The sequence below is a fragment of the Rhea pennata genome, chromosome 4 (assembly GCF_028389875.1).
Source record: "Rhea pennata isolate bPtePen1 chromosome 4, bPtePen1.pri, whole genome shotgun sequence".
Classification (NCBI taxonomy): domain Eukaryota; kingdom Metazoa; phylum Chordata; class Aves; order Rheiformes; family Rheidae; genus Rhea; species Rhea pennata.
Genome location: NC_084666.1, coordinates 55936757 through 56080935, shown reverse-complemented (window position 1 = coordinate 56080935; position 144179 = coordinate 55936757). Strand labels below are relative to the sequence as shown.

At 39.0% G+C, this 144179-nt stretch overlaps 3 protein-coding genes across 11 annotated transcripts; 2 read left to right on the top strand and 1 right to left on the bottom strand.

Annotated features, from left to right (window-relative positions):
- The first annotated feature begins 35030 nt into the window (after window positions 1-35030).
- On the top strand, window positions 35031-83823 carry JADE1 (jade family PHD finger 1). 7 transcript variants are annotated; one of them, XM_062573971.1, is made up of 11 exons: window positions 35031-35101; window positions 45961-46038; window positions 57305-57387; window positions 60918-61075; window positions 64826-65013; window positions 69079-69290; window positions 71103-71270; window positions 71910-72026; window positions 76048-76578; window positions 78983-79100; window positions 80000-83823. In XM_062573971.1, exons 2-11 carry the CDS (start codon window positions 45987-45989, stop codon window positions 80902-80904), a joined length of 2532 nt encoding a protein of 843 aa, XP_062429955.1. In that variant the 5' UTR covers window positions 35031-35101; window positions 45961-45986; the 3' UTR covers window positions 80905-83823. The 7 variants fall into 7 exon arrangements, with proteins under 7 accessions (XP_062429955.1, XP_062429956.1, XP_062429958.1 ...); XM_062573972.1 differs by lacking the exon at window positions 35031-35101 and adding an exon at window positions 35191-35236; XM_062573974.1 differs by lacking the exon at window positions 35031-35101 and adding an exon at window positions 35842-35926.
- Window positions 83824-86111: 2288 nt separating this feature from the next.
- Window positions 86112-130301, bottom strand: SCLT1 (sodium channel and clathrin linker 1). 3 transcript variants are annotated; one of them, XM_062573968.1, is made up of 22 exons: window positions 130262-130301; window positions 129831-129916; window positions 127274-127341; window positions 126534-126586; window positions 125504-125573; window positions 124558-124613; window positions 124071-124200; window positions 123141-123263; window positions 122214-122279; window positions 119937-120007; window positions 114535-114625; window positions 114254-114345; window positions 111609-111786; window positions 108045-108143; window positions 107350-107421; window positions 105667-105741; window positions 105035-105192; window positions 103281-103473; window positions 101618-101814; window positions 92421-92499; window positions 91216-91311; window positions 86112-86769 (listed from the first exon to the last, which is right to left on the bottom strand). In XM_062573968.1, the coding sequence occupies exons 2-22, from the start codon at window positions 129862-129864 to the stop codon at window positions 86707-86709; spliced, it is 2064 nt and encodes a 687-aa protein (XP_062429952.1). In that variant the 5' UTR covers window positions 129865-129916; window positions 130262-130301; the 3' UTR covers window positions 86112-86706. The 3 variants fall into 3 exon arrangements, with proteins under 3 accessions (XP_062429952.1, XP_062429951.1, XP_062429953.1); XM_062573967.1 differs by having other exon boundaries at window positions 129831-129924; window positions 130262-130290; XM_062573969.1 differs by lacking the exon at window positions 130262-130301 and having other exon boundaries at window positions 105035-105180; window positions 129831-130103.
- Window positions 130302-134074: 3773 nt separating this feature from the next.
- On the top strand, window positions 134075-140829 carry C4H4orf33 (chromosome 4 C4orf33 homolog). The gene is made up of 5 exons (XM_062574791.1): window positions 134075-134264; window positions 136159-136219; window positions 136440-136491; window positions 136593-136792; window positions 138408-140829. The coding sequence occupies exons 1-5, from the start codon at window positions 134084-134086 to the stop codon at window positions 138505-138507; spliced, it is 594 nt and encodes a 197-aa protein (XP_062430775.1). The 5' UTR covers window positions 134075-134083; the 3' UTR covers window positions 138508-140829.
- The last annotated feature ends 3350 nt before the right edge of the window (window positions 140830-144179 follow it).

Genomic DNA, 144179 nt, shown 5'->3' with positions numbered 1-144179 from the left:
ACTGCCAATGGCCGATTTGTTCAGAAACCTTGAGCAAGAGCTTTAAATGAATTGCAAAAAGAAAGAATCCTTTTGATGCTGAAAGAAGTTTGTCAACATATTGTCAGTGTGTCAGGATGTGTGCCTCTTCCCCTCACCCTTCCTTTTGTTGAATCTCCTGGATTTTGTTGCAAATAAAACTGGTTGGTGCCTAGGATTTGGAAGAAGTTTGTTCTTTTCTCAATCCTTTCCTTTTACATCTTGGGAAAATAAGTTTATATTAGAAAAAATGTATTGTCATCGAAAAGTAAACAAAGAATAAAACCTATCATTCTCCCCAAATCTTTAGCAGTAAATGTCAAACTTTGGATGACATTTTTCTGAAAGAAAAGTGGTTATAGAGCCAGTCAAGAATAAACCTTTTTTCACTGCACATGGCAATACTAGTCAAGAGGAAGCTGGAATGAAAGAGGTTTGAGGTTGAATATGTGATGGGAGGTATGTATATGAAGCTTATTTTTGTTGTTTGATATTTCTGCCAAGTGAATAAACTTTTGACACTGAATGCAACTAGTGAATTTAAATGTTAAAATGGGTCAAACTTTAAACAGCAAAGCAACATCAGGAAAAAAAGAAAAAAAAAGAGTGTACAAAATGACCTTTGCAAGCACAGCCACTTATGCTTTTGTGTATGCAGATATCCAAGTGGGTCAGTACTTTGTGTTCATGAGCAGAAAGTCCCTTTTTATTCCTTTTTTACCTATCCTGCTGCTAGTACCCCTGCTAAGGCATATAGTCTTGTGGAGTGATCTCTTCTTCTGACAGGTTTTGCCCACAGCACAGTGCCAAAGCTTATTTTAAAATGGGCCAAACCTCTGATCTCACAGACTGGAACCATGTGCCACTTTTGGTGAAGTCCATCCCTAATCACATTAGTCCTCGGACTTCTGTAAACTGTAGCGTCTGGATTTGTTACCCTTCCTAGTGTTTCCTTGCTAGTCCTTGTTTTTCCCTGTCAAACTGCAGGTTACTTTGTGGTGCAGGAGACCGAATAGGCACAGGCATATGTTTTCTGTTTTGTGTATAAGGACTATTTTTTTTGCTCATTCCCTGCCATTTCTCAAAACGGCTACAAGACACACATTTAGGGATGCTACAGATTGAAAAACTATTGTTACCAGAAGATGAAAATCTGTTTATAAAGGAACTGAAGAGAGTTGGTTGTCCAAAACATTTGAATTTCAATTGGAAATACCCAGGCTTGTTAACTGAGTGTGTATTTTGCCAGCTTTCTTTTAAATGACATCATGATAAAAGACCTCAACCTGTTTTCAAATGGCTGCATGTTAATAGCTTCTAGCAGGTGCACCAGAAATCAAGGGAGTCTATGAAGTGTTCAGTGTCCCCTCCCCCTCAAGAAAGCACATTTCTATAAAACGCTTATGTTTTTAGTCTGGCTTGCAAATGTGTGAGACTAGGATCTGCTTATACTTCTGCTGTTTTGAGACTGCTTTTAGGCCTGCTTTTAGGCTGGCATTTTTGTAAGGATTCAAAGTGAAACTGTTTTAAGTGGAAATTCCACATGAGCTTAGCTATGTTGATGTCAAGGCATTTCTGAAGCATATTATCTGAGGGTTTTGCACAACAGTGCAAAAACAATTGGCATAAAGCTTTGAGGGGAAAAAAACCCCAAATTCCCTGAAATACCTCTGTCACCTAAATTCCAGTTGCTCCAGTAAGCAAGGTGCAAAATGCTATAAAGCTATCTTTTCCCTGAAGTTACAGACATAGATATTCCTTGTAGCTGACAGTAGGCAGTTCCTTTTGCTCCTTTGCTTGTTTAGCACAGTAAGTAAATTTAGGTCAAACTCTCAATCATTTGATCACATGCTTGGAGATGTAATACACTTTGCCTAACAGCCAGGGGAAACAGTCGTTTAACCAAGTAACTATTTCATTTCTTTAAGTGACTAACTTGACTGATAAGGCACAGTTTATAGGAAAACGGGGATGTTCTCAACCTAACCTTGTGCCCAGCAGGATAAGCTGTCAGACCTGTTAACATCAAGATATTTGCCATACTGAGATGAGTAACAATATTGTGTATATAATACACTTTAAGTTATATAATTTGCATTGCATCACATATCCACTAGAAGTAATTTCCCTCTCTTTGTTCCTGTCCCAAGATTTCAGAAATAGGATATGAAGTTAGAACATCACTCATCTTTATCCTGTAGACCCAGTGTAGTACTTTTGTTGCACTTCAGCTATCAATAGTAGAAGCAACTACAACAGCAGGTGGATTTAAAATGAAAGGACAGCTGTACGGATGAGCTGCTGTATAAGCAGATTATAAAATATGCAGTTTAGGGGGGTGGAACTTATCTACTAAAAGTGTAAGGAACACTTTTCTGGTGGTTACTTGATAAGATCAGCCATCATCTCCTGAAGATATATTTTTATGTTGTCATTAAATCTCTGACTATTTCCACATCTGCCTCCTGAGGGTGTTATCCTCATGCTATCTTATTTTGACTTTGGAATGATCTATTTTTACAATGCATATATATTTTGCTCATCTATTTTAGTAATTAAAAAGTTTTACTTGCAGTTTAGGACTGTCAACTGAGCATTTGTAATTATTCGGTATATGATATTCCTCCCCAATGATATAGTTGCTTTCCGTTTGATAATGACCCAGGAGAGAAGCTACATTCATATCTAAACAGCAAACCACTAGAGGATCAGTATTGTTAAATGAGATATTTTTGTATTCAGATTCAACTGAAAATTACCTTTCTACTACAAATTTTAATTTAGATGTGCAAAATAAAGCAGTTTAACTAGCTTTGCAAATTGTTCTAGCCATTTTCTCAGGCAGAACAAGTGTCCATCTTTGATATCTTACTACCACACCTTTTATCCCAGGCTGTCATCTATGTGCCTCTTTGAGGGAAGGTCTTTGTTGTACCTTCATCCGTGGTGAAAGTTTGCAGCAATTACCTCTCATTCTGTTCTTTCTCTGCAGCATAATATATACATGTTTTTCAACTATATACCAGATAATAAACGTATTTAAAATAATGAGTTGCAAGGACTATAAAAAACACAAGTAATGTATACAGCTAAGTTTCTGAAAACATTTGTTTTCAAAAACAAAATTTATTTTACTGTTGATCATCTTCCTTTCTTTTATTGCATTTCATTTCCCTCAGATTCTCTCTTCAATTTTGTTGCTTTTTAAATCTAATTCTATGCTTTTTTAATTCGTGAAGATGTAGTGATCTTTTCTGTTAATTTGTCTGTGATTCCAAGTTGTGGGATAGATTACCTACCATGATGCCTCTGTTAGCACTCCATGTTCTCTCCCAGTGTTAACTGCTGATGTCACTGTACTCTGTTTATCCCGTACCTATTTTTTCTCTACCCCTTCAGTAATGGTATGGTTACTAATTCTTTCCTTTCCATTTTTGTTTCCCACCAACATTATTAGGATTCTGCCCATTTATGGCTATAACATTAGCTAGAGTTTTCACTGATTGGATCTATCATTTAGTTTCTCATGTTTCAGATGGTCATACTGAGAAATGCTTTCAAGTAGGATGTCTTGCTTCGTGTTCCTTCCTCCCCCTCTTACAGTCAATTTCATCCATGTTCAGGTCCTATTGGATGAAAGATCTCTGGTTTGACTGAAATATTGAAACTAAGTCTTGCTGCTGCATTTAAAAACCTGATGTTGCTGAAAGAGTGTTAAAAAAGGTTTGTCCCATTTGTGAGGAAGGATGGAGCACTAGGGAGCTTCATGTACGCAAATGCTGACCTGTGATACTCTTACATTGAGCATACGTACTTATCTTAGTTTATTGGCTGGTATTGTTTTATTTTCCTGCCTCATATGTATGACAAAGCTGAGTATATGTACATGTTCTACACAAATGACCTACGGGCCAATGTGATCTCTATGTGCCAAGCACTCCTAAAAGTCAGATAACATTAATTTAGACACCAAAGTGGATTTCTTCCTTGCTTCTTTCCTTTGTCTAGCTTTGTTTCTGACACACTTGGAAATAGTTTTACAGGCAGACTTCTCTGGAGACTCCTCTCCCTCGGTTTTGCTATTATTAACATACAAATCACCAGTATTGTAACTGCGAATGGAGTCAATTTTATGATCTCTCACCAGGGTCCTCCCAGTCTTCTCACAGCTAGAGAAAACAAATGGGCCTTTTAGTTTGCCTTGAAGGTCAGTAAACTAGAACTAGTTTGTAATGGGAGACGGAGTAAGTTCCCAAACTGGGGAGCTGCAGGAAAGAGTGCACATCTGCCTCCTCTTACTGTCACTCCAGCTCCAGTGCTCAGCTGCCGGCAGTATGATACAAGGAAGGAGTTGTTTGTTGGTCTAATTTTTATAGATACACAATTTTCCCAAATACCTTAAGGCTTAATTGGCAGAAACAAGCTCCTTAAATGTCACAGCCAAGAAAGGTCAAAAATATGCTCAGAGATGTAGTTGATAAGAAATGGGATGCTGCTGTCTTGTGTTCTAGATGGCTTTTGAATTTGTAATTCATCTGGAGGGGAGAAGATGTAAGTTGTAACCTCTGATAATCTAGTGACAGAGCAAAAGCTAATCTGCATGTAATTGTTAACCTCTTTCTAGTTTGGGAAAGAATCCATTGGACTGCTGCTCTTGTATGCCACAGATGCAAGGCAAATTTCCTTTATTCCCAGGGAGTGCAAATACCTCTGTTATTTCTTTTGTGCAGCACTATCTCAGTCTTTTTGGACTTCATCTAAGAAAGCTGGCTCCGCTCAATGCCCTTGTTAACTATTTAAATCTTTAGGTTTCCAATTTGACCTCTATTTTTATGAAAAGTAGATGCGTGCCGAAAATAACATGGTTGTTTTTGTTTATATTCATCGCATACAGAGCAGATGCAGGAAAAACTAAAATTAATTTCTTATGGGCTAACATTAGAAAAAGGAGGCTCATATAGAACAAGAAGTTTTGCTCTTTCTTACAAAAGTTTAAAAGTCAATAGAACAGCACAGTTCTTTAGATCTAGATATTCAGAAAATTTCTTCATACAAAGTTGTGAGGATTTAAAAAAATCAGTTAAACTTACTGTGAATTATATGTCTGTTACTAGATTGGAGTAGAGGAGAAGGGAAAAAGGAGTTGTTCAGTTTTTTGTCTTTGTTTAGTCCCTTTCCTCCGACCTTTTCTAGCAGAAGCTAGCCCACATTGTGACAATAATGCAAAAGCAGTGTGTTCTTATATTCTCAGAAAAGAAGACGGGGAGATAAAAGGGTGCTGAAGTAGTTTGACAGTAAAGACCATGTCTAAAGCAAAAGTAGTTACTCTTAGCAGCTGAGATAGACTTGGAAAGAGCAAGTTATTTTATTGCTTTATAAGCAAACAATGATAAGAACATACATCTGCTTTAAAATGGCATGATTTCTTTACTAGTGCTGAGACAGATTTGCTCTGGGCCCAGGCAGTTATCAGATCTGGCCTTGAGGATGCTGATAGCTGCAGTTTAGATTCTGAGCATGAGGACTGCATTGGGTCAGGACAGGCTTGTCTCAGTCCAACACTTATCAATTCACTTTGTAAAACAGAGCAGCCCCTTTTTGCATCTGGCTAAGGGTACCAAACAAGTTGTATCTCAATTATGATTTTTGTTTCTTTGATGAATAGCTCTTTTTTCCTTTTTAGAGAGACTTTTCTTCTATGTTGACTTTCTAATAATAAAAGCAGTAATAAAAGTGCAATGGATAGAGCGTTCTTAGTTTACGAGCTGTGGGGTTTCTAGGGTTTTTTCTTTGCTTTTTAATTTGAGTAGCAAAGACACTGCACCCACACCATGTACACAAAGATATTTTCATTATGTAATATATTAGCATATAATTTTCTATGCCTACTTCTTGAGAGCTAGGTCAAGAACCCTTGTTTGCATCATATATTTTTCTGCTGAAGTATATGTGCATTTAAGATACCGATTTATTTCTATATAGAATCTATATTTTCTCCAGAAAAATAATGAGAAATGCGAAGTTCTCTAAAATTTGCCTTAGCAGAAAAATAATGGAAAGAAAAAAACAATTGCAACACCAGGAATAATATGATTTCAGACTATGTCTTTACCTAGGGTAGATGAACTATTATGCTGTGAAATCCCAAGGGAAGCAGGGCTGTTGGTATGGAGTATTTAAGGACAGGGGGCATTGTACTCATCTACTCATGGCTGACTTTATCTGGTTTGTTTTATGATAAGACTACAGACTCTCTGTAGACTAAAAACTGTCTCTAGTAGTGAATAAACAAAAGAAAACCCATTTCTGGCAGTCAAGACAGAGCATAATGTTCCAGAGGGCTCAAGGTATTTGAAGTAACTCTAATATTAGATACAGTGTTTCAAAAGCCAGAAGTGCTGTATAGCTTTTTTTTTTTTTTTTTTAATTTCAAATTAATCAATAAAGCTTATTGTTAAAGAAAAAAGAAGCAAGAATGACTAAAAGATACAGCATTCACACTGAAAGTTTAGGAGGCTGCAAAATAAGCCAGGCCTTATCTCTGAGTAGACCTCTTTTAGCAAACATGTCATAGGAAGAAAACACCCACTACTGATGCTTGTAAATGATGTAGGCTTGACTTAGTGTGTGTGTGTGTATGCAATATATCTTACAGCACCATATCTTTTCTTATGTGGTAACCTAAACATTTTTACAGATGGAGTTTAATAAAAGGGGAATACCGTAAGATATAAATTACATTCTGCCAGATAGAGTCTTCATATGGATTAACTGCAAGGCAAAACTTTCCCTTTAAAGGAGTTATTCAGCAAGACAAACAGCTTAGAAACATGATCCAGATGAGTAGTCAACTACAGTAGAAATAATAAAGTCATAAACAGTGCTGGAAGCAATGTATGTGCATGGATATGTGGAGCTATTAGTCAGAAGCAGGAATAGATAAGCACATGCAGAGTCCAGGAGGGACAAGAGGTTAATTTCATTAGTATTTTAATCTTCCTTCAAGATTCCTGGGACTCAGATCAATAGAAAAGATGCTAAAGTAGACAGAAATAGATAGAAATAGAATAGATAAAATAGATAGAAAAGATACTAAAAGTATGGCAAGTCTCTCCATGGCTTTCAACAAATGTTTGAATGCTATAGTAGATTCTAACAAAAATGAACTTAATAGATTTGAGTGCTGAAGAACTATGCTTATGTTGTAGACAGAATATTTAGAGAAGACTCACTTAGCATGTTTTGGCCTATTCTGTGTTGGTTATCTAAATTATATTAGATCCCAATGTGATACTGAAACAGTGGGTACCAGACTATTGCTACTGTTGGCTGACTGCATGAATACAATGATTTCTGGAGATAAAAAAATACAAGTGACCACACCCTAATGAAGAGTAATTAAAGAAATTTCCTGTAAGACCACATCAGTTGAAAATGACCTTGGGTGCAGTTATAGTATCTCAAGGACACTGAAATTTAAATGAACTTTTCAGTTCTGTTCAGAGAAACAATTTTTTGGTGTATTCTCATTAGTTGCTGAATTGCAGTTTAGTGTTTTAGTTTTCCAAAGTGTCCTAAATCTGTGAGTAGATCACTAGTATTTTGCAAATAAAGGCTTTCACAACTGAGCTATACACAAGAGCTATGGCAAATAGTGTGGTTTTGGAAAGATTTGTACTTGGCAGGGAAATTCCTTGGGGATGTCCTCTCTTTTTTATAGAACCCTGAGCCCTTTGAAAGCTTTGATAGACTTATGTAAATACGTATGTTGTGTGATTATGTAAGTTAGACATGACCCTTCTTAGTTTAACACCACAGAATTGATGATGTGGATTAGACTTCATAGTCTTCAGGGTGTATAGTGATTGTTTTTTATTTTTTGTAATAAAACTAATACATATTATTTTCAAAAAGTAGCAAATTGATAGCTCTCAGTTTGTGTCCAAAATATGTGTAGCGTAAGCAATTAGTTTACAAGTTTACTCATGCTGCCTCATACGTAACGTTTAACCCTGACTCCTAAGAGGGAGAAGGTAACAAACCTACTCTCTCCCCTTCTTGGCCCAAAAGAGTCAATTGTGATCCAAAAGCCTACGATTTTTGATGTGGCTTTTATTCTGAGAGCACTGCAACTTGGGGAACTTGATGGGGTGAAAATCATATTTACCCAGTGCCCAGTACCAAGGGAATATAATCCCTATTTGTAATCATTCAATGCTTTCCCAACTGAATAATATTTAGGCATCAGATTTTGTACATATTTAGTCCTTAGACCGGGAGATTAAATTGATACTTGGAGACCCATTGGGATGAGAGGTTGTTAGCTCGGCAATGGATGCAGCTCATTTAGAATGATGGACTAGCATGTTTGTGAATGTTGAATACTAGGTTTCCCAGATGAAATACAAGAAAATAATTAACCATTTTTAAATTAAAAAGAGAAGAAAAGAAAATACAAAACAGTTCCCAGATAGTGTTAACTTTGAGATTCATTTTGTCTAGTTTAGGGTTAGAGCAGTGATGGAAAGACTATGGCTATGTCTACATTAGCAGTGTGATTTTTAAATAAGAGTATAATTTTGAAGTGAATCCCTTGATTATCTTAATTTACTGCATATTTGTTCAGTTCCTGAAGTGGTCTTGGTACATCAGATAGAGCCATCAAACAAAACTGAAGGTCCAGCTCCAAATGTGCTGCAGTGCTTGATGGAGCTCGCTAGCCTCTGAGCCTCAGTTTGGGCTGTGCCACCACGAGGGCATATGGAAAGACCTAACTCAAGGAAAGGATCTCAAATGCTGACAGCTTTCACAACATGCTGAATTAGTTTTGATGCTCTGTAAAGGGCCAAATGCCAAGCACACTACCCAATTTGCTGCTGCCTGCCAGCCCTCTGCTCTTTCTTGCATTTCTGGTGCTCCTTCCTTATCCATCCTCATGTATTCTGGTCTGAAGTCTTTTCCCTCCTGTAACTGTCTGTCTTTCTGTTGCCATCCTCTGCAGAAATGCTGTGCGGCACGGAGTCATCGCCCTCACTTTAGAGGGCTGGGAGCTGTGGGTACAAAACAATGCTGGTTCCTGTTTTCAGCAAACAGCCTGGAGATAGGATCGCTTGTAAACCTCTTGAGGAGGAAAATAGAGAAAGGGGTTGCTATTGATTGCTAACATGCCATTACTCTGAACAGGATATTGAGTTCATGGAGTACCATATTATTATCAGCGTGGGATGGAGATGTAGGCAGACTTCTACATCAGCAGGAACACCCAGAGGGCATCCTGTAGTGTTCTTCACAGCCACCAAATGCGTGAGCTTGGACAGGCAGCAGCAGGCATCAAGCAGATTACCAGCAATGCTGGTAAGATGCCCTTGCTGTGCTCCGCTACTGTGTGTATCCACTATTCTTGGGCAACAAGAGATTTTTTTTACCTCCTCCCTGTGTGATGGAGGCTACAAAAACAGAGTAAGAAATCAACATTATCATGAGGAGCCTCTTTTTGCTTTCTCAGTTGAGCAGAAATCTCTCTCTCTGTTTTCCTGAGTTCCTCCTTTCTGCCTCTGCCTTTCCTTGCTAGTCTGTGCCATGATGCCTGTCACAGCATAGAGATAATTTACTAATATCTGCTGAGGCATCCTATTCAGAACACGCTCATTTTCTGTGAAGAAAGGCTGAGGGGGGACCTGTGATGAGTAGTGTCCAGGTCCAGTCCTCAGAACAGCTCTCTGAACGTACGATAAAAGCTGCTATGCATGGCAGCAGGTGCCAACAGCGTAGTGACTAGCAGGCCGTCTCAATTGCCTTACACCTCCAGTTATTCTGCTCCTCCTATTAAGCCTACTGGATGGTTCTGTTAAATTTAGTTACTGTTGAGCTATTTTTCTTCATACTGTTGGCTGTGTTACCCTTCTATGCCTTTCATCTTTTTTTTTTTTTTTTTTTTTTTTTTTTTGTCTGTAAGTTTAGGCCACATTGCTCCCCTCCCACTCAATCCCTTCTGTTTGTCTCCTTGTTAGATGAGAGCCATGTTGGCCTCCCAGGAGCCAAAGTTTTGTTGTTTGAATGTTTTTGCTGTGTTTCCTGTTTAGCTCTGCTGTTTTTCTTCCCATTCAGATTCTTGGCCTTTGTTTAAGGCTATGTACCCATCACTGGGGAAGGGGAAAATAGGATGGTGATGGCCCATCATCAGGTGAGAAGGACACTTTTATTCTGTGAATACAGAATTTCATCCGGAAAGACTAGTTAAAGGACAGATGAGTGATTTTCTTTTTTTCCCTGGAATTTGAAAAGGGGAAGGACAGAAATTCTTGTCTCCATAAAAGGGGGAAAGAGAAGGTTTTGTTGCTGAAAAGGTGTGGCACCTTCCTCCCCCCTTCCCCCCCCCCCCCCCAGTGGGCTCTGCCCTCTGATTCTCTAACTGTCACTAATTTTCCCTCTGCTGTGCTGAGGCTATTACCAAGCTTTCCTTCACCTGACCTTTCTCTCGGTAGATTCTAGCAGAGCTGCTAGCCAGCAGACCCCATCAGACCCCCATAGAGTTCAGTTCCTCTTGAGCTCTGTGTGGCAATTAGGGGCTCTCAAGCAAAATATCACAGCAAAGATGAGTCAGGTGCCACTGGAGAGCAAGTGAAGCGGGAGTCTGAGAAAAAGCAAAAGGGCATGAAGACACTTATCACCCACACTCCTGGAGTAAAAAGTGGGCAAAACAAATGATTTGGAGCAATTTAGGAAAATTATTCCCTTTCAATCTTTGCACTACAGTTAGTACACTGGAAAAGACTAAGCACTTTCCATCCACTCAGTCCACTCCTGTATGTACAGCATGTTTGTCGCACTCATCAGTCATGAAACTGGATGTGAGTGCCAATGTAAATGCCATAATCTTAGAGCTTATGCAGGAACTAGCTCTTGCTATTCAAGTCCAGATGGAAAGACTCTCCTGTGTTCTTCCAAAGGCTGTGCAGGGCACAGCAGGAACATGTTATTTGGATGGTATCTAGTCTGTTGTGTGGAGTCTATTCTCTTGTAATGAGACAACCAAATGTATGTTTCTCCTGAGATGTTCATGCAGAAGGGACATGACTAAATCAGGCAGAGCACCTTGGTCATCAGGGTGTGGCTTCACAGCCCAGTGACACCAAGGGTCTGTGTAATGGTGTAAATGGGCACCAGCCTGTACTAGTACATGGGGCTTTTCCTCCCTAGGTGCAGGACTCTGCACTTGCCTTGCCTTCACGAGGTTCCCCTCTGCCCATAACTCCAGGCTGTCCAGGTCCCTCTGAATGGCAGCACAGCCCTTTGGTGTATCAGTCACTCCTCCTAGTTTTGTACTATCAGCAAACTTGCTGAGAGTGCACTTTATTCCTTCATCCAGATAATTGATACATAAGTTGAACAGAATTGGCTCCATAATTGACTCCTGGGGGACATCGCTAGCTACAGGCCTCCAACAGGATTTTGTGCCACTGATCACAACCCTCTGAGCTCTGCCATTCAGTTCTCAGTCCGACTCACTGTCCACTCATCTGGCCCATGCTTTCTTTTATGTGAATTCCTGAAATTTTGTGCCAGGATGAAGGCAATATGGGATTAACTCACAGCAAAAGGCCTTGGCTGCATCACTCACATCAAAAAATCTTGTTGCTGGTTGTTCAATGTCTGAAGGACAGTGATCTCAACCAGCCTTATCTTATCTCACAGGCTCAGCACCTCTGACTGATGAAGGAGAAAGCAGTTGCAACAGTGAGGATTCCCCAAAAGGCATTCTGCATCTCTCTTTTCTTTGAGAAAAGAAAGCATTGTTTCTTTTACAGTATCCTTACAGCATTCCCCTGGAGTAAAATTATTGAGAAAAAGTATATTACTAAATAACACATTTTACTAGTATTTTGCATTCATGATCATCTGCAAAAAACTGCACTGGCAGGGTCAATAAGCAGGTGCAAAATCACAGCCTAGATGCAGGAGTAATTTCTTAAGAACTAGTCCTTGATATTTAGATAGAGATCAAAAATGTAAAGGCCTTGTTCTTTCTTTATTTCCAGGAATTCTGAGTACTTACATATTCCTCACATTCATTTGATTTTCTTGGAAATCAATTCCCTTTATAACAAGCAGGTTTCCCTTAAGCATCTCTCCAGATAGCTCAGGTTTAGCCTCTAGAGATGTACTTCCTTCTTTCAGGTTTTGCAGAGTCATTAGTTCTATTTAGATTTCACTCTACTGTATTTAGTCCTCAGACATGCCCACAGTTTTTATTCCTGAAGGCTGACAACACAGACACCCATATCAGCTTTTTCTCTCCCAGCTGCAAACATCATTTCTCAGTCTCGTGCAGATACCTCCAAAACCAGCACAGTGGAACAGACACATTCCCACAGTGCTGCCTAAGAAGCTACAGTGCCTCATGGAAAGAAATTTGCATTTACTGGCATTGTTTTTCATTTTAAATATTTTGTCAACTATAAATTTTGTTTTGAAATCCGCTTATATGACTGAAGGAAAACTGATAACTACAGAATATATTGCTTGCTCATGTTATCATAACATGAATCTGTCTTGCAACCAGAGTATCAGCATACTACAACCAGCAGTATCAGCAGACCATGTGGTCTTGCTGGCACCTCCTGAGGAGGGAAGTTTTCAAAGTTCACCTCTTGCCTGCTGGAGAAGGCTAGAATCCCAAGACTAATGCTTCTTGCTGCTTGTAAATGTCACCATGGTATCTCATTACCACAACTACTTTAAAAAAGACTGACATTTAAAAGATACTAAGTTAGAAACCACCTCCCAACTACACCACCGATTAAGTACTGACTTGTAAGAAGAAAACACTATCTAGCAATTCAGACAGCCTTCCTTCAGCACTTTAGTTTTTCCAAGGGCATTCCCATGCAAATAGTGACTCTCTCTAATTCCAATTACCTTACAAACATTAACAAGATCACAGCCTCAAGGGGTACAGCTGTTGGCAACACTGAATCAGGTAAGTAATTGGATGTAACATGCTGTAGCAATACCTGCCAACACTAAACCTGGGAATGAGAAGTAAGACTCATCTCCACCCTTAACTCTGAAGTTAAATATACCCCGTGAATATCAGTAATATCCCAACATTTCAATCAACAATCAAAGAAGACTACAAGGCCTTGGACATGGTGGTCAAGGATCTGGGAGCCCAGGTGGTCTTCTCATCGGTCCTGTCAATTAGGGGGATGCATGGGAGGAGGAGTAGGAATATTTTCCAAATCAACAACTGGCTATGTCGCTGATGTTGGCAACAGGGCTTTGGATTCTATGACCATGGGATGTGGTTTGAAGATCAACAACTGTTGAGGAGAGATGGGATTCACCTCACCAAGCGCAGCACATTTGCCTTTGCAAACAGGTTGGCCAGCCTAGTAAAGAGGGATTTAAACTGGGTAAGAAGGGGAAGGGCGGTGTCACAGAGACAGGGTAGACAACAAAACACAAGTTGGATTTGGGGGCCTCCAACAGGTGCATGCAGCTGGGGATGTGCGTTTGGGACATGGCTATGGGGGACCCCCATACACCCTTCCTGGGAAATCTGCAGACATGACCACCTCTTTGAAATGCATATGCACCAATGCACGCAGCATGGGGAACTAACAGGATGAGCTGGAGGTCTGTGTGCGGTCACAGGGCCATGATTTCATTGCAGTCACGGAGACATGGTGGGATAGCTCACATGACTGAAATGCTGCCATGGATGGATATGTGCTTTTTAGGAAAGACAGGCCAGGAAGGTGAGGTGGTGGAGTTGCTCTTTATGTGAGAGAGTAACTGGAATGCATCAAGCTCTGCCTAGGGGTGGAGGAGGAGGAGGCAGTCGAGAGCTTATGGGTAAAGATCAAAGGGCAGGCTAACATGGGGGAACATTGCTGTGGGTGTCTACTACAGGCCACCTGACCAGGAAGAGAAAGTTGATGAGGCCTTCTATAGACAACTAGAAGTAGCCTCATGATCACAGGCCCTGGTTCTCACGGGGGACTTCAACCACCCTGACATCTGCTGGAGGAACTACACAGCAAGGCACAAACAGTCCAGGAGGCTCCTTCAATGCATTGATGATAACTTCTTGTCACAAATGGTGGAGGAGCCTATGAGGAAGGGTGTCCTGCTGGATCTTGTTCTTACCAACAGAGAGGGACTAGTTAGAGATGTGAAGGTTGGGGGCAGCCTTGGCTGCAGTGACCATGAGATGGTGGAGTTCAGGATCCTGCAGGAAAGAAGTAAGGCAACAAGCAGGATTACAACATTGGACTTCAGGAGAGCGGACTTTGGGCTCTTCAGAGACCTAATTGGTGGAATCTCATGAGTTAAGGCCCTAGAAGGAAGGGGGCTCCAGGAGAGCTGGCTACTATTCAAACATCACTTCCTCCAAGCTCAAGACCGGTGCATCCCTATGAGTAAGAAGTGCAGCAAAAGGAGTAGGAGACCTGCATGGGTGAGCGAGGAGTACTTGGCCAAATTCAGAGAGAAGAAGAAAATACACAGAACATGGAAGAGGGGACAGGTTACTTGGGAGAATTACAGGAATGCAGTCAGAGTATGTAGAGATGCTGCGAGGAAGGCTAAGGCCCAGCTGGAATTGAGTCTGGCAAGGGATGTCAAGGACAACAGGAAGGGCTTCTTCAAACACATCAGCAGCAAGAGGAGGACTAGGGAAAATGTGGGCCTGCTACTGAATGGGGCAGGGGCCCTGATGACAAGGGATACAGAGAAGGCAGAGTTACTGAATGCCTTCTTTGCTTCAGTCTTCACTGCTAAGGGCAGCCCTCAAGAATCCTGTAGCCTGGACATGAGGGAGAAGGTCTGGAGAAGGGAAGACTTTCCTTTGGTTGAGGAGGATAGGATTAGAGACCTTCTGGGCAGGAGAGACATTCAATAATCCATGGGCCCAGATGGGATGCACCCACAGGTACTGAGGGAGCTGGCAGATGTTGTTGCCAGGCCGCTCTCCATCTATGAAAAGTCATGGAGAACTGGAGAGGTGCGTGAGGACTGGAAGAAAGCAAATGTCACTCCAGTCTTCAAAAAGGGCAAGAAGCAGGACCCCAGCAACTATAGGCCAGTCAGCCTCACCTCCATCCCTGGTGAGGTGATGGAACAGCTCACTCTGGATGTATTCTCCAGACATATGGAGGAGAAGGAGGTGATCAGGAGTAGCCAGGACGGATTCACCAAGGGGAAATCCTGCTTAACCAATCTGATAGCCTTCTCTGATGGAATGAGTGGCTGGGTAGATGAGGGCAGAGCAGTGGACATTGTGTACCTTGACTTCAGCAAGGCTTTTGACACTGTCTCCCAGAACATCCTCCTAGAGAAGCTCAGGAAGTGTGAGTTAGACGAGTGGACAGTGAAGTGGATTGAGAACTGGCTGAAAGGCAGAGCTCAGAGGGTCGTCATCGGTGGCGTGGAGTCTAGTTGGAGGCCTGTGGCTAGTGGCATCCCCCAGGGCTCAGTGCTGGGTCCCATCCTGTTCAACTTCTTCATCAACGACCTGGATGAGGGGACAGAGTGCCTCCTCAGCAAGTTTGCTGATGATACTAAGCTGGGAGGAGTGGCTGATCCCCCTGAGGGCTGTGCTGCCATACAGAGAGACCTGGACAGGCTGGAGAGCTGGGTGGAGAGGAACCTCCTGAGGTTCAACAAGAGCAAGGACCCTTTTTCCCTAGGGTCCTGCACCTAGGGAAAAATATCTCTAGGCACCAGTACAAGCTGGGGGCTGACCTTCTGGCGAGCAGCTCTGCAGAGAAGGACCTGGAAGTGCTGGTGGATGACAAGTTGACCATGAGCCAGCAATGTGCCCTTGTGGCCAAGAAGGCCAATGGTCTCCTGGGGGTGCACTAGGAAGACTGTTGCCAGCAGGTCAAGGGAGGTGATCCTGCCCCTCTACTCAGACCTGGGGAGGCCTCGAGTACTGCATCCAGTTCTGGGCTCCCCAGTACAAGAGAGACACAGAGCTACTGGAGAGAGTCCAGCGTAGGGCTACGAAGATGATCAGAGGGCTGGAGCATCTGCCCTCTGAGGAACGGCTGCGAGAGCTGGGCCTCTTCAGCCTGGGGAAGAGAAGACTGAGGGGGAATCTTATCAATGTCTACAAGTACCTGAAGAGAGGGTGTCAAAAGGACAGGGCAAACTCTTTTCAGTTGCCCTGTGTGACAGGACAAGAGGCAGAAATTGAAGCACAGGAAGTTCTGCCTGACTGTGAGGGGGAATTTCTTCCCTGTGAGAGTGACGGAGCACTGGAGCAGGTTGCCCAGAGAGGTTGTGGAGTCTCTTTCTCTGGAGATCTTCAAGGCCTGCCTGGATGCAACCCTGTCTAACATGCTCTAGGTGACCGTGCTTGAGCAGGGAGGTTGGACTAGATGATCTCCAGAGGTCCTTTCTAACCTTACTGATTCTATGATTCTGTGATCTGAATAGGCAGCAATAACTCTCAGTATCAGTATCTTTTGATAGGTGTTAGTATTGGGAGATATCAGTGCCTACTGATATTGAAAGGTACTGATATCAATAGGTATTGAAAGATACTGAATTTTATAGGTATGAATGCCTTTTGATATCTAAAGGTATTGAAATGAATAGGTGTAGATGCCTGTTAGTATCAAAAGGTATTGAAGCCTACTGATAGATATCAGATTCGATAGATATCAATGCCTATAGACAGGTATTGATATCAGTAGGTATCAATATCAATAATTATGAGTAGGTATTGATACTCATCAATATCTATCAATTAGGTATCAGAATTGATAGGTATCAGTGCCTATCAATAAGTATCAATCAGTATCAATACTTATTGGTAAGTGTCGATATCCAAAGGTATTGATATAATTTGGTATCAGTTCCTGTCAATATCAAAATCAGTACTGATACCCATAGGTATAAATGCCTATTGGTATTGAAAGGTACTGCTGCCTATAGGTTTTGATATTAATATGCATCAATAAGTCATTATACCTATTGAATACCTATGGTATTGAATTCCATAGGTATCAATGCCTATCTATATCAAAAGGTATTGATATGATATGGATCCATAGGTATCAATAGGCACTGGTATTGATAATAATCAATATAAGTAGTAGGTATTGATAATAACACCTATTGACTGTTATCCAAACCAGTAAGTATCAATGCCTATTGGATATTATCAATATTGCCAGGTATCGATGCTTATCAATACCAATGTATGTGTTTACATCAATACCTATCAATAGGTATCAATACAGACAGGCATCAATGTCTATAGATAAGTATCATTTGATATCCATACCAATACTGATATCAATAGATATTGATATCAAAAGGCATCACTAGATTTCAATGCCTATAGATGCATATTGATAGCTATTGATATGTATCAATGTTTATCAATAATGATAGACTTTAATATATATCAATATCAGTAGGCATCAATATCTATCAATATCTATACCTCTCAAATTCAATACCAATCAGCACCAAAATTCATATCAAAATTAATATGTACTGATGCTTTTTGATATTAATATAGGTATTGATGCCTACTAATATTGAAATCTGTAGTGATATCAACAGGCATTGATTCGTATCAACATCTGTACTATGCATAGAGATCTGCAAGTGGGAGTACCCAGCAGTTACTTACTGGTTAATCCCTTTTGGGTAGGAATAACCCTGTATTAGGCCAAGCAGTAATGTGTGCACCACTCTTACTGCAGATACCTAACGACTCTCTGCTGGCCAGTCAGCTGGAAAAGCATTGCCCTGCGTTGCTTCTTGTAACAGGCTTTTCCTTGATCTTGCTGACTTGCTGACTTTTGACTGCTTTTTTTCTTTGGTGTTTTATACTTTTTCATGGCAATATTTTTCTCTTTTGTCCTTGAGTTACTGCTACCCACTCAAAAATTTCATGTTAGTCTTCGTTTTTACTTATCTTTCATGATTTTAGCTTACACATTCTCTCACAGCTCAACAATAATTTTTCAGAAAAGCTGAGCCAAGGTCATACCTCCATGCTTTGCAGAACTCAGCCTTAGACCACAGAAATATGAACTCCTTGGCCATGGGTTCCAGCTGGAGAGTTCTGAGTTTAGTTTACAGACAAGAGATGGTAATGGCTCAGTATGTCAGAGCTCCAGTTTAGACTGACTTGTGACATCCTTGAGTTAGTGAGGAGGAAAGCTGAATGGACAGGCTCATCAGGATACGTCCCACTCTTAGACATAGCAGTGAATGAATTTACAACACAGAGAACCCCTTGGTGCTTTAGTGATGATGTACACATGAAATTAAGAACAGAATCTAGTTCTCATTCTTCTTGAGACAATCTAGACACATTTAGTGATATGAAGTTCACTTAGTCTTACCCATCTGTATTTTATTTCTGTTTCTGAAAAACATCTGTGTCCATATTGCTAGGGACAAATACTTTTCTTTCAAAAAAAAAAAAAAAAAAAAAAAAAAAAGGGAAAGAAAAGAAAAGAAAAGAAAAAAAAAGCTGTGTCTTCTAATCTTTCCTTTCTGACCACAGTCTTGTTTAAGACTTAATGCGCTTTAACACTAAACAGATATCTTGGCTGTTACCTTTTTCCCTTCTTAAATGATTACTCCAAAGGTAGTGGGCTTCTTTGTAATATGCCTGAAAATATATTAGATTACTAGATCAGGGAAAACATTTAAGAACAGAGCCCTCATGGAAAACATGCTGCATCTGTATCCTTCCTTTTATATAAAACAGTTTCTGCCTTCAGTATTTCTGCTGATTATCACCGGGTGCATAGATTAATGTATTAGTTCAGAGAAGGAATACCTTTGTGACATTTCTGATCATCCTCCCTTGCCTGGTTTTGGTTTGTGTTGTTGAGTTATTGTGGGGAACACTGAGTTCCTTTTAGATTGAACTAAATCAAAAGGCATACTGCAGGAGCATATTTAAAGTGTTTTAACTGCTAATGGTTATTCAGTCCAGGAGACCTCTTTCCCTGCAGAAGTACCTATAGCATGGGTTTTTGGCTCCCAGCAACATCTCTTTTGCTCTTCAGGCCTGCCATTTACTGCGCTGTGCAACTTGTAAATGAAAGCATAGCCGCAGTTCTCCAATGAATGGGTAACTATCTATGCACTATTTTTACTAATATATTCCTAATCTACGTGACTAAAGTAAATAGCACCTTTCAAGGTATCTTTGCACCAGATATCATATGTTAAGTTTGGCTGCCAAAATATTTATAATCTATTCCCTCAAAAGTTACTCTACTTCCATCAATATAAAGTTCTCTCATTAAAATTCTCTTCCGTTAATTGAGGAGAATGCATCTTGTGTAGATTAATTTCCCTCCCTTTGCATTCCAAGTCCATGTTCTTTCATTTTAATGCATATTTCTTCTTATTTCCTCTTCTCCTATTCCTCATGGATGTTCCTTTATGTTGTTTCTATTCCTGGCAGCTGTTCCTCCCAGCAGCTGCAACAGCAAGTGACAGGAATCACTTGGACTCCACTGCCGATGCAAAAGCATCGCACTTGTGGTCCTCTGGTTGCTAAATGCGGCATGGTTAGCTGAGCAAGAGCAGCCTCTTTCTGACGCAATTTTTGTGCTGGCAAGCCTTGCTGGTTCTCACAGTGCGTGAGTGTCCGGTGACTGAATGAGACTTGGTCGTCTCCAGTCAGCTCTGTGTTAAAAACACATCACAGCCTGAACAGCTGTCTAGACATTCATCAAACTGTTGGGTTTCAGTCCTCCATATTTGGTCTTCATGCTTCTAGGCTTTGCTTGGTTTGAACAGGCTTAAATATTTTTTCTTTCTTTAGCTTCTTTGGTACATTTCCAGAGCACTAGCTGTCTATCAGTCACTCTTTTATGGGACTTGTTTTAGTTTGTTAGACTTTGTTAGTCCAACTGCTGTTCTGAATCAACTAATATATTCTTCCTTAAAAGATGCCCTTTTCTACATCTCTGCCAAGGGACAGTCTGATCTATAGCTCATTTCTTCAGGGGTGCACAGCTACTGAGGCAAACTGACCCTTAGCTTGGTGTGCAACTTCAGCACCTGTAAATCTTCATTTTAGGAAGCCCAAACATTCATAGATTATTCGCAGATAATTAAAAAAAAAGACATATATGCTAAGTATACCCATGTACATCCTCACCTGATTCTCCTAAGTCTAAAAAAGTGCCCAAGAATAAGATTGAAGTCCTCTAAGAAGTCTACAGTCTGCCATCTTCTACTCAGAACCCCTCTGAAACAGGAAGCCCACCAAACATTTGGTGCATTTTCCTCACTTCTCAGTCAATTTGTTTTCTGTATTCCAAGTTTCTCCTAATGTGGCTATGTAGAAGGCCTGTGAGCCCAGATTTCTTTCTGAGATATTTCACAGATAATCCCCAGAGTTCCTTCTTCTGCCAAATGAGCCATTATTTGCTTACCTTCTAGAACGGATTTTCTTTCCTGGCCACCACTTCTTGTGGTGTATTTGTTAAACAGTATACTTGTTCTAATGTCATTGAGTTATAACAGTCCAGGCACCTAACACATAACAGTAAATGCAGAGATGGTGGCATCTTTTTTCCTCCAATCATTTCTGTAAGGAAGGCCATACACTGATTTCAATGAACAAAGCTAGACAACAAAAACTGTCAAATGAGACTTATGGAACACTTCATACCAATAAGGCAGAATCAGCCTCATTCTTATGGCATCATCAAACTGAAGTTTCTCTGAATGCATTTCCTAAATTATTATACCTTTTGCAATAATTAAAGTTAATGGAGTTAAAAGAATAAATGAAGTTTACTAATTTGTCAGCAACTAAACATTTGCAAATCTTAAACCTCCATAAATACCCAAGAGTTTTATACTTCAGGGTACCTCCATAGGACAGGGAATCTGCAAATTAGTGAGAAAGCAGTAAGAATAATTTTTGTTTAATTTGACTGGCATTAGTAACCAACATTCAGAGAAGAATTATGAGGACAATTTTTTTAAAAGCATCTGTACCATGATTTGAGCTATTTCAGAAATTATGCTATCTGTACTCCTGCAGTTTAGAAGAAAAGCCATCATAAAAACAATCAGCCCAAGATTTTAAACAGGAAAGCTTTTTACTGGAGTTCTGTGATGCCGATGGGTGAAATTCAGGTCTGCAAGTACAGCCTGTTTTGAAAGTCACCATTATAAAGAAATAGCACTGCTATACTTCAGAAACCTGCTCCCTGAATGCAGATAGAGTCCTGTCCATTTATTTTAGTGATGTAAATAATATCTATTACTCCTTTAACTCAACAGAGTCAGAATAGCTGTGAAAGGGAACGAACTTCTTTTTCACTCTGGTCATCATCAATAGACTTCCTTATTAAACTTCTGTCACATATATCTGATAGCATCAGGATTGAACAGGTAATATTAAGTATCTGCTTTAAAGATTCTGACACCAAACCATTATGCCATTTTCCAGTAGGCTTTGTTAATGATGCTAAGGTCTAAACTGAGTTTGTAAATCTGCTATTTATTAAAATATTCTGTTGAAAACAGCACTAAAATACCAATACTTAAGCTTATCTTTAGGATTGAAAACTCACTTTAAACAGTCTTTGTGGAAGTTGATGGGAATACAGCAAGAGAAGATACTACTTCTGATTTTGTTTTCTAGCTAGTGCGGTTTCCTGGAAATTTTGTACTAATGCTCATACTTAGGAGTAAGAATCCAAATCACAGCTTCTTGATTTTATTTTTTTTGAATAGTTACAACTTGGCCTAGCCAAATGTGATAGCTAAATCACTAAAGAGCAATTTTCTCCTGAAAATATTATTACTATAGTCTCTATCAATTAGATTATTTAGTACAGCTAATGTTTTTGATGTTTATCAGAGTACATTTTATTCATTCCAAAATTGCCTGTTTAATGTAATCACGGCATAGACTTAGACATCAAAGTAGAAACACTACAAGGGTTTTGAGGGCCTGTAATGAAGGAGTTTAAATATTTTGCAATTCTGGTCATTATTTTCTGTTCTATTTTTCTTTTATTGCATAGTATGTAACTTACTTAATTCGCTTGACCTTTAGTTCAAACTCTGAAGGCTGGCATCAGCAAGTATGGAAGAAGTGCTTTTACCTTCCATCGGAGACAAATTTAGCATGTCATGGAGTATTCCAAGAGGATTCTAATAATTTTGTGGCAAAATTGGGGTAAAAATGATGTGAACAGGTATTAATCACTATCTTCTATATTTTTTATCTATTTTTTTTCTTTTTGAGAACTTCTATTGTAATACTAGGACAGAATAATTAGTTTTTTCCTAAACCTGGCAGCTGAAACACTGAAGAATACGGTTGCTTCGCCCTGTGAAATGTAGTAGTCAGCAGTTCTTATATAGACGATGAAAGGAAAAAGTGTCAGGGAATGAGGACATGCCAAACCTTAGATCATACATTCTGCACACCCACTAAGGGACACTTTGCAATTTATCATTTACCACAAAATAGCTGTGGAATTGTCCTTTATGTATGTTCTTTCCCCTATTCTTTGTATGAGAGAGGAGGAAGATGTGATGCTCAAAGGTCCTGTACTTTTACAATACAGAAAAATTAATGCCAGTAACTTTTTTCAGAATCCAAGTAGAGTTCCACAAATATCAGAAATTATCACTATAAAATGATTTTGCATTATCAGGAAATATCTGTATTTTTTAATTAACAAAATGGGTATATATTTTATATATAGTGACTGTGGTGATATTTCATGCATGTATTCTATGTGATTTCCATGTGATTAAAGATATACATATACACACACAATAAAGATGACATGGTACAGAGACTGAACATATATAAGAAAATGACAACACAGGGAGAACTGACATCCTGCAGTAGCAAATTCTTTATCACTAATTCACAGAGAAATGTAGAACTGGTTTTGTCTATAAATATTTGGGTATGCACATTTCTGTGTAACGTCACTGGAAAGCATAATGCTATTCGTATGAGAACCAGAGACTTTAGGGATAAATAAGTATCTTCAAAAAAGGAGGTGAATGGTCTCCTAAAGAGTGGAAGCCATTTAAAATGCTTGGGTTGAATAGCTAGAACTTGTATAGAGACAGAAGCCCAAAGTTTATACCCATGCATTGTACTGTGTGAAGTTTGAATGTGCAGCAACGAATGCAGCTCTTGAGTCTGCATGCACAAATGATAGATTTTTACATATGAAAACCTGTAAAATTAAAATTCAAAGGCTGAGCTGAAGGAATTCTAAAAATTCAAGATTTAAGAGCATTCAAGGTTCAAGAGCAAGCCTTCATAGTTTCCTGGGCAGCATCCTCACTGTTTTTCTTCCCTCAAACTGTTTCAAGGGAACTGATAGTTTAGCTGAAGTCCAAGCAGCATGGTTATTAGTGTCATCTGTACTCAAGAGATAACAGTGACGTAACCTCAGAGCAAAGAAAAAAAAATGAAACTTTACTTGTTTCTTGCAAAAATTTTTTCCTGAGGAAATTCTTGTGGTTTACTGTCATTGTAAGGCAGTGTAATGCACCTATGAACTTCAGCTCCTTAAAAATGCATCATTCATTTGCTTTTGCAAACAAGTAATTTGTTGAGGCCTACAAAACCCAGGACTTTTCTGTATGTGGAGCAAAAGGATTTCTCAATAGCTAAGTATAAGCTGAACACATTGATATGATTAATAGAGGTTAAAAATATGGAAAATTTAAGATACTTTAGTTACTGTCCTATGTGCATAGTGCATCTAGTCAAAGTACTATGCAAGTCTCAGCCTTAAAATACTAATGTTGTTTTAGAAAAGGAGATAGCCATTAAGAATTTTTCCTGCAGTTTTTAAGGGTGATATAGTAAAATTAGTAAGTATAAAGATATGATATGGAATGATTCAGCCCAAAATGTAAACACAAATGAACTTAATCTTTCAGTAATAGCCTAACCTAAACGTATTTGCAAAATGTGAACAGATTTTTCAACCTTCGTACAGGGCTGGGTCATTCATTGAAATAAATGACCTATTTTTTTCAATGCAAACACATATGTTGCTTAGATTTTCTCATCTACAGAAACAAATTTAAATTTTGAACTTTTTGATATAAAGGATGGGTGGCTTTTTGTTCATTTAGCTCAGGAAACATCTTTGCAATTTTTTTTCTTTATGTTTGAAGAGGTATATTGACAACTTATGCATTTGGAATAAATGTGTGTACAAATCTGTACATTATTTTTAGGAAAAAAGAAACTGAAAAAAGGCAACAGTAAGCTAGTTCTACAAAGGCATCCAGAATACATGTGTCATGTTTTTACTGAATTACTACCCCAGGGCTAGCATTCCTTTTGTATTCATATTTTTAATAATAATTACAAACATACAGATGCAGAAGCTTTTATATTAGAACAGTATTTCTATTCAGGCTTGTTAGGACAGATTGACAGATTTGAGCCATCAGTCTCTGAAACAATATACTTTGTTGATAAAAATGAATTGCTTTGCAGGAGTCTCTTCTTTGGTTTATCCCTCTTCTGTAGCAGTGTGTGATGCAATTTCAGTTGCTGATGCTCAGGTGTTGAATACAACAGGTACAGATTTTGTTTGTTTCTTTTTAAATTAAAAACAAAGTATATTTTTTCATGAAATATTATAAAACTGATGTTTCTATTAGCTTACTTATCCAAAAGGCTTGTATGGAAACTACATTCTGAATGACTAAGGAGAATAAGGTGTGGTTACCTCCAAGTGTAGAATCTCTTCATCATCTAGAGTATTTAAAATATCCTGTCATTAGTGAAGTTCCCAGCTAGTTTTTAAATAAATTTTTTATCATTATTCAGATATTTTTCAAAAAAAAAAAAAAGAAAAAAAAGAAGCTTTGCTTGATGAGGTTTCGTATAGTTTTCTGATTTCAGTGGAGTTCAGGAAAAAGACTCAAAAGAGTAAGAGGCCAAGACTTATACAAAAAAGGGCATTTATGCTGTGAAGTTAGATACCAGAATGTGTATAGTAGAATGTAGGACAGAGAATTAATTATCTAGGCTCCCTAAATAGTGAATGGGAAGAACTAATAGGGAAGATTTAGGGAAAAAAAGAAAAAAAAAGGAAAGAAAAAGGAAGGGGCAATGAGCCTTCTAGAGCTGGCCAAGAAAATATTAAGTACAGTGTTACATCTGACTCTTGATACTCTCTTGAAAATAGGTACCTGAATCAGAGTTTGAGGGAAGTATCTCAATCTATTTGGGGTTTGGAGGTAAAAAAAAAACCCTCTTTTTTTAGTAAGTGCTTAGAAGTTCTATTTAAAAGAACTTGTTTTACTTGAGCTATTGGTTAGAAAGTTTTGCTCAAACTTTAGCTTTGTTCAGACTTAGGTCTCTTACCATTTGCAAACCAAGAGAGTTAAAGTCACTTCTCACCCATCTATCATGATAGACTGAGTTATTCATTCCCCATCCTTTTTATTAAAGTTAAGACACCATGAAGGAAAGAATATGGGAGTCATGAAGCTGGGTGAGAGCAAGCAGGCCATTTGCCTTTGTAGCACACCGTTGGGAAATTCAGCTTGGAGTACATGGGAGCATCTAACCAACAGGTAGCCCTAGATGGCCACATCTGACTGCAGCGGGCTGAGACCAGAACCATGACCTAGCTATGCAGACTGAAGCTGTTCAGATCATGTCAAAAAAATAAAGAGTTGTAGGTCTTCAGGGAATGTTAAAATCATGCATGGATGTACTAAGAAAGCTTAGGGTATTCCAATGCCAGACAGATGAGCAGCAATTTTCTGAACTGCCTTGGGCATCGAAGTCCTTTGAACCTAGTCCAGTCACCTAGCACATTTTTGGCTAGCTTTACTTGTATTTAATGTTCTTCACCATGGCCTAAATTTTCACAGGGTTAAATGCGTCTATTTTTGTTCTGTAAAGTGTAACTGGGGTAGTGCAGTAAACACCTTGTTAAGTATCATTTAATTTGATGCATATGCTGAAGATGACATGCAGCTTTTAAGCTCTCTGTCAGCTAATTCCTTATTTGATCTTCAGGCTGAGATAGTGATATTCAAAGTGAGTACAGTATGTTGTGTTTGATACAGCAGTTAAGAATAAAAAAAAAAAACATACTGTTTGAGTAGCAATAGCTGTATAGAATTCTCTTTAATTATGAAATGTAGGCCTAGGGAGAAAACCTCATTCCACAGAAGTCAGTGGCACAACACACATTTGCTGTGATGGGAGAATTTCAATTCATGCTTTTGCTTTCAATGGTTGTTTACAAAGCGTAGGTACATGGATGAACTTTAAAATTAAGACAAAGATCAGTCTTTTCCCCTTAGCTAGGCATGTAGATTTCCTTACTTCAGAGTGTTTTCATAAACAAAGCATATGTGTCTATGTGTAAGGGTGTAGTATAGAATGATTTTGTGTGTATGTTGTAGTCTGATTTCCTGGACTGCTAATTTTTCATGGAAAAATATAGGATTCTGGCTATTGGTTTATCTTGGGCAACTTTAAAAGAATTAAAAACATCTGACCAGCTCACGTTGATGGCACTCTGAAGGGGACTTGCTTTGTTATTGGGACTCCCTCTCTGGGGACACTACGTGGAGGATGTATACATTTTGCATACTTACTTATTCTGTTCATGTAAAATGACAGGATGCAATTGGTCTCTAATTGCATTGTCCAAAGCTTGGGACCTTACTGATTTCCTTGGCCAAAATCAAGTTCTTGCAGACAGTTAACTATGATGTCTGAGGCATGTGTCAGGCATTACTGAGTGCACAATACTCGTAGGATTTTTTAAATGACAGTCATGGAAGATACTGAATTTCCTTAAAAAGGAGGGAAACCCAAAGAACCCACAACAGTAAATCTTTGAAAAGTATGGAAATAAAGATAAACATAGAAAAGTAGAGCCAAAAGTAGAGCTCAAGGCTCCAGCTTTGGTGTTTGTGGGGGAAGGAAAATCCCTTCACTTCCCTCTGTGCCTCTGTCCAGCCTATCAGTCAATATCGGCTTTATTACAGATGTTATTGATCCAAAGCGCCAGCAAGAATGCCAGTACAAGATGTACTTGTATGCGTGAGTGTCTTCTGTGAGGCTGGAGTTCTGCCAGGCCCTCCTGAACTTATCTTCTGCAAACTTTTCCCCTTTGTGGACTGTTGCTGACAGCTCTGCCCAGCTCTCTTAAGCAATTGGATCGTTTTCCAGAAGAGATCTGACACACTGTGGACTCACCTTGAGCTTTGGCTGAGGGCAGAGATGCTCCTATAGGTGGCTGAATATTTGAGAAGCCAAGCGGGCTGGAACTGCTGTTTTGGTACTTAGGTAAGGATACACATGCTCAGAGTGTGTCTGTTCCTCCCTTACAGAGGCCAGATTACAAGCAGCTGATACATTTACTTTGCCCTAATACTTGTATTTCCAAACAAAGTAACCTGTCTCAGATCCCCAAATAAACATAAATGCCCATGGCTTAAATGCCTGTACTGGATAAAAGAAAGATTCTTTTGTGGCTTGTGTAATTTGAGGAGCAAACATAGATGTTTACTGTGTGCCAAAATCTGCCCACATAAGCAGATCAGACTTTTTGTTTAAATGTTATTCTGAGAGGTCAGAGCCTATTTTGTTTGCTGCATTTTTTTGCTTAGTGAAGCAAAGTTCACAGGAGCCAGAGTAATGATTTGATTTCCAAGTTTTTCTTCATTTCCCACTATGTGCATAGTTAAACATAACTGTGGGAGTCTTGACTTTGATCAGTAGCAAAGAAGCAGTAACTTCTAAATAAGCAATAAACTCCATTGTCCATTTTTTTTTAAGTCACTTCAGAATTACTGTTAAGAATAGTATGAAATGACTCAAGGGCTGTGTACATCCTGAATGCTTGCATTACATGCACTAAAAATTTACTGTGCAGTTCTTTGAGGTTCTTCCTGTGAACATACCTTCATGCGCAAAGATTCTGCCACCTCTTACAACTCTCATTGCTCTCTTAGAATCTGAAGCAGAAATTCAGTTTTAGACACATCCAGCTTGCGAATGCACTGTTAATGACGGTAGACCTTTTATTGTTGTATGTATTTTAACAGCACTGAAGTTGCAACGCATGTTACACTGTTGTAACATGTTAGGGCTGAATCATAGCATTGATTCTCTTTGCTTTGCCAGTGACCATTTTCATGTGTATCTCTTTATCATTATGTCTCAATGTCTCTATTTGCAAAATAGATAAAGTAATAATCTCCTACCTGATAAGGTACTGTGTTTTTTCTTATGTTTGTGAACTACTGAGTGTGTATTTCTGATAAGCTCTTAGCAAAGCAGGAGAGCTGTGTTGTTTTGGGTATGTACTAGTGCAGGTCAGATAGAGAGACAGTCAGCTATGGCCATATGTTGCATGACTGTGGGACCCAGAGAGATAGGGAATAAACTGTTTTCCCAATCACCCCTCCATCTCCACTTTTTTTTTTTTTTTTTTTTTTTTTTTGGTCAGAGGAGAGCCAGAGAGGTAGCTTAGAGCACTCAGTTTTCCTACTGCATATAGGTTCTTCTGTTCTGGCTATCAGACCGGAGACAAGTCCTGTCTGGTGCTGTTGAACCTCTGAATGTCTCAATAGAGAGATGGAAATATATGAGGCAGTTTTTACTACAGTTCTGCTGATTAAAACTTAGTGAACAGCTTATTATACTTACTTATGCAGTGAAACCTGTGGAAAATCTCAGCATTCAATATGGCCACAAGAAAATATATCTACATTAGTTTTCTCAATGATTTTTCCTATGCATTAAACACCGAGTAGCTTAATTTCTAAAACATCTAATTGGTAAAATCTAAAGTAACCAGCAGTGGCCTGTTTGTTTGACTAGTATTTTCTTTATTCAGGGGTAATAGCTTCTTTAGACCCTTTTTGCCTCAGCTGTGTAATGCTGAGCTATAAGTTATTAATGTGTGAAATAGATTTCAGAATAACTGCAACTGAAATCACTGAGCTTCTAACTATTTAGGCAGAAAATTTGCCCTTTGTCATCCCCTAAGGGGGATTTCAAACATGGAAGCTGATAAACTGGTAAGCTGAGAAGAGAGAGATGTATCTACCGAGGATAAACAGAATATCTCCCCTGCTTTGTAATTTCTTTCTAATTGTCATCGTCCAGTTTGCTGCCATGGCTAGGGCCAGCCAAGGAAGTGTTGTGCAGAGCCCCACCTGGATCCTCTGTATTCTGGGAGACTGTATATAGTCATAAACTCTCAGAGCACCTTGTGTTATTTTTTTTCTCTTGAGCAGTTTGAAAACTCAGCTGTTTCCTAGCACAAACTGCAGGTTGTGTGATCTCCCAGACCTTGTGGCAGACCTCAGTTCTCAGGGTCTGGAATCGGCTTTGAATGCAGTGGTGAGTGAGTCACAGCATTTGGAAGAGGCTGTCTGAGGAGAAACCACAAATAGAAGCAACTCTAGGGCAATTCCATAAAGTATTGAGTGGAAGCAAAAAAAGGCCATATAGGAAGCTCCTTCCAAGCTTTCTGCTCTTTCCAGAAATGTTACCACAAGCTTCTTGGAGCCATCTCAACAGCTGGTCTTAATTTTTTAGTTTAATTCTTTTTTTTTTTTTTTTTTTTTTTTTTTTTTTGACTCTCAGGGATTCAGAGTTGAAATTGTTACTTTTTAAAAGTCATTTTGGTGATAGGTTCTTACAGAAAAAAATTGATTTTCTAGTACTTCCCTAATAAATGGGTACCACTACTTCTCTTTCAGCAACTGGTTATCAGGACACATTCTGCAATCAGAAAATCTGTAATCAGATTCTTTTGAACTCTCCTTCGAGTCTTGTCACAGCACCTTTCTTTCACTACATGATTTCTGTCTGCACAAACACAATTTAATTCCGAAGCTGAAGTTCATTTAGATTAGACAGTGTAATGTTGCTTGATGAGCTGCCAGATAGGCACGTGCATACACTTCAACTGAGATTAGATCTGTAGCTCCTGAACTCTCATTTGCCTGAGGTTTTCACAATTCATTCTTCCTGTACTTAGGGCATTGCCTTGGTTGCTAATTACTACTCTCATCATGTACAAAATTGTGTTGTTTACCTTAAAGGTGATGCATCAACTTCATCCTGCTTAACTCACAGACCTACAAGTTAACTGCCTGCTTATAGTTGTTCCCTTGAGGTTCCTGTTCTGCTAGTTTCTTGTCAGCTTCCACTTTTCAATTAGAATAATTTGGAAACACTCGCTTTCAGGAGCTGTGCATTTAGATTGTGGAATTAATAAATTTTACCTATTGGGCATGCCAGTTCCTGCCTTACTTTAAGATAAATGTGTAAGGTGAACACTTGCATTTCTGTGTAATTACTGTGTTTGACTTGCAAAAGCGTTTCAAGCTATCTATGTGAAAAATATCATGGAGGTATACTTTGTACTATGTTATGCACTATATACCAGGCCAAAGGAGAGAGTACAGTTTAATCATTAGAAACTTAGGACTGAGAGGCGTGACTTTTGGTTTCTATTCTTGGTTTTAATGCTGACTTAACATGTGACTTGTGCAAGTGATTTAACCTTTGTATGCCCATGCTTACCAACACATAAAATGAGTATTAGAATCTCTACTCCTCAAGTTTTGTTGTTAAACAGACTACAAAAACCTGTTGCAAGTACTCTGCTTGATAACATTTTAAAAACAAAGTTCAGTTTTTTGAAGATTCATTTTTATCTCTCCACATCCTCATCCCTTATGGCACTGCTTCTGCTTCCTGGGGCACTCGCTCATACACCCTTGACAACTGCATTTCAATAGAACAAAGGAACTGTAAACCACAAGAATAAGGCTTGTGAGCACAGGAGAAAGCACATTTTTTGAGCATGGCCTCTTGATCTCCAAATTGCTCCTGCAAGAAATCATGGTGGCCATAAACCTCAGCTTCAGAGTAAAAGCAAATATCATACAACTTGAGTCTAGTCTGCTTGACTTTCCTCATACAGACACACCAAAATTCAGAACTTGCAGATAAGGAAAAGGGAGAAAACGAGAGAGGGGGATTCCTAATTTATGCAGCATTCTGTGAGATGGTCAGATACTGTGTCGCCATGAATGATGTGTTTCAATTAGACAAAACTGTCACAACTGCGTTTCTCTATAGTCCATACCTAAGCTGTGTGAGAAAGATTTGTCTTTATGGTAGCTAAAAATATTGCACTTACATAATTTGTAGGTGTAATAGATCTGAAGTAGTCTTACACGAGTCAAAATCTTGTTTCCCTTGCTCATGTGAGTAGTCCAAAGACAAAAGGACTTGAGGAGCATTTGGCCCAACTGTGCATCTGTCTTATGTCTCCACAATATATGCATCTCTCATAGGTGATGCAAAAGCTATTGAAGTTACTTCTCCTGAAGTTTGGATGCAACTGAAATATTGACACTGCTGGTTTGGGTCAGTGTTTTGTCTTTCCCTTCAGGTTTCTAATCTAGAAAGAAAAAAAGGGGAAAATGGAGGTAAAAGTTCTTAAAAATTGGGGTAAAAGAGCAAAAGGAAGGATGGAGTTGTAAATGATACTAGTGCTAAGTTTAATAGTGGGGAGAAACTCAAGTTTATTAGCTCCGCCTTCATGTGGGATGAGAGTATACAAGAATTAATGTGAAAGATTTCAGGCATAAAAAGAGTATCTGGTATTATCAAATAGAGAATGAAATACAGTAAAATAAAAATGTGAGTGAATTTTAGCAGATACTGCTGCAGCATTTCCCACTAAAGCCTGCAGCAAATATGCTGAAAAGCCACATATTCCTTCCTTCCTTGGCTTTGTGCATCTGGCCAGAAGTAAGTCAAGAGGAAGAAATTAAGCGACTATATGAACAATCAGAGGTTCAGATGAAATTTAATATGGACTGAATATACTTAATGAAACAACTTGGAGAAGGGACCAGAAGTTTTGCATGTTAGTACAAAGCCTAACTTCAGAATAGATACATACTGAGTGCTCCTGGAATAAGTAACAATTCTTATAGGAAGATGACTGAGCAAGGCACAGAACCTTATTAATATGAGATTTTATTATAACAGAATGCTTACTTTGCAGAGTGGTTAAATATCCATTTGGGTTGCAGGCTGAAATTCTGGTCCCACTGATGTTAGTGGAAAATCTACTGACTCTTGTTCTGGAAGATTCTACCCATAATCTTGAGATTTAGCCAGTAGAGGGGTTAAATGGCAGCAGAAAACTATTACGAAGTTAGTCTTTCCCTTTGTTGGTTCTTCACTTTTAGAGTCAGGCCTTGGTCATTTTTTTAACATAGAAATAAGATTTCTTTTTTTTTTTTCCTGAGTTGCTTGCTTTTACAGTCCTCCCGTTTCATTGCAGGCAGGCTGCATGGTCTGGCAGGTTGAGCTAAACACTGATTTTGTAGAGAAGCAAGTGAGGAACACTCATACAGTCCATTCTGGTGGCTTGACTAGTGGTATCCTCAGGCAGGAATAATAACAGTGTCTTAAGCCACTAAAGCCATTTCTGCAGTGAACATCTCAGCACAGCCTATGTAGATCCCCTTTTAAGCACTGTTTTGTATTAATGATGCAAGTGGCTTATCCTGTATGCTTTATTTTATACTTTACTGTCTGACTGTAGCTATATTAATATAAAACTTTATACTTGTAATGTTAAGGAAGTACAGGATGTACTTCTTTTCTTTGTAATGTGTTTTCCAGGATACGTGTTATTCTTATTGCTACTACCCCTACAATTTTTCAATGTTCTTGTTAAAAATATTAGCACATTATTCCAGATTAATGTGCAGAGACAAAAAAGCATCTTCTATTCAGCATTACCTTGTTCATAAAGACTGGACTAGTGGCTTTTACAAGGCAGAGGGCTTGTGTTTGGACTCCTTTTTAGAGGAATTTAAAAAGCATTTTTAGTCATTACTTTCTAAAATACAGCCCACTATTTTGCAGACATTCATGTTTTGTTCTTACATGTATGGCCTTGCATAACTTCCAGGAGAAATGTTTTCCTCAAATATGATACATAAGTTAAACTTGGCTGCATAGACAATGGAAAACCAATTAAAGAAAAACAAAAACAAAAAGTCTCAAATCCAGGGAGTTTGACACAGGAAAGTTTTTAGCCTTTCTTCAAAGAAATTAGTGCACCTTCGCATTTAAGCTTTTCCTAGAAGCCAGTTCTGAACTTTCTTTGAAAGCATTCAGAAAGATGGGACCAATGGCACTTGCAGTGATTCTTTACTCTTTTACAATTACTGAACCTCTTAAAAACAAAAAGAAAAAATACATATATATTAGTATTATAGAGGTGCATACATCTCTATATCAAATAGCCTACTGACAATAGCTTTTCTATTCTTGGTTAGTTTTTATGGACTCAGAAGCAGTCCATGAGCTCCTAAGAGGCATGTAGAACACTGAGTAAAAACTACTAATCTATACTTTTTTATACTACAGCACAGCAGTGGGCATACACTGTTTAGATAATACAGATCAACCGATTCTCCAGTCTGTGACTCTTTCTTTCGGGAGTATTGAAACTTAAGGTTTCTGGAATTTTAGGGGAAGGACAATAGGCAATATGAATGTCGTTCTGGCAGTAAGTGGACTACTTATCAAATAAGAAGATCTGACATTTCCCAGAGATGATCATGCTTGCCTGGAGGGTGTACCATGAATGGAAAAATTTAAGGCCCTGAGCCAGCAAATGCAAATGGTATCAGTAGAACTCCTTCAAATTAAACTGCTGACATGTGTGAAGCTACTCTTTCAGGTATCCTTACATGTCTGGACCCCAAGTTAAATGCAGGAGAAAGTAAAGTATGTGAGGTTTTAAAATTTATTTTCATGTAGATGAAAACAAGAGCAACACTTATGCTCTAAAATCTGAAGATGCTTCAGGCTAAAAACATGATTGTCCTATTTTCACAGTAATTTTTTTTGGGGGGGGAGGTATTTTTGTAGTAAACTGCAAATTTTGGGGATGTGTATCAGTGTAAGTACTGTTTCATTATTAGGTGGGTAGGTGGGGGAAGATGGCAGGACGAATGACTGGGTTTGTGTGGATGAATAACAGCTAAATTCCCCTGTTGAACTTGATTCTTTGGCAGAAAAATATTGCTGTGGGGGCTGCATTAATTTGTATTTGCATCGTATGGAGATTAGTTTCCACAGATAGCCTTAATTTTGTGTCTGTGACTATGTCAACTCTTCTCTGTGGTGTTCATTACCTCGTACTGCATTTGCCCAGGAATTCTGCTCAAAAGGGAGACCTCTGCCACCTACAGAGCCTAAGTTCACCATCTGAGGTATTTTATCTGAGAAAGAAAAAAAAACCCTGCATTCTAACACACTTTTTTTGATAACGCAAAGCTTAGTATGTAATTTGGTGGCAATTTAAGGTAATTTCGTTTGCTGCTATAAAGATGTGAACTGAACCACAGTAGCTCTTTGTATTCTTTAAAAGCGTGAAAGTTAAGGGAGCAACGCGGGTAGGCAGCACTGGGGGCCGGGAATAGGGAGCCTGCAGTTTTGTTCTTGCCCCTGGCAAGACCGTGCCCAGCGTCATGCAGCTCTCGCGTGCCTCAGTTTCTCCGCCCGAGGAGGAGCGGCGCGTTCGGCGCGGGGAGGCTGCGGGCCGGCCGCGTGCCCGCGCGGAGCGCAGCCGTGCGGGGGCCCTGCCGCCAGCGCGGCCCCTCCGCGCCCGCTCCTCCGCCTTGGGCTCGCTCCGGGCCGAGGCCGCCGGGAGCTGCCCGGCGCCGCGCTGGGATTGCCGTTGTTGTCCCCCCGCTCCGCTCTCCTGCCAGTTTTGGCAGGGGATTAAAGTAGCTCCCCCCTGTGGCAGCAGTGACCCAGAAACGAGTTTGATTCACGGAGTCCTTCCTCCATAACAAGTACAAACGTCAGTCAGAGGGAGTCTGTGTGTGAGTGTGCGTGTGTGAGTGTGTGTGTGGCGCCGGAGCCGCTCTCCGCGCCCGCTCCCGGCGCCGCGCCGAACTCATGAGGCGGCCCCGAGCCCTCCGCGCAGGGGGAGCCCGGCCGCGCCGCCCGCCCTCGCCGCCGCCGCCGCTCCGCCGCCGCCAGCAGGTAACCGTGCCCGCCGCCGCCGCGCCAGCCGGGGGAGCCGCCAGCACAGCCATATTTGATGGGTTTTTTTGTCGCTCCGGAGGCGGCGAGAGAGCAGTTTCGTGCCGAAGGTCGCTGCCTAGTGGAAATAAGATAGTACGTCATTAACATGGCGCCAAAAGCCGCGCGGCTCGGCGCGGCGCGGTGCGGGCGAGGGGAGGGAGGGGAGGTGGCGGCCGAGTTGCGGCTTCGCTATCCCACAAGCAACTTGTGCCGGGCTGGGGCGGGCGCCCCGACGCGCGGTGGGAGGAGGGAGGGGAGGCTGTTGTGCCGCTCGGAGCGGCGGGCTGCTGCCGGCACCGCCGGGTGCCTTTTTGTTCCGCCGCGGGCTCCGGCGCGGCACATGAGCGCCGCGCCGCTCCCGAGGCGCAGCGGCGGCCGGGCTGGGCCGAGCCGAGCCGAGCCGGGCGCTCCGCTGCGCTCCTTGCTCCGCGCCGCTGCGGGCGGGCGGCAGCGCGCATCACCCTCCCCGGGAAGTAGCGTCTGGAGCAACTTGGCAGTGGCAGAGCGCAGGTCCTTTCAGAGAGGGATGTATATAGGAAGAGGGAGCCATGGCCAATGTCTGTCACGGTATCACCCAGACGTCCAAAATACCCATCGCCTCTATCCGAGGGCGGGGAGTGCCCGAGTGGGGGAGGTGTTTATGTGCAGAAGCAGCTTGGTAGTTGCACTCCCCCCAATCACGCTTGGCTTTTGCTTGTAGTAAAAAATGCTTGGAAAGCATAAAAACTGCTCATCGATGAAATTAAGCAGAAGTTGCCTTTTCGAGTGGGAGAGCCGCAGCCGGTTAGTCGTGAGCTTGGTGCCCGCGGGAGGTTGTGCTCCGGGCACCGGTGGGCGTTTCGGAGAAGGTGGAGATCGGCATGTTGTCATCGGTGGTTTGCCCCCCCCCCCCCAAGCGAGCGCACGCTATCTGCTCCTGGAGAGCAAGTTACAAGAGCCCTGAAGTGCACGTGTTTCAGAGTGTGCGAGTGCGTGTGTGAGTGTGCGAGCGGGGGAGGGAGGGCATGGGGGGGCTGCCCGGCTGCCGCCGCCGCCGCGGGGGGGGGGGGGCGGCTCCGCCCGCAGCCCGCCGCCGAGGCCGCCGCGCCGGGCAGCGGCGAGCAGGTGCACGGCGGCCCCGCAGCGGCCGGGAGGGCGGCCGGGCCCTGCCCCCGCCCCGCCCGCCCGCCTTGGGCTGCGGCGTTGAAACGCGAGCAAACACGTGCGGGTGCGCGGTGTAAAGTTTTGGGAGCCGCGGCCGTTGGGCGGGTGAGCCGCCCCCGCAGCGCCGCTCGGGCGGGATCCCCTGCCGGGGGCGGTGGCGGCTGCGCAGCTCGGCGCGGCGGGGCGCGCACTTGCCGGGTGAATTCGGGTAGGACGTTTCCCTGCTCTAGTCCCTACGGCGCTGGGTGCAGTTGTTGTGGCGCTCGGTAGTTGGTACAATAATAAATCGATCTGGCCGTACTAGAATTCATTGACGAGGTGATTGACTGTCACCAACGTTGTTAAAACGCGTATGCAACGTACGCTAATATAACAGCCAGTGGGAGGGAATAGTGGCAAATGTGTGAAGTTGCTTAGGCGTAAGTCAGGGCATCCCTGAGATTTTTCTCTCCCTCGGTCTCCCCAAGGACTTGACGAGCGAAATGGGTGTGGGTTGTGCTGTTTCCAGATAACCGCATTATTCCTGTGTAACGGTCCCTCCTTGGCCTCCCCGGAGGAGGCGGGGAGGAGAGTGCGGCTCCAGCAATTATTCCACTTGCTGAAATTAGACAAAGCCGCCCGGATGCTGCTGCCGCTGCCACTCTCCGTGTCCCCGGGCTCCGCGGCTCGCGTGCTCAGAGCATACCTCCCCCCTTCCCCTTCGCGCCCGCCGCCCCGATAACGATACGTGGAGGGGTTTTCATTATTTTGGGGAGGGTGGTGGCAAAGGGTGTTTGTTTGTTTGCACCGCCTGCTGGTTGGCTTCCTGTGACAAGAGGTGATACACAGTTTCCAGAACTGTCTGGGAGTGGGAGGAGAGACAGACACAGAAAACGAGCTCAAGTCTCCGTGCTCCTGCTGCTGCTCAATCCGCGAAACCGCCGTCCCGCTTTTCCCTCCCCTTCTCCCCCCCCCCCCCCCGCCATCGCAGCATGGAGATGGGGTGGGGAGGGTGGTTCGGCAGTGTTGGGCAGTGACAGGGATTTGGGCGAGAGGGAGCGGAGCCGGGGGCACCAAGTTTGATTCGCAGCCGGGGCCGAGCGGATTGGTGCGGCCGGCGGCGGGGAGGAGCGGGGGAGGGAGCCGGGAGAAGCAGTAGCAGCAGCAGGAGGAGGAGGAGGAGGGGGCGAGCCGGACTGTTTCAAATGGAGACCGGCGGCGGTGCCGCTGCCCGGGAAGGTGCCACCCCCGCGGGGGAGGTGTAGCTCGGTGACACCGGGGCAGGGAGGCGGCTCCGTCTGCTCTCCCTGCCGCTGGCCGTGTCTCGGCGCCTTCGGAGCCGGCGGCGGCGCGAGGAGCCCTGGGCGCGGGCGCTAACGGCCGGCGCTAACGGCCGCCGCGGGTTCGCGCCGTGGGCGCGGGGGGAGGGGCGCGCGCGAGGTCGCCCCGGCTCCGCCGCCTTCGCGGGCCGCGAGCGGAGCGGGCGCGGCGTGAGCTGGGCCGGGCGGCACCGGCTGGCGGCCGAGCGGGGCTTTTGAGACCTCGCCGCCAGCGAGGGAGCCGGCCCGCCCGAAAGGCAGCCCGGGGCTGGCAGCCGTTGACAGGGTGGCGGTCACTGGGGGTAGGCGCTGCGCACCTGTGAGGTGACTCCAGGCAGGAGTGCACGCCTCTGGCCTGCTTCTCCTCCCTAATTCTTTTTCTTTTCCTCCAGATGATAATTTTATTCTAATAAAGTTTATCTGGTCGCCCATAGGTGAAGTCTGTGGGGTCTTGAGACCTGCCAGTCGTCCAGTAAGAACTTGTCATGTTTGATAGGCGAGCATTTGCGTCGCTGCACACAAGTGGTAAAAAATAGATCTCTTCCCTTTGGATAGCTGTTAGACAGTATTAGAAATTATGATACCATTTAACAACACATTTTAGTTGACATTTTAATTTTAGTGCAGGAGGATGCTTTTATGCCAGTCCCATTTGTGTGTTTTTCTTTTTTCTCTCTCTTTTTTTTCCCCAGAGAAAGGTTTAACTGTGATTTGGAATAATTTCCTTTTTAAGCAGACGCTGTCTTTTAAATAAGTCAGTAGCTACCCACACTTGCAAAAAACCTTCATAAAAGTTATGCCAAAATATGCTTGTTATGATCCTATTTCTAGAGGTTTCTCACACTCAGTGGGATATTGTTGAAACAGCAAGGGTTGTACGTTTTAGTGGCAGGCTTTTCCCTCTGGCTGCAGATACCGCTCACTCCCTGCTTTTGAGCTATATTTAATACATATGTTTAAAATAAAATAATAATAATAAAAAAAGCCTTTCTCTTCACAGCTGCAGGTTTCCCTTCCAGCTTCTCTGGTTTTATTCCCAGTTTACAAAACATAATAAAAAACTTTGAGCATTTGCTCAAATGTTTTCTCCATGTGGTTAGTGCTGCTTCTTCGTGCTCCTGTTTTCTGCTGGAGTTGACCACGCTGACAGCTTTCTGTAGACATCAACTCTAACGGGAGCAGGGGTGGTTAAATTATTTTGCAGAGCACAGTTTATCATTGCTCAGCGCTTTGGGTAGTCGCACGAGCATAGCTTGGAGATCAGCTGTTGTCACTGCCTTGGTTGTAAGGCCGTGCTGTGAGCTTGTCTTGCGCAGGTGTGTAAAGGGGCGGGTGGGAAGCGAGCCTCCCTGACAAGTGTCGGTGGATACACTCAACTTGTGCTCTTGCTTCGCCTTGGGAAATTGGGAATAGGTGTGCTGAAGGCAATGGAAGTACTCTGTGCGTGCGGAGACTCATGCCCTTAGGGGCAGAAACGGTTTTTTTTTCATTTGTTTCAGGAGACTCCGAGGACTTTTTCTCCACGTTTAAAGTCTGTGGCTTTTTGTGCTGTGGCCTGTGCATGGTGTTGTATTTCATTTAAGATTAAAATACAAACTCTTCTATTTTGATGACTGGCAGTCAAAACTTTAATAGGTGATAAAGAGGAAAGCAGAAGCTTCTAGGTGAGTGTTAACAGTATAACTTATTTTTGAGGTAATTCTGTTTTTTCCCTCTGGACACCAAAGAAAAAATCACAGTGTTTTCTTGCCATCTCAGGTGTCAGTTGGTGAAGAGTAAAGTGGGGTCATAAACAAGCTAGCAAGAGTGTAGTAGTAGAAGCCAAGTGTCTTCCATCTACTATCCATTTGGTTAGGATTATGTTATACTTCCATTTGTGCAGAGAGTGTTTTGAAGTGATCTCTTGTGTACTGGAGATAATTAGATCTCAGTTTCATTGCAGTTAGTGAGTTACTTTCAGGAAAAGCCAGTTTTTCAGTTTGTCTTCAGGGGGTACATCTGTCATAATTCTGCTTTCTTCTCATTCTGTCTCTGCAGCTGTTCAGTGCAGTTTGTTACAGTGACACCCATTAACACTGTTACAGTTAATTGTCTGTCAGAATTTGAATTATAAACCCTTTTTACCCAGTCCTTTTACACAGTCCTTACAAATATGCTAGTATATAAAATCTTAGACCTGAGGATGTACATTTTTCTAATACAAGACTTTTTTTTTTAAAAAAAAAAATCTGATCCTGTTTAGCTATTACCATAACAAAGACTTTGACACACTTTGCATCTTTCTTTTCAACCATCTATCTGCTTGAGGTCAAATTCAGTGGAAAGAAGTATACCATGTTCTTCACTGTGTAGTGGTAGCATAAAAATGTTTTATAATGTGCTTTATATTGCACATGAGTATATATGTGTGCACAGGCCCATGCCATTTTTTTATGGGGTAATGGCTAGAGTTCTGCTCTGAGGAAGCTAGGAAAAAGGGTTCAGATTTTATTCGTTCATAATCTGGGCAACTCCTAGGACTTCAGTGCGTGAGGAAGAAGAAAAGTAAGAAGAAAGATTTTGACATTGATGGCTGATGTAATTTTTTTTACTTGTTGGTTCTTTGATTTTTTTCTCTTGCAGAGCTTGAAAATGAGAAGCTTGATAATACATATTGGTAAGCGGCTTTGCCGTAGACTTTAAACGTGGAGAAAAAGTCCTCGGAGTCTCCTGAAACAAATGAAAAAAAAACCGTTTCTGCCCCTAAGGGCATGAGTCTCCGCACGCACGGAGTACTTCCATTGCCTTCAGCACACCTATTCCCAATTTCCCAAGGCGAAGCAAGAGCACAAGTTGAGTGTATCCACCGACACTTGTCAGGGAGGCTCGCTTCCCACCCGCCCCTTTACACACCTGCGCAAGACAAGCTCACAGCACGGCCTTACAACCAAGGCAGTGACAACAGCTGATCTCCAAGCTATGCACGTGTGACTACCCAAAACGGATTTGCTGTGCTCTGTCACATTGCTGATTCTAACTTGTTGTAATGCGCCTACCAGCAATACTGGAGAGTAGGCAGAAACATCCATATTGCTAACTGTATCTAGTTTTTTATGTAGAGTTAGATATTTGTTGCTGACTTCTGTAAGGATATGATAGGAAAATCTAGATATTATTTTGGAATCTGACAGTGATTCTGGTAAACTAGTTATTTGCACAGCATTTTACAAATGCATCTTTAAAAGGGCTTATTGCTCTCTCCAAACTACAGGAGGCAGAAGAAACATTTTGGGCATTGTAATTTTTTTTTAAATGATCTGAATAATATTTAGCAGTTGTAAAATACAAGTCCATAGTTACGTTCATTCAAAGTGTGTAGTTAACCAGTGAATAAAGACCAGAGCTTAACTTCTGGAGCTAATGTGGCAACAAAGAAGACAGAAAAGCCACTGGTGACATGCTGCGTCTGTAAAGCGTAATGCCTTCAGCTGCTGGGGCAGCGCAGCAGAGCAGCAGCACTCGGTGCGCCCTTTACAGTCTCTGCCAGCCTTGCCAGCACGGCTCTGATGTAGCTAGCTGATTTGCTGTACTTGATGGCTAAAAAGTCATGGTCTCTGTCACATCTACATGATTTATTGCTGTGATTTGACTGTGTGGAGTACTCCTAGGTGCTTTGTTCATTCTTGAAAATGAGTTGGTGCCACGAGCAGAGTCATGGCTGTTTCTATAAAACTGTGTTTGATTAAAGGTTGGCATTTGCCTGAGTCCACTTTCCCACTTTCCCCCAATAAGTGTTGCAGTCCTCACTAGAGACAACTAGTTATCAGCATGCTGTGTGTTGGTTGGTCTGCCTGATTTTCTAACAAATGCTTTTGACATGGAAAAAAAAATCAAATCACCTTTCCAGAAAACAGAGCTGAAGCTTGGTGCAAAAGTTAGGAAGATTCTCACGGGGTCGAACCTGGGCTCTCGGGCAGAGCCAAGCTTTGCCCCGCGGCCTGGGTGTGTGCCGCTGCACGTGATGCCAGAATGCTCCCAGGTTGTGTCACAGTGGGAGGCGGAAGTGGAAGGGGAGCGGAAGTTCTCACCCGAGGTTTCTTCTCAGGTATTCTGTGCTGCTTTGAACAGTAGCAGCTGCCTGAGTGTTGATACTAACCAACTTTTTGTGAGGTACCGTTGCTTATACCACTGCAACTGCTGGTTATTAGGAATTCATATGTGTAACTGAAACCTGATGGCACATTTGGCATGGCTGGCCAGCAGTCTTTGTTGGCCAGCATTTCAAATGTTGGGCTTACTTTGCGGTTGAACGGTATGTGGGCAAATGCTCATTTGGAGCTGGCATAACAGTTTGGGGAGAAACAGTAGTAGATGCTGTTTGTGATAGAAAATGTTAGGGGACGCTGGCTGGTTGCCTCAGAGAAATTGTCAATTTGTAAAGAGGGTTGGGAAGCATGGCATGTGTGGGTGCAGGGAATGTTTTGTGGACCCTTGTGGACTAAACAGCAGTTACAGGGTTGCATGTGGTTGTGGGGAGTTGGTCTCAGTGACCAGGGTCTCTTCCTGCCCTGTAAATGTTGCAGGCTGAGTTGCATAGCTCTTACCTTTTCTTGGAATGAATGTTAAAAGTTAGCTTTAACGTTTCACCCTTTTTATATAACTGTGCTTACATGTAAGTTCACTTTGCTTACATGCATAATGATCTTAGCCAATTTGTACTGTTAAACTGATTGTAGTGTAGTCAGTCTTGATGATAACTGCCTTTGCCTCTGAGCTAGGAAAGTTGACAGACTTTGTTCTGTTTCAGAATACATTTAATGAGATCTGAGGTGAATCAGATGTAGCATGTTGGCAACTGAGTATATTAAGTGTATGTCAAAATACAGGCAAGGGAAAAATAACAAAACTCTGAACATTCAGATGGAGAATTTTAAAGAAATTAAATATTGCAGGCACTTGAACCCCAGATTAGGAAAGAGAATGAGATAAGCAACTGTATTGAGAAGAAAAGTTTGATAGCTTTCTCATTCTGCCTTTTTTCAGTAGAGATACATCCTTATTTTTAGTTAAGGATGTCACAAGCAGGAATGAGTTATTATAGTTTGTTCTCTCTTGAAGATGAAAAAGCCGCTTGAATTAACAGGCAGAATGTGTAAGTACATGGTTGAACAGGGAAAGAGAAAAAAAAGTCTGCACCTTTTAAGCTGCACCTAATCATCACTATCAGTACCTTACATTTATTTTTAATACAGTTCTGTGTGACTTAAGGTAGTTAACAGAAACTGATAGTCTTTGACAGCATACTACAAAAATCAGAGGCACTGATGCCCTTAAGAGCAGCTGCATTTCAGTCACTGTGGTTATAATTGTCACTAGCTGTTCTAGTGTTATCTGTAATATGTGTTTAAAACTACGGACATGAACATCTGGTGGGAACATTTTAAAATCATTTTAGAAGTTGAAACATGCTGTTTTATCACTCCTAATGATAAAACTTTTAGGGGGCTAATTGTACAAGGTTCGGGACTTGGTCTGAGCAGCCAAATGCTGCTTTTCCATCTGTGGTTTAGCTCTCTGTAAACTCAGATTTGGTTCAGAGATGGGAAAATGAGATCTCTGGACTTCAGCTGTTCTTTCACATGCATCTGCAGAAGAATTTCACATAAGCATCAAATCGGGTATTTCTTTAACATTACTCTTGAGGGCACAGGCTTTTTAGTGTGGCCAACTTCAGAAACCTGACTAGGGTGAAAAAGTGTATTAACTACCTTACCTGTTCTGTACTCCAGGGAACTGGTTTCCATTTTGGTTTCTCTTATTTCCTAGAGAACTGGTGGAGGCTAGCTAACTAAATTTGAGTGCTTGAATTGGCAGATGTGAATACCATCTTCTCCTTTTAACAACAACAAACGAGAAGTTTATTTTGTTTTTTTTTTTTTAAGGTACGGTAGGAAAGAAGCTTCTGGGCTTTCCTTGTTTCATGAATTTACAGAAGTATGTCTAGGAGAAGATGAATTCAAAATACACTCTTCGGAAAGACGTGGAGGGGCAGAGTTTTGAATCAGTTTGCTTGTTCATCTTGAGCTTGTGGAGTGTAGTGGATCACAGTGTATGTATGTTGTCTTACTTTGCTTCTGCGTGCATTATGCTTTTCAGACCGTGTGGGAATGAATCAAGAAGTGAGGAGTATGACCAGGAGTGTGCAAGTTGTGTTTCTGAGATAACTTTGTTTTTCTTTATTTTCCTCCATATCCCCTTTACTTTGTTGATGAGAGATATTTCCATTTAAGTAAGTATGCTCTTTTATGTCTATATTGTTAATATTTCCTTCAGTTACAGGAACAGTTAGTGAACAGCTAGAAAAGATACCTTCAGGAATAGGTGTTTCTCCCCTTGGTTTAGGCCTTGTAGGAACTGGTCTGGTTTCCAGTTCTGTCATAACCCTGTTTTGAATCCGAGTGTTGTGTTTCTGTCTTTATAGGTGACTGTCAAAACTTGGCTCTGAAATGACTACATTTATACCAAATCTGAATTCAGATAAGAGTTGAGCTTGGTGTATATATTCATTTATTGGTGGTGTTTCTGTTTATCATACCCACAGAATTCTGGCTTACCTCAAAGCTGTTCCTTTGGAAACAACTTTCTTAGCTCTCTAAGGAGATTGTTGTTGATGATTCTTTATTCTCTGGTATCAGAAATTGTATTTGAGCTTTTGCTTTATGAAAGGTCGTGGTGAAGTAAACCATTCAGTTTCTTTCACCTTTAGTGAGCAAACATTTGCAGCTAAAAACTCTTAGATGTTTCAAAAGCAGCTATAGTCAATCCTACTCTGGAAAGTCAGTCTTTGTGAGAGCCCCCCCCCCCCCAGTTTGCATATAAAGATTAAAAAGGATGAAATCTTCAAATGCAGAGGTTCTTATGACTATATGGAGTTCACTGGAAGCATGAAAGGAGTATTAGTTTCAGTTGCTTGTGATCTGCTAGTGATGATAAAATGTAATCCTTCAAACAAAAACATGCTTATTCCTTTTCATATGAATCACTTAAGAGCAGATATTGTTGTTTTTTTTTTATAGGGAATTGTGGCAGTCTTTGGTTGGGTTTTTCTTTTCCTCTTTGCCTTGGAAATTAGTCTTCTAAGGGCTGAAAATACTAGCATCAGGTTTACTACAGCTGAGTCATGTTCTCATGAGCAAAATTGAAGTGGTTAACCATGAACTGAACAGGTCAATGAAAAGAGTTTGCTGAAAGGTTTCTAGGAAATCCCAATTCACATGAAAATGAGGAGGTTAGATTTTCTGCACTAGCCCAGAAGCAAAAGTAATTTGGCATCTGATTTTTCAAATCTGCAGCCCACAGGCGTATAAGAGGGTTTTGTTGCTAACAGAACACCCAGCCTGTGTTGTCATCACGGTTGATAACATGGCAAGCAAAGATTCAGGGGATTTGATGTGTGATCTGGAGTCCTTGTCAGTTTAACTTACGGTGGACATGCCTTTCTGCTCTTGTCTTGTCATGTTCTTTCTGCTCTTTAACTTCTGCTTTTTAATGGCTTTTTACATGTAGATGCGCACTAGCGTCTTACAACTTCCTTAAACTTTCTGAATTTGGTTTCATTCCACAAAGACTTCATGTGAGTATACCAACACCCTGTGAATAGCTGATGAAAAGATACGGAACTTTTCACCTTTACATCACTGGTTCTTGCCCAGTTGAACTCAACTTTGTTAGAAGTCATCAACTTTGGCAGCTTGGAGGAGCTTCAGTGTAGTCAATTGTTGGTCTGATTCCTTCAGAACAGCTTGTTTTAGGCAGGGCAGCAGCAATGTGCATGTAGGAAGAAATGACTCTTGCTTCAGAGGTGGTGCCATCCAGAGCATGGATGCTGCATGTTTAGTTAATTTGGGAAAGCTTGCTTCACTTCTACTGTTCTCCCCCACCCTTAGTAAGTGGAAGACTTCTATCTTTGATTTCATAATCTGGCACTTCGCACAGGAGTAAAATTGTTCCAAGAACGTATTAGCGAAAGTAAATATTTACAGAGGCACTAAAAATGTTTTTTTATTCTAAATCTTGTGTCAAAGTGGGCAGGGGAAGTTAAGCGCATTTGCAGTAGTTACTTAGTCATTTTCAAGACCTTGGAGAGCACAACGTGCCATTGTTTTGGGGTGAGGGTGGTGGTGGTGTTGTCATGATACCCACCGATATTGTTTACACCTGCTTATATGATGACTGCCTAATTAAGCATCGTTGAGATATTTACTGTTCATATTTCAAATGCTATTTAAAGTTGTTTGTTTTCCTTTGTGTGCTGTAAATCCTTGAATGCCATCAGAAGCATGACTTGATGACTGTGTATTATTATCTTGGGTTAAGTGCTGTCTCATTGCTTTGCAGGCCGCCTGCTGTTTCCCGTGGAGATCATGAAACGGCGTCGGCTTGCTAGCAGCAGTGAGGATTCTGACGACAATGGCAGTAAGTGCTCCTTTGTTGCAGAGTGCACTAGGTTATGAGTTTGAAACACCTTTTAATGCAGCGTTTTACATGACAGGCGTTTTGCACAGTGGTTGGACTGGTGGAAATTGGTGTCCTAAGGAGCCAGTTTTGAACTCACTTGCTCTGAATGCAGGTGAATGGTAGATTCAGGCTCCTCCAAGGCTTACTGTTGACTGAACAGTGATAGTTAATATGATAAAACAAGAAAAATGTCTCTTTTTCCTTTTTTTGTTGTAAAGAGTATCATTTATCATTACAAGGACTGAGTCCATGTGCAGAATATGCTAATGTTGTCCACAGCTCAGTATTTAATGGAAGTTGTGTTAGGATTTTAAATTTCCTTCAGTGTTTTCGTACTTATACAATGGAAAGGTATATTGTTTTAAACTTCATAAGAAAAGATTGACAGTGCTTAAAAGTTGTTCTTTTGTTTGACAACTATCTTAGTTGAGGAGTAACATTCAACAATTTACAGTGATTAAGGAATTTGAATAGAAATTTAATTTCTCTTTGAACTGTCTCATTCTGTTCTGACATAACACTGAGCTATATAAAATGTACCTCTTGTGTTTGGATTACAGGGAATTGATAGTCTGTCATGTGAAAAGTAATAATAATAAAAAATGGCAGCATGGGAGATGTGCCAGGGTGTTTTATTTGCTCAAACAAGCAAGTTGATTGTACATGACAACAGTACAACTTGGCCAGTTGTCAGAGACATTTTTTTGTTTCTAATCTGATCTATATGCATGCACCTCTCCTGGGATAAAAGTTGTTACATCAATTTAAAATGATACTGGGCCAAATCTGTAAAAATTATGTTTGTTTGTTTTTTCTTTTCTTATTTTTTGCTACTTCAGTCTAGAATGTAATAGAAAATGATTGGGGACGTTTTCCAGGTGCTTTTGAAGTCTTTACTCTGAGTATGTAGCTCCTGTGCTGTGTTGTGGCGCTTTGAAGGGCTTCACCTGTGACTCTAAAGTGCATCTGTGTTGCTCAAGTAGCTTGTACAGCTGAATCTTTGCCTCAAACCTTCCTTAGGAAACTGTTGGTGAAATACCAAGTGTGGTGAAAGGACTGGAGGAGGTGAGAACTAGCAAGTTGATTAGTTCTTCCAAGTAAGGGTTGAGTAGAAGCCATTCAAGATGTGCAAGATTTTGCCTGTGATTGAAGGGGAGTACCTGCAGTTGCGAGGCTTTGAAAGAAAAAACACAAACATAACCTGTCTTTCTGGGTTAGAATATTTATGTGGGGTTATAAAATTTGAAATTGGTGCATTTCCCCAAAGGTAAGTGTACTATACTTTACTTCTTCCCCAGAAGAAGTAAAGGTGTGTTTCTACTTGTAAAATATGCAAGTAGCAGCAAATGCAATGTCTTTCATTTGAATTTTACTTTACCATTTTCTCACTCCCTCTTCCATAGCTTTATATAATAGTGTTTCATTTTGATAATGGTCCTTCACTTTCATATCTTTTTTTTTTTTTTTTTTTTTTTTTTTTTTTTACTGTTTGGTCCCTTCATATGCCTTGTGTTAGAGACTTCACCAAATAAAGTATGAAGCAGATAATTTTAGAATTAAACTTTCAAAATATATATAGTTGACTGATCTGTTGCTAGTTATAATATTTGTTTGTAATATAATTTGATATATAACTGTCTGGAGAAGAGGTGTTGATTTTCTCAACTACTTCTTTCTGAAACTGTGTTTTTATCTGTTCTTACATCAAGATCTAAGGAAATGAACTAGAAAAAAAAATCTTTTTTTTTTTTTTGATTTCTGTAATTGAAAGCAAGGGAATAATTATTTATTTATTAGTAACCATGAAGTTTATAACAATTTGATTAACAAATCCAAATAACTATTTGTTGAATAAATTAAATAGCAAAACTCCAGTGAAATTCTAAGAGTGTTATTTGTAATATACATTACTTTCCTTTCACTACATTTTTTTTCCCCTTTGGCTTAACTCCCCTTTTCCCCTTTTATTGTGAAATTATTGTACAAACTCAGATACAGGTCCCTGCATATTCATTATATGCAGAATGTTCAAAAAAATCAAGGGTTAATAATCAGAAGGTGTCAGCATCTCCAAGGCTTTTTGTCACTCATTCTTCCATGAGAACAGTGTCTGACAGTCAGGCCCTTTCCCTCCACTCCTCTCATGTTATATTCCCCCCCCCCCCCAGCCCCCCAATATACCAGTAGCTCTTTACAACTGTGTTTGAACTTCAAGGCTCTCCCCTCATAAAGATTTCATCTTCATTTAATCTTGTCTTTGGTGAAATTACTGGTTACTCTCATGCTGTTAATTTCTGTATAGAGATCTGTAATTGTTCTGTCAATAATGTCTCTGATTCACTGCGCTGATACTAGTGTTACACAGGGTAACCAAATTCTGTTGCCAAAAATTACCAAAGGTGAAGATCTCAGTGAATTTCTGGCCTCCTTATTGAAGCTTTTAAGTTTTTTCTAGTTATTTTTCCCTCTCAGAGATTCCCAGAGGCAGAAGACAATTAAATAGACTATTTTGAGCACTGCAGACAGCTGCCTTCTAATTGAAAAGTTGAAATTTTAATCAACACTTAGTTGAAATCCTCTTGCCAAACATCTGCTTCCCTTCAGTCAGTCCTACCTCCTGACCCTCCAGTCTGCTGCTTGCATTCCTGTCATGCTGAAGTCTGTAGTCCTTCAGCTGAGAGCGCGCTGCCGCTCTCCCTCATCTCGAAGGTGAGCATTGGGCTTGGCAACTGCTGGGTTCCTTCAGTTCTGAAGTTGAGGTTTTCCTACTACGTCTTGATATGTCTGTGTGATCAGGCATCTTAGGTTTATCATGAGTGTCACTGGATATAGTGTTGAAGTGAGCTGAACCATGATGGATTTTTGGGATGGACTCTACTATGTGCATTAGTGCTGCCTGGAAAATACTTTGACATGAAGAAAAAGGCTTTTTTATTTTACTGAGCTTAAACCTGAACGTTTATCAGGTAATAATAATGATGTTACTAATACTGAAATAGATCTACAAAAATATATTTACATATGAAATTGTTTATTCTTAGGTGACTTACTAAATTAGTTTCCTTGTTAGTCACAAGGTGATACAAAGACAAACCCCAAACACTGAAACTGAAGACATCAGCTTATCCATAGTCCCTAAGAGGAAGAAGAAGGTACTCTCCTTTGCGAGATAAAAGCAGGGAGAATTGTTTCGATTTGGGGGTGAAATACATCAAATATAAGGAGGCTTGAGACGGCTGCAGCCCTACAGGACATAATTGTATTGACCTGTATAAGATACTTTATTGAGGGTGGATATATGTTGTTGAAAGTAAGTTAAAGTTTTGCCGCTTGAAGTGAGAACTCTCATTTTTCTGATCCATCAGAGGACGAAGTCCTCTGACTTGATTCTTACCGAAAGCTAATTGCAAACTTCTTGCCCCCCAAAACGTTATCTTCTCTCCTGCAGCCTAACTGCTGCAGATTGTTCGGCTCTATCTCTGTAAAATCAGACTTATAAATCTGAGTCAGATCTCTAAATCATCAGTCATGATGCCAAAATAGCTTATTTGAAGCAGTGAGTGAGAAGTGCCAGTAGAGTTGTGCACAGCAGTACTGCAGCCAGTCCCTAGATATCTGAGTATTTTCTCAGATGTTTCAGTTTCTGAAATTATAGATCACTTTAGAACATTTTATCCATAAAATATTATTGAATGAAAAATGGCTACAGGCATAGTTCTGAATTTTGAACTTCAGTCTAAATACAGAGAGTACTGGGAGAGGCTTGGGTGCCAATAATCCTGGCACCTCGAAGTAATCATTTTTTTTGTCATCTGGCATCTGGTTAGTTTCCAGGTTGTGTATTAGAGCAACTATAATAGACATTAATATTAGCCAGGGCCTTTATAAAAAGCCTTATAATGTATGTGACATCTTGAAAATCTGTATTAAGTAAATTAGTAATGTTTACCTCAAACTCAATTATGTCCTTGTTATCTGCATGGCTGGCCAGGTCTTTGATACTTTTGGAGCCATTTTTGTTACTTCCTATTTCAACTTGCTTCTCCATTGCAAAACTCCTCCTCTTCGTGGTTCCAGGTCTTATTCCAATTAAGTATTAGATCTGAAGCCTTTTTTTCTGTTTCACCTGACTTTGTAGCTTCATTGGTCTGCAAATCTGCAGAGGTAGTTCGTTGTGAATATACTTTTTGCTCTTTTTCCTGGTCAGATGAAGTTGTGTGCTAGTTTCCATTTACGGTTTGGGTGTGTCCCTTTTTCACAGAATTGCTTGGACACTCAGAAAGATGGCATTTGAGACGGCCTCAGACAGTTGTCCTGTGGAGAGCTTGGGTGAAATGCAGGCCGCCTTTGGTGCCAGTGCTAGTTTGAGCCCTGTTCTCAGTGAGCAAGGAATTCAGAGCATCATTTTTTCACGCTTACTTGCTCCCACAGTACCTCTTCATTTATTCTTGAAGGGCTTGTCGATTCATCATACTCTTTCTTCCAGAGTGTCTGAAAGAAGAGCTGAAGACACTTGCAGATGAAAAATACTTCTAGACTTAACAAGGTTTACTATTGCTTCTGAGAAATGAAATATTTAATGCTTACAGATTATGGAGTATAGTTCTGTAATTTAGATGGACCCTTATTCTACTGTTGCTAAACAAATGCTATTTTAAAGGTAAACATCTTTTGGCAATATGCATTGCTTTGACTGAATGAGATAGGTCTCTAGATTTATAACGTGCTTTTCATCCTAGTGGATTCCCAGTGTTTGAGATGCTTCTCAAGAGTTTTTTTTAACAAAGGTTGCCAAGTACATAAACCTAGGTATGTACATCATCTACTCTGGACTTGCAGCCACTGCTGGCCTGAAGTGTGACAATTACTTACCAGTGCATGTAACCTTGTGATAGCCCTTCATGAAAAGGAAGTGAAGAACATATTGTGGGTTTTGTTTGTTTGTTTTTCCTCAGTTGAAGTGACTGGGAGATGAAGGATGGCTTTTGTACAGCAGAGTATAATGTACAGTGCTAGAGTTTTGACAGAGCAGCGAGTTCAGCAGTCACTTCCGCACTTCTGAAAGAGGATTATGGGATCTGAAACATTGACAAATGGTCAGAACTTGAACCTTACTGATGGTTAGGCTCACTGGGGCAGGGAGGGAGCTTTTGGTGAAGCATCTGTTATTCTTTTGAGCATGCTGAAAGAGTAGTTCAAAAGATTTGGGCTGCTAGGATATTGCATCTGAGGAAGAAACATGACATAGTCATCACCTTTTTGGACAGGTGCGTTTTTCTTTACAAGACTCCTGATATCGAGAGTAGCTAGCTCCACTTGAGGTTTAAGACCTGACAGCCTTGTGGGTTGTTTGCCTGTGAATGCTGGCTTGGGAGATGCTCAGATAAACTTTGATAATCTGTGCTGAAGCTTGGAATAAAACTTGGTACGCTGTTATGCTAGAGCAAAGCTCTAATAGGAAGCCTTGGGCTAGGGAGCTGGAATGACACTTGTGTCTTGTGATGCTAAGTGAGATGGGTCTAGAAATTCCTCACTGATAGAAGAATGGTGCATGGCTGTGTGTGGTCACATTTGCATTCTGTGAAACTCAAATCTATGCTGCTGACAGAGGAGGGACAGCAGGGAACTTGTATTGAGCTGCTGCGGCAGGGGCCTGCAAGGACGGCTCATGACGTGTGTCAGATACAGAGGAACTGTGCAATGTTGCTGTAAAGCGCTGCAGCGATCGGAGGGATCCATGCATTGTTCAGCAGGGGGAATGGGGTAGCTGTCAAGTGACACTCTAATTTTTGAGTAGTGTCAATGTTGACGAGATAAAAGGCAGTTGCTTTTTCTGTTTTGATCTGGAATGAGATTATTGCATTATAATACACCATTATATAAAGGTAAAGAAGAGATAGATTGGCAAATCTTGCACAAACCTTCCAGCAACAGTGACATGAGAAGGGGAAGTTGGAAACCAAGCTGTAGATTGTGTTTGCATACTTGCAGCTTTCTCCGTGATAAGGCCTGAAGATCTGTGCACAGACAGCTCTTTTTATACCCAGCATAATGGAAAACTGCCTTTAGAGTACTTTTTTTTTTTTTTTTTTTTTTTCCTCCCTTTCCCTTCTGTTTCCTTTTTGCTGGAATTTAGGTCTAGACACGTGGAGTTATGTCTAAGTGACATGAGCCTGACTGCAGAGATGTAGGCTGGGGAGACTCGAAGCATCTATGTTTTCTCCTCAGGCTGCAGATCTTTCTGACAGGGGTTGGCAGCAGCACCTAGTTTGCCTCAGAGTGGGCTGAGGAAGAGTATGGGCATCTGGAAATGCCAGTGTTGGGCAGAAACAGCAGCCAGGCATAATCCATGTCAGAGATGGCTTTTCCTGCTATGCTGTCTGGTGCAACGGTGTCGCAGGAGTGTATTTACAGTGGGAGAAAAGCCTTCCAGTGCCCACTGATCTGAGGTGTTGAAGTGCTCGGAGGCTGTAGCAGCAGGTAGTTCTCCAGGGACACAGCTGGATGCCTTGCAGGTGGCTTTACAACAGCCTTCTGCATGATACATAATAACTGAGCCTTTTCTGCTCCTGCTGTGTACTGTGTTGGTTGTTGTTATATGAGGGCTTGAATTGCTTTATTGGTCCCAAGGAATTTTCTGTTTTGATGGTCTTTTTTTGAATCAAAACATGTTTTTTGACGGATCGTTTAACAAATTGATACAGTTAGGTTTTAGATTAGGTTTCTTCCTTTTGGGACACATACATTTTTCCACAAATACAGAAAAAGAATTCTCATTCCTTGACTGTTTTGTTTTATTATCAGGAGGTGTATATATTATATACACCTTTTGGTGACATTATAAAAACCCAGTGTTTATATAACAAGGTTTATGTAACAGTCTAGAGGAACAGAAAGTTTTCCTGCTTCGGACTTAACGGTCTTCTTTTTAGTACCAGTAGTGTGTTAGAGCTTTGTCTCTCTTGGCAAGAGATTGCAAAGTTATTGTGAATCATGCCTAGTTAGTTGTTTGGGATTTTTTTGCTTTTTGTTTTTAAGTGGATAAATGTGAAAGGAAAACCAAGACCTGTAGTAAACATCTGATTCTTCTCCTTTTGCTCTCAGTGAGGTATTTCTCATGTATTCTGTGTGAGCTGTTCAAAAAAAATCATCAGAAGCATATATGAACACCTAGGACATCCAGAAGGGTTTTAAATGGAAGAATCAGGATGGTCCTGGTGTATTCCAACTGGAGCAATGATGCCAGCTATGTTCATCCTTTCCTTGCACGATCATGTAGAAGGGTTGTCACTTAATATCTTTTGTATCTGATTTCTAATAATGATAGGATTGTTGTTTTGGATTCCCTCCCCCTCCCTCTCCTCCGGAACTCTGTATTTTTCATATTTGCTGTTATTCACGTTTTTTTGTAAGTATATCCTAACATCTCAGAAATCTTCCACAGAAATAACTTCCCCCATGAGGTATAATATTATCTTAGGAATGTTTCGTATCTTCAAAATCCCAGTAATTCAGACTTCTGTTGTCTTTTTTTTTTGTTGTTATTATTTTACCAAAACTCTATGTCTTGATCATTAGTGGTTTTTCTAATTCTGGTGATCCTTGTCTGGATTGGATTAAGGCTGTTTTTCTGAAGGCTATTGGTGAACATAGTCATTTCAGATAGTTAATATAAGGGAATAATTGTACTGAAAAAAACCTGCAATCTTTCTAAAATACTCTATTAGGTTCATGTGCTTTTATAACACAGAAGAACTATTTCGGATCCTGTGTTTGTTCTGACCACAGCATATTGTTTCTTCCGTATACTCCATGAACTATTCTTCTTACTTCATGTGTTTAGACATAAAAACCGGATCATTTTTAACTGAAATAACTGTAATTGTCTGTGAACTCTTTTTTTCAGTGAGGTCTCTTCTCTGGATTTAATACCAAAATACGGAAATAATGCTTTAAAGATAAATCACATCCTTCATTTTCCTTCTGCACTTCTATTGGTATACTCAGAGTGGGTGGATTGCCTGTTAGTGAAAGAAACTTGGGATAATTTAGTGACCTGGTCTTGGCACTGTTGAAGGCAGTGATACTTTGCTGTTGAGTTTTGTGAAAGAGCTGAAGCTCCTCTTTGAGATTATAGAAGTAGTTAAATTTAATATCATTATGGGCTGCATATTGTAGTATCGTTTGGCTGGCTCCTTTAATTTCTTGCACTTTTGTGTCTTAAGTGGTGGGTATTTGAATCTGTGAATATATGCTTTATAGTTGGACTTTGTTTATTCAATGAGTAAATGTTTTCCATACTGAAGTGAAGCCCTTGCCAAAGGTCACCTGTTAGCTACAGTTACAGATCTTTTAGTAATAAAATCTTTAGGTAGTAAAATCTCAGTCCCATGAGAAATTCTTCCACCTTTTTCTCACAGTATTATGTACAGCCACGTTACATTTCCCAGAGAAATACAAGTCTCTTTAATAACTTATTAAAAACATTTTCACTGTCCATTCGCCACCACTATGTGTAAGGAAACAACTATTATAAAACTATACAAGGAACTCTTTCTTCCATCTGTCATTGTAAGAAGTTATTTGACATGGAAAAATACTCATATACCCTGAAGAAGGCTGTCTGTGTTTGAGTTGTCCCTTCCATATGAACACACTGTATACTGAGATTTTATATAGCCCTTAATAAAGCAATGTAGACTGTGCAGATCCTGTAGTTTAGGAAGTGATAAGATTTAATTCTTCGTGTTGCATGAAGGGATTAACTAATTCAGTGGCCTAGCCTTAATGTCCCCATACTGTATCCATAATCAGAAGTATTAAGATGCTGTGTTGACATGTAGCATCTGCAGATAACAGAGTATAGAAATGGAGAGAAAAGATAAGGTAAGGACTGTTTCGCTCTGCACATTTATAACTTCTCTATGGTATGAGAGAGACCTGGAAATCCATCTTCTAGTACCTACGTCGGGGAAAAAAAATGCACCCTAAAATAAGCTTGCTTATTGTCATCCTTCTGTTTGTGGTAAGTTGTCACCAGAGCTGAAGTAAAGTGCACAGATAAATACACAGAAGCACACCATACTGTCACAGCTCTAATTTTACCAGACACATGCATTACTTAGAGCAACTATATTAAAGCCTCCAAAGTCACCAGCTCTGCTCTCACAGAAACTTCAGAATCAAACAACTCTCTGCTAACACAGCATGTCATTCTGCATCCACACCTGGTTTGCAGCCCCCTCCCTGAGCATATGTACGCTGAACAGTCAGAGCCACAAATGAATGAGAAATTTCAAAGGGTCTGAATTGCCAGTGTCTAACGAGATGATGCCAGTGTCTAATGAGATGAATACCTCAGTAGCAGATAGTTGGTCAGATACCAATGTCTGGCAGATGGAAAAAAGTGTCAGAACCCCAAAGAACTGAATACTGGTCTGTGTGGGTATTTGTGTGGTATGTGTCTTACAGTGAGTCTGTTGATTAAAGTCACACCTGTCTGAATGTTAAAATACTAATATATAAATTGCTAGAATACAAGAAAAATCTGCTGTGCTTTTCCTGGTAGGAATTTTAGTTGTACATCTCTGATACTTTTTCAGTTGATTTCATTTATTTTCTTCTTAAGTGCTTTTTGCATGGAATCTGGGATAGGTTGACAGGCGCCTCAGAAATAGGAATTTGTGGTGCTGCTTGTGGTTATTTTTCTTGTCAGTTTTCAAGAGAACATTTAAATATGTTAGTTGTTTGATAGTCTTGGGATCTGGCTTTTCACACAGTTTAATAAACTGTAGTCAGCCAATTTCTGTGCTTTTTCTTGTCTGCAGAAAATTATAATTCTAAAATAAAGGGACTTAGGGAAAGTGTCCATGACTTTTTTTTTTTAATCTTTCAAAAAAATCCAGCTTTCATGTTAAAACACTATTATTTCTTTAAAATTATCTCTTTTGTATTCTTACCTCAGAAGACAAGATTTCTAGCTTGTTGCTGCGTACCTTTCTCCAGCTTGGGACCATCATGCATGTTGTGTTTAATGTTCATTGCACTGTTAAAAGAGTGGTTTTTAATGGGGCGTATTCCTCAATGTATTACTAACTGAAGAGAGAAGACACTGTGCAACATAATGAATTCTTCTAATGACTGGTTACTCAGTGGTATCTTTCAAGTGAAAGTCATATGCAGTCACTTTTCTTTTAAAATCACAAAACTCATTTTACAGAGGACTGTCCCATCCCTTGCAAAGAGTCTGGTTTTGAACAGCCGATACTGTTACGCTTGCTGACCTTGGAGAGGAGAGTGGAGTGGAGAGTCCTCATCTCTCTACTTCATAACTATTATTTGTTGACTTCTTTTTTGTTACTGCTATGTAGTTGGCACTGGAAAATACCTGCCATACATGTAAGTCTTACTGAAGTAAGCTGAGTTGATTTGCACAAGTGTAATATAAGCAAGTTTGAGTGTGGGTTACCTACCGGTGTCAAAGCATGACCTTGTCAGCGGAATGTAATGTTCCTTCTTTCTTTCCTTTTTTTTTTTTTAATTTCTTTGCTCCTATTAAAATATTTTTAAAAGCTGACAGAGACTCTGTCAAAAGGTTTCAAGGCAAAAAGACGTAATTTGTTTGGAATGTAATGAAAGAATAATTTTATAGACCAAAAATAGCATAACCAAACTGGGAGAGTTCCTTACAAGGAACAGCAGGTTTTTTTGTAGGGGCTGTACTGGGTGAGCATATAGCATTTTGCTTTATTCTGAAAAGGCTTGGTCTAGTAGAAAATGGGTAGCTGACAGAGATAAGATATTAGGTATGTTAGCTTCAAAGATTATATCTCAGACTATCAGCAGACTTCCTGATCAGTTATTAATCTGTAGAAAGTAGCTTTTTGCTTCTCAGAGAGAAGGAAGTTACGATGTAGTTTTGCCCAAATGCTGGGGTGGAAATGGTGGTAAGTATAGCACAGCCAACACATATACTAATAGAAAATTATAAAGGAAACAAAAACAAAAAAGTGATCATAGAAGTGACTGAGGAACTTCTTTTTTCCTTCTTTTCTGGTTCATTTTGAAAGAGCCTTTCTGAGGTTTATCATAAAAGCTTGACTGACTTACCTTACTCATATAGTCCTGCTGAAGCCAGTTAGCCTACTTGGGTAAGTTGGGAGAGAAAGACCTTTGCTTAGAGATGGCAGCAGTGTCTCTTCAAATGATCGTTTCTGTGTCCTAGGTTTGTCTACATGGTCCCAGCATTCAAGATCTCGACATCGGATGACTTCGTGTTCCAGACATGAAGATCGAAAACCCTCTGAGGTATTTCTGCAATTAGATTTGCATTTGGTTGCATCTGTCTAATGCAGAGCACATACATGGTTTGGTAATGGATCCATTTCTTCTGAAGTACATTTTCTTTTCAACTCCATCATAGCTGGTACCTGCCCCCTGTTTACTTCTGGCCTGGAGATCAGGGAGTTCAGCTGTTGACACGGCCACTGCCAGCACCAGTTTTTAGCTGTGAATTTTTGGCTTAGTCTGACACACGTCCAACATAGCTTGGAGTATGTCTTCTAGGCTTTTAGGTGCTGGGGTTTATTTGTAGCTTGATTAGTGCAGAGTGAAAATTTGTTAGATGCATTCATTTCATAGCTGTCAGTGAGCCTCAGTAGGTGATCTTTGTTAACATGCTTATCAAATCAGAAATTTGCTTCCTGACAGTTCTGTCTCAGGTAGTACTTTGAGGAAAACATATCAAGGGATATGTAAATCATTTTGAACTTTCCAGGGTGGATCAGCTGTTAGTAACACATGAATGCCATCCAGTTCTTTGGAGATACTCATACCAAATCTTTTTATCTTCAGGCGAATATTGGACTCCAGATTCTTCAGAGGCTGCAAAGAAAGCATTAGCTTTGGGAGGCAGAATTTCTTGGGCTTACATGCTTAGCCAGAACACGTACTTCTGATGCATTAGTGAGTGGTTGGTGCTGAGAAAAAACATGCTTTGCTAATCTCCCTGATGACAGTGTACCTAAGTCCTGGAGAAGAGTTCTTGTGAGAAGAATCCAATTTGTTGCTCAATCTGTTAGAACTTCAACTGGAGAAGTTACTAGTGGTGGTTTTTCAATTTTTTTTTTTTTGATTGTTGGCTCTTAAGGATTTTTTTGTGAATGTGCAAACCTATGTTGAATTTATTCTTGGTGATAGGCTTGCTTTCCTTAGTTATCTTTTGCATGTTCCTTAGAAGTAGCCCCTAGACCCATTTTGAAATCTACCTCATGAAATGCTATCAAGACATAATCAGAGATAGTTATGAATCCTGGTATTACCTGTCTTCATGTGTTTCTATTTTCTCATCTTCCTTTCTTTTCATTTGTTGGCAATATTTCTTGACAGATCTGTGCTGCTCTCTCTATTTGTCTTCTGAACCTGGAGGGACTTTTCCTATACTTCCTTCTAGGTCTGGTCCACAGTCATTTCCCTCCTCTGTCCCTCCTGCTTGCCACAGCACACTATTCTGCTGATAAGTGTGCTGGCAGAAAAGTTACACTTGCTAAACTCCTCGGGTGAAATCCTAGCTTCACTGAAGTTGGTGGCAAAATTCCCATTGACTTTAGTGTGGCCAGGATTTCACCCCTTCACTTAAGTGCTTTGTACTTTGGAGAGCCAGCAGTTCTGTAAGCTCCTCTTTGCTCCCGGCAGTCTGATTGCATCAGAAATTAGAGCAGAAAGAATGGTGTCACAAGGCCACTGGCTTCCAAAGGAGTTTCTTAGCTGTCAGGTGTTGTGTTAGCTTCTCTTCTTCTGTGAGAGTTTTGTAACAAATTTATTTGAGAGCCTGAGTTACTGTGGCTCTCAGACTGAGCAAGTTTTACATCCTATTTTATATTTTAAGTTTTGTTTTCATTTGACACTTGGCTGCTTTAATTCAAATCACTTAGAAGTGCAGAATCCCTTGGCCAGCTGTGCTTGTTTATTTTGTGAGCCAGTTTGCTCTGGGGATTATTCTTCACTTCCTGATTGCAGCCTCACAAGGCTTGTAATTGGATTGTTTAAAAGGTTTTCATTATATTTCATTACCTGTACTCACTCTTTCCTTCATACTGTGATACTATTCTTTATTTTTTTAAGGGTGGCAATTTTTTGACAGGTGTTAATGTAAGAAAAGAGTCATGTCTTGATGCTACTTTTTCTGATAAACCCAGTGTTGAAACAGAAACATACTGAGACAGAAGTGGGGAGTATGTGTGTTTTGGGAGGGAGGAAAGGCTTCAAGATGTGCTATTTGGAAAGCCAAATCACACTTTGACATTAAAAAAGTGTAATTAACCATCAAATTCATTGTTTCTCTAAAATATTTTCCCCAAATCATAGATAATCTATTGAAATTTCAAGTGTATTAATAGTACATGACAAATTGCTGTCCTTGAGAGGCCTGCCCAGTTAGCACACTATATGGATCTGGTTCTTCCTCAGCCATATGCAACAGCTGGCTAAAAGCAATCTAGGACAGCCAGTATGGATATTGGTTTGGGGCTGGTTGGGGGAGTAGGAGGTGTGACACTTTGCTCTAGTAGCAGCATTTGGAGAGTCTGGGAGCACTTCCCTGATAATCTGCCTTTTCATTTGTAACTTGCAATGCAGAGCTGCATAGGTGCTGACTCTGTCTGCCATAAACTAGGAAGTCTGCAGGGGAACTTTCCTTAGGATGTTGCTTTTATTCTTGCTCTGACGGTGTTTATTTTTTGTCGCCTGATTGCTTTTTAATTCTTTCCCGTGGATGTGGCATTGAGTAGTTAGTATTTGCAAGGAGTTGCAAAGATGAGGAGTGCTGAGTGCTTTTGCTAAGTTCTCTACAGCAGCCTTGCCTTACAGGGAGAATGGGTGGGGAGAGCTGGAAGACGTGTAGACAAGTACAGGCTTGTAGTTTTTATGCCTATGATATCACCCTCTGCTTTCTGCAGTGCTGACAGGCAGTGGCAAACCAGGCTGAAGCTGCCGCAACTGCAGCACAGCATGCCCCTACAAGAGTGAATCCATTTTTATTTCTTTCTATGGCTTGTTGAAGACAGCATCACTGCTTGTTAATGACTGCTAACCCCAAAGTTGCCAGACATCCTGCTGGCTTTAGAGGCTGATGCCTTTGCAAAGCCAACGTAAAATCATGGCTATGATGTAGAGGTGTCTGTAGCTGATAGAATAACAAGCACCTGTGCTGAGCGTGGAGTTGCCGCCAGACTTCCAGTTTGGAGCTTACATTACTTGATATTTTGGTTATTATTTTAAAATGCTTGCACAAAGAGTCATCTCCTTAGAATTTCCTCTTGCGGCTGGTGATGGTAGAGTCACGCCTTGATTTCTACCACAGGGAATTTCTAGAATGCTTTTGGATTAGTCAGAGCTCCAGTAATTAAAAAAGCCTTGAGGCTTGGTCCTGCTCTCTCTGAAGGCAGCTGGATCATTGGTAAGGGTGTTGGTGTGGAGCAAGACTGAGTCTTCCTTATGCTGCTGTTTTAAGACTCTGAGTTCCTGCAGCTTTTCTTGCAGCCAAGAAGAAGGTAAAAATGGGTAGCACCATTCAGCATCTTGTCTCCAGTATGGGGGGAGCATCCAGGCTCATAGAGGAGTCAGCTGCAAGTCGCTGTATTAGCATTTGCTCCTTTTACCACCCCTGTCCCTGCTATGAAGCTAAACGTCTGTCCTGCAGTAGGCTGGGTTAGTTCACTGTTGATACAGTGACCTTGTTATGCACTGTGCTCCATGGTTACCCTGGAGCTGTGAATCATAGAGTGTAAATATCAAATGTCAGTGTCTCTATTTTTCTCTCTTGGTCACTCTCTTTGCAGGTGTTCAGAACGGACCTGATCACTGCCATGAAGTTACATGACTCCTTCCAGCTGAACCCTGATGAATACTATGTGCTGGCAGACCCCTGGAGGCAGGAGTGGGAAAAGGGAGTTCAGGTGCCAGTTAGCCCAGGGACCATCCCAGAACCAGTAGCCAGGTATAGTTTGGAGGAATGTAAAAAAATACACACACATTTATGCTAGCAGCTTACATCTACATTACCTTGGCTTCTTGAGCTTTACTCTGCAGTATCTAGCTAGAAAGGACTTGTTTCTCAGAGATGAAGAGCAACCTGCCTCAGCTTTTTGAATGGTCAGAAAGGTCAAGAATCAGACTTGTTCTGCCTATTTGTAGAAATATGGATGTCAGAGAATCATTTCTGGCATTATGTTAGGAAGAAGTGTGATGACAGGGCCTCAAAAATAGCTTCCATTTTTAAGCCCAGACCTGACCTCACTCAGCATTGCCAGAAGAGTCCTTGTCTGACACTTCTTGTGCTTAGTTCCAAGCCACAGGTTCCCTTCAAGGAATCGGTTAGAAAAGCCAGATTTAAAGGATCGTGAGGATACAGCGTTTGTTCTGGTTTTATATTGTTTCTCTGGTCTCATTTTGTTTACTTGTTAAGTAAGAAGTTTTTTTGTTACACAACATTTCAGCTGTTTTGAGAACCATCCAGATATGCATGTAACTAAATATATTAATGTGAGATTTTCCAGCTCTTATCCAAGAAAGTTTTATTTTCCTTCCCTTGTTTGTTACGTTCAGATGTTTTCTGTTTCAGATTAAACAGTACACTTGTAAAGGCAGGAGCATACTGCAGCAATCTATCTGTTTTATGGTTAGTTGGGATTGGAGTTGGAGAGAGGGAGGAAAATGAGAATTACTGCTGTTTAATCATACTAGATCTCTTTGAGTAAGTCCAGTCTGGCTCATAAGGCATTAGCAAATGACCTACCAGTGACCACAACAGCCCAGTCTCTCATATGCAGCTAAAAAGTCTGGGCAACACTACACTGCCTCTGTCAGGTCTGCACCCGCCAGCTTTAACCTTGGAGTGGGGGAACCTATAGGGAGATGTTTGTTAGTGCTTACTGTGTCCTGTGCAGCAACCTGCAGACTGCTGCACTGCCCTGCCAAGTCTGTGCAGTGACGAACATGCTTCCATGTCAGGTAAATTCTTTCCTTCCTCCTCTTTATCCTTCTCTTCCTCCTCCAGAAGGATTGGACCTGCAGTGTGAGGAAAACTCAGCATATCCTCCTCTGCTCTGCAGTTCTGGACGTGGGAGCATACTCTCTACCCGCAGCGCCTGTGGCCTGCCCCGCGCTCACCTCCTCTAGTCCCTGTGCTAATGCCCACATGTACATGCATGCTCACATTGTTTTCTCCTCACTGCTTTCTCGAGGTAGCTCCCTGCAGGAGGGGCAGGAGACCTGTGGGCTTTAGCAGAGGGAGACCTTCCCAGGTGTTCCCCTCCGGGTGTCTCTGGATCTGCCTCACTTCTGGAGAGATGGTTAGGTGGCTGTATCAGGTCCAGGCAGTCTAGCAGGAGGGAGTCATTCTGTGCAATTGGCCAGCAAGGGAGTTGCTCCAAGTTTAAGAAATTAAAGGAGGAGAAGGCAAGAGGGCCCTCAAAGTTGAAGATAGAGGTAGGAGGCAGCACTCTCTTTAGGTGCTGAGCTGTCTTGTATGGTCCTGCTGGTGAGCATCTGCTGGTCAGAGTGGCCCTCTGATACCTAGTAACTGTCCTGTCAGCCCCTCTCAAAGCCCTTGGAGAGCCCTGCTGTAGTTGGGCTGGAACACTGCAATTGTTCTGTGCTTGGCTTCGGGAGGGGAGGGAGATGTGACTGCAGATTGAATCAACAGTAGCCAAATAGTTGCTTGTGTAGAATAGAGAGAAAATGCAGTACAGGCAGCTGGTGCTAACAAGGGAAAGATACTGCAAAACCAAGGGCTTTGCCCTTGTAATGACTGGTCAGGGCAGGTAGAGTGGGTCCAGAAGCATGGGGAAAAGAAATGAGTCCGTGTGGTGATTCAGTTTAAGCGTACGCTGATAATTCAGTTGAATGTGCTTTTTGGGGGGTTTGTAATAAGTGTTACTGCTATTGTATTCTTTCTGTCACAGAAATGAAGAGATGTAGATGGTTTGTTTCAAAGCCAAATTACCTGCGCTTATTTCTTCTGTGCAGCCACAGTGCTAGTTAGGCAGCATGCACTGGTTGCTGCCCAGTGGTTACAAATTCCTCATGGAGAGGTACTCAGGAAGGGATTTAGGGCACAGAAGGTTCAGAAAACTGTGCCCGGTTTAAAATAAAATGTGTGAGATGTAGTAGTCTTTAGTGTGTTAATACCATATGGTATGGCCAGGAACAGTTCAGGCAGTGTTGTTAGCTCTGACTCATCCAAAGGTCCCCTTCTGCACCAAAAAAGCCCCAAATTCAGCATTTGACTTTTGCTCACCATGTCTCAGATTGTGAGACAAGCTAGATTGGGGCAGATATAGCCTGCGGGGGACTGAAATAGAGGCTTTACAGGGATCTGTATATGTACAGGTACAGTAATGGCTGATCAAAGTATCCTTCTGGATGAGAGGAGGAGTCAACATGTTGGGCATCAGAACTGAGCAAAAATAGGGCGGAGGATGTCCTGCCTGCTGTGGGGCTTAGGCTCACTCCAGCAGAAAGCTCTGCGTGGAGCGGTTCCATTTCCTCCCTTGCAGGACTAGAGCACAAAAACTCATCTATACTAGTGCTGTGACTGGTGCTGCTGGAGGCAGTCATCTGGCAGCGTGGCCTGGTGCTCCCTGAGGTTGAAGCATTATGCCATGAAGTGGGTTTCATCCAAACAGGGTTTCAGTGCGTGCAGTTAAATGAGAGAAGGTGGAACACCCTCTGCTGCGAGAACTGCACTGCTGCTGAGCTAATGGAATTTAACTTGCTGTTTGGAGACTGTTTGGAGGCGAGCTAGCAGTTTGCTGGGAGCGTCACTGCTGTCCTTCAACTCGGGCATTTTTGTCCCCAGTTCCTGGCTTTGTGGAGTTGCGGCCTCCCAAGGGTCTAACCTAGAGCAAGTTATGTGTGCAAAGTAAAGGTACTTTGCTGTCTCCTGAACCTGATACCTACAGTCAAATGAAATTTTGTTCAGTTGGCAGTTGAAATATGCTTTCCTACCAGTTTGTTGACCACTGGAGCCTTCAAAACCTGTGAGAAGGAAGTTCAGTGGCAGCTGATCAATTACTTGCTCAAAGGTTTGGCCCAGTGTGGCATTAGTGTGAAAGAGGAAATGCAGACCCAGGATGCCAGAGCTTGGATCTGCTTGGGTAAGTGAAGGTGAAGCTGATGTAAATTACTGTTTCTCTGTGGAAAGGACTTCAGAATTTAACAAAGATGGCAATGCTGTAGGTACACACACAACAAAAGAAGAAATGTACTATAAGAAAGAAAACATTATTTGTAGTAGAAAATACTACTTTTTTTTCCTTGAATTTTCTTGATCTTGCTGCTGTTGTTAAACAGATGGATTTTAAAAAAAACTGTTAAAACAGAATTTAGCATCTGTGTATATGGTGGCCATCACTACTTAAAAACAGTGTGTCTTCTGTATTGGAACAGGTAAGAATTTCAGGTAAGAGTAGCCAGAGCTCTGTTCTCTAATCCTTTCATTTTATCAGTGATATTAGTAATGAACTGGGTTTCCAGACAAAGCCAATTATTTTTTTTTTGTAACCTTGCCAGTCTTTTATGAAAGCGCACTATACTGTTTTCTGTTCTCATCTCACTGGTACAAGATGTGTTTAGAAGATTGCTGATGGCTGTTAGCCACTTAGAATAAGACACTTTGAATGTCTCTAGACACAAGTCACTCAGCAGCCCAGCATATCTAATGTGTGTTTTTGTCTCTCTGTTTTAGGATTGTGTCCGAGACAAAAGCTATCACGTTTACACGTCCCAGGAAGTACATTGTTTCGTCAGGTTTGGAGCCTCCAGAGCTGGGCTATGTCGACATTCGAACCTTAGCAGACAGCGTGTGTCGCTACGATCTCAATGATGTGGATGTGGCATGGTTGCAGCTTGCCAATGAGGAGTTTAAAGAAATGGGTGAGCAAGCAGCAGATTTTGGGGCTATCCATAGTTATTGGGTTTTTTTTGTTTGTTGTTTTTTGTTTTGGGGGGGGGGGTTAGGCTTATGAACTTGGGTGGAGCTGTAAGGAGGGCAGTAGGGGGAAGAAATGGTAGAGACAGGAGATAGGAAGAGATAGTAATCAGATGTGGTTTTATGTTCTAAAGATATCTTCTTCTTAGACTTGAGGTAGCCACTCCAGACCTGGTTTGACTGAGCTCTGATTTATGTAACTGCTGAACTGTATCTATTTGGTCAGATTCTGGCCCTACGATTTCTTCTCTCCTACATTGCTTCTCATATGTTTGCACAAAGTTACTATTCTAACGTAGTTAAGGTCCCTCATCATCACATAGACCATTCAGGTAGTTTGTCCAGCTACATGACAGCTGGTACTTTCTGTTTGTTTATTCCTCTTCATCACACAGCCATATCCTGCTCTTTAGCTAGTTGTGCTCAGTGTAAAGAAGGGAGACAAGGAGTCTTGGGACGTTTAAAGAACCTGTGCCAGCCGAATTATGCAGGGAGTGAGACAGTAAGGAATTTCCACAGTGATTTATTTGAAGACCCTCCCAGACCTTTCTGTGACCACGTATTCCTGTTTCAAAGGAGGAAGAAGGAGCTGTCACAGTGGGGCCGACTGTTTCCTTTCGTACAGAAGGACTTGTGTGCTGTTTGTGGGAGGGGGCAAGAGAGCAGGGGAGGAACAGGAACATTTCTTTGGAAAGATACATGCTTCAGGAATGGATGTCACCGGAACTGAGGAGGATATAAGTCAGCACAGAACCACACTGTTTAGATAAGGGAATAGATACTGTGCCAGATGGAAGAGGTTTGGACGTGTGGCTGCTGGGTTGTTTGTTTGTTTTTTAAGCATTCTGGCAGTGTCTGTAGACAGTTTGTCTTTGGGTTTACCTGGCTGCAGCCCATGTGTGGCATGACTCAAGACCAGGCAAACCACAAACTGACCATTTAGAACTTTTTAAAAGTTTCTCCTTTCTGAACCCACATATGGAAGAAGCAGAGCAGCTAGCTCTGACCTAGTCTCTTACTGAAGCCTTTTTTCAGATTTCCTAGTCCTGTTCAGTGTTAGACTTGGATGATTAAAAAAAAATAATCATGATGATGATTTAAAAGTTCAGGTCACCTTTCCAGTTGTCTTCAGGAAAATGGCAGCAATCCTGCTTAACTTTCTTTAAGGAAATACTGAAAATAATTTGTATGATTTACAGTTGATATCCATCTCTCTGTCTATCCAATATAGAAATCTCTGCGTTTATTTTTGTTTATTACCTCAGCCAGTGGAGAGCATCCATACTGTTACACTGTGGGAGTGAATGGATCAGCAATTTATTGCTCAGGAGGGGTTCTGTCTGGTGCAGATTTGGACCTGTACTTGGAGCACCGTTGAAGCCACCTTAGCGCACCACAGCTGAGCCCTGAGTGTTTCTCCACAGGTTGGGATAGAGGTGGAAGTCGCACCAGCTCACTTGCTGTCAGGGCATCCCGCTTGCCGTGCGGGTGTGGGGTGCTCTAGCAGGGAGCACTTCACATGAGCTCGGCGCGCCTAGGTCTGACGGCCAGCATGAACCTCTTGGCTGGTGAAGAGCCGGTGTGGGGCTAAGGTCCCAGGGACATGAGGTACCATGGCCCAGGCTGAAGCCTTGTCCTCTCCCTTTGCACCCCAGCAGCCAGTACTGCAGAGTTCCCTGGGGGATGAGGCAAGGAGGCTCCTGCAGTACAGAGGGGCTGCGTCATGATACCCAGGGTGCAGCCGGTGCACCAAAGAGACCCAGAGGTGTGTGAGGGCCCCTCTCTACAGCAGTCGCAAGAGACTCTTGACCTCAGCAGCAGCCTCCGTCTCTGGGTGCAGAGCAGGGACCGAGGTTGGGTTCGCCAGATACTGGTGACAGGAGAGATTTGTATCTTATTTAAAAGCCTCGGGTTGTACTTGTGCCCTGTGCTTCCTGACCTCTGCCAGTGTATCGGGAGGGATTCCTTCACTTAACTGTTGCGACTGCGGGGAACGTGTTTTGGGCTTTTGTCGATAAACTCGGGATGGTGTTGGTCTTTGACCTAAAACAATCTGGAATCTGCCACACCGACATGAACTTTCACATAGGTATTGCACACTGAACAGCTAGAATTTAATGGATTTGATAGCTTTGATGTAGTGTTTTGATTTGTTGTAGTTTGCAGTTTTTGCAGCTTGTTTTCTCTCAATCTTGACCAACTCGATCGTTCCTGCAGACAGCAGGAAATATTCCTGTCTGTGCCAGCCAGTGCATTGTGGGCCTTCAGTTGTGTACTTGGATGCTTTTATCAGACACTGCACTCTACAGATGCTCTTAAAGGGCATTAAAAAGTGAAATAGTTCCTGATCTGGAGTTGTGGCATTTGCTTTATGATGTCCCTGCAGCTATGAATTCCTGTGCTTTTTTTGACATCTGCTGAGATGCTGTAGGTATTGACAATGTGTATTTCATCATTAAAAGAATGAATATAAACATTTGAAATTAAATTCCAGTCCCTCAATTATTTCTTTTAATCCTTCTGAATGTACAGTCAATGATACATTTTTTAAGGGCTTTTATAAAGTGATAGCAATCATGAGGATAGAATTCAGTACTGTGGCAAACTGGTCTAAAACCCTCTGGTTTTCAGCACTGCCATCACCTGCTTTGTGAGTGTAATCTTTCTGGGCTGCAGGGCAAAAATCACTACTGTTCATCAGCAGAATTTTGGATGTTCCCTCTTGCTGCCTTCAGCTGCTGCATAGGAAACGCACTGCTCACTGCCACAGGATTTACCTGTCAGTCAGGGAAGCTGTGGTGTGTTTCTCTTCTCTTCAGGTTTGGGAGTGTTAGAGAAGCTTTTTCTTCACCGTTTTTTGGAGTTTGTGGTCGAGTTATTCACAGTGAAAGCTGAAGGGAGGATATGCTCCTTAAAGTGCTCATTGAGAGGTTGCCATCTTCTGTATGTTGCAGTAATGTTAGATATTGGAAACTGGACATCTTAAGCCTGCACTTCATTGCAGTTATTTAAGAGTATGGAAATACTTGTGCCAAATTGTCTTTGCAGTGGGAAATGATTATTTGTAGTAGCACAGCTTTTTGCTTATACAAGTGTCTGTGTGCCATGATTTTGTGGTAAGGGTCAGTGTAGTACCAGCCTGAAAGTATTACAACTAGCTCATTCTCCTGGCAAGTGTGAGATGGAGTGTTTTCCATCAGTTACTTAAAGGTGGAGAGGGAAGGACTGTGTTCCTTTTTGGCATTTTTTTGCTGCTTCTATGGTGGATTTTTTCAGACCTATAATAATCACTTAAAACAAATTAACACATTTGAGTTATAAATTATTATAATGTAATCAGTCCATAGTAGTAGTGTTGTATAAGTATCATCTTCTAATGGTCATTGTTGGAGGAAAAAACCCTCAAACCTCAGATTTGATGTTGCATTTAAAACAGCTGTGTTCTCCACTTACTGAAATAAATATATTTATTGTTATGTCAGGATCTGATAGAGAGTCTGGGTTGCACCGTGTTGTGTCAGAACTTCTAAAAAGATGCTGTTAGTTTGCTACAAGCATCATACCAGATTTTTTGATATATTTCCCTTATTTGTATTTGTTCGTTTTCAATTCAAAATACTCTCAAATCTTTCACCAAAAAGCCAACGTTTGGGTTGCAAAATGGAAACAAAAACCATAAATAGTGCTGTCCAAGGAGAAGTAAATATGAGAACAAGACCAGGAAAACAAAATCAGAATTGTTTGTGAAAAATCTTCTGAGGATTTTGAAAGATTGATTTTGATACCTCCCTTGTATTAGTACTGTTACAAGACTGTATGTGTTTTTAGTGTGCATTTTTTATGCTTTCTGTAACTTATGCTGGAGCAGCCATGATTTAGGAAGCAAACGTGTGTGGAGGCTGCGAGGTGGGGAAGATGGGCAATATCTAATCTGCTATTGATGGTGAAAAGAAGCTGGAGTTGCGTGTGGTGGTGGTTCTCTCCATTGAGTAACAAATCCTGTTCCCCAGGGATGCCAGAGCTGGATGAGTACACTATGGAAAGGGTCATAGAGGAGTTTGAACAGCGATGCTACGATAACATGAATCACGCTATCGAGACGGAGGAAGGTCTTGGGATTGAATACGATGAAGATGTTGTCTGTGACGTCTGTCAGTCTCCAGACGGAGAAGATGGCAACGAGATGGTGTTTTGTGACAAATGCAATATCTGTGTGCACCAGGTACGGCAGCCCGGTCACAGTGGGGAATGATGCAGGGGTGCTTACAGAAGCTTCTCCAAACTGCTGGAGAAAACCGATTAGATTCTTCCAGTGACAGTCATTGCTCTATTAAGTTTTGCCAGAGTTGAGCACTGAGCAGTAGGATGAATTCAGAAACAATATAATCAAAAAATACATGTAACTGTAAAAATGTCATGCTGAGAGGGTTAAAAGATGGTATTGCATATGTGTAAAGGAAGTTAGAAGATAAAGCGTAGTCTCGTGAATACGTACAGGTGCACATTGTTGTACATTCTCATCTGGTCACCTTGCTATGTTCTTGCTTTTGTCTTCTTTCTACATGCTTTTTAGATATGTATAATATCAGCACTTTAGACTGAACAGGGAAGGAAAAAGAAATTTCAGGCAATTGCTAGGGACACGGATGGATTTATCCTAATAATCTTACCTTAATGAAGAGCCTACTGAGCTGAGCAAATGAAGCACCATTATGTGCTACCTTTTGGTGTCAGCCGAACAAGTCTTTTTAGCACAGAAGAGCAGATGCTATTTTAGCGTATCTGTTTCCTTGGCTGTTGTTTATTGTGGAAGATACCTTCCTGTCAGTCTGTCCTCCCTTCCCAACTTCAAGACGATTGCTTTGTCATTTGGAGTTAGGTAAGCTGTGCCATCTGATAAGCAGGACAGCATTTTCCTTGCTTGTTATTTAAATGTATATGTACACATGGTAAAAAAAATACAGCTACAAAAGCAGCAAGATACAAGTGGCTATCTTGCAAAGCTCTCCAAGAAGTAAAGCTGATGTTTGTAGACCTGTAGCTGCTCAACCTTCATCTCTAATCACATCAAATCTGAAATTTAGGGCATTAAAATTGACAGTAGTTTGGATGGAGGTGTCCATACAGAAACAGTCTTCTGAGGAAAGTGATCTTAATTAGTCGCTATGCTGCACTCCTTGCACTGAATAAGAAGTAAAAAACCCCAGTGCTTTAGAATAACATTGCATAGCAGGCTCTTGAATTTCTGGTTCTTACCTTTTGAATTAGGTGCAGACCAGTTCCTGTTACTTGTAGTCTTTCTGATACAGAGCTTCATTGTAGCTCACCGTTCACAGGGCTGCCTGTTGGTAGCCCCTTTGCTCTTTGAGCTGGTAAAAATATTCTTTATTTTCCCAATTGAAGTGTGGGTAGTGTTCTTTTTACATTAACAGTTAGTGATGGCTTCTTGCTTTTCTCACTGAAAGGAAAAATCTGTTGGGGAAGGGTAATGTGGTTGGCTAAGTTTAGGAAAGCATCCTGAGAAGCTCCACAAGCTAATTGTTTATACATACATATGTATGTATGTATATATGTGTGTGTGTGTGTGTATATACATACATATATGTATGTGTATATATACACACACATATATGTGTATATATATATATACACACACATATATATGTATGTATAAACAATTAGCTTGTGGAGCTTCTCAGCATCCTGAGAATGTATGTGTGTATATATATACACACATATATACCTACACATACATACATACACACACATAAACACACACACACGTATGTATATATATGTATGTATGTGCATGTATATAAAACATATACATATATAATATATATACATGCATATGTACATAATATGTATACTATACACAACATATAGAAGCGTGTGTGTGTATATATATATATAAATATACATTTTAATAACATTCTGAGAGTTGTGAAAAGCTGCATGTGAACAGCTAAAAAATAACACGAATTGCGTGTTGTTTCCTCTCTTTTCTTTCTCTTACCTGTAAACGGGAGCACAGGCGTGTTACGGGATCCTGAAGGTGCCGGAAGGCAGCTGGCTGTGCAGGACCTGCGCGCTTGGCGTTCAGCCCAAGTGTTTGCTGTGTCCCAAGAAGGGTGGTGCCATGAAGCCGACCCGGAGTGGGACCAAGTGGGTCCATGTTAGCTGTGCTCTGTGGATTCCCGAGGTAGGCCCTGATCCACGGGAGTACCAGTACTCAGGGTTACAGTGACTCTGGGAGAGAAGAAATCTGGTTAAAGACATTGCTCAACTTAGTATGTGTTGCTACAAGGACTGTAACATACTGTAACATGTATGTGACACATCTTAGAAAGACAATATAAAAGATGAAACAGAAATGCATTTATTTTCAATTATGATGTATCATCCTGTCAGATTTTACATCTAAAGGAAGTAATCGTGTTAGCTTTGTCAACCATGATTAGACTTCAAAAGGGGTAACTGCTGGTAAAGCTCATTATAGTGAAGGCACAAAATACTGCTTTGTTTTGTGAACTGAAATTTAAAGATGAGCAAGGGGAGGTTCAGATGTAACAGTGAGAATTCTTACGGGTTCTGATAATCAAAATATTCATTCTCTCCAGTAATTTTAAATTGGTGATGCTCAGTTTGTAACTATTTTGTTCCAATAGTGAGGATTTTTTTTTTAAGTGACTTTTGATTTTTAGTTCTTCGCAAACTGAAGAAATTGGAACATGCTAATTTGGTATATGCCCTCAAAGAATTACATTCTTCTGATAAAATTGCATACCTGTTCAGTTAACTGTATAGTAGTCACTCTGTTTTTAAACTTTTTTTCTCTTAGGTGAGCATTGGCAGCCCAGAAAAAATGGAACCTATTACGAAGGTTTCTCACATTCCCAGCAGCAGATGGGCATTAGTGTGCAGCCTTTGTAATGAAAAAGTTGGGGCTTCAATACAGGTAATTAAGTAACATTAATATCTGTATGCTGTTTTGTCTGTTGTTAGTAGATACACAGAATGTGTATCTGCAGTTGATTTTTTTTTGTTGTTGTTACTGTGGATTTAAATGCACACAAAGTGCTTTTGAAAGTCAGTATGCTCTTACTTTCTGGTAAAATTTTAGTAGTAATAACCAGATCATCATCTTAGATTTTGTAATTTTCTGTGGTGTACCTCACACACAAATGAAGCGTGTATGCTAAAAGCTTCTGTGCCGAAACCCATCTGCTGATCCCTGTTAGGGACTTAAAAGACAAGTTAGGTACGTTAATGGGAGTTGTGTATTTCCTGCAACAACTTAACTTTCGAAAGTGCTAATCATCCCCAGCTCTCACTGAAGTTAGTGGAAGTGAACACCTTTTACTTTGATGATAAAACTCAGTTGTATTGGCTAGCTTTGAATTTCTTATTTTAGCCACAACCTAATGTTGGAACATTTTGGCTATGAGTATAGCTGGGGTTCAGGTGAATTTCAAGTCTACTGTTACTGCTAAAGGAGGCAGTGATACTACAAGTCCTTTGTGGATAAGAAATTGTTTTCTTTTTTTTTAATTATTTTTTTTTGCAGCTTTTAATTTACTGAGGAGTACATCTTACATTTTAATATCAGGCTTTTTGAGCAGTAGGAAAGAAAAAGATTGCTTAACTAGCCTGCCCAAGATTCAGGCAGGCCACAAGCTGAGGAAATGAGCCCCATTTCGTCTGTTGGTTGTGAGTAAATTTTGGAGCCCTTGGTGTTCTTTAAGGAAAAGAAGTCTTGGCATGACTTCCCACTTTACATCGCTGTGGAAGCAGTGTCACTTTTTTTGTTTCGAGTCTTAATACTCACTTTAGCATGAGGATGATGACTGCGTAAAACAGCACGACAGGGCAGAATCAAATAAATTAAAGTCTCTTCATAGCCTCCATACAACCCCCCCCCCCCCAAATCTCCATATGGAATAAATAAATAAGCCTCAACAGTAAAGCCAGCATGAAGGTCCTGTTTCATACCAACGACTCGCATTCTTGGCGCAGTGCCAGTTAGTCTTGCTGCGGTTCCAATTGGATATGGATTCAGCTTTCCTCACTCTAGCATGGGAACTGATCTGCACCAGAGCATTTCAGACTGGGCAGTGTTACCCCACGTTTGTTCAGCTTTCCGAGAGATGAGACAGAAGTTTGACCTTACTCTGAAACAAATGGTGAGAGAGAGAGTAAGTGCAGGTGACCTACTTGGGGCAAAGTGGTATCATTGTTTTAGAAAAAGGTAATAAAAAAGTAATGTAGTGGTAATGCTTTTCACCTTTAAAGTGCTTTAAATACCTCAGCAAAATGGTTCTCAGAAAGCTCCCTGAACAGATAGGAAGGTATTATTGTCTCTATTTTACAAGCAGAGAATCTTCAAGAAATCGAGTTGTTCTTTCTTGGTGGTTATCCTAATGTTACAGAATCTGTGATGGTAAGACCAGAATTGGGACACCAAAATTCCTAAAATCCTACACTTTTTTAAAAATTAAATTTTAGCCATTTCCCGTTTTCCTCTGCCTACTCTGAGTCATTTGATGAGGTTGCCAGAAAGAGTTGTAAAACAGCAATGCAGCAGGAGCTCCAGTGAAACCTATCAGTCTGTTTCCATTTAAGGAATATATAAAATAGTAAATGTTAAGTAAAGAAAATAAATCTGTCCACAGCAAATAAATTTGTAAACATAATACCTCCTTGCAGATCTGTCCCCTTCCTCTTGGCAGCTCTTACATAGTTGAGAGAAACTTTTAATTTCTCCAGACCTGTTTTGAGGGGCAACTATAGTAGTTTTATGCTGAATATAGAGTATTTGTGTATGTTAGCATGCGGGGGATGAGGGGATCATCCTCCCATATTTCTTCTGATAATACCTCTCTCTCCCTTCTAGTTATGAGACAGGATGACATGCAGGCATGATCGCTGCCATTTTAGATAGTTCTACATTTTAAACTATGGGGGGAAGGAGAGTAGAAAATTACAGCTTTGCCTGACATTTCATAGAAATGATGTAAATCACAGTATCATGAAAGATAGGTGCGAGAAATGTTTCGTTTGTGTTATGAAATTTTTATACAGTAGAGAAGAACATTTTACAAAGTTGTTGTAATTCGAAAGGAAGTAGCATTAACTAGCTGAACTCGGAGAGATTCTCCAGAGATGTTATGAGATGTTCACAATAATTAGAAAAGCGGCAGCTGGAAGTATGCGTAAGGCAAGGCAGAGAGCAGCTGCAGTAAGCTGGGAAAAGCGAGACTGCATTTTCTTCCAAGTTCAGCAAATTTCCTTCTGATGAGACAGGCTTCCCCCTCTTCTCCCAGGAAAACATGACCACACTAGAGCTAATTATTCTGAATGATAGCAGCTTGGAAACCATCGTTTTTTTTTTTTTTTGTTCTTTGGTATTTGATGTCCAGTTGGGCTGCTCTTGCCCTGTTTGTTAGTAAGAGAAGAAAGGGCAAAAGATGTGCTTTTTTTAAAAATTCACTTTATATATTGAGCTTATTAAAGAATGTTGATCTGAAACTTCTGCAGTATAAACTGCAGTGTTGTTTAGGGGACTGAAGGATCTCTTCTGTGAGGAATGGCTGCAAGAGCTGGGCCTGTTCAGCCTGGAGAAGGGAAGATTGAGGGGGGATCTGATCAGTGTCTACATGTACCTGAAGGGAGGGTGTCAAAGGGACGGAGCCAGACTGTTTTCAGCAATGCCAAGTGACAGGACAAGAGGCAGCGGGCACGAACTGAAACGCAGGATGTTCCGCCTGAGTATCAGGAAAAACATCTTTCCTGTGGGAATGACGGAGCACTGGAGCAGGTTGCCCAGAGAGGTGGTGGAGTCTCCTTCTCTGGAGATCTTCAAGGCCTGCCTGGATGCAGCCCTGTCTAACATGCTCTAGGTGACCCTGCTGGAGCAGGGGGGGTTGGACTAGATGATCTCCAGAGGTCCCTTCCAACCTCAGCCATTCTGTGCGATTCTGTACCTTCTCGTGCCACCTGGCTGCTGAGTCAGTCTGAGCAGGAAAACCCGGAAGAGAAAGATATTTGTCTTCTTTACAAAGTACTTTATAAATATCCTCATGCAATGAATTTCTTTTTAAGGATAGATGACTTGAGTTAAAAAGTGTAGTTTTGTTCCCTCCTAGTTAATGTCAGTAACATTCATTTCCCCTTTTAATTGTTTTCACTGAAGACAGAAGTATGAGTTGATAGAAGTACACTTGTGTGTGTGTGTGTGTGTGTGTGTATGTCTGAACATATATTTAAACCTTTCAATTTATAGCTGGCAAGAGCACTTTGCAAGAGAAAACTATTTATAATTGAAATGAAGTGTTAAATGAGCTGAACTAGTGCCAACCCATGATGACTAGATTTCACTGGGAAGGATGAAAAATGACAAAAAATTTTTTTGAATTGGCCCTTATTCCCCAGGTGAAGTAAAGGCTACAGTAAGTGAAGTAGTGAGTTACAGTGATTTCATATTTGACATCATAAACTTATGGTAACAGAGTAAAAAAAAAACTGCTCAGTGGAGGCTTTTGGGTAGCATAGGTCCAGGTGCTAGGAAAGACTTCTAATTAAAAGTATCAGACTGGCCTGGAGCCACTGAGATGTTTTTTTTTCCTCCCTCTCATGCTGGCACAGTCAAGGGGGAAATATTTTGCTTTGTGTAACACTGCTTTGAGTGAGCGGCTCCAGTCACCATAAGAACTGTCTTTGTGTATTTGCTGGTTATTGAATAGTGTGATTGGGCCAGGGAGGGGTTACCCACTCCTGTCCCACCGGGCCACTTGATCGTTGCCTGGGTTGGAAGCACTAAATTGTTAACCTCATTAAAAGAGAGCGCGAGAGTACATGCAGCTTGGAAGCAGAGCCCAGTAATGCGGTGTTTGTCCAAAGGAGTCCTGGCTGCTCAAATATTTACAGGCCGTATGGCTTTTTAAACTTATATTTGGTTAATTTTAATTTAATTTCTGTAGTGTTCAGTGAAGAACTGCAGAACAGCCTTCCATGTCACCTGTGCGTTTGACCGTGGCTTAGAGATGAAGACCATACTGGCAGAGAATGATGAGGTCAAGTTTAAGTCATACTGTCCCAAGCACAGCTCCACCAAGAAAGCGAATGATGAGTCCCTCAGTGAAAGCCCAGGCCAGCAGAATGGGAACGGGCTTCAGGGCAGCTCTCTTCCTGCCCATGTCGACCCCTTCCACAGCATCGATCAAAACCAAGAGGAGGCCCACAGAGTCAGCGTCCGCAAGCAAAAGCTCCAGCAGCTGGAGGATGAGTTCTACACGTTTGTTGAGGCTTCAGAAGTGGCTAAAGCCCTGCGGCTGCCTGAGGAGCCTGTGGGATTCCTTTACCAGTATTGGAAGCTGAAGAGAAAAGCCAGTTTCAATAAGCCCTTGATTACCCCAAAGAAGGATGAAGAGGACAACCTGGCCAAGCGAGAGCAGGATGTTCTGTTCAGACGATTGCAGCTCTTCACACACCTCCGGCAGGATCTGGAGCGGGTAAGTCACTGCACTGCCTGTGCTTGCACGAGGTGCGCAGAGCTTCATTGGCCAAGTTACCAAAGTACGCTTTTGGTTGTTGCTGTTGCGCGCAGGCTCTCCTCGCTTCCTTCTGTCTCAAAGCTGTGTTGTCAGCTTGGTGTAAAAGACAGTTACTGGGCAAAATGGGTTAAACCAATTACGCTTTTCAAATGGCAGGTTAGTCCACAGGGTTGACAGGTCTTGGCTTGCAGCATCCAGCCTTTATATAACTGAATTGGCATATTGGCTGTTTGCTGTACTGCCGCATCCCTGCAGGTAGTGCCTTTTCAGCCAGTGAGAGCTTTCTCTGGTCCTTACTTCTGATATACTAAAAAAAAAAAAAAATCCCCAAACGTACCTTGATTTGGAGCTAATCTGTTTTTCATTGACGCAGCATAGTAGAATGACATTTCACTGGGCTATTTGTTTGGTAGGTTTGGTAGGCATACGATATTCCACTTAATTAGGTTTCGAGTGTTTAAAGAGCAGTTTAATGGGATCAGTTTGGTGTTTAATCTTAAGTGCATCTGACACTGAAATGACCTGAATTCATTACCTTTTGTTTCTGGATTAACTAGTAGAGAGATGAGGGAATGTTAGGGCCAGAAATATTACTGCAGTTAGCTTAGTCCTGTACCTACAGCATGTGTCTTGGGCAGGCTGCATATGACTCAGAAGTCCTGCCTCAGCTCCAGTAACTTCTGGGTGAACTAGCAGCTCTCTTTCAGAATACGGTCTAGTCTTTGAATCGGGACTTGAGGCGCTCAAACATCTGTTACATCCTTTTGTAAAGGGTCCTGGTGGCTAAATACTTTTCTAATTAATAGCTGCAGTTTCTTTCTTTTTAAAGTGTTTTTTCTAGTTTCAGCTCCTAGCCAGTGACCCTTATTTTGCTAGATCAGGTATTTGGCATTTACCAATATCATCTGTTGCTGTTCAGTGTGATCAAGATTTCTTTTAATCTTGATCAGCTCCATGGGTTTATCACTATGTTCTCTTGATCTTAACATACTCTGTATCCTTTCCATTTTTAAGCAAGTGTGGTGTCTAAATAGGATATGTTGTTCTAGCGCTATTTTCTGTATTTTACTGCTCTGTTCTCACTGATGCATACATCCAAGATAACCTCCGACAAAAAAGGCCACCAATGTTGTTCCTCTTCAAGGTAAAGTCTGATAGATGGAATTATGGATGTCATTAATGTCAGTGGTGTCCATCTAGAAACGGATTTTGAAATGGTAGCATCCAGTTTACCTAAAACACAGGTAATTTTGTGGACCTGACATGTCTGTTTTTCTGCAGCTGGGATCAGGCAGGGCAGGGAACAAAATGGTGTGAACTCTATCAGAAAGGGTATCAGGCTAGATGAATCTCTCAAAAAATCTACAGAGTAACAACAACTACTTAACACTTACTTTCTTAAATTACTGGTTGTGCCTGGACTGGAAGCCTTATAGCACAGCCTTAGCAAGAACAATCACAAGTGGTAGATGTCTCCTCCTTAATGGGTTTGAGCTCAGCCCACAAGGTTATAACCTCCAGTGTGCCCTGTCATGTGCCTCTGTGCTGAACGGAGAGGGGAGCCTTGGGAGCCCCCACATATGGGCCAGAGCAATGCTCAGCAATTCCCTTGTTGGACAAAAAACTTACAAGTTCTAGGAAGGCTTTTTATTATGTTTGTAGAGAGTGGTGATTGTGCAACCAAGATTTTACAGAGCTTTCTTGATTTTAAAAGTCAAAATTTGAAGGCAAATAATGTAGTTTGTGTTCTTAAAAACTACTGAGACCCAGTCAAAATAATCTTTTTGTTACTGTTCCTGATCTGCAAGTCGGTGCTGTGGCACCTACACAGTGGCCTGCTTCCATATTTGTCCATTATACTGCAATGGAAGGTTTGTTAAAAAGACTAGTTCTCTTGAATATTTTTCCACACTTCCATCCTGTTCATTATTTAGTATAATTCTCTATTGTGTTGTCTCAACCAGTGAGAGACAAATAGCTCTAAGCTGTTTGTTTAGCACCGAGTATATTTAAGCATTTCCTGCATTTCTCAATTTCTGAATATTTATGATACAAGTGTTTACAGAAGTTACTTCTGTTCTGTGGGCCCCCCCAGGTTTGATGAACTAATCTCCTGGTTAAATGGTACATAATGCTCCTTTCTAAAAAATGTAGTGAAGGAGGACAAACTTAGATATCTAACTTGTTAAATGGTGTGTAGTATGTAAGCTGAATTTACACACACACAAAATAATTTTCAGGGTAAGCGGAAAAATCTTGCTGAGCAAGAGATTTTTTTTTTGTTGTTGTTTTTTAAACTGATGGATCTGTAGCATCATAGAAATATACTTTCTGTAAACCTCATCAATTTGATGCCTTCCAGGTACGTAATCTCACTTACATGGTGACTCGAAGGGAAAAAATCAAGAGATCTGCTTGCAAAGTTCAAGAACAGATATTTAATCTCTACGCAAAGCAGTTGGAACAAGAACGAGTTTCAGGTAGGCTTCAGTGTTACCTTTTTCACATCTAAGGGTAAGACCACAGGCACAAGCATTAAAAAGTTTGGTTAGAGATTAACTTACTTTGAAGGACAACAGGACCTTGTTTATTCTCATTAAAATCTTGTGTAGTCCACCATGCATCAGCAGATTGGAGGAAAAAGGAGAATCGGCGTAGCTCTAATGGTGGTTGCATTGCCATAGAAACTGGTATGTCTGTTCTTATCAGGGTACTGAACGGCTTGCTGGTTCAGATCCTTTCTGGTGTGATTTTTATTTTTAAACTAATTACTCCTTATGACAGAGACACGTAAGTGCCATGCTGTACATAGTAAGCTTGTGGTTTATTAATGCTGCTATGCTAACATGTGTTTCTTTACTACCATAGACCATAGTTTAAAGAAATTAATTTGGAAAAGGTAGCAAATAGGTTTTGAAACAATGTGGTTTTCTTTCTGCCTGTTCTCAGTGGCAGTAGTCTTTTCTCAGAGTTGAAAAACTTTAAAGTGATTAACTAGACTATCCTTAACTATTCAGTAACAAAACAAATTTTATAGAGAATTGTCTGTCAGCCAGACTTGCTGGTTTCTTCGCTCTGCCCCACCCCATCCTGAGCTTTCTCTGTCTTAGTGTATGGAGCAGTGTGGGGATTGACATTCACCACAAGTGTAACAAACAGGTGCAGCACTGCTGTGCGGAAGGTAACCCCCACTAGCAGCAGGTAGCAAACCCAGTATGCTGGCTCCCACATAGTGCTGGATAGGCCACCAAATGCCCATATATGCTGAAGAACGCCTCAGAGGCATGAAGAATTAGTTAAAAATAGGTACAGTTCAAAACAGTGGTATATAACCAAGATACGCAATAGCTTGGCTTTAACTTACTTTATTTACATTTAGGTGTGCCTTCTTCATTCTCCTCAACAACGGAAAACATGGTGTTGTTCAACAGTCCGTCTTTGGGTCCTGATGCCCCTAAGATAGAGGACTTGAAATGGCATTCTGCATTCTTCAGGAAACAAATGGGCACATCTCTAACGCACTCTTTGAAAAAATCACACAAGAGCGACAGAGTAAGAAATAGCTCTGGGAATGACAGCAAATCCATGCTGAGGCAGCCCAGCCAAAGGGAAGATGGTGCAACTCCAGGAGGCTTTATAAATTTTGACAAGAGCTTTTCGGAAGCACGGGTTGCATCAGCACAGCAGAAAAATGGCATAGTTATACCAGACCACAGGAAAAGGAGAGACAATCGGCCCCAGTGTGAGGTGATCAAGGCAGAACTGAAGGAGAAGACTTCTAAACACAACCACAAACCGCTGAGGCCCACAGAACTCTCTCAGAGGCAATCAGAAAATAAGAGGGCTGTGAACCACTCCAGTGGTAGGACAGCACCTGGCACAAGGAGGGATATAGTGCCTAAATGCAATGGAGGTCTTGTCAAAATAAACTCTAATCAGACGGTAGTTAAAGTGCCTACGACGCCCACGAGCCCGGTGAAAAACTGGGGCGGATTCCGAATTCCAAAGAAGGGGGAGCGACAGCAGCAGGGCGAGAGCCCCGAGGAGACCTGCCGCCAGAACTCCAGCTACCCCTACCTGGGCGTGGGCAGGGTTTCACCGAAGGACAGGGCGAAAAGCAAGCTCAAGCCCGACAGCGAGAATGATGGGTACGTCCCTGACGCCGAAATGAGTGATTCGGAAACCGAAGTGGCTGAAAAAAAGTGCAGACAGCAGAGGCTCAGTCCCAACAGCACGATCAACAGGAGGACGGACATTATTAGGAGAAGCATCCTGGCATCCTGACCCGCCAGAGGGATGTAGTGTCAGCACCGTGGTCGGTAGAGTCACTGCCTACAAGCCAACTCCACATTATTTATTGGTGTGAGAGGGGAGATTTCTTAGATGTGGCTATAGACTGACAAATTGAACCTGTTATTCCTGAGCTGTATAAACATGTTTACATGCACTTAAAACAAAAGTTTTTTTTGCCCACCCCCCAACCTATTCTGTGAGAAATTTGAACCTTTATCTGCAATTTTCCTGAGGAAGCAGAGAAATGACATCACTATTACAATAGGATTTGTGATGAACACTAAAATAACTCTCTAAACTTTAGAAGGGGCTAGGGTGGGTAGGGGAAGGTAGGCTGCATTCATCCCTGTTTAGCTAAACAGTACTGATAAGATACTTTTTGTTTCCTTCCTTCCCCTTCCTTCCAAAAAAGCACAAGCTGTTAATTTAACTAGAGTGTACTAAATCAAAGGTGGTTATTTAACCGTACTGCACTGCTAAACCCCCTTACAAATGGTCACTTTCCTTGGATGGTGGTAGGTCTTTGTCCTCTGTCTGTAGAATGTTTTTTGTTGCATTCAATTTGAGCGTATGGTAGCTCAAAACCCTCCATAAACTCCAGAGTTTACATGTAAATACATCTAAGAGATGGCCAGATATAAACATGATTTTATACTGGAGAAAGGAAGCGACAGGTCAGGGCAGCAGCTGCCTTAGTGCAGCAGTTTGAAAAGACTCAGACTGAGCGTGGAGAGAATTCCTGAACGGCTTAGTTTTGAGCAGACAGCAGGCTTATGGGTTACTGCACCCTGTGGATTTATTTAGTCACCTGCCTCCTGGAATACAATGACAATTCAAAAAAAAAAAATATTCTAAGGCACTAGTCAGTAGGATTTCCCAAAGCCCACCACATATGCACTAATTGTATGTATTGGGAAAGCCAGGCTTATGACACTAAAGGATTACTTTAAAATGGACATAAATATATATTTTTAAAGAGAATAAAATGGAAAGGCAATAAATTGTGATTAGCTCTTTACATTCAAATGAAGAAAAATTATTCTATTCTGGACTAGATTTGATGGAAAAGGGAGCTCACATTCTGATTACATACTTTTTTGAATAATTGCAAATGGCAATAACTAGTAAGCTATCAGCAATAATATTAACAGTTCATTAGGATACTGTTTGTTTTGTACTGAGTAGAGTGCACACATAACAGTGGATTGTTAGGAGCCTCTAAGTGTTGGAATTCTGCATAGATTTAAGTCAGGTATGTACGAGTTAAAAGACAGTTTAAGCAGCAATGTACTACAGAAATACAGGCATAAAAAGAGCCCCCTCCCTTTTCTACTCCTAGCCTACTGTTATCGTATTCAGTTATTTTTTAATGTTATACCCTTGCTTCTTGAGCAGGGAAAAATTTTAAAATACAGTAGAACTCTGCCATAACCAAGTCTTCCAGAGGTTTCAATCAAAAAAAAAAAAAAAAAAAAAAAGGCTTACTAACACCCTGTCTTGCTATGCAAGTTATCACTTAAATGAATATTCTGACAGAAAGTGGCCCTGTCATGTTTTAAAACTTGGAAGTCTTAACCTTTTGATACCTTTTAGGATGATGATGAAGAAGGGAAATTTCATTTAACACAGTGTACTTTTAAAATACCATTGCTGCTCCCAAGAAATTAGGTTAACCTCATGATTTGGCCAGATTAAAGTCTAACAGGGCACTGGTGAATCTGAAATTACGTAGTCATTCTTGGGATAAGTTAAAATAAGAGTACTTACTTGATCAGAAAGCAACAAGACAGGCAAAAGGTAAATGCAAGTAGTTCTATCCAACATATAGCAACATTTTCTAGGTAAGAATTGTTAGTTTCTGAAGAAGCTTGTGACACATAGGGAATTGTTTGTCAAGCCATAGATGGAATAATCTAAATTTTGATTCTAAGTAAACATTTAACCTCACACCAGTTTGAAAGAGGTACCTGATTAATTTGCACTATTACGAATGTTAGCATTGTGCAGAATTAATGCCTTATCTGTTTTGCTCCCCATCGTTTAGGTTAATAAGCTTTTTAACGTTTCAAGTTATGCTGAACCAAAAACAAAAAAAGCGCTTTTCCCCCCATCCCCTAATTACTAAAAGCTGTAAGATGGCTGCAGTATGACCAGCTCTGTAGGTTAGTTTTGTATCCCATGCTTAGTGTTCAGCAGAAGAGGTGTCGTAAGTACAGCAGTGACAATAAAAATCCACCCCATGTATTTTATTGAGATAGAACCATTTGCTGAATTTTTATTTTTTTTTAAGCGTTACCTTTTCTTGTGCAGACTGACCAAGAAATCTTTGATTATGATTGGTGTATTATGTCAAACTGTAGGCTAGTTAAAACTTTTGTAAAGTTGCCTGGAATGTCATTTGTTAGGTTATAAGCTCACACAAATCTAAATGAAGGGTTATATGTGTTGTGTACAAATCTTAATTTCAGAAATTTGAAAAAAATGTCATTACATTTGTAAAACCTTGTACAGAAGATTTTTCACTATGTGCCTAGCTTTGGTGTCCATTCAGCTAAAATTAATTAAAAAGGTGCATGAAGAGAAGCAGATAGAAATAAAAAGTATATGTAGAGATGACTATTTTATATTACATGGCCCAATCCTGTATTTATTTGCCCCCTTTTTTGAAGTATTTATAAAGACCTAGTTGAAGACAGCTGTATTTTTTGTTAAAATATTCAGTAGAATTGTGCCTTTTTGTCTGTATGTGAATAAATGCTGTACATTTTTGCAATAGGCTTGTAGCCATGTTTTAGAATCTACACTGATTATTCTGAGTTTTTGCATGAACACTTACTGCAGTGATTTGAACTACTTTCATAGTTAAAATAAGCATTTAATTTGGATCACTACAGCTATTAAAAATATGTATCCTACGGTTAAAAAAAAAAGATTTTAATTTATTTGAGGCTTAGTATGGGGTCTGATGGCTGTACCTATCCAATCAGCAGCTGATTATTCTCTAACTTCTCTTGACATCCCCCAAGAGATGTTGCTTACCTCAAATAGTTTTGGCATGTGCATTGTCCTTCCAAAGTTAAAATCTTCGTATGCATTCCACTGGAGAAGCAAGTGAGGTTTCTTAGCCATAGGCGTTCACGGTAAGCAGGCGGAGTGTACGTCCGTGCTATGAATTACCTGTTTACGGGCAACCTTGGCAGACACGTTGGCTGCTACAGCAGGATCTGTAGGACACAAGCTCCTCCAAGCAGGTGAGGGGGCACAACCCATCCCTCCTTCCTAGTTCCTCTTAACCAAGGCGCTGAAATACAGAAAGGACTCAGCAGAGCAAGAAAAGGCCAAGGTGGCGAATGCACGTGCATTTTGAAGAACGGCAACCGGTAAGTTAAGGTTCTCTGTCAAATCTGTACGTACGTAGATGTGTGTAGGTTTGCGGTGTGCGCAGTTGTGAGCATTGCCCTTTCCAGAACACTGCAATGAACGAAGACTAAAGCCTGGCCCTCCCCCGAGGTACCACTACTGCAAGCTCTTCAAAGCTGGACTAAAAGCCTGAAAGGGGGGGGGGGGGGGGGTTGCAGCTGCCTTACAGGTGGTGCTTACGGCTGCGTTTCTGGAAGGGGCTGCACTGCTGGGGTTTCAGGAATAACACCCGCTCAGAGCTGAGGGCAGCCTGCTAGCCACTTCAACAGGCTATGCAAGAGCTTGTAGGCGGTAACAGATCTTCTGAGAAACAGTCCAAGGTATGCAAAAGGACCTGTGCCAGAAGTACCAGGTCCTTGTACATAGTCAGTCTCTCACCTGTTGAGTGGAAATCAATACCACTTAGAAACTATTTTCCTAAATAAACATAGACAAGAACAAAGGTTGTACTCACTGGGGAGCATTAATACCTCAAGAGAGAATCTTGAAACAATTAGGACGGGAAAGGAAAGCCCCCTCTAGAAGTCAAACTGAAATGAAAAGCAGGGTGGTTAGGATGGCAAGTGTAATTTGACCACGTTCCCTTTTGTGGACAGGTGTATTTGTTCAATTTTTTTTTTTGGCTTGAGATAGATGAAAGAGGGAAGTATGATTCTTTCCTGAGGCGTGTCTGCCAGGACTGCTCTGCTGCTCCGTAACTTAGACATAACTAACATTAAGTAAGTGCTGGGGTCCTGCACTTGGGGTCCTGCATATCCTGCTGCTCAAAAAACAGAAAACCCACAGCTAACAGCTAGGTTTAGCTTCACAGCATTTCTCGAAGGGGCACTGCATGGAAGTAGTCTGTCATCATCTCAGTTATGCAGTATGCAAATGAAAATAAAGTGCTTGGTACTTACCTCCCTCCGTTGTTATACATATATACATATATATATATATATGTGCACAGTTGATAAAAATCTTGCTGCAGTAGATTTTGGAATTTCAGAATGATATATCCATGTTTCTTTGAAAATCTTCACGTAAAGTCATTTAGTAGAATGTTCTCTGTTAGCAAGTAGAATGGTACAGCAAACTGGAAAAGCACTGGTAAAAAGGTATGTGAGACTGTAAGAAACAGTAACTTAAGCAGAGATTTTCCTTGAAGCTGCTTCATCTTGCAGCCTTTTCTTTGCCAGACTAGCAAGCTTTTCAGGAGCACCCCAAACTGTTACCTTCCATGTGGCGATCAAATTACTTCTGTCCTCAGCGATGCAAATACGATGAAGATCCACTAAGACAGACCTACAGTTTTTGTTAGTCCAAAACAACACTTTTCAAGAAGCACTGTTAAAGCATTACCCATCCAATGAATTAGAAGTTATAAAGCACATCATTATATCCTCCTTGCCTAAGAGGAAGGACTAGAAATTATATTACTTTAGCTGAAAATGAGAGCACTTCAAAATTCAAGGAAACACAGTTCAGTCCTCATTTTAGAATAATATAGCTGAAGTTTCTCATCTGTGAAAGAAAAACTTGTACCCAAAAGGATCCCCACATTCTGGAATCTGTAGAATTCAAGCATACTGTTCCAGAATGCATAAAAGCCACATATTTTTCTGGATGACTTGAACAACTTTGTGCAAATTGAAGTAATTGGTATCTCAAGTTCCCAGACACGTACAAACCAAAGACAGCAGATCAACACAAAGGCAAGGAACAAATGTAAAATAATAATTAGGAAGAAAAAGCTCAACTGAGAGAGGATTATGGTCCTTAGAAACTAGCTCCTTGAATAACCATAGCAACACTTTATTTATTAACTGTTTTCCAGGCACATCAGAACAAACTGAATTGAATCCTTACAAATGGAAGCCAATAGAGGCATTTCCCAGTTACCACACCTCCTACAAAAACAGCAACAATTTGACATTTGTGACATAATTAGTATCTTAAAACTCAAACGATTTCAGCACACCTTACATAAAGTATCTTCAAAATGTTCACAGGCTATTGAAATAGAAAGAAAAAGGTACAAATTATACGTGAGTAAAGATGTTTACTAATTCTAATACTGTTATCTAGTCTCTGTACACAATTTTGTCATAGTTTGAATTGATTTTTACCAAAAAGACCAATACACCACAGCACTGTATCAGACTGCTGAATTTGCTATACTGAAGGACTTTAATTGCATCATTTTGTCTTCCTGTCTTTACTTTGTATACAGATACTGTAGCTTCATCCACCTCCTTCCTTACCTGAATAAAACAGAAAATGTTTCTGCGCATTTTACAAATCTTGCTATGCATTTGACTTTAATGCTCCAATATGGAGTTTCTCCAGCAATCTTCTCAACTCCAACGTGGTGTCAATGAACAATACATCTATTTAAATGTTTTCCAACTCTTTCAGGGAAGTAACCTTTTTCTTGTGTGCAGTTATCACGCTGAGCTGTAATTAAAAATAAGCAATAGTTTCTCCTTCTTATAAAAATCATTGTAAGACCTGAATGTTAGTAAAATTTCAATACAGAAAATGTCATGGAGGAGATGGAACAAGCTTAGACAAGTGAGAATTTGGGGTAAACAAAAGAGTTTACAATAGAGTTTAAAGGTGGCTATTGTTTTTATCCTATTTCAGATCCCAAAGACTTGCAAATGACTAAAAACAGGTTATCCAGAGTACACTTAAAAGACATTTACATAGAAAATGCATATATTTTTAAACTGCAAAAACAATCTATTTTTAATGATGATTCTTCACTGGAGTACTGTTATTTAATAATAAGCTAGGATTTTTAGTCATGAACTAAACACCTAACATTTTTACACATTAAACACTTAACATTTTTTCATACCAAAATACTGCACAAGTTATAGCATGCAATAAAGCATCACTGAAAAGCAGTCATCTTTGGCTTAGAAGGCAAAAAGTAACATCACACACCTACAGCCACCTATTCAACACTGGAATGACTGTTAATCTGAGAGCCCTACTTAGGCCCTAGTTTCATGTCCCCAGGCACCAACGCCAGCTCAAGGAGCTCCCTCCTGCCCTATCTCTGGCCACTTGCTCTTCAGAAAGGCTGAGTAACAGCTTGTGGGAATGCACAGTGACATGCATCAATGCAGTGAAGTATATTAAAACAATCCTGCATTTGAAAGAGAGAGAGATGGGAAAGTAGGGTATTAAATTTTATCCTACACCAACAAATGTACCTGGTTCATATCAAAGCCCTGGAAAGAGCTTTGTGGCAATCTTTACACAAAGCCAAAGGTTGACTTCTGAGGGAAAGGAATACAGGACCAACCCCTTTTGAAACAACCAACCACTCCTTCTGGTAATTTTAACGTTGTTGCAACAGGCTACCTCCAGAGGCTAGTTATCTTCAGAGGTAGCCTTCCCTCAGTAAAGCTTAAAGAGTGCTGGCAAAAACTCAGCAGAATAAGGAGAGCTCTGCATATCATTTTAGAAGCAATATTTTGCTGGTACATGCAAGTATACAAGAAGTTGTTCTCTGGAATTTGGAAAAATCAGAGCTGCCACTTCTCATAGATGACTTTCTCAAGATGCCATCACATCCAGGTCCTAATCTTCTCGAATAGCCTTCAAGATCTGTCCTATGTCAGCTGTGCAAGCAATTGTGCCCACTACTAAATACTTGTATGCAGTAATAACTTACTTACAGAGAGATGCCACCTGAGCTTCCAGGTTTGCATTTTCTGCTAATTTCTAGTTCTGCTGCTCTAGTAAGCAGGTTAATTACCCTAGAGGAACTGCAGCTGTAAATGATGCTGATCCTAATGAATATATATATATATATATATTCATATATGCATATATGCATATATACACACACACATGCCACATGGATGACTACCATCTTTCAGATACGCTTTCATGGAAAAACAGAAACAAGTGAATGTCAGTTCCCTCAGCTAAGAGCAGGGAAGCGAGAAAAAGATGGTGCCATCCATACTAGCTACATCTCTCAGAAGCACACAAACTGTAAGGAAAGCAAGGAAAGAAGCCATTCCTTCTTTGACAGAGTTCTACTTTCAAGTTGCAGGTTGTAGCATCTTCTTCAGGATGAAACGAGGAGGAAAGCAGCTGCATCAGTCAGCAAAAGCTGCAGTGATGCTTTACCAAACCTGCCACTAAATCTAGCAGCCAAGTCAAATGCATAATGTTTCACAAACACGAACAGATTGCTCTCTAGCCAGCTTGCTTTTGCAACAAGCTGATTCCAGCAGTTTGAGCTTCAATGACAAGTGCAGGAGCTGTATCTGCCAACTGGAGGAATGCTGCGAGTAATTCACCTTCATCTTTGACGATATTCAGCTTAACAAGATACTAAGTCCTTCGAGCAGTTGTGGGAAAAATTTGGAGTATGTTTTGTCAGTGTGTGACACATGTAATCAACCATGCTGGCATGAGAGAATTTCAGTAAGCTCCAAGACAGGGATGGTAAAGTCATCTATCCTATACTGGATTTAGAATTACAAGTACATAGATAATATAATGAGAATACACAATTCAGTAAAGGCAGAAAGCAGCCCTGAACCTACAGATTAAGAATACAGTGACGAGTTACAATCCTTAATCGGAGGAGGCATATATACACATTCAGTCTCCTGAGTCCTAGGAGAGTGTGAAGACTTCCTTTCTTCAGATTCAGAAGAGCAGACCACTCTTGCACCAGTGCTCCTGAAGACCCCCTTTTCCAGCCTTTAGCAGAAGCTCCGAGAGTACAGCTTTGGGGATTGTGGGGGGAAGAGAGAGGGGTGGACAGAAAAGTTCCTGGGTCACTGCAGAGAAGCCATACCAGACATTTGTCAGCTGTAGTCTCTGCCACACCCGAAGAGGGCAAGGCGGTTTTGAAGACTGACAATAAGATCTGGATAACCAAATAGCTTCTACTTGTCCTATTAAATCTGCTTTGTTACCTTTCAGAGGGAGACTGATGAGGAACAGATAATTACTGATGTTTTCAAGCAAGACCTCTTCCTATAAGAGTACTGAGGCCATGAATTTATTCCCTTGAAAGCTGATGTGACCACACTCCTTTAGGCAAGACAGTGTCTCACAAATACTAGAGCTAACAGATCCATACGACAAAGGAAAAAAAACAAAACAAAACAGTCTTTCAGAGCAAATATGCACCAGCTGGCTAGACCTTGTAGTGACAAAAAGCAACTACAGCCAGAAACTTTATGATAGCTTGGCAGCTAGGTCCACTTACTCATTGCTGTTGGGAAAAAATGCCATTTGTCCTTATTAGACAATCTGGATTGACTGAACATTTCCCCTCTGCAACTCATCTAGGAATACCCACATTCAAAATCTGTAATTTGTAAACAGTGTTTCCTAAATCACCATATAAAATTAGAAGGCAGGACTGCCTTTTCCCTGTAGAAGACCAACTTGAATAACATATTTACTTGTCAAATAAGTGAGCCCAGTGTAGAAACCCTCCATGGGATTTGCTTCAAGATGGACAGCTTGAATAGCATGGAAAGAGGAATGCTAGATGGGAGAAAATGGCCTACTGTCCAGCAGAGACAACACAGCATTTGTATTATACATAACACTGTGTTTAAGGCAATTACAGCCTGAAATTCTTCTCTTTCTCCTCGAAGATAAGCAAAACTTTTCTTCCCCAAATCCCTTATATGTCAAGACAATATTGAAGGGTACCAGTGAAAGTTGCAATTTTGAGTTATAAGAGAACCGGAAAATAGTAGTCTGCAACAAATCAGCCCATTAAGGAATCACATAGGTGTATAAGGAAATCTTAGGCAAATACACAGCTCTAATGGACACAGTTTGTCTGAAGCTTTCAGGGTCACCAAAACATGCACCTTTGCAGTGAGATACAAACATCTTCCCTTCCTTTGCCCCCTCCCCAGGCCCTGGAGAAAACCAAGAATTTTCTATTCTGTCTGCACAATTTTCAATACTTTTCATATATTGCAGGACTTAAGGTACGTAAGTGGCAGTAACTACAATGCTGTGCTTTGCCAGCGATCTTGGGGGACACAGCTCTGAGAGCCTGCGAATGAAAATGCGGGTGTGCAGACAAGAAAATAACAACACAGGGAGTTCACATGACATGACAGAGGACATTCAAGGTTGTTGTTTGACAAACACAGTATAGGTCCACACTATCCATTCTGTCCTCACCCACGGCACACATCTCCCGGCCCTGTGCATTCAGCCACACAATAAACTAGATGAGGGAGTTTATTTGCCTGAAAAAATCCTCAAAATAGAATTCTCACAAAACAGCTATGCTACTTAACAATTTCTACAGAGGCTGTTCTCCAGCCATCAACTAAAAACATGCTTTATGTTTTGAATCTGACAGAGGCTACCCAGGAGATACAGGGATTATAGTAGGCATTAGCACAATGTTTATTCTTTATCACATGAAGCCATCAGTTATGATGGCTGAAGTTGCAAGAAGCTAAAAAAGGCTGTTTTATATTAAAAAAGAGCTGTAGTTCTTTTACTTTATAGCTCTAAATTTAATTGACATGAAAAGGAGCTTTGTCTCCCTCTTTGTTAACTTTCTATCATTTTTGAACATGAAAATGATCATACACCTTCATTCACACATTTTAAACTTACAAGTTTAATTCACATCCATTTTGTTTCCCTGAACAGATCTACATCACTTAAGCATCCTGTTAGAAGAAGACTTAGTATTTAACTGAAAGTTTGTCACTTTTGGGATAACACATTCAAAACACAAGTTTGTTCAAATTACACTAGTAATGTTGCACATAAATGATCACCTCTGCCTCAGGGAAGATACAAAGTCCTCCCCCCCCACAATGTTCAAAGGGATTTTTATATGCTGGGGAAAAGAACATGTTTTTTGTTAAAGTTTTGTACCTTCTGAGATGCTGTAGCTGCCCTCTGCTCTGCCTGGCTTAATCGTCTCTGAAGCCTATTGATGTATTCTCGATATTCCATCATTAATTTTTCATCCTGTATAAATGAAATATCTTATTACAAATGAGAAATTCTCTTTATCAGATCCATACATACCGTAGTGAGAAAGCTTACAGCAACAGGAACTTACGAGGTGCAGTTGTTTACCTCATAGAGTAAGAAAAGACTGAAGACATACTGCTGACACCTAACAGAGAACTTCTAGATCAAATATACAAACTGGAGCTGATGAGATCATATCATTTTTCCTATCACAATAGTCTTCAGAGGAGTTTTTATTTACTTCACCATCTTTAAGTCAGATGCACAAAAGCTGACATTTTCATTCAGGTAATTTAATTTATAGTCTTACAATAAAAATGTTTTAGCTATTCTCAAAGCAAAAAATTACATACAAAATAAAACAAATAAGATAATCTTTTGTGCCAGATTTTTTCTTCTGTTTGTCTAAGAGTAAAATCTTTCTTTATCATCCTTTACTTGAATGGAAATTCTCTCACATCAGCCTCTTTCTTCTCCTCTAAATAATATAGCACTACAAAAAGACAACACGTAAGGACTTATTCTAAATAGAATTACATATTATCCCAGATTTATGAGGCGAACTGACAGGATAGCTGTTCTCTAAAGTGACCATTAATTATTGAACAATGTATATCCCAAAACAACCCTGCCTTTAATCTTTAATGGATGATGCTTTTAGCTATATGCATATACACACATACAGGAATTATATATTCTACTACACATGTAGTACATGAAAAGTTTCACTTCTCCGCATATACTACATCATAAATAAAACAATGCCTCCTCCCTTTCAGAGGCATGCATACATAGCAATAAGTGTCTTCAGAAATATTTTTTGAATTGTCTAAAGTTACATTATTAGTAACCATGAAAGAGGATCTCTCCTTTATCCCATTTTATAATTTCAAAATAAAGTTAACTTGTCATCCTGTTCCATTTGAACATGACAGTCTGCAGAAACAGAGTGGGTTTTTCCAAGCTACAACTGATCTTGCCAAAAATATTTAAGTTTTTATAAACTAGCAACATAACTCACCTAAAAAAGTTTCTGGTAAGATCCTAGTTTATATGCATCAAGTTGTAGGTGAAAGTAGTTGCCATATTAATCATTATCTTACCTCAATTATCTTCTCATTTGCCATTTCCAGTTGAGAAAGGAGCTCTTGGGTGCGAAGTTTCTGTTGACTCAATTCATTTCTGTTAATCAGAAAGTAAGACATTGATGAACACACAGTAGTAAATCAGTTACCTGAATATTATCTCACAGGTACCTTCTCGAAGCATTATAGGAGTTTATGGTGCATTTTTAATTGTAACACTGCTCTTAACACATTCATTTCAAAAGCACTGCAGCTTGTACATCTTAGTGATACGTACTCAAAACTCTAATGGCACAGGAATGAGATGCACTTGTTAAAATCAACAATCAACTGGACTCTGCCAAAAACATTCAGTATTTTATAGGTATATTGCTTTTTGCTGTTTATTATCTTATTTTACAAGCATATTATTAAATATTTCAGTTATAAACATAAACTGCATTTGTAGTGCATTCAGTTCTTAGATTAACCATCTAATTAATGTCCTATAATCAGAATTCAATGTGGACATTTCTGAAGATGCTTTTAAGTACCTAAAACCAAATCATTCTAAACTTTTTGATACAGTCAACAACACATTTGAAGACAAAAAGAAAACACATCAGCTTCTTCAAAAGTAGTCTTTTCACTTTTGTACTGATTGAGTTCTAGTGGTCCTAACCTAGTCTGTACAGTATTGAAGACACTAGAATATCTGGATTAAGATGGACATCTTTGAATTGGTCCTCAAAGGAAATAGTCCTTGCCTTCTATTATCAGGAAGCCACCAAAGAAAAGGTATGACAAAAATGGAAAAGAAAAATCTCTTAACTTTGATAATTTTAGGCAAAGGAAGTTGCAAAACCAAACAGATTGCTACAGTCTTTGATCAGTCTCTATCTCCTTTAATAACAATAACCATAAAACAATAGTGTGATCTAGATCCTCAACCAACAATTTCACCTTCTGCTTTCTCGTTCATATATACTTGAGAAGAAGAATTTTCAAGTCTTTTCTCACTGAATCTACCTCCTCCAACTTGGAAACATACTGAAACACAACAGCTTTCATGACTATATAAACACATTAACAATGCTCAAAGGTTAGACCATACCTAACCTCTAGGTCCTCTGCTGTTACTGAAATGACATGCCCTGTAAAGGAAGCTAAAGCTCTATTTTTTCTAGAGGAATGCAGGTAGGGTAAGGGATTTTTTAACCTCAAATCTCCATCTTCAGAAAGCCTCTACTGTTTGTAATTTATTTGCAAAAACCTTAAAACTTAGTATTTCACAAAAGTTGGACTGAAAATTGCTGTGTAATACTTGAAGGGCCAGATAATATAAGCTTGCAAGTATAGCTGACTATAGTTTCTTTCTCTGGTTCTCTCTCAACCTTCTTAACCAATCCCAACTCGGTATCACTAAAAACAGCTCACCATCTTTTGACTAGCTACTATAAAAATGAAAATACATAGGCTGATATTAAACCATGTTAAATGATTAAAATTATATACACATGTTCCACATTAATACTTTTATATAAAACAAGTATTAAAGATGGTTTAAAATTGCAAAACCAAGATATTATATTAATACTTAACATTATTTTTGCAGTTTTTCCTTATTAATCAATCCTAAGCATCCAGCTAAAGTGTTTTCAATTGGGAATCCTAATGAAAAGCTAATTTTGAATGCTGTCTTCAAGTTCAGTTTTCATAAATGGTTTTATCAGCAAATGGACTTGAACTTTCTTCTTCACAATGAAATTTCACAGTTCATTTCATATGTGTAAGATAGTAGTATACTTTTCAAAATAAACTCCCTAGAAAACTATTCAAATTACTGCTTACAATGTATAGACTGCTTATGTTCAACTATGCTAATAAAATGAGGCTTTGAAGAAAAGAAAATCATTAAATTCTGACAAATCAACTTTGTTGTAACATCATCTTAAGGTGACTATCCAAATAGTAATTTTCTAAATTCAAAATCCTTAATAAATCACTGAAAAAAATCTGTCTCCTATACTTGTATACGATGTAGAATTAGCATCCACAGCAGTATAGACTATAAACAGAGTTTATGTTTTTATGTACAGTTGTGTATCAATAAATTATTTTTATATATCACACTGAACATGTGTCTACAGGAAGTAGTTTTACTCTGCAATCATAAGGAAACATTACAGCTATTGGTCTAGAAAGTTGATCCATCCCGATCGTCAACCCTCCCCCCAAATGCATATTATGAGGTTTTAATAGTGAGAGGTAACCAAACTTCCAAATAATCAAATCAGTACCTGCTCCGTATTATCTTTGTTAAATGAGTAGGAAACAAAAGGTGAGCTTTTAGTATTTTGGCAGACAGCTGATAAATCTGCCAGCTGTAGCAAGTATTTCTGCAAAACTCTCATACGACAAATATAACATGTGCCAGATGTTTTTGCAGTTGAATTATACTGTAACATGCTTCAGTTACTCTTAGTAATTATGAATTTTGTATACTGCCAGTACCTGCAGCTGTCTCTCATCCTGTTAATATTTTTTTCTTTAATGAACATCTTAAAATAAGCAGCTATAGCTGCCAAATGTTACAGAAGTGCAGCCAAGAATAATGTGTTAGAAATGGAGAAAATGTCTTCAGCTCAAGTTGCTGTGTAATTCACTCAATGTACTGTACAGCATGTAGGGAGAAGGCAGTCCTGGCCAACACTTCATACATAGGCACAAAAAAGGTCATTTTTCAGAGGCAGGGTCTTTTAAATTATAGAAGAGACAAACCTCAGGACTCCTGTAAATGCACATAGTTACAAATGATTCAGGGACTCTAACTATGACATAGAAATGTTTCAGAAGCAGAAGCTGCAACAAAAACATCTGAAACAGCTACCATCAAATGAGAACAGTGTTAAGAATTAAACACATTAAGCATAGTATTTAAAGAATTATCTCAAGGATTTTGTTTTATAAAAAGTAACAATTATAATCCAAGTGAATTTAAAAAATTGAAGTTATTCAGTAGCATTTATTTTTTCAAATATAATAGGTTATGTTACAACAAATGTTTTGGGTTTTTTTTGAAAAGTTATTTTCAGTACTAGACAATAGTGGCAAGGATTATGAATTTACCAACTTGTTCAGACTATGCATTAGTATTTATCTTATTATTATTTTTAATTCGAGTCAAGATTTTTAAGTTAACTCAAATGCATTCTTACATGAAAGTCATTTCTGAAGTACTTACCTTCTCTACTATTCAAGCCAGTGTTTACAAATTCTTTCTTAAGTGCTGTTTGCTTTGCAGGTTCAGTTTGTATTTCTAGAGAGAACAAACTTGTGGATACCTATTACTACCCCTGCACACAGGCTTAATACTACCTTTCCTGAGTAGTCATCCACACTTTAAGAGAGTAAGGTAATATTCACAACAAAGTTGACAGAATTATCAATTTCCTGTACAATTTCAAGGTATAAGATCTACTTTTTTCATGTCTGCAGTTTTCATGTTCTACTCTACTGAAGACCGTTCTGTGGATGTCTCAGTAATCTGATTCAATATGAAATTTATCTTTGTGAATCCTCTTCTGATTCCTGGTCCAACTAGAATCCTGTTTGACCTGCTCTTGGCCTTGGTTGCAGGTAAGGATTCTGGTAAGGGATTATGTGTAGCCACTGATTATCTGCCAAATTCTTCTTCGATTTCTCCCAATTCCCCTCTTCGCTCTCAGGCTCAGAACATATATATCTATAAAAAATGCTGATATGTTAATTAGAAGAGATTAACCACCTATTACTACTTGTATTATGACGTTCTTTTATTGATTTGTTTAATCTAGTTAGTGTATGTACAAACTGGTGTAGGGCCTATCACTGGACTTTACATAATAAATGAAAAATCTGCCCTTATTTTTTAAATTTGCATACAGAGTCTTCCATTTGCATTTTCTTCGAGTAAATGCTGGTAGCTTTGATTACCCTGTCTTTGCTTAAATTCTGTTGTCAGAACTTTTTCTGTCTCTCTCTCTCTCTCTCTTTCTCAATCTGGTCTTCATTCTTTAATGAGGTTTGTTCCCTTTCAAATCACGTATTTCCTCAATATTCCTTTGGTATTGGTGATTTTGCTTTTTATCACTGCTGTCATATGTTGTTCTCAAGTTAAGTCTGAAGAACTACATAGCTTTAGATGAAATGCTATACAGTAATACCAATAGTTCTAGCCAGTTCTCTCCCTGAAAAACATGGTCATAACAATTGTTTTTCTAAATGCTACCTCTAGGAAACCAAGAACCTTTAAAAATATGTGTACGTATCCCTCATTTCTATTAGAAGTAACTTCTTACAAAAACAGGAAATGCAAGATGCGAATCACTTGACACTATTATTTTACAACAATTGTCAAAGACAAATCACCTATGATCTTTGAACTTTTGGGATGTTTTGGGATGTTTGGGATGTTATAGCAATCATAGAACTTACTGCTTTACAGTTGGAAGCGCTACATCCCATAGACAGAAGCAATGCATTTTGTTGTTTATTTCTTATGAAATACCACTAAAATTTGTGGAAAAGAGGCAATATTGAAGATCAAACTCATTTTTTAACATTAAACCAAATTCTGATTTAGTTATTTAATTTCCTAAAGCATGTCCATTACATAGATAAAAAAAAGAAACTCAAGTAGCTGTTTGCTATTAAGCTAATGAACATCTAATAATTAAATTATACTCTTCAAGACCTAAAAGCTCTTTATAAGTCTTTAAAAATTACTTTCAGAAATAAGTTTGCTAGTGTTATAGAATGTCTATACGTGTCTCCTCAGTTCTTTCCATTGAAAACCTGTGTTATGACAGCACATATCTTCTGCCTAAGAGAAATTCAACAAATACTTAATGTAGATACGAATTTCTGTTTTAAACGCCAGTTCTGTCATCTGAAGTAATAAATTCAACGTAAAATTCAAGATCACCCAAAATTTCATCTGAGGGTAACAGATTTTTCTGTATGTTGATATATATAAGTAGAGATAGATAAAAATAATTTTGTACATACATACACATTCTTAGACAAAAAAACCCCTAAAACTTCAACAAAAAAGCCTTGAAAAAACTTATCTTGAAATAAATATGAGCACTACGCCATCTTTTTTATAACCTTCACCAGTAATCATTCATTTACATAACTATTTTATAACTGTAAATATTTGCTGTATTGTTCGTATGCTCACTATAATCTAAGTTCACTTCATGTAAGTATCATCAGAATTTAAAGTACATCTAAAATTCGTGCAATAGAAAGTCAGAAAAAAATGTAATTTACAGTCTGCAAGACTATTTAGACTTTTTGCAGGAATAAAGAGTACAAATGCTAGTCATGAGCTGTCAGTCATGCTGCCAACAGCAATGTTTTTATTTGGAAGCATGACCTATGTTGCAAATATCACTGACCTTCTTAGCTGCCTTCAAGACTGACTTTTGACACAAGGATATGGAAGCAAGCCTGGTTCCTTGCCCTCTTGGAAGGCCACAGTGAAGCCTATTATCAATAAAGCCTTTCAAAAATGTACAGCATCTTATGATGCTTCCCTAGGAAGAAAATTTTTCTCACAAAGGAAAACTGCTTTATGTTATGAAGAGAATAATGGAATTTAGTATACGAGTATTCAATGCATTCCTCCCTGTTTCACCAGACTTATTTTTGTTTTTCAATTCCAAGTTCAGTTTTACAGGCAATGATTATTTATTCAATTTGAAATCAGAGAGGCAGACCCAAGTGTCCAAGAAAGCACACAATTTTCAGTGACGCTTAAAACTATCAACATATTTTATCTACAGTTTGTTACTGAACTATTAAATTATTGTATTATTTAAAATAAATCATCATTTTGTTCTTCTGTTATAGGCCACAACATTACTGCTTTAATTTTTGTATTAAAAATCAGCTAATGTTCACTGATATTGCTTCATTTCTTAAAATATTTATTTGATTTTTCCTTTATATGTATGTATTACACCTCACAAACAAAACACTACAGACTGAAAAGATGACAAATGAGCACTACAGAATTTGGAAAAGTAAGTAGCTGCTATTGGGATGTTAGCAAGGAAGTCAAAATGTTTCAGACACCTTCACATGGAAAATGAAAGTAACAGGAAAAGAACAGAAAGAACAGAAAAAACAGAAACAGATCATGAACTTAAGGCAAAGGAATGGAAAACACCTACACTAACAAATGGGACAATGACTCAATGCTTATGACAGCTGCACGAACAGCAAACTGCTGCTGAAATTCAATATAAAATGCTTTTATTATATAAACTACCTCCCTAGTATATATGAGTATGGCTCCCTAAGGCAGTTTATAACTATATATGAAAAATATGCACTTACAAAGGACACTACTGTGCTGTAAGAGTAATGATTATTAAAATCTGAAATTCTGTTATATGTCACCAACACAAATCCCTGTATTCTCTCATACATTTATATGACTTGGGTTTATCAAATAGTAAGTTCATTAAGTTCTACAAAATTTCTCAGGCAGTCCTCACTATTTACTAAATAATCATGATCAATAGAATCAGATGAATTTCTTAGCTAAAACAAATGTGTCTGACAAACACTTCTGTTCCTGGCTTTTATACAGTATGTATAAACATCATCTACAAAATCATCTTAAAAAGTAACTGATTTTGCTTTCAGACTTGCACCAAAATATCAGCCAAAGTGACAGAGAATCATGTGGACTTAGTGTAGACTTAAAACTTTTAACGTGAAAAGAACATTTTTCTTCTGTTCATCTGTCTGCTGAAAAAGCTACTGCACTACTAAATGGGATGTTAAATCACTGCAGGACTTTTCAGATGATGCTACATAGGCAGTCTCTTACATAAATAGGGACATTTTCAAAATTTGCTACTGCTTTTTCACGCAGATTCACAAAAGAAATTTCCTCTTGTGTCTGTTAGATTTTCTATGTCAGCACTTTGTTGCAGATAAATTACATCTAAAGCTTTCGGCCCACTATAGTAACATTTTAACATTTAACATAAAAGCCTTAAGAAGGAAAGCAGCTGTTTCACAGACAATTTCAATTGCTTTGGAAGTCTGCAATTTTTCTCTTTTAACCAAAGTTGCTGAACTATATCCAGCATCTCAGTTATGAACCTAGATGTTCAACTGTGACAGTTTATACAGTTTTGTTTCCTGAAAATAAAACACTTCAGTTCCTAGCATAAGTTTAACAGCTTAAATTTACCTTAGCATACAACACTACAAAATGCTTTTCTTCTTTAGTTATAGTATTTACAAAAGATGCTAAAAAGGCATCAGTAAAACCCAACTACTTACACACAGTGAAGCTATAATACTAAAACTGAAAGAGAGTAAGCATAGCTCCCAATGTCTCAAAGGAAAGAGTTTCTAGGTAGATCAGTGAGCTGATATTAAAACAGAAACATTGTTCAATTTTCTTGTATTTCTAGTAGGGCAGAACTAGATGTATTCTTCTATTTGGACAGACAATAGGTACAAGTCATGATACTAGAAACTGTACCAATTTAAAGATATGAAAGAAACTATTTTCTAGGGGACACGCAGCTATATACTAGACTCCTATTAGCAAAGTTTATTGGAGGTCAATTTCACATGCTTCTCTAGAAAGAGGAAAAAATAAGTTAGTGTACTGGTATGGTAAATCTGCAATATGCAACATTTTCAGGAAGTTATCTTCCTGCTCATGTTTAGAAGCATGGGTTCTAATTCTACTCACACCTTAAGTATTCTGTTTCTGTCAACTAACAAGTGTGAAACTAAGATCAAAAATTATGTCTCAAAAACTACCTCTTGTGCAATCATCTAGTGCATAGACGATACTGGGAATATTATGGTTCAAGCTGAGAATATTTAAGTCATTAAAATAATGGCTTAAACAAAGCCATTTAAAACAAAGTCTTTAAAGCAAAGACTGAATGCACTTATTAAAAGATAATGACAAACACTATTTGAACACTGCATTCTTATCTAATCATTCTAAATTTAAAGAAGTGAGACTTACGAAATCAGGTGTCCTAGTTCAGAAGTTACTGTGTACTAGTCTGTCAATCTCCTTCAACTTTCAACCAATTTTGAAGAGGAAGGTATCTTGAAGACATGGAATTCTTACAAGTTGTATAAAAATATCAGGCTAATTTGATCTCTATTTTATAGGCTACTTGCTCTGACAGTCTCTCTTGAGCCTAGAAATCAAATAAACCATGAAGCAAAGACATGATGTCTTTGCCTCTATTGAAAGAAAGTCTGTTACTTGGCCTCCTACACCTGACAAGCAGCAGCAGCCAGCTGGCCAACAAATACGCATTGCATGTGCCAGCTTATAATTGGCCACACTTTGGCTGTTACCCACCAGCCAAACACAAGACACAAGGGGCAGCTGAGATGGTGGAAAGCAGTACCTGAACAGGAAAGATGTTACAAATCCGCCGTGCGCAGATAAATTTTTAAATTTTAACACTGTACAACTTAGCCACACACTGAAAAACAAAACCAAGATGAAAGCAGACATCACATGCGTGTATTGAGCTGAGTCTGGACTGTTAATATTTTTAAATGGAAATTAATATACAAGTAGAAGCAAGCACTTTATTTAGCAGTATACATTTAAAAAAATGAAAGATTGGTAGAATTTATTTCAAAGATGACTTGCAAGTGGTTTATTTCTTACTGGGATACTTCTTTCTCTACTCATCCATTTCCAGTAACTCCACTGTAAGCCTCATTCCTCTAAACAAGTTGATGCTGTCTCTATATAGGCTCACAGGCAGCATAGCTGCTTGTATTCCCCAGTATCTACGAATGATAAGCAATCTTTATTGTTGTTTGTTTGTTGTCTAATCTTGTTGTGTGAGATGCCCTTCTTATCATGCCCTCTCAAAACTGAAAATATTCTTACGTACAGTGCTGAGAATACACGTAGAGGAAATGAAGAGGAAATGAAAAACCATATATATTCCATTTATTTTTTGTCATTACAAGATGTGAAATTTTTGCTTAGTGCTTAGTTACTAACTTCACAGAAAGTACCTCAGCATTTCTTTTTGGAACACTCCTCCTTTTTAGCTGGAAGCACATCATCTGGTATGAATGTTTGCTTTTCACTGTTTTTTAACACAGGTATACTGTTGTACCAAATGTAACTAAAACTATAACAGCTTCCAGAAGAAAAGAAAGGTTGCACTTACTTTAGCTTATTGATCCTGACTTCTGTAGTTTCAGTAAGATTTTTTGTTTCTTCTTTCCACCGATTTGTTGCTTTCTGCTGAGCTACTAAGAGACGTCTCAGTTCAGCGGTAGATTTTTGACTGCTGTCTTCCATTTCTTTAAGTCGAGCTTCATATCCATGTTCTCTGACAGAATGTTCATGTTCCATCGTGCTTATCTAGAAAAAAAATACGAACAGGACACAATCAAGTCACTCACTTCTTTCTTTTTTTCAGAAACACTTTAGTCATTTGTTGTAAGCATGTAACATACAGTAATTAAACTTGTAATTGTATGTCAAAAAGACACATGTTCCCAAAGCCAATTTAAGCAAATAGTACCACTGATAATAAAGGATAATGAGCTGGGTATGCTTATTTTTGCAAATAATCTTTATCCTTCTCCCTTGTGTTTTCTCCACAGAAACACATTCTTTCTTTTTTATCTATTTAAAATGTGTTAGGATTTTCTTAACTGCATCTAAAATCCTTCGCACATCAAGGAAAATGGAGGCAAGCAGTTAATCTGATCTGTGACTATAAAAGAAGCCTGTCTGATAAAAATAGGAAAATGATCTGGTATCCACTTTATAACCTCTACCTATGCATTATGAGATTGATTCTTTTTTTTTTTTTTTTTTTATTATTATTTTTAACTGGTAGACCAAAGGGTTCTGGAGTTGGAACAAGATTTCCTGTATCATTTGACTTGGTAGACAGTTTTTGTACTTCGTAGTACAAAGCAGTAACTGGATTTGAGATGGTTCCCATTCATAGGTTAGTAAGACAACTTACTGAGGTCTTCCTCATTGCTGTAGGTTCTTAGATCTCTTTCCAGGTTCTTTACATTTCTAGAGTTAAGAGCAGAGGGGAAAGTACCAGCAAATACCTTGGCTTTACATATTTAGAAATCATGTCAAACATCAAAACTGTTATTCCCTTCAGAAGACAAAGGTACCCTGATCTGTTGAGGTTACCTATTAAAGTATTATCCCACCTACAGTCTGTTCAGGTGCATTTAATGGAAGACCTTGAAAAAAAAATCCTCTTTGTGCTAAGTATCTTGTTTGCAACTATCAATCCAAAAGCCTGTACTCTTTGAACAAATTTGATCCTATTCTTCTGGTCCTTCTGAAAATACAGAACTCACGTTTGACAACCACACTATTAAATTATTTATTAGTTAAGCACTGCTCTGATAATGTGGTGGACACACAAGTAAAGAAACAAAAGCAGAATGAAAATTCTGGACTGAAAAGCATACAGAGATTCCTAATGTAATATAAAAAGCAGATAAATGAAGCTCTAAGATTGGAATAATAAGTGAAATCAGTTGAAGAAGAGTATGCTTATTGTTTGAACTATTCACTTTATAAAAGCAAAGAACATCTGGGATCATCTCAAGCAAAACTTAACACATACTAAAGTAGAATTTAATTAGCAGAGCCTGAGCTACCAAAACTGATCTTGAGAACATACAATGTTACAACAAAACAAAGGCATTTACAAAGCAGACTATAGGAAACATTTTCAATAGGAAGCTTTCACCCCCAACTTAAGCTTACATTCATTTTTTCATAGAAATACTGTCTTATTAAGCCAAATACAGTTTTATGCTGAAATAAAAACAAAACATAAACAATACCTTTATTTTAGCTTTTTGTTGAGCCTCCATAGCCAGTTTTCTTAAGCCCTCCATTTCTTTTTGCAATTGTTCATTCTCTTGCTGAAGTTTTAGCCTTTGTTCACTGACAAAACCACTCTTTTCTCTTTCAGCGTCTAGAATGTTTTGCAATTTACAGATCATTTCCTGGAAACGAGATTTCTCTTCCTCAGAGCTGAAAGAGGAGAAAAGTCTTGTTTGAAAACTTATTCAAGAGTTGAACCTATTTGACATTTTTCTAGGTTTATTTTGCTGCAATTGCGATGGTCTGAAGAAGAAAAGGAAGACAAAGTTTGTAGTTGGCAACAAAATCTTAATAGAGCAATTGGTCTAACAGGATATTGTCTCTACTTACAAGGCTGACCAAAATTATGAAATGGCTTCCATGAAAGGAACAACAATGGGATGTAAGGAACTCATTGGAGGTTTACAAAATTCACAAATGGTATGGAGATGGAAGTAGGAAACTGTTTTGTTACCAGGAGGCAAACTGAAAAAAAGACAGTTCTTCATACAGACATATGTCTGCTATGGAACTCTCTGTCATAGGATGTTATGAAGCATCTACATGGATTCACTCGTTTGAAGGTTGGACTAGATGATCTCCAGAGGTCTCTTCCAACATTATCAATTCTATGATTCCATGGAGATGTACTAAATATCACCCACAACTGGAAGGCTGTCATATCTATGATTCAAGTAACAACAAGATATTCGTGGAGTGGTAACAGTAATAATAGTCAAAAACATTCTATGGGGGCACCTCTGGACATTTTTAAGCAGTCAATCACTGCAATACCAGAAGAGCATTGCAATGAACCATCACAGTCAGCTTGCCATAATGTGCAGTTTTTCCTCTGACAGCCCTACAGAAAATACATTAGGACAGACAGATCTTTGGATTGACCCAGTAGAGATGTTCTCTTGTTTCTTACTGAACTTAAAGGCTTTTTTTTTTTTTTTTTTTTTTTTTTTGTGTGTATACATGCTCGTATGTTGCAATGGGCGTTACATCTGGGACTATGTAAAAGTCAGTAAAGAACTTCATTGAGAAGAGGGCATTCGTGAAACAATCTAATATGGTAGCAATCTCAGTGAAATGCCAACATGAAGCAGTAAATTCTAATTTTTATAGAAGTTCCAGGTTCCCAACTGGGGATTGCTCTGGGGAAGAGGTAGGATTTATGATTAATGGAATATAGAAATGATTGAAACTTCTAGAGAATCTTCCACTTCTCATGCTCAAAACAACCTAGTCTAAAAATGTGGAGCATACTGTACTTTTACTGTTACACTAGTTGAACTGCAGTAATGTCTATGAGCTCTGAAGACAGACTTGAACTTCACTATTTTACGCAACACACAATGTTCTGTGTGGACTAGGAGACACCAAACCACAGATGACTTTATAAAGCAATAATTTGTCTGAATATATTATAGAGCAATTTTCCCTAGTAACAGTATTTAAAAATGTAGTAAGATTCCAAACAATAAACTGTTCTTGTTCCTTTGTAAAATGAAGAAAATCTTAGATTCTACCCTGTTATTCCCCTTTAATTTTTTTATAATGATTCATAACTGCCCTTGATGAAGAAATTCAGAAACAATATAACTTACTACTGTTCCTGCTACTGGTTAAAAACATATCACAAAAACCTAACACAATCAGCAAGAGGCTTTAGATTAGACAGAAATAATTTCATTAAATAAGGACTTGGAGAACATCCATTACTTACTTCATTTCCAGTTGCTTCAGTTTACTCTGTGTTGTTTGTAGACTTAGCTGAAGGTCACCTTTTGTACACTCTGCAAGTAGGTATTTTTGATGCAGTTGCTCTAGTTTTCTATTGTCAGATTCATGTCCTCTGTCTTCCCGGTAAATCTGAAGAATAAGCTGACATGTAAGATCATCCTTACCTTGCACTAGTGCTTTGCAGTGTAGTACTGACCATGAGGCTACTCCTCATTGTGTCCTATTTTCCAGTGATCTAAAACAGAACTGAATTTCTATCGATATTGCTGCTACTGGGAAACAAGTTTTCAAAGATCTTGCATTCAGTTAATTTTATTATTTATTTTATTAATCCTTTTTATTATGTTAAGCATCTCTTTTTTATCTTTTACACTTTCCAAAGAATCATTTTTTTCAGTTTACTAGTAGAGCTTTAAAATGCCTTCCAGATTAAAAAAATATACTTTAAAAAACAAGATGTTTACAATCAAGAAAATTTAACAAAAAATAACAGAAAAAAATAAAGATCACAGTATAATCTTTCATCCCAATATTAGGGAGAAACATGGAAAAGTCAATACATCTTTCTAAAGATCGATCTTAAATGCCTTATAAAAATGCATGATATTGTCTTACCTTTTCAAGTTCTTCTTCCACTGCTTGCTTTTCTCTAATGACCCGTTCAATTTGACTCTGTTTTTCTCCACATTCCTTTTCAAGAAAGTCATTTTAAAGTATGTCTTATCAAAAAATACCTCACAATAAAAATACTAAATTTGCCGAGAGAAGCAAAGATCAAGAAATCCCACACCCAAAAATCTGCCACTGCAAATGTGATTCACACTTCTGGTATGTATATATTTGATTTGATCTGCTCATTATTTTTCTATGGGATAAGTCTCAATCACTCCACAGACATGTAAAATTAAACTTTTTTAAAAAAATAATCCATAAATAGGTGCTTCCTAACCAAGCTCTTTTGGTTTCCCACATGATTTAAGTTCCTAGTTCATTCAAGAAAATGATAATTATGATGCAAAGACTTTCTCTTAGTATACTTTACCAACTTTCATATATTTAATTTCTACACCTCCAAATACAGATATACAGAAATCACCTTTTCAAGAGCTATATATCCTTGAAAGAAATAGGGGATGCCATCACATGGGAAATATTTGCTAAATCACAGAATTTTGTCATTTACTAATCTTAGTGCAAATGTGTTTGTGAACTGTAATTAAAATATGTATAACTCAAGGAATAAACTTACACAAAGAAATTGCTGTATTTGCAAAACCATGTTATCTCCTGGAAAGTCAGCCCAGATTCATAGTAAAAGATATGACTGAATACACATAAGGCAAATCTGCACATCAAAAGTGATTTCTCAAAGTAAAGTATCCTTTACCCTTATAAACAAATCCTGTGCACTGACTGTAAGACAGTTGCTCTTGTCAAGTAACATGAAAGACAATAAACAGTGTATTAATGCCTGGAAACCTGCAGGAGGCAAAGGAGGCTATACCATAATAAAGCATAATTTCAGACAATTATTTTCCCTCATTAATCTTGAGATACCTGCGAGATTCCTCCATATACGGGATTACTGTCTATATTATTTGTTCACTGCCTTTTATGCCAACCAAACTGTACAGAAGAGCTGTGAAGATGCTTTATACAGGTAATGCAGAAATGTTTACACAGCAGTACCAAACTGTTCCCTTTACTGGCTCTGATCAGACTCGCTAGACAGCATGTATGTGCACAGAAATTATGGGACTGTTGAGGCTGAAACTAAAGGTTTCATATGCAACTATTGATAGCCATCACAAAAATCTACACACAATCATTTCCAGACTACACTAAAAACATAGAATTTCTAGCAAAATCTCTCAAATGGGATAAGAAGAAACCCAAACCTATTTCTGAGGTACTTTCTAACAAATTTCCATTGACTGATGTGTGCACATGAAAAAAAGGATAGTGGTCAGTCATGATCAATTTTTGCAACTAGTCACTAATAGCTTCTATTTAATAATAGTGAGGAACACCAGTCTAGAAACAACTAAACCAAAGTTTTGACAGCTTTGCCTAAAAATGTGTGTCTAAAACCAAGAATCCTCTCTTCACAAAACTGTTAACAATGTGCTTCTTAGTTTTTGGTCCTGAAAAACATTTTAGGTTCTTTACCTATGTGGCTTGATACTGAATCACAAATAATAAATACTAAAATGTAGTATTTTATTTGAAAGTTAGAATTCTCAAATATTTATTCTCAAATATATTCTCAAAATATATTTTCATCAATCAAGACCATACCATCTGAAGAGCAGAAAGTTCTTCCGTTAGTCGTGAAATCTGCACATTGTATTGTTTCTTTGCAGAGTCTACCTGTAGTCAAAAAAAGTAAAATTAAAATGTAACCCTGTAAGGTCAGCCATGACTCTTGCATACACATTTAGTATTTCCTCCTGCTTCTACATAAAGGCAAGAAGGCTGAGTAGTCAATCTCTGCTGGTTCTCTCTCATTAGTTGGAACCACCTCCAAGGCATTTATACAGATCATACAGCATAGTATGCAGTGCTAACAATTCGAAGAAAACAGATCTGAGTCTGCAAAGTTAAGAAGTTCTCTTCAGGCAAGTCTAATTCAGGCAACAGAAACTGCTCAGGACAGCTGACATAAAATATCAGACTGTGAGATTTTTAAAATTATCTTGACTTAAAATGAGGTCAGCTTCAGTTGCCATGGGCATTCTATAAAAATCTGAACCTAATCTGAACTGCTATACAGGCACATAGGTGAATGTTTGACCTGCACAGGACACTACTATTATAAGAATTCAGTCACACATATATGTGCCAATTCTGATGCATTCTTGAAAAATAAAAACAAACAAAAAAAACCCTCTAAAATAAATTATTCTAGAATCAATATGCCTCCTATTATAAATACTGAAACTTTTATTTCAGTCTAAACTCATAGCTGGTTCTTTATTAACAAGATAACTTACTGCCTTTCTAATTTTTGCAGCAGTATCTTCTGCAAGTTGGGACATTTCATCTTTCATCTTTTTGATTTCCTCTTCCTTTTGTTTTTCCCCAAACAGTGCCTGGAAAAAATAACAATTTGAAATACTACTGATAATACTTTAGTGATAAGATCACCTCTAGCACTGAGAAGCAGCTACACACAGCCACTGTCCAAGAAAGTCCCTTTTCCTTCTACTTTGGTGCAGCTGAAACAGAAACACAAGAAACAAGATCAGAGCATCTTTTGCATGAAACGCACATTCCTGTAAACCAGAACCATGCAAAAAGTTTGTGTCAATAGATGCCTTTCTGTACTGGGATCTAGAAAAAAGCATAGGTAAGGTAAGAGTACTCTCCAATGTTCTTATTTGGGGCCAAGATCTATAACAAAAAACAATACTATGAATCACACAGAAAAAGTTTTTTGTTAGGAATTTGAATACCTGTATACATACACACTTACCCACATGTTCCTAGATACAGCTGAGCATCTTTGATATTGATATTGATATACTAAACTACTAATCTCCCAGAAAACTAAAGTTAACAGAAAAACACTAACAAGCAAATAAGGAATGTGTACGTGATCCCTTTCACAGCGGTTAACAATGGGCCAAACAGCTTTTTAGCATAAAAGGAAAGTGAAAATTACAGAAAAAGGTACAGTGAGAAACCTTGCCAGATGAGGATGGAAGAAAACTACTGAACTTAGAATATAGGCCATAAATTTAACAGGAGATCCTGGTCTGGAAAGATTACAGAAGGTAAAACAGGTTATAGAATTCCTGATGAGGGAGAAAAAAATTTTGGAGGTGCTTATAGAACACACAGACGGACAGAAAGACATGAAATACCTAATGACTGGTATGAACTCAGTCTACAGAAGGTTATTGCCTTCAGGCAATATCGTGCCACTTCATCTGTCATCTTCTCTTTCACTGCTCCCATTCAATTCAATTTTGCATTTTATTTCTCAAAGAACCCTATTAAAATTCTTCTCTTTTTTTCCCCGTAAGTTTAACTCTGTGTGCTTTACAACATTAACATAACAGAAGCAGCACCTTGAATTGCTATGATAGGCTCCTATTACATTTTCCATATAATCTCTTACAGAGCAAAGAGAAACCTCCCCGGCCACAGTTTAAACACACAGAGTTAACTAAATGTATATATTAGGCTGTATTTTGATCCCGTTCGTTCATTAATTTTCCAGTATATAAAATTCAGAGGGAATATTTTAGTTATTACAGTAAATTAACAAGTTTCTGTAACTTCAAGTTTATTCTTACTATAGGATTATACTACTGTTATTAATAACAAACCACGTATTTACCTATATTATTCAGTTACTGTATCAGAGGCATACTTTAAAGCACAGTAATCTTTACGGGCAACTTCTTTCTGTTGAAATACTTTGTGTGAATTCATAGCAGGTGGCATCAAACACTCTGCTAAAGGACTTTTGGATGAACACTTGTGTTCTAACACTGCTCTGATGTACTAACACTTAGCAGACTGAAAATGTTATTTACACTCCTTATCAGTAATTTTCACATAAAAGAACGTTTTCTGATCTTTAAACTTTGAATTTATTTATTTATTTATTTATCTTTTATTCCATTTTTTGTATTTTCCTGTGTCTGGCCCTAGGGGGGATGCTGCTAAGGATCAAATATTTCTTACTAGGAAAAGGAACAGACCATGCTAAAGGCATCCAGCAAGAGCTGAAGGATGTAAAATTATTTTCTGTGAACAAGAGTCTAATAGGCTAAGAGAATTGCAAAAGATCAGTGTATAAAGCAAATAATATGTGGAAAGTTATGAAGAAATTATGAAAATGAAGCAGGATGCTAGAAAAATGCCACATAAGGGTTTTCTAAATGACAAAAAATATACGGGAAAACAGTGAAACTACAGCAAGATGTAGTTTCTATATACTATGTGCTTGCCAGGCATAGTTAGGAAATGTGGGGCATACACTATAAAAGATCTCTGTTCCTTTCTAATGATTTATCCCAAATACCTCAACACTTCCTTCACCCACAGCTTCAGTTGTTCCTGCCCATCTTGTACTTTTCAGTTACTACCAAGTGCTCATGATTTCAGTCTTCTCAGGGGTACCACTTTCAGCTTCAATGATCCTTTACAAGCTTCTGATCATGCTTCTCTTCTGTATTACAAGAAGAATCACAATAAGTTGCTGGCTATTCTAGTAACTACCTGTGTCCATAAATTTTGTTAATATTTTAATATACTTTGGAAGAAGGTGAGAAGGCAGCAGGAAATGTTAAAGAAGTGAGGCCTCTTTTCTGCCAGACAGGATCTAGCTCCTTTGTCACAGAGTTGAAATCAGAAAGAGTAAAATAGACAAAAAACTAACTTAATCCAAAACATAAAACTGAAAAAAATAGGTTCCCAGGAGAATACTCAGTTTGAAAGGACTAAGAAGTGTGTTAATCTCCTTAATTGTTCAATGTGTTATCCCAAACAGAATAAATTCTATGATTCTCCATTTTTTCCCTACAGGCATTAACTAAGCTGGTCTTCATTTACTGATTGCTACAGTCTAAGTGCATTAAAATTCTGTCTTGCCAGCAAACACAGTTCAAGTTACTTTTATATTTCTAAAGGCCTGATCTGACTGAGCTAAAAGTTAGCATTAAAACAAGAAAGTGCCTATATTAAACGAAAGTTTATCAAAGCCCCATATCCTGTCTCAGAAAGGGGCCTGCAGTAGATACTTCAGAAGAGGTAAGAACTGGGAAAACAAGGTGATTTTTTGGGGGATCAATTGATGTGTCAACACCTCTTGCATTAGAGACTGCCCTTAAGAAGTTTTGGTGGATTGTTCTCTCATGAATTTGAGCATTTGTATATCTATGCTTTCTGCATACACATATCTTATGACAGTTTAATCCCCCATTGTATCAAAATTGTTTTAAAGTCTCACTACTCCCCTAATCATCTTCACTGACCTCTCCTGTACTTTTCTTAGTTCATCTGTGTCTTATCTGAGATGCCCAGAACAGAACTGCACATGAAGGTACACTGTGCATAAAAACTTATTTTCAGCTCTCTCCCTTAACATTCTATTCATTGTTTTGACTATCATTGAGGACTGAGTGAATATGTTCATAAAAAATATCCATGACAAATCTGAAACCTTTTTTCCCCGATAGATAACAGTAAATTCAGCACTGAGTGTGACAAATGTGAATTGAATTTCATGTGCTATTTTATCATCCACTGTCAAGCAACTCTTCAGTTTTTCCCTGCAACTTCACTATTAGAAACTTTTCAATATTCAAGTACAGTACACTTAGATTACCTTTATCCAGGCACCCATATTCTTTGAAATTTACAGTGTATGACAAGTCTGAATAATGTACAAACATATCATGGTTTGCTCTCTTCTGCATTACTAACTTTAGTACAAGAGAAATAGAAATTTGATTGTGTATACATGCACGTGTGCCTGCCACTTAGCAACTGTAAGCGATGAAAGTATTCCAGCAACTAGGAAATACCTTCATTCGTTGCCTTACCTGACTTTTTTGTAGGTTAGCTTCTTCTAAAAGCTGTATGCTATCTTGGACTTTTGTAACAGCATTATACTTCTCCTTTTCTAGACTAGCACACTTTGACTGAAGCTCTCTGATTTGTTTCTCCAGGGCTGTTTTTTCTGTTCTCAGTTGCTCAGCATCATGGACAGTAACACGTAATCTGCAAGACAGTAAAATTTTTTCTCATTTAGCAATAAGATGTTTAATTAAGACACTTTAATTCTTTCAAACTACTTTTCCAATGTAGAAAATACTTATAATTTGCCAAAACTGCATTACTGGTTTTCTGCTTGTTTTTGGAGAAATCCTTTAAGTTTAGTATTCATCATGTCCTAGAAAGAAACAGAACTAAAGGAGTTAACTCAGATATCTAGTCTCAGAAGATCCTTAGAAGAATGTTGCTATCCAGGGATAAATCACTAAGCATGTTTTATATTAAAACAAAATAGAACAACCCTAGAAGGGATAAAATTTTCCTCTATGGGAGAAATGGAATAATTAGATGTGGGCAATGAAGTTTCAACTATACCATTAGAACAAGAAAAACGCTGGTAATTTTACAATAGCTCAAAAATTCTTATTGTTTAATTATGATTGTCATTATTGGCTGACATGAGAAAGGGCCAAAGAGTCTCTGTGGTATCCTTAAAAGAAAAAAAAATCTCAGCAAGTTCTCTAAGTGCTGCTCATTCAATAAATTGCATGTGCTAAATATCCATAGTACAACACTTGCGATGCCTCTTCAAGCAGCCAGACTTTCTACTTTCCAGCATGTATATGAAAAAACACACAACTCTATTAAGTACAACTTTTGGAGAACCAAAAGCTTATAGAAAGTAATAAAAGCTCATTGGTTCCTTAAGACATTTCAAAATAAATGTAAGAGCTTCCACAGTGCTCAGACGAGGAAAAATCATTAACTAGAGGCAGCTGTACAAATCTGCGCAACTCTTCAAGGCAGTAGTTGACCATATAGTCATAATGCCCAGGTAATTATTTGGGTTCTAGAGAACATGAACTGTCACAAATATTTCAGTACAAAATTTAAGAACTCTTCTTTGCTATCAAGTCATTTGACTAATTTTAATAGTTAAACAATTGCTGATGATACCGGAATCAAAACTAATGTGCTCAGCTAAGCATGACAATCTTGGAGAGCTGGTGGAGGAACCAACAAAATAAAACTGAGTCTTCAAGCTTTCAGTCAACAATGCTGGAATTAAAGTTCTACTGCTTTCCAGGTATTCAAACAACTTTTACAGCTATCATTTGTTGTTAAGAAGTGTGTTTTAACACACTTTAACAATCTTTTTTGTTCTCTGTATGAAGCGTGCTGAGCTAAGACCTGAAAGCAGATATTATTTAATATGGAGAAAAAAAAAAGGGTATTCACTCCTGAAACCTGCTAGATCTTATTTAATATGGATGAAAAAAACAACTGTATTCATCCCTAAACCTGCTTATTTTGTAATTCCAGTGTAAACCTTTTTCTTTAAAACTCCGCTTAAAATTAATGAGAGTTGAGGTCAAACTAAACTGGAACACATGCATTAGAATGAAAAATATGTCTCATTTTTTCTCCATTACAGTCAGTAAGATGAGGTGGTATGTTTTATAATTTTAAAAACATTGATGCCAGAAACTTTTCTGAAAGGTCATAGAGAAGAACAAATATGACAAAAATTTTCTTGGACAGACAGGAGAGCTGGGCGGAGATGAACCTCATGAGGTTCAACAAGGGCAAATGCAGAGTCCTGCACCTAGGGAAAAATAACTCCATGGACCAGCACAAGCTCTCTGCAGAGAGCAGCTCTGCAGAGGACCTGGGAGTGCTGGTGGACAACAGGTTGACCATGAGCTAGCAACGTGCCCTTGTGGCCAAGAAAGCCAATGGTATCCGGGGGTGCACTACGAAGACTGTTGCCAGCAGGTCGAGGGAGGTGATCCTGCCCCTCTACTCAGACCTGGGGAGGCCTCATCTCGGGTACTGTGTCCAGTTCTGGGCTCCCCAGGACAAGAGAGACATGGAGCTGCCGGTGGGAGTCCAGCGTAGGGCTACAAAGATGATTAGGGGACTGGAGCATCTGCCCTGTGGGGAACGGCTACGAGAGCTGGGCCTCTTCAGCCTGGGGAAGAGATGACTGAGGGGGGGATCTTATCAATGTGTATAAGTACCTGAAGGGAGGGTGTCAAGGGGATGGGGACAAACTATTTTAAGTTGTCCCATGCAACAGGACAAGAGGCAATGGGCAGAAACTGAAGCACAGGAAGTTCTGCCTAAACGTGAGGGGGAATTTCTTCACTGTGAGATGAGAGTGACAAAGCACTGGAGCAGGTTGCCCAGAGAGGTGGTGGAGTCTCCTTCTCTGGAGATGTTCAAAGCCCACCTGAATGTAACCCTAACATGCTCAAGGTGATCTTGCTTGAGCAGGGATTGGACTAGATGATCTCCAGAGGTCCCTTCCAACCTTACTGATTCTGTGATTCTGTGAAAAAGCAGCCAAACATAAAACATCTGTATTTTGAGAAAACAGAACTATTCAGAAATACAAAATCCAGATGCTGAGCAAAAGATCATATATCACTTGTATGTAACCTGTTAGTAACATTCAATAAGATATCTTTACCTTGTTTCTAATTGTTTTATACTAGACTGCACTTGCTGCAAGCGTTTGTCAGATGCTTCTTCTCTCTGTTGAGCAGATACTGTATCTTCCTCCTTGAAAGAACATATGTGTTACCTAGACATCATCTGAGCTTTACTTAACAATATAAAGATATACTAGCAAAAAACAAATTAGAGAATGACTTGAGATTAATTCCATAATATCATGTATTCAGGTACATGTATCAGGTAACTGACTAGCCATTCAAATTCAATAGAAAATTACTAATTTCTCTACAATACCCTTCTCTCCAATTGGCCTTGAAGCTTCTCTGTCAATCTGGTCATTTCATCAACCTTAGCAGTTGCTGTCCGTCCATCTATTTTAGCTTGCCTGTATAAAGAAAATAGTCCATGAATTAAATTTCAATTATTATAAGGAAAACCAGAATCTATTACAACTTCATTGAAACAGGTGTGAAGGGCAGTCAGCCTTCATAACAAAACTGTTAATTCAGGACAGAAGCTACTTCCCCTCCATCCACTTAGTACATAGCACAGCAAGAGAAGAATGCCAAATTCTTTAAAACATTTGTCTTGTGAAATGAATTCTTAAAGATGGCCGAACAGGAAGGTGTGCATGTTGAATAAATATTTGGGACCACCAGATGTTAAAAATTTGCAGTGATTCAACAACTTATAAGATCAGCCTCAGATACTTTAAAGAGAAGTGTTCTTCAGAATTAGATTTTACTTTTTAAAGTAAAATCTTGGACTACAAATTAAAAAAAAAATGATTAACTACTTCTGTAGATTTTAACTAATAGGCTTTGCAATCTGAAGAGGCTCGACAAGAGAGCTGAAACAGAAAAGTAACAAAAATGGACTAGAGTTACCAAATGACACTTCCTGCTCAGTATAAAAGCTTATTTAAAGGAGCACCCCTGCTACACCTCTGACATGGGAACAGAAAGACAAACTCCTTCCACTGGCGTGTGACAAATTATTCAGGTGCATAACAGACTAAATGTAAAGACCAGTGAATACATGTATGCTAAAATTTAAAAAGAGTACACAGATAAACTAATGCAAACTTACAGTGCTAACAGTTATAAAATAAGCTAAAAAATATTTAATACTTTTAAGAATCAACATCAAGCCAAAATTGATTATAGAAATAACAACTCATTTTTATTCGGTGGCATAAAAGGCAAGAGCATATTGTGCCCACCTGTAAATGTTAAGCAACATACAGTATGGAGAGATACAGAATATATCTCTCCAATTCTACAGCAAATTTTTAATTTCAGCCTAATTCATCAGTAACTAAAGTTCCTTCTGTTGTTTCTCAAAAAAAAAAAAAAAAAAAAAAAAAGGATAAAAACCGTTTTTCAGACATATGAACCTCACTGCAGATCCAAACCTTTGATTGTGATCTGTTTTGAATCATGCATCTTTGTGCTACAAAGAGCACTTAAATTTACAAGGACGTTAAAGTGCTTCCTTAAAAATATGTAAAATATGCTGTAAAACAAAACACAGTTGAGTTTGTAATGTTGATAAGAAACAATGACTCAGGTCTCAAACTTCCTTAGGCAGTTTTCACCCAAATATCTACTTTTTATTTTGGATAAAGCCAGCTTCTTATCTAAAAAATAATATGTAGTATCTTCCAAAAATTAACGTCCAGCAGAAAACTCAATTTTTTTTCCAATCGCCCATCAAAATCTAATCTAGCAGTCTTCCTTTAGATACAAGTACTGCAAATATAGGATGACAACCTGTCAGGAGCACATTTAAAATGTTACATAGCTACAGCTAGCAGATTGTTTACATTGTCATATATTACTCTCAAATTGTCTAAATTACTCTCAAAAAACCTAAAATGTATTAAAATGTACATTTATAGTCTTATTTATAAGCAACTTCAAAAACTCAATCCAAGTCATACAAATCAAATGTACATTTTCTTATATGTATGTGGGGGTTTTTTTGAACCTACTTTTCCTTTCTACATTTGTTATTCTATCATCCTAAGTCAATATAAACCTATTAAGAACACATAAACTTAGAATTAGAAAGAAGTATTAGAATTATCAGGAATATATGCTATATAATCTATGCAAAGTACTTCCATCTAACTTCATGTTAGAGAAAAAAACCAGTTGGTGAAAATATTTTTGGAATATTACTGCAGCACTTAACCTTAGAACTATACAGTGCTGCTATGTCACCATTTGTGAACATGACAAAGTACTATCTTTGTCATTTCAAGAATTTATAGCCCCCTCTCGGTTATGTAGCCCGGATTACAACAGCTTATCTAAGAGGAACACTAACATAACCAGCACCTGTAACTGGAGACCCAAAACTGCTCTGAGTGGATGTTTGCCCCAAACTCATAGTTCTGTAGGGAGACTTAACGGTGACAAAGCCTGCTTGTGCTGACCACTGGCCTGATTAAACAGTAACCAAGAGGATTTTGAGAACAGTAGATAGCTTGAAAAAAATAATAATTTGGCATTGCAGAGCAGAGTGACCTCTGAGTGAGAGGACAGCACCTGAGCAGTAGTTAAGCCATGTTTGACTCTGCCAGCTGTCCCATAAGCATCATCACCTTGCCCAGGCCTGACAGAGCAACCTCTCTGCCAGACACTCAGTAGCCTGCATCCAGCTAGCAGACTGACAGTGCAAGGTGAAGTAAAAAGGGATCAATGTCTCAGGCAGATGTGAACTCACAGGGCACTTTCTCAGCAAGACATAAGTTAACAGAGGAAACAGTGCAAGTAGAAAACTAGAGTAATCATATATCCAGTAAATCAGTACACCTAGAAATTGTAGCCTGAACTCTGTGAGAGGGTATATGTATACATAATGAGTGTGAATACATGTAATCATTGTTTTATGGGATTAGAGAAGGGTGTTCACAAGTTTGCAAGTATTTATTAGTACTTTGTGGTTTAGCTGTAGCAGTGTTGACATTCATGAACTAAGTCACTGACTCTCAGTAATTACATGCCATTAATAAAACAAACTACTTTGATCCCAATTAAAAAAAAAAAATCAGTCTTTGCCTGCAGGACCCTATTAAATTAGAAATCTAGTGTTCTTAAAGTGAAGATGACTGCTGGGGTGGAACAGATAACAGATGGGATACTCACATGAACATGCTTAAGTATGAAAATTCACTCACTACAATTTCTTATTGCTATTTATAGAACTGCAACTGATCAAAATTATTTCATCTAAACAGTAGCAGCTGTGAGCACAAGTTCAGAGGAAGATGATCTATTAGCTTTCAGATCCCTTTTAAGTATATTGTGCTTCTACCTTTAATAACTAACTTTCTGAAGCAGCATTAAGCAGAATATGCATTTGCCCTCTACTCCACACACTCATTGCCACGTAGAAAGTGTATACTGAACCCTGTGTACGCATGGCTAGGAACCAAAAACAGTAACTTGGCTACTTGAGTTGTCATTCCACATACAGTCATTTGACCCACAAAGGGTTATCATGCAAGAATTTTATAGAACTCAGAAGCTAGCCTGCAGAAGAGTTTTCTTTTAAAAAGAAAGCAGAAAAATACATACAAGATCAACAAGTTCAAAGGGAATCACAACACCTATAATTTTGTCAAAAATCCACCCAACCAGCTGCCCAACTGCATCCAGAATGACTTCAGTTTTCCCATCAAAACTGTTGTGTTTTAGAAATAAGGGACAAATAGACTGAATGTTGATAACATCTTTATTGCATGTCTGAAAAGGAGGTTCAGTTCATGTTAATTGCTTTCATATTCACTTACTAGAAGTCAACATGACTGAAGATCTATAAGATGAGTGATACTACAATAGTAATTCAGTACTATTAGCCTATGCAAAGGAAATCCCCAAACATATTCCAAACAGAGATATGGAAACATTCTCCCTTCCTTTCAAAAAAATGGAATAGCAGGCACAAGGAATTGCAAATGACCTGGCTGAAAAATGCTGTATTTTAGCAAATATCTTGCACAACACTTTCACCATATCTTGTGCTTCTGTCACATTTTCTTCTCTAAACCAGGCTTTTTTTTTTTTTTTTTTTAATAATTTTGCTGTGGAAAATCTTAGCTAATAAAAATCTGAAAGGTGCTAACAGTTCCCTTAAACAATTTCATTTTCAGTGATTAGAATAACTACATTTGAAATCAAGTCCTGGTCCTGGATCTATTGTACAAGGGAAATGTTTAAGATAAGTACTTACAGTAGCTAAACTATAGCTTATTAAACAGTTGGTAAAAGCTTACTGCTCAAAGTAGCTAATTTTTATTGCTCTAAGAAAGTAAGAAAGTTTGGATACAAGCATTCTTTAAGTGAGCAATTTTTAGACAAGTAAATATTGAATGTGAATGAATCACACAAGTCACTCTAAACCTTTATCTTTACTGTGGATATTAGTACACAATACTTGTCACAGCTGTAAGAATTTAAGAGATATGGTATACTAGACTCCTTATAATGCTGAATTTTGAATAACACTCAACCTTCACAAGGATAAGTGCTTATTAGCATACAACAAATACCAGATGCTCTTTATGTAATATTTCATATGGGCTTTGAAGAGAAGAGAAAGAATGGCTGCATCAGATTTTCACTTGAAGTCATAAAATCAGTGTCAGCACACATTTAACTAAATACAAGCACTATCGGTAAAAGCAGCATGCAAAATAGTGTGCATAAATATGTACACACAAAACACACATGTAGTCAACTTTAACCATTTACATAAGATGCGTAGCAAATTCTAGAAATCAGTTGTACAATTTTTGGTGTGAAACTCCTTCAAATCAAAATATTATACAGAAGATGGCCCAAAAACATCTTAGTAGTCTATTTTGAATGCTAATTACAGTATCAAACCATAACCACAAAAAAGAAGGGGAAAAAAATTACATAAACCAATATTTAAGTACATCTTGTGTAAGTGTATTTTACATGTGTACTTTAAAAAGCTTTAGATAATGCTATCCAAAAATACTGCTGGCTGATGATGAATTTATTTTCCTTTTTATTGTCAGTACGCAAACCCACTGCTTAAAGAAATTAGATTTTAGTTTGACCTCAACCATCACTAATAAAAAAGTTAGATATCAGCATTAAACAGCTTGGCTGTAAATACAAATAATCAGGAAATTGTTTCAGGTATTTTTCTCATCTCCCCCTGCTATACTTCGTGAATGTAATTAAAGTTTCTCTTACCTCTAATATCCTAATAGCCTATGGTTTATAGCTCATCTAGAAATACTGAATGGAAATTTTACTAACAAACATTTAAAAACCAAAACTTCAACTACTCAGAACACTCATATTTCATGACAACTGATAACTAGGTGCCATTTAACTAAATTTTGTGAAAACTGTCTAATAAGGATATCAGAGAGAATTCTGTTGCAATACTGAACACTATTCCTTTCAAATCAAAGGTGAAAGGCATTTAATATTTCAATGAGCTGAACCAAACAACGCTAACTGGAAACATGCTACTTTATCAATACAGATACATACATTTTTAAACCATTAAGATACATTAACTGAAACCATTGTAATTATCACTATCAGGTCAGTTTTGTAGTACACACAAGATCAATGACAGCAGTCAGTAAAAAAAAAAAAATGCATAGAAAAGATGCTCAAGCATTTTTTACATGGCTTGCTTTATACCTCAGTTGTTTCCGTAGCTGCTCTAGTTCCACGTTCTGTTCTGTGACTGTTTTCAGAAACTGTTGATTGCTCTGCAAAACAAGGAGAGATTTGTAACACATTTGTTTTGTTGAAAATGTCATGCATTCAAACTTGTTATAGGATACTTCTACAGAACACCACCATAAAAATCTATTTAACACTGTGGCTGGACTCTAAGCCCCAAGGCTTAGGTAGAATATTATAGAAGATCACATACTGACTGATGTCAGCCACTGTCCCCTTCTCTCCCCATATTTTGGTAGCATGAGACAAGGGTTGTAACAGCTCATACCTACCCTCTAGCTTTCCCATCTAGCTACTCTATCTAGAATACCCTGTGGCAGTGAGCACATCAGCTGAATCACGTATCACTGGAAAGAAAATTCCTTTGTTTTAAATCAGCTATTACTTGTATATAATGCCCTCTGTCCCTGACTGGTAATGATTAATTGCTCCTCCTTTACTTTTTCTAAAACATCCATAGCTCTGCATATGTCACATTGTCAGCTGTCTTCTCATTTGAAAAATCACTTCAGATTTGTTACTCTGGTAGCCTTTCCTAGCTCTTACACTCTCCTTTGAGAGATGAGATAACCATAACCTTGCACAACATTCAAAATACTAGTAGACTATGGAATTAGAGAACATGTTATGCTCTTTCATTTTTCCCCTTTCCTAATAACTGCTAACATTCTACTTGCCCCCTTCGCCTGAACTATTGCTGAGAAATGTTTTCATAAAACTGTTCCTAAAATACCTATTCAGAGTGGTAAGTTAATTTTGAGACCACCACTGAATACCAAAGTGAAAGTTTCTTCTTCACATGCATTATTTTGCTTTTACTAATACCAATGAAATATACTGAATAGCTGATTAAACTTTACTCTGTTGAGATCTTTCTCCAAGTCTGTTTACTTCAGTTTTCATTACTTCAAACAGTTTAACATCAGTAACAAACACTGCCATCTGAGTAGTGAATCTCATTTCCAAACTTCTACAAATATACCCAACTCTCCCAGACAAAGTATCTAGATGATACTGATCTCTTATGATTAAAAAAAGAAAGGACATGCTCCTTTATCCCAAGACACTTTTGTGCCTTTCATAACAGCTCTTGTCAAATGTTTTTTTTAGAGAAATCAAATGCAAACTGAATACCTTCAGTTAACACTGCCACTTTGAAAGAATTCCCAAAATTCACTCTCCCATAAAAGCATCATCTCTTCTCTGCTGCATAATTTTAAAGAATATAGTAATTCTATTTGAGATACCTTCCACTGATTTGCTTAAGATAGTTATCAGATCAAGCAGTCTAACTTCCAAATCCTCACCAAAAGTGTTTTAAAAACCCTCAACACTGTATTTGCCTGTAGCATAGTCAAAGAGTAAATTAGGAGAATTGACTTGCTTTGCCTAGAAGAGGGGAACAAAATAAGGAAGAGAAGACATGCCAATATAACAGTTTTCAATAACAAAAAAGGTACTGCAAAGAATGAAGTGATCTTTCCCTCATAACTACAATATTCCACAAAGAAACAGGCTTAAGTGAAACCAAGAAAGAAGGCAGACAGTAAGAAAAGAAGTTCTAGAAAAGAAGATAAAAAGAGCAGACTGCCTAGGTTAGATTGAGTCTTTAGCACTGACAGTATTTAAGACAAACATTGATCAAGAACCACACAAAATCATGAAGTCCCTTACACTCCTATTTTGCTATGATAGTATTAAAATTGCTTGTCACTCCTGAAGTCTTGGGCTAAAGCTTTGAGACCAAAGTATCATACTCTAAGGGTACTGATGATGTATTCAAAGCTTATTAGAGCTCAGAAAAATCCCTAACAAGGTCATATGTGAAGTCACTGATGCCAGCAGTGACAAACTAGAAATCAATAAGCATGTGGCAAAGCTGGCCTTTAAAAGACATCCTTATTCAAATAACCCCTTTCCTTATGATTTCCTTGTGAAGATGGTTTTAAAATATGAGTAAGTGCACTTAACATGGTAAACTGAGTGCAAGTTCAACACTGACAAAAAAGCCCACGTAAGGTCTTGCCTCTCAACCACCCTGACCCAGCGTTTAGACTCCAGGAAAAGCCATGTCTTGACTGTCCTTAGAGGAGTTTGCAAATCCAAGCAGCACAAGTTCTTTTCCAACTAGATACCTGTCTGAAGGTCTTCTGGCTTTTCTCCTATACTTTGAGGCTCCAGCATAAAAAAAAAATATATTAATCTGATCACTGACCAGAATGTTTCACTTACCAACTCTATTTTCTCATTGGCTACACGCAGTTGTCGAGTCAGCTGTTGAAAGCCAGTCAGTTGATCCTAAAAAGAGAATTCAGCTTTAATCATCAGGGACATAATTATCATAATTCTATAGTCAACTAAAAACATTTTGAAAACATTTATGCATGTTGCAGGAAATTCAATGCATCTTTGCAGATTTGAATTAGATCATTTTTAGCTGCTGACCTCATAATCTGACAAGTCAGATTTACTAATAAAAAATGTATCTCAATTTCACTCTTGCAAATTAAAGTCCATATATATTGACTACCAAATATGAAAACTGTGCCTTCAAACAGCCACACAGACTACACCTTTACTGTGTTTATTTCTGCTAAATGAAGTATGTAGGCATCCATCTATTAAGAATAAAGAAATGCTCACATGACTGGCTTAATTTGCTCCTAGCAACATACAACCACCCTGTGACAATACCTAAAATGGTTTAGTTCAGTTAAACTCTTCAGGTCCCAGGCTTTTTTGCTTTTCCAGGAACACTTGACTAATGTATGAACATGAACAAGATACTTTCAACTTATAATTTAGAAATCTTCAGCAGTCTTTTTTTTCAGAAGATAAACTCAAGATTTGAGACCGTCCAATACCAACATTTTATATGCATGCCCATTTTGTGCATATATGCACTTGCACTCAGACTCAGTCTAAGTGCATTCCCTAAGTTACTGTCCTTAGATACATGAAATAACTTTTTTCCCCCAATCCTGTGGTGTAATCTGATGAATCAGCAACCATGTATCTGAGCACCCAGTTTTATAGTGTATTACAGAAACTAATTAACAGTACTGGCAGAAGCATCCCCTTCAGTGCGACTATATGCACACCCAGAACCACTGCAGTATACAAATACTTCCCAAAATTAACTATACAGATAAAAATTACTTTCTGCTTTTGCCTTTCAGCCGCATGAATCTGTGTTTCAGTCATATGTTCCTGGTACTGCTGCCGGAGATGATGAAGGTCCTGTGATACAGTCTGCCACAGCTCTAGCGCTTGTTCTTTTTCCTAGGAAGTTGCAGAAGAAAGTGGCCTATATAAAATATTCTTAGAGCTCATTTATCTACATACACCATTCTCTAAAAAGACAAGTCTTAGCCTTTAAGGAAAAGGTTGCCTTCTGTACTTCTCCCTGTACCTATTTTGTAACCACAAGAAATACTAAATTTGGAGATAAACAAAGACTTGCAGGTTAACTATCTAAAAGTAAATTACAAATTTTTCCATAATCTTTATCAGCTCTTTTCAAAAACTCCACTAAGTTATAAAACTGTCAGATTCTTTTTTTTTTTCCAGGTTTACTTTAGGCCTATGGTATATACAATAGTCAGTATTCAAAATCTAGCCCTCAATTTAACTTCCATTTAATTCTGTGCAACAGGATTTATGTATCGTTGTAATAACCTCAGGAAATTCAGCTAATGTTTACAGCTCTAAGTACTAATTTCTGTATTCTACATATTGTTGTCTTATTTCATGTTGCAAAGTTTTTGATCAAATATGCCAGTCAAAACGACAAGCTACACTTGAACTAGGTAGAACTATATTTCTTGGTCAGAAATTCAACATTAAGTCAGATGAGAAACCACAAGCACAAAATGTAGAAAACTCCCTGAGGGTACAAAGCTGGTAGTGTTTTTAGTCTTGAAGTCAGAAGTGTAAGCACTTGTTTCTTTAGCTGCAGAAAATCAGAGCCTCCAAACAGTCTCAAGAAACTGTTATTAAAAATTCATAACCAAGAAGTAAAACTGCTTCTCCTAATCTACCAAGGACTACACAAGCAATAGATCTGTACAAATGTTTCCTTTCACACACTTGACTGGCCAATTGCAGTTGTTCTTGAAGGTTTTTCACTATTTCTTCATCCGCAGAAACATCAGCCCCCATGAGCAAAGGAAAGGCCTCCAGCTGCTTCTCAACAGCCTCTTTCAACTCCACATGCAGCCTGAAATTGAAAGAACCAAGTACAGCAAACTACTTCCTCAACAGTAACTTTCTGAACAATTGAGTACCATACCTTCAATTACTACATACTGTTTACATCTAAACTGCATGTAAATGTATTAAGTTACATTCTACAAGCAAACATTAGGAATAGTTTGTCTACATTTTTTAGACAGATATATGGCTAAAGCTGCTAGATTTGGTGCTGTAATCCATATGAAGAACTTTAAGATTCTAACACTAAGTACATAAGAACAAAATCTTCAAATATTTTAAGCAGATTGAGAAGATTTCTAGGTCCTAGAGAAAGGCTTTTTAAAGTTTAGAAAAAGAAAAGCCCACAGTAATAGTTATTTACCTTTCATTTTCCCTGGTGACTTGCTCAAATTTTAGTCTCATCTCACCCATCTGTGCCTAATGAAAAAATATTTAGGCGTGAGCCCTCATATTTGAATTATCAAAGCTTAAATGCCATTTATTTCTTCATCTTTTAATTCTGACGGATGGACAACTTAAGTCAGTATAATACAATAAATAAAATGACATTCTTTTGTAACAAAAGCCACAGGATGACATTTAAATTTAACTATCTTAACAGGACTTAGCTGCTGTTACATTTGATCGTTTAATATTAATCACCACTAAACTTAGCTTTTGAAATTCTTTTACATTTTTTGATTTTTAATAAGCTCAAATTTTAAAAATACAGTACAATTACCACCCAGTACACATTAAGTTTTTAATAAAAAGTTCAGGAATTAAGGAGAAACTTCAGTTATATAGAAAATAAATATACTATAACTAAAGAAATATAATGCATAACACTATCTCTTTCCACTTTGCTTTTGAGTTATCTGAAGAATTGGTGAAAAACTTCTCTCGTAGTTTGAAAAAGGACAGTCCTCCCACCAACAATAACTGCTAAACATTTAAGAAGTCTGAGCATATCTATAGCTGCAGGACTTAGCAGGATTGCACAGCCAAGATCAGACCAACAGGAAAAGTGGTCTCAGGATAGGCTCATCTAAGCATCACCTAAGATACTTGCATTGATATTAGGTCTAGAGAAACAAAATATGCATGTTTAGTTTCACAGTATCACTTCTCCAAACACAGTATTCTGATCTGTTTGGACCATCTCACAATCTTTTCATAAAAAGCTCTCCCTTCAATTCCAGGCAGACTATAGTCCACATGAAGCACCATGCAGTCAGATCTTACTTTACTGATAAAAAATACTCTAAATTCTAATACTATAGAATACCGAGAATGTACAGTCTGAAATAGGATAGAATCATCCATACCTGGTAAAGCTGCAGCTGTTCACTCATTTCTTCCAAGTGCTTGTCATACTCTGCAATTAGAGGTGACAAGCTAAAGAAAAGTGGAAAAACATGCTTAGAATGCATTCTGTAAATGCCAAAACATTGTTCTGATAATTAACTTGTTTTACAATATTGTTAACCTAGAAAACAGAACAAAGCAGTCACTTTTCTATTCTTTTTTGTTTCTACTCCCAAGGTCAACATTCATTAGAATCACATTAACAAATGTTAGTTACTACTTTCAAAGCATAATAATTTACCGCAGAATTCCTGCGCAACAAAAATAATGAAGCATTGATACAACATTAATTTTATCTACATATTATACACAGAAAAATAGACTTAACACTACAGCTTGCTGCCTTCACATACAACAGCCATTAAGCAGCCTACAATACAAAATAATGTAGTTCTATTCATATACTTTTTCTTTCCAAATTTTTTTCTAACTAATGGTAGTTGTCCAAAAAATCTGTATCAAGTATACAGATACTTGATACACTTGATACAAGTATATAAGTATGTCTTAAAAGCTGAAAGCTTAGTAAATGAGAAAGGGCACTTTGTTTTCCTATTACAGAAGGGAAATTACAATTAATATTACGTGATTCACTATGGGGCATACAGAAAGCTTGATTTAACACACTGTCACAGCAAGCATTTAAATACTCTGACTTGCTCAGATGGTAGACAATTATCTGTGCTACCTAGATTCATACAATCTCACCTCCACCTATATTTATTTTAAAAGTTAGAATAATTCCTTAATTCATCTGCCATTCTTTCATTTACAAGTTGTCCAAGAAAATTTTTATTTACTGAAAAAATAGAATAGTATCTAAAAACAACTGCACGGGAAAACTTCTGTGGACATCCATTCACAAGTCAGTTGTGAACACCTGTACATAAACTCAGTTTCTTCAGGACACTTTTAAAGCATACTTTTAAAAGCACATGACAATCTTCTGAATATTTCACAATACTTCCACTTATTTGGAACTGCTGTTACCTTTGGTTCCTCATTCTGGATCCTGACGCAGTACCAGATTCAAAGATATTTTTCTGTAATAGAATACTTTACTTGTTAATATTTATACAGCATGTAGTTTTAGGTTTTCCTATGTCACCCAAAGCTGTTTGTTCTGTCTGTTCTGAAAGCATGCATACTATTCCATACAATCAGCTTCACATTTACATTCAAAAATTCTTGAAGGTTACCTCAATTTGAAAAAGAATCATCACTGATTCTTTTCCTGGAGGTGCTCTGAAATAAAGCACAAATGCACTCAAGAGGAAATCAGCTCACTCTTAAAACAAATATTAAGATTTTGCCCAAGTGCTAAATTCATTTCCATATATCTCAGGATCAGGAAAGTGCTGATGCCCTAGCTTCTGCACCAATTGTCAGATAGGCTTACAATACTTAACACAAGAAATTATCTTTACTTAAGACTAGTCTCTTAGAAAAGGCAAGTCTGTAAAGTGGAAAGTCTACTCTACAAATCAAGCATTCCTTCTGGGATACATTACCTCTTCTGTATGATTTAAACTTTTGAAAACATGTAAAAATCAGGATTCACTGTTACAGTAGTTTTCTCTTGCTGCTTGGTACTACAAGCAATACTTCAGTGATGTGATCATACCCACAGCTAGATAACACTAAAGCAAGCTGCACTTTATGCAGCAGATAAGCAAAGACACGTTATAGTACTTCAGCACAAAAATACCTCCATCCCTTAGTTCACATACCTGCTCAACAGTAGCTCTTAAAAACTTATCTGTTTCATACTGTCCAAAAGCTGCATTTAGCCTCTGATCTGAAAAATACAGAGTTAGAGATTTATACATACAGCATGAATTATTTAGATTAAGCACTGGCAGCCAGAAGCCTATTTATCCAGTGAGTTAAAGACAATATGTTTCATAGAATTCTTCCACTTAGCACATAATTATTTTCATAAAAATAGGAATTGAAGATGTCTACAAAGATTGTGTTATAATAAATACTCAACTCCATTTTCACATTCTTTTTCATTTTATAAATTTAGAAACATTTCAGCCTAAAAATCCACGAATGCATATGGCACAATATCTTAATGGCTCATGAAATCTTTGAGTGGAACAAACACCCTGTGTGTCCAATTCAGTTAGCTGGATGTTTGATGGTTAACCTTTCATTGGGAATTGGACCTTGCAGTTCTAAAAAAAAACATCTGACAAACTCAGGCCAGAAGAGCTTCACTGATAAGTGAGTCTGAGCATTCAGATATACCCAGAATCCCCATCTCCCCATGTGGTTTGTCAGTGCCTGCATCTTCTGAAATAAAGAAAAAATGCTATTGCTAATGAGATCTCACACTGCTCAGTGGGAAAGGTCACCTAAGACATCATCCTTCCTTACTCATCTAACTTTGATTATTAGGATTTCAGGGGCTACTTGCACTACAAATCAAAGAACAGCAGAAATTGAAGGAAGAAAGAACAGCTCTTTCCTTTTGCTGATAGAGCCTTCCTCAATCAGACAAATACATAAGAATCTGGGTGACACCTCTGTATCTGGAGCAGGTAAAGAGGAGGAAAAGGAAAATCAAAAGGCTGTACTAACAATTTGATTTAAAACAACTTCTTGCCTACTTTTTCTTATATACATCCCAACAATTCTTTTTGTGGTTCTAGCAATCTAAAGGAGGCTATGGAAAAGAAATAGCAGGGAGAGAAAGGGGGTAACTTTGAAAACACATGAAGGAACAGTAAAGGCAGAAGTAGCTGCCCTAGACAGTCAAAGTAGTTTGCCAAGATGAAAGACTATAGGAGTAAAAGGGGACAAACCTTACACACCACTGGCACATGTACTCACCTTCAATGGACATTCATTAAATATATTCTGATAAAAGCTGTGTTTATTCAGTAGATTATCAAAGGCATAACAATTTTCATCTGCAGGATTGACTACTGATAATTAAAATGCATTCGTGTAAAATTCAATTTAAAATTGATCATAGCCAGAGAACAGAACTCATTAACATGACAAATATTTATATTACAAAGCCTAATCTAGCAGTACTTAGAGGATCTTGCTTTACATGCATTACACACATTCATGAATCAGAGTTTTAAAATACTGAAACAAGAGAACAGTAATCCATGTGTCAAACTCAGAGTAGGCTTCAAAATTCTATTTGAACTAGCATGCAAATTAATTTCAAATTTGGCACTAGGTACCTTTAAAAAAAGCCATCTTTTTTTTTTCTAAGAGATAATTTAACTTCTCAATAGTAAAGACAGCTCTTATTACTCTGCAAAGGACTTGGCCTCAGCTTTATTTAGAGCCTAAAATAATTAAGAAACTATCCCTGAACACATAAAAAATATAGGAAAAACAAAAAAACATAGTATTTGAGTATAAACACGATGGTTCAAGTCACAGTACAATAAATATGGATACAAAATTCAATTTGGGTTTTTAAGTCGTGATGGCTCAGTTGGCTCAGACACTGAAATTGTTCTTCTAGAGAAGTCTTTCTTAATTTATAGAGCTGTTCTTTCAGCTTTGGCCATCTAAAGCTGTCATACAAAACTTAAGCTCTCTGCTATCAGTAGAAATTTTGAATTTCCAGTGAATGATCAAGTGTGCTGCCCTAGCATCTTTTGCTCTGTGATCCTGTTCCTACTTCCTACAATGTAGACCAGTTTCAGGTCTGTAATATTCTTGGGATACATCAACTCCTTATTTACAGGAGCACAAACTCAAAAAGCACAAAACAATTTCTGGCAATATTTTGTTGGTGATTAAATTATGTTCTAACTCAATTGATGTAAGCTTAGCTTAAATTATGAAAGTTTTAACAGAGAGCACATATTTACACATATTTGCTTCAGTCTGTTACACAAATCTCATGATTTGATGAAATATGGAATATGGAAATATGGCTTTGCCTCTCAAGCATAAGCTAAGCACATGGAGTGTAACTTCTTTAGTAAAGAGACATAACCACAGTAGACCCTTTTTTGGCAGTTTCCCTCATTAACAACTTCTCACTGCAGTTCTTTTACTAGTTATATTATAGCTTTCAATGCTGTCATTTACTCCAGCAAATCCAGAACAACTAGAAAAAGTATCACCTTATTGTTTCAGCTGTGGATGTCAGAGTTTCCTATCTGTGTAGGAACTGACCCCAAGCCAAGAGGATCTCAGTTCCCCCCCCAACTACGCTTCGAACAGCCTCGGGGCCGCACCTGGGCCATCCCACCACGCCCAGTGGGCAGCCGGTCACCCCACGAGGGCGCCCGCTCACAGGCACCTCACCTGGCTCTCCCTGGCTGCCGAGGTCAGTGGCCATGTTCTCAATTGAAAGCTTCCCCGCAGCTGTAAGTTCCCGCTCCTAGGAAATCCTGCAAAACTCCACGGGAAATGTCGGTTATTACAGACATTACCCACCCCCGCTCTAGGCTCCGCCTCGCCAGCGATTAGATATGGTGAAAGCCGTTCGGGAGGAACACGGCAGCATCAGCCGTCAGGCCCACGGGCTTAGCTTCCTTCGCCTACCAGCTCGCGTTTCTTTCAGGCAGCAAAGTTGCGGCGCTACAGGGAGAGCAGCGATCACCGCCTTGCTTGCTCACTCGCTCGTCCTCCCTCCCTCCCTCCCTGCACGCCAGCCCCTCCCGCGCCACGCGGCAGCCAGCACTAACGGTCGCCCCCTTCCCCCCACACCCAACGCCTAACCGACACAACGGTACCTGCCGGCGCGCGCGCGCTGTTCCCTTAGAGACAGGCCCGACACGGCTCAGCAATCACGTGACAGCAGAGCCACGCAGGGGGCGTGAGCGAAGGCCGCATGCTGAATTTAACTGCCTCGCCCCGCCCCCTGCCCGCCCACGTGAGGGCGCGAGGCTACAAAGTCGGCGGCGGGGGGGGGGGGGGGGGGGGGTGGCTGCGCGCGCGCGGGGTAGTTGCGCACGCGCGGTGGCCGCAGGCGGTGAGGCGGGCGGTTGGGGAGCGTTGGCGGGTCTTTGGGTTGCTGCGGAGCTAAGTCCTCTAGAGCTGCGGTCTGTGGTGTCTTAAGGTCCGAGAAGTCTGCGTCCGGCTTTAGGAAACGTTTGCGTTAAGCTATAAGGCTTATACGTGAAACTTTTCTTCAGGAAATGCTGCTCCGCTTAGGGGCTGGAGAAGCCATGGGGAGGGGGGAGAGGGGAAGGGAGGGTGTAACTGAAACTGTAATATCTTCTGTGAGCCCCTAGCTATGTTTAATAATGTAATTGTAGCTGTAACTCATAGGGCTTAGCTTTTCCTTGTCTTGTTGGAGCAGTTCAGAAAAAAAATACCAGTATGAATGCTTTCTGCTTGTGTTTGTCCTTGTTTCTGATGTGGATGGAAGACCTTAAGCTCTCTGATGCTTGGAGAAGTGAGGTGCTTGCAGCTGCAAGCAGCAATAGCATGCTCATTATTGTAAGAATGATGTAGGTGAGGTCCAAATGTGTAAGCCAGATGCTGTTTAATCTTGTTCAAAGCTATGCAGTATTTATATTTTCATAGGGCTAAGCACTTGCTATAAAAACTTTTCACTTGGGAGTTTGCATCTCTTTACAGTGTATTGATATTTGGCTTAATCTGCTAGGTAAATACAGTATTAGAAGATTGTTAAAATGCATATGCTGTGATTTTAAAAGACACATGCTCTTTATATTGCTCTCATTACTATGTTTGAAAGTATACTGGTGATGAGCTTCCCAAAGTCTATGTAGTGCAGCATGCATTCTCCTCAAGACTTGTGCAAAAGGCTAACTCTTAGCTCAGTAGATGTGAAGTAACACATTTTAATGCTAGACAGGTCTCTAACAAGAATTAATAAATGTTTTGTAGTCTTACTTTGTGGTTCTTGTTGAAATTATGTGTTATTCTGTGTGCAAGTGACCTTTGCCTATGATAGATTAGATTTCTAGTCAAAATGGACCTTTGCATGTACTGTAAATTATCTGCAGAAGTTGATGTGTATTCTTTCTTTTAACTAAATAAATTAAAGATGTCTATCTGTCTTACTGGTGCAAACAGTGATCTGTTATGTCTCTTATGTCCCAATTCTGTAACTTCACACTAGTTACAGCAGGTGATTTAGTAAGATACTTTCCTACCTTAAAAAAAGGCTATGTTGTGGCTCATTTCCTGAGACAACCTTTGATTCTTGTGTATAAGGAGAAGTATCACGTTCCTTACTTCTATCACAAACTGCAGCTAGCTACTCAGGATATTCATAGTCTTATTCATATAATTCTCCCTGGATTTTAAGATTTCCCCCAGGCTATTTCTGTTAGAAGGATGTATAACTTTGAGAATGTTGAAGTCTGTCAGTGTTTTCAGATAGGTTTTTCAGATTTTTGTCTTGACCAGTGAATGCAAAGAGTTGAACATATTAGCACAACAAAATTTGAGTAAAAGCAAGATAATACTGACTTTTAGATGCATAATGGTGATTTATTTTTTTCCTAATTTAAAGCAGGGTCATAACACCTTACATTCTTAGGTACAGACATCCATTCATACCCTGAGCCTATTAGAGTAAGCTTGCCAAATCAAAAGAAGAGATTTCTCTTTTCAGTGTGAACATCCATTAATGGAAACTGGCTAAAGTGACTGTAGCAGAGTGTCGGATGTATTTAAAGAGTAGTCATAAAGCTACACTGTATGGGGAGATGAGATTTGTGTGGTTACGTTCTGTCAGTTGTATCACACTTGTGGAGTGCACTAGCTTAGTTTATGCATAACTTATGAGTCTCAAGAAAAATGATGTTTAGGACTCAATGGAGTCAGAAACAAGGACTCAGTTTAGTATTCCCCATTGAAGAAAATGTGATTATAATTTGGTAGTAGCCATAGGGCTTTTCAGCATGTGTGTAATTCTCAGGCTTTGTACTGCCGCTTTCCTTCCTGTATGGCTGGGAGATGTGTAAAGAAACAAATCAGGGACTATGCTGTGGACTTGAGAAGGAGCTCATAATACTGAGGAGAGGAGGCATAAGGGGATGTGAATTTTTTGGAAACTAGACTGCACTAGTTTTTCTGCTCATGGAGTAGATTGAGGTTATTCTTAAGGCTTGTACAGTTTTATTTCTAAGACACACAACCTGTTGAATCAGAGTGTTGTGTTTTCATACTGCTGTTGAACTGTGTTTAACAAGATGTACTTGCAGTTTGACTTTTAAATTCTTGAGTTTTGCTGTTTGCAATTACCACTAAGGAAAGCTTTAGCTAATCATTCTGTCTTTCTATATTTGAGATTTATGGAAGGTTTTTGTCAAATATATTTTTCCTTTTCCTACTTCCTAATCATTTAATAGCATGTTGTGGAAACTTACTGTCTTCTGTTCTCTTAATAAAAATCTCTTAAGGTTTGTGGAAGGTATTTATTGCAGTTATGTAGTTGAAATGCCTTAAGCTTGGCAGGACTTCCAAAAACAATTTGTAACCATGCAAATATAAAAACCGCTGAAAAGCATTCATGTAAGTATTTGTTTAGTCATTTTATACATCTAAATTATTTCAGCAAGTTGAAAAACAGATTTTATGATTATGACTTCATACAAAAGTGTGTAGGCAAAAGCAAACCTTACAGTTCAAGGATTTTACAATAAAGCAGCTGATGCTCTAAATTATATCAGTGTTAACAATGCTATTTTATTTATTACTGTGTTTTAAATCCTAGCGTCAGTTCTTTAAACTGATCTTGTTGATAATTATTCTGTAGCAATAGGATATAGCTGTATTTTATCAAGAGGAATGTCCCATGTGGTTTCTGCCCTTAATTTTTTTCTGTAATGTGCTCCTTAAGATGGCGAGGAGTCGCGCAGAGTATCAAGAACCATTCGGGCAATGGGGATGATTCACTACTTGGGATTATTTAAGGATGGCTATAGGTGGCTGTAAGAGCAATTCTACCTCTGTCTTTGAATCTGTCCTAGTAATTTTTTGGCTGTTGTTGACCAGAAGAGCAGATGAGGGAGCTTGTATATCCAGTCAGGGTTGGGCAGCTAGAACTCCATTAGAAGTAGGCTGTATTTGGATGCTGTGTACAGCTTATAGCAGTAGGCTATAAGCCTACTAAAGACCCAGTGTAAGCCTAGGCTAAAGACCCAATGTAAGCTGCTTTTGATGCTTTTGTAGTATAAGAGGCAAATGCAACCAATCTGTACTTTTAGGAAAAAGACAGGGTTTTGCTTGGCTATCCTAATGTTGTTCAGGCTTTGAGTGGAGGATAGAGCTAACACTGTGTATGTCCTTGGTTCCTAATGTTTTACTGGCTTTACAGAGAAATTCAATGAAAGAATAGTCAGTTTTGAAACAGCTCATGCAAATAAATATTTCTTATGACTGCAAATAAGACTGAGAGCAATCAGTCCCTTTCTTTTGGGTCTGTCTTGGAGTTTTATGCTTAATAAAAGTTTATTCTTTAGCATCTTGTTTGGCAAGATTTTATAGCCAAGCAAGCTGTGCAGTGGGTGCTGAAATGCGGTCTTGAATATTCTTTGAATGCTGCTTTTCTCATTTATCTTATACAGAATATTAAAATGGAATTTACAATTGAATACACATGGGATGGTGTGCCTGTGAGCCATGAGCCAGTAGCTGTCAGACTGAAGTCAGACAATGCAGGACTGCTAATGGAAGTTAGTGCGCCCTTCTTTAATGATCCGCCAGCACCACTTGGAGAACCAGGGAAACCCTTTAGTAGATTGTGGGACTATGAGGGTAAGTGCAACTGTTCCACTGCAAGTATGTCTGATTTGTGTAGACAGTAATGTTCCTCTGTAGTTAATACATCTAGTCTTCAGCTTCTATGACAGTTATTCTTTCAATCTGATTTCATTTGAAGTGATGAAAATACGACATCTACTGATTCAATTCAGGATCTTTGATGACAATGCCACTTTTGAAGGTCAGAACTAAAATGTAAAGTAAAAATTTACTTCCTGTTTTGTCCTGAGTGTGCTGGGAAAGAATTTAATTTTAATCACAACCTTACCTTTAAGTAACCATAAACTTTATATTGTATTTAACTAAACTCCATTAAAGTATGTTTTTCCTTGATGATGATTTGCTTTCACCATAAACATAGATAGCAGTAGGGGGAGCAATTGTCTTACAGTAGTGTAATGATACAAATGCCTGGGAATAGAAACAAACATACTACATTGATGCCAGTTGGTGAACATGAGGAGATGGAGTACAGTGAAGCAGAATTGATTTCAGGAATGAAACTGGCACTTCCTGATCTTGTCAATAGTATAGGCTTGCAAACTTGGCTTCTGGATTATTGATATAACTTATGGAAGAACAGAGGCTTGACATCTTTGGATATTAAAATAATTTTGTGCTATGTATCTATAAATGCCTTTGGAATGAATAAGCAGAAGTGAAATCTTAGAGGTCCTACTTTGGCTTTAAGAAGTAGCGGGCTAAATAGCTAAAACCATTGTCTGTTTTGATCACTTATTTTCTCAAAGGCTGTTTGAGAAATAGGAGGATGTGTAACCGAAAGTGAAACTCATAAAATATGATTCCAATGTGGATGGGGAGTTCTTATAGTAGTGCTGTTGTGTGTCTCTTTCATGTCAATACTTGTACTAATTTTTGACTGTTGCTTTGAATAATGAAAGAATTTCCTGCTTCTAGCAGTTCTCTACTTGAGTATTTAAAAATTTTTCAGGTCTTATTAGAATATTATTAGGACCTTTTTTGATACTTAATATACAGAATAAGCTCGTGGAAAATACAACCAAAAGATAAATCATACCTTTCTGTTGCTGAAACCAATAATTTCATGTTTGTTGCCCCCCAAACAAATATTTGGAAATGTTCCAGTATACCTTAATAGTGCTGACAGTGCACAAACTTAACCCTAACTAAAGCTTTCTAACAAAATGTCATTGCTGTTAGAATCACTATTGTAACTGTAGCTAATGTTCCTGAAAGGTGACTCAGTAATCACAGCTGACTTCCAGGTGCATCTGTAATTCCCAGTCCAAAGCCTGTCATCTACAGTAAAAAGCTGTTTAAATCCTAAATGCTTCCATACTGTTCCTGAGAATCATCTGTGTTTTTTTCCATCAACAGTTTTCTTGCAGCTTATTCCGAGTGTCTCCCTCTTTTCAGTTGCCTTACCTCTTGTGGCTTTGTAGATTCAGAACACCAGACTTCTTCAATTACCTGGGATGTTTGCTGTGAGTATGTTTGACTAGGATTACTCTGTCCTGGTCAGCTTCATTCACAGCAAGCAGACTAGGTGAAATGGATATGTGCTGGTGCTGACTCTACTGACAGCTATCAGAACTGCCAGTTTTCTGCTGTATCAAGATGAGTTTCTCCAGAGCTGCGGTAGGTAAATTAGAACCATATCTTGTACATCTCTTGGTAGTGCGTGGTAGTAGTCATTAAGTGAGGGCTCTCAAATACAAGATTATTTTAGAGTGCTTGGAACAGTTTGGAAGCTGTCAATGGCATGTACACTAGTCAAACTCTGGAATATTATAGGCAATGCACTTTATGAAAACGGTATAATACTTCTAGCGAGAAATGGAGATCTCAGGATGTTACAAAAGAGGTAAGCACTATAAAATACTGATGGCCTATCTCTCTTTTTAAGTTGTAGAAGCATTTTTCTTGAGTGACAGAACTGAGCAGTATTTGGAAGTTGAACTTTGTCCGTAAGTACAATACTATTTGAAAAAGTCTTAAATGTTAGTTTGAATTTCCAGTATCAATTCTAATGCTTGCAAGGTGTTTGTATGAGGAATGCTGCAAGCAAACACAGCTACAGAAATTGCCTCAGTGTAGGGAATGTGAATATATTTGTAGTAGAGCAGTAGGCATCAGTTTGGCTTCTTGGCATCAGTTTAAGAAAATTGTGGCTTTGATCTTTGACAGCCATGGACAACACTTGTTGCTGCTGCTTTCTGGCAGAAGAAAAGTATGGAAAGTAAGTGATAAAGTACATACTATACGGAAAAAGTAATTGCTTTTTAGATGCCTGTTGCCTGGTTGGAAAATGACATGAGCTTTTTCTTGCTCTTTTAACAGGAAAAACTTCCTTTAGAATTTGAAGTGACTAGAATGAGTAACAAATGGGAGGGTAAAGCTTGTCTTCCTTGGAATTATTTTCCACCATGCACTGACAAGTTTAATGCATTTGCAATTCATGGTTCGGGAGTAGAAAGAACATATGAAGCGCTTCATCCTGTACCTCAACATGAACTACAGGAAGGACAGAAACCAGACTTGTAAGCATAAAATCAGTTATTCTGTAGCATAGTTGCACTATTTTTGGAATACTTGCAGAAGGAATTTAATCTGGTTTTCTGATTGAGAGCTACTGTACTTTAATTATATTGCCCAGACTTGTTGGCACAGTACTTTGTGCAAAGAACTGTGGCAGATAGATGTAATTAGTGCCTGATTTTTATGCTGTCCCCTAGGTGCACAGCAAATGATGCCTTCAGCGCTTAAGGCATGTGCTTTATCACCTTCCTCCTCTAAATTATAGATAAGTGGTTCCACTTTTTTCTTGCCTATGGCACTTTCTGAAATGCCATTCACTGTTAATTTTGCCAGATGCATCTACAGTGAATCTCTTGCTTCTCCTCTACTGTTCTAAACAGCCTCAGATGGCTCCACCTTATAGAAAAATTTGAAGGTAAAGACTAAACTAAAATATGTAATGAAAGGATACCCAGTGTCTATAGAAAACTAGAGTATCTTTAGACTGTGCTTTGGGCTTTTTTATTTTCTTTGACTGTGAGGCTGAGATGAGTTGATACAAACTACTGCTTCTGGGTGTTTTGTGTAAATGAACTGTCACTAGAGGACCAATAGTTCTTACACAGACTTGCTATTCAACATACAATGAGAGCAAGGTGTGGTAAACTTAAGATAAACATAACCCTTTTCCTTTGTTCAGAAAATCCTTAGCTCCTGCAGTTCATTTAAACAAATTCTAAGTTACTGTTAATGAAGTATATTCTCTTTATCATTGTTCCTTAAGAAATGCATACTTTCATCTTTCTGCAGTAAACCAGAGAATGCCTGTAAAATTTTTCCAAGAAAGGATTCTTTCCCTTTCCAAAAAGATTTGACTTCTTCAAACCTTAATAGCAAGTACGTTGCTGTGAAGAAGTTGCTCCTTTCTACTGTTTTTAGTTTGTCTTCACTCTTCAGGATTAATACTTCCTAATAAGAGAAAATTTTACTTTACTTTTCTAAGCGAGTTAGTTTAGTGCCGGATGTTTTGTTCACAGTTTGGTAGTTGTTTAATGTAAATATCAATTACAAATCAACATCTGTCTTCCTTCTGTTGTTCCTATATGATAGCCTGAAGGAGATGTTCTTAGTAAGACCTGATTCAAAATGTTTAAGGAAATGGGACTGCTAGTCTGTGAACAGAAAGATGATTGGTTATCCTATCCTTCCTTTCTGTAAGGAGAGGCTCCATTTGTGATATGATTTTTTTGATTGGTCAAGACCTCTAAATGACATCCACTCTAATACAGCAAAGATAAGTCATAAAATAGAATACCTCTTTGCTTTTGCTCTAACTGCAGTTTGAGGCAACATAAAAGTTGGGAGAGGTAAAAAGATCAACACTTTATGCTGTGTGGTATGTATTTATAGCTGAGGATTTTCCCTTGAGTTAATCAATACAAGATTTGCAGAAGTACTGTAGTGTTCCTTGTTTATGAACTCAGGTTTTGGAAAGTGAATACATTGAATGTTGGATCTCTTCCTGTTCAGGAAGACAGGAAAACAAAGATTAAGCAAACCTACTGAGGAGATTTTTTTTTTTTTAAGACAGATGCTACAAGACACATAACTAGTTTTAATTTTCTTCTTTATTTATAGTCATCGCCTGGAATTTTTCAAACAATTGAACCTGAAAGGACTAATGGGAGAAGAGTGGAAACAGCCTGAATCAGACATATGGAAATCTCTCACTGATTAGCAAAATAGAATGAGGCGTATGCTTTTGATAGGATTAAGGTTCGATGAAGTTGTGTGGAAACAATGCCTTCATTTTAAGGAGTTTCAGTATGTATTTGTAAATATATAATTAGTAAGGCTTTCCTTGACCTCAAAATCATTATTTGCTCTTATAGTCAACTGCAAAATTACAGCTGTAGTGTTTTCATGAGAACTTTGAGCTTGACGAAGCAAAGGACTTTTATCAGTTTTCTATGGCTACTGCATTTCTGCTGTTTTTCACTGATGCTTGTGTCTTGGCTGTTCAGTGTGATTCTTGTTTGCCTAAATTATTTTTGTTGCAATTGGGACAACGTATGCATCCTTCAGGAACAGAAGAGAATATGGATCTCATACCTCTTTCTGGCCTGAGTCTCAGGTTGCAAAATGTTCTGGAGGTATGACACTGACAAACACCATCTTATACCTTTTTTCTTGCACAGTGCTGAAAGGGGAACTCAGTCTGTCTATTAGCTTATTAGCAGACTTTCCTTCAAAGTTGGTGTAGAGTTTTTAGTGATATTTAGGTACAGAGGCTAGATTTTACAAAATGTTTTATGCACCCCAGGCAAACTTTCTGTGAGAAGTAATGTTAAGTAAGATCTTCTGATATAATTGTTTGCCTAACACAATGTTTGTTCCAAGGTTTTTATTGGTTCAGATATAAGAAACTTGAAACTAACAGATTTTATTTGCTTGCCAGCAGACCCTGGAAACACTCAAATGAGTTGTGGGTGCCTACATTTCTACATATTGACATGAATATTTTAACAGTACTGGATACTGTTACTCTCACAGGATGGTAATATCTAATGACTAAACTCCTGCAAGATTTACAAATGAGATGTTCCCTTTCTGTCTTGACCTTATGCCTGGCAGAGTAGGTTGTTCTTTAGTCATAACTGCTGATTGGATCTTGTTTAATGTAACTTGGAAAATGGGAGCTTATCCACTAACCAGATTCCTCATGTGAGAAGTGAGTAACCTAAACCAGAACTTCTCTGTTCAACTAACATATGGTCACTGTTCTTTATTAGAGAGAGGGCTTCCTGCATCCTATTGAAGTGTCGTCATCATTAGAGCTGTTTTGTAAAGTGTGAACATTTTCTTTGGCTATATGAGAGATTGTTTTGGGATTCTGAGAGTATGATTGAGTTGCAATTGAGGGAGTATCTTCCAGAAAGATTACTCCTTGATACGGTATTAGGTCTCATCCATTTGTGTAGTACTTCCTAATGAACAACTCAATCATACAAGTTACTGTAAAGGGCCTCTGGAGTTCAAGTAGTCTGACATCCTGTTCAGAGCAGGTCCAGCATTGAAGCTAGATCAGTTTGTTCTAGGCTTTGTCAAGATGAATTATGAATATCTCCAATGAGATTCAAAGGCTCTGTGTAGCCTGTTTCAATGTGTAACCATGTTTGGAAAGTGTGGAAACTTTTCCTACTACTTGTAATTTCCTATGCTGCAACTTTTTCATTGCCTCTTGTCCTTTCTCTGTGCACCTTCCAAAAGTTTGACTTTCTTCTCTATAACTACCCACTATTAGATCTCCCTTGGGCTTCTTTAGGTGTACCTTTCTAGGTTTGCTTTTTGTGAGTTGCATTAAGTACCTTAGGGTTGTCAGATATTTAGAGACCACCTAAAGGAGTAATTTGGATTGTAAATTAGAGGTCACCATGTTCCCAAGCTACTCTTGTTCCTTTTGCTCATAAATGTTTTTAAAAATCTTTTGTGTAGTGTTACATATCAAAATGCATGTAAAATTTTGGACTAGAATGCATTTTATGTGTATAAGTGCTATTGAAAGGGTTGTCTGTTTTCTTGTGATCACCTATGCATGAGTAGCCATAATTTGAAAGTCATGCTTTTCTGTGCTATTTTTAAATCTAACTCTGCCTGTAAATTCTGCTTGAGAAGAACAAAGGTTATAATACCCTACTTTTTTAAAGAATATTTCAATGCAACTAATATCTATGAGATAGAATCCTAATTCAGAATTCATGTTTGGTTTTAAGTTTCCTTTTTGTTCTTTTAGTTTTACAGGATTACACTTTCTAGCCTGTTTTTTCCAGACACAAATTTTAGCACATTGCTGTGTACTTAATCATCCAGTTCTTTCTGCTCTCCTAATTAGACACTATAGATTCGTTGCTATAAAGTGCCATCTGTTGAAAATTATAAGTATTGTACATGCAATTGTTTGATTTCTTCTCTACCTTCAATCTGTGCACAGTTTTCTGGAGAGTGACATCATAGTCTGAGATAATGAATAATCCAATAAATGTTGATTTTTTTTTTAAAGCTATGACTTCTGACACCTCAAAGCTGTTTTTGAAACTTCAATTAAAAGCAAAGGATATATCACTCTACTTCTGGACTTCATTTTAAATACATTTAACTTTGTCAAAAAAAGTGAGTGCAAATGTTCAAAATCAGTTTGCTGCTTATGATAGTTTTTCTTGTGATGAATGATCTTTTATATGCAAGAATAACAAATCAGATTATTCATATGATTTCACCTCATTCATTCCTACTTCAAACTGACTTTATCATATTGGACTTGGAATGCAATTAGTGAATTATCAACTTTGAGGAAAGTGGCTTTCTTATTCTAAATGAGTAACTGAAAGGAAAGTAAGTGTGTCTGCAGCACAGAATATCATGTTGGATACTTCTGAAAATGGAAATAATCATATGGATTTTTTTTTTCAATGTACATGCTACTCCATACTTCCACCACTTTCAGGTGATTCACTTGTATTTGCTTTTAGAGTCTACTTGAACTGGAAACAGTGCCTATTATCAGAAGGTTTCTGCTTTTTTTTTTTTTTTTTTTTGAATGCGGACTGTGCTTTAGTTAGTGGAGTTGGAACCTGTGCACTGTGTTGTTTCTAGAAGCTAAACTTAAATTCATCCTTTACTAGGAACTTCCTGGAGGACTGAGTCTGAACATGAAATAGGTAGATGTAAGCATAATGTCAGGGCACATTGCAGTGAGTTCTCAGCATTTTTTGCATGTTTGCCAGTGTAACTTGTATCTCTCGGGCTCCGTATCTATCGGTGGGTAGGCAGGGATAGGTATCAATGCTCCTTAAAATGGCTAGCTAGTTCATTTTTACTTGGATCTGTTTTTTAATCAGGCCTTGTAGAAGGCACTGTGGAAGTCAGTTCAGCCCCAACTGTCTGAATTTCCCATTTTTAGTCAACAGGCAAGACCACCTAAGCAAACTCTGTTGTCCTAAATGAGTTCCACTTCAATTTCTGTTCATTAAATGCTAACCATGGTTTTAAAGGGATGGGATTCAACCCAGTTCCAGCTCTGAGAGGGGAATGCACGCATGCACACAGACAGAAGAGGCATTTAGTATTGCAGTGTGTCTGTGATGAGCTCATATCAAGAATCTAATATATATGAGTAAATTTGTAAATTGTCACTCTGGTTATGACCTGTATAGAATATCAGTTTGATAAATTGCAGAGCTGCATGATAAAAAAGCATAGATCACGTGACTGTGATCTATCCACAAATCCATTTCACTGTAAAATAGATTTAAACACTCCAACTCTGTGAGCACTTTTAAGCCATCATTATCTGAAAAAAATCATCCCGCCTTGTACCAGTTATCCTGAGGCATGCTGAGTATAAGACACTGGAATTTTAACTCTGAAAATGAGGAATACCCAGTGGGATGTGGGTATTTATTGTTGGTGTGTGCGCATATTTTTAGCTCTGCAGAAGCTCTAGATAACCTGCTTAAATGTGCTATCTTTACATGTGAAAAGTTTCATAATTTTCTGTTGCTTTACTGTACTTGGCCTCAATTCTTAAGGAACTGAGGCTACTGGGGTGATGTTGTCTTTCCCTCCCTCCTCCCCCCCGCCCCTGCTATATCACAGCTGCTTTTAAATCCATTAGCCAGTTTCAGCTGAACTAGACAGGAGCAGATGGTCTCAAGTATACTGTAAAATATACTGTATTCTTGCAAGTTGTGTGGATGTGGATAGAGATCCTCATGATAGCGCTACCCTGCCCCATGAGGAGAAGGAAAGATCTCAGCTCTTTGAAAAGCATCGGATGCATGCATAACTTCAAATCAGTCCATGCAGGCTCTTGCCCTTAGACTTTGGCTGGGAAATTAGGAAATGCAGGGGATGTGAGGGTTGTAAGATGTTGTGGCAGAGGTGAGCCTAGGTGTTATAGGAATATGTTGTATTGTTATCTTGATGTAAGAGCATTAGGAAAGGGAACGTGTGCATAAAATACAAATTTTTGTAGGTCATAAATCCGTATTTATTTCAGGTCATAAGTTTGTTCCATGCTTTTGTTGTTGCAGAGCATTGGCATGCGAGCTCCTCATTTGCTTTAAGACTATTGCTTCAATTCTGAAAACCTGAAATATCTAATACCAGTCCAATAGCACAGTGGCCCTCTTCTTAATCTGTTCAGAGCTTTTCTTTTACAGTAACATTTCTGTGTCTTTGAAATAGCAAATTCTCAGATTTTTTTTTTGAAGGTACTTCTAATGATTCAGCTTTTGAGAATTATCAGATCTCCTTTCATTGGATATTTTTCATTTTTAGGACCCATCTGTGTTGGGTTTTGTTTTTGTTCTGTATTCTAGATATATCTTTTCTTTTATGCTTTTATTTCTGTTAAACTAGTTTATCATTCAGGAACTTTGTACAAGTTGGATGGTTTTGGTGCGCAAATCAGTCACAGAATTACAACATGACTGTCAATGTGGCCATGCTCTGAAAGAGCAATTTCTGGGATGAAAAGTGTAGTTCAGTTTCATAGGCCTCTTTAGATGAAATCTAGTTCTCAGCTTCGCTGAGTGTTCTTACATAGACTGAAAAGGGAATGGCTTCTCTGTTTAGTCTTCCAGTCATTTTGTGTTACTGTAGCAGTTGCAAGTTTTAGGTTATACATACAGCAGTCAAAAAAGGGCTGAGGCTTTTTCTGTTTCAAAAGCTTTGATGGGTCTTTACTTATCTAATTAGGCTGTTTGAAACAGATACTATTTGTACAACCCATAGAACAGATTATCACAGACTTTGTAGTCTTTAGATCATTGAGTAGTAATCTGGTTATCTTTGTTTTTTATTTTAAGTGATAGTGATTTAGGCTCTATCAAGAAGCTTTTTTTCATAGCCCTACTTATTTGGCATGGATCAGGGATATGAAAATATGAAACCACCTCACCTTATTAGACATCTGACTATAAAAAGTTCTAAAGTCTCCCTTTGAAATCCTGACATTACACAGATAGCAAAAACTTACCAAATTTCATGTGTATACTCAATAGTAACTGCAGTGCATATTAGATCAGGAGTTTGCCTCAGCGTTTCAGGTATTCCCTATAGCTTCCTTACAGTAGCGTCCCAAAGGCCAGGGAAATCCTGTGGTTCAGAGAAACTTGCCCATCCTGAGCAATTTGGTTCTAAATGGGTAGGTCAGTGCCTGATGGCAGTTTTCAATGAAGACCTATTGAGTGACCCCAGGTGGGAAACTTCTGCCATGCCTGGGAAAAGGGAGTCTGTGTGGCAGGGAGTGGAAGGAGCCCATGAAGAGCCTTTTTGAGAAGGGAGGGGGAAACAACCTGTGAGAATGCTGAATGACTGAGGTGGGGTAGGGCCCATGCAGCTTTGACT

What these genes read in the sequence shown, in the direction of transcription:
- JADE1 (XM_062573970.1), top strand. Translation starts at nt 45,442, where the DNA reads ATGGATGCTGCATGTTTAGTTAATTTGGGAAAGCTTGCTTCACTTCTA. An exon ending in GCAATATCTGTGTGCACCAG is followed by an intron (nt 69,291 to 71,102) that starts GTACGGCAGCCC and finishes ACGGGAGCACAG; the next exon opens with GCGTGTTACGGGATCCTGAA. An exon ending in AAGTTGGGGCTTCAATACAG is followed by an intron (nt 72,027 to 76,047) that starts GTAATTAAGTAA and finishes TAATTTCTGTAG; the next exon opens with TGTTCAGTGAAGAACTGCAG.
- SCLT1 (XM_062573968.1), bottom strand. Translation starts at nt 129,864, where the DNA reads ATGGCCACTGACCTCGGCAGCCAGGGAGAGCCAG. An exon ending in TCCAGAATGAGGAACCAAAG is followed by an intron (nt 125,574 to 126,533) that starts GTAACAGCAGTT and finishes ACTTTTCTTTAG; the next exon opens with CTTGTCACCTCTAATTGCAG. An exon ending in CAGCTACGGAAACAACTGAG is followed by an intron (nt 114,626 to 119,936) that starts GTATAAAGCAAG and finishes TTCTTTATACAG; the next exon opens with GCAAGCTAAAATAGATGGAC.
- C4H4orf33 (XM_062574791.1), top strand. Translation starts at nt 134,084, where the DNA reads ATGGAATTTACAATTGAATACACATGGGATGGTGTGCCTGTGAGCCAT. An exon ending in TTGGAAGTTGAACTTTGTCC is followed by an intron (nt 136,220 to 136,439) that starts GTAAGTACAATA and finishes GATCTTTGACAG; the next exon opens with CCATGGACAACACTTGTTGC. An exon ending in GCAGAAGAAAAGTATGGAAA is followed by an intron (nt 136,492 to 136,592) that starts GTAAGTGATAAA and finishes CTCTTTTAACAG; the next exon opens with GAAAAACTTCCTTTAGAATT.